At 43.7% G+C, this 144,179-nt stretch overlaps 2 protein-coding genes across 16 annotated transcripts in view; both read left to right on the top strand.

Moving 5' to 3' along the window:
- The window catches only part of Usp46 (ubiquitin specific peptidase 46), a 75,733-nt gene extending 70,952 nt beyond the window's left edge, over window positions 1-4,781 (top strand). The window contains exons 8-9 of the mRNA XM_052735816.1: window positions 737-871; window positions 1,411-4,781. Of these exons, the coding sequence (XP_052591776.1) occupies window positions 737-871; window positions 1,411-1,512 (237 nt within the window). The 3' untranslated portion in view covers window positions 1,513-4,781. The remainder of the gene's footprint in view (window positions 1-736; window positions 872-1,410) is intronic.
- A 36,288-nt stretch (window positions 4,782-41,069) lies between these two features.
- Window positions 41,070-120,340, top strand: LOC128108527 (retinitis pigmentosa 9 protein-like). 15 transcript variants are annotated; one of them, XR_008217495.1, is made up of 6 exons: window positions 41,070-41,671; window positions 60,361-60,455; window positions 107,048-107,138; window positions 117,385-117,544; window positions 118,271-118,329; window positions 120,086-120,340. XR_008217495.1 is itself a non-coding variant. In XM_052735145.1 (5 exons), the coding sequence occupies exons 3-5, from the start codon at window positions 107,117-107,119 to the stop codon at window positions 120,154-120,156; spliced, it is 234 nt and encodes a 77-aa protein (XP_052591105.1). In that variant the 5' UTR covers window positions 41,070-41,671; window positions 60,361-60,455; window positions 107,048-107,116; the 3' UTR covers window positions 120,157-120,340. The 15 variants fall into 15 exon arrangements, 12 of the variants coding, with proteins under 12 accessions (XP_052591105.1, XP_052591110.1, XP_052591103.1 ...); XM_052735145.1 differs by lacking the exon at window positions 118,271-118,329 and having other exon boundaries at window positions 117,404-117,544; XR_008217497.1 differs by lacking the exons at window positions 60,361-60,455; window positions 107,048-107,138 and having other exon boundaries at window positions 117,404-117,544.
- Window positions 120,341-144,179: the final 23,839 nt, after the last annotated feature.

Here is a 144,179-nt window from a genome sequence, read left to right as displayed (position 1 = left end):
CATCACTGTGTATCAACATGACTTTCCCAGCACCCTGCTTTGGCTCTCCCATGTGCTAATGTGGTTGGTTTGTTTATAGCCAGTGGGACCCCCACCCCAAACACCTCTCTCTTTTGTACTATTATAGCAAAGTACTCATCCGAGTAAGTTTTATATAACATGGGTTATTTGGCTCATCGTTTTTTTTTGTTGTTGTTGTTGTTGTTTTAAGTGGGTAAATTCAAGTCCTAAAACTACATCTAGATTGGGCCTTCTTATTACATCAGGGCATGGAGGAAGACAGTATGTGGGAAAAGTGTGCAAGAAAGGGGAAAGGGGCCTGATCCCTATAACAAGTGCACTCTCATGGGGGCGGAGGACCAAGAATTGAATGAATAACTCATAGACTTTGGGATTCACACTCAACCTGTAACACCAAGTCCCAAGAGAAGGGAGAGGTACTTTGTTTTGCTCACTGTTTTTCTGGCATGTAGTAGGTGTACAGTAATTCCCAGTGTTAACCGAATCTGAATGCATGCTTTCCCCACTGGGCCTCTGTGCCGCAACCCCTTCCCCATGCACCCAGGTACTCTGCCAAAACTGTGCACTTGGACAAAAACTAGTCTGCAGTTCTTTTAATTTGGAAACAGCATCTCTCTGTGGTGCCTAGGCTGGATTTGACTTCCTGCCTCAGCCTCCGATTGCCAGTGGGCTGGCTATACTTGGTGACATTAGATTTTTGCATTGACTATTGGAGGGTTATAAAGAAGGACTTGTTTACCTGGTGACTTTTGCTCCTTCATTCTTTTCCAGTGGTCCTAACCGTGGACATTACATCACCATTGTGAAAAGTCATGGCTTCTGGCTGTTGTTCGATGACGACATTGTAGAGGTAGGTATGTAGGTTGCTCTCCCATGGGCATAGGGTGGAGAAGGGATTTGGGGTGGGCAACTGTTGTTAATGGTACCTAAAAATAGACCTGCCTTCCAGTAGTAGTAAAGAAATATTTAGATTACATCCATGTACTTCATGTATTGGTTTTTTTTGGAAAGGAATATTATAAATTCTACCCTCAAAGGTGGAATCTGTTTTAGCCCTCCAGGGTAGCTGTGTTAGTGGAATGGGCACTAAAGGAAAGGAGCTCTGATGAACTGGAAGAGCTGAGGTTATTCACAGACCCCTCGGATTGCTATCTGGAAGACAGACTTCCTAAGTTTTTCCAAGGACATCTATGTACAGTTATGGTTAGATGAAAGGGTTGGGTTTTCTCCTGCAGGAGTTTGTATCTGCCACATCTATAGAATGAACCATTTGCCCTCAAAGGTTCCTAATTACATTTTCACACCAACTCATGTTTCTTACATTTTAGATTCTGTGTTCCCAGGAGTCATAGGAAATAATTACATTATTTTTTTTTCCCTTCATTGCAGAAAATAGATGCTCAAGCTATTGAAGAATTCTATGGCCTGACATCAGATATATCAAAAAATTCAGAATCTGGATATATTTTATTCTATCAATCAAGAGAATAACTTAGCGGAGCGTGGGACTAATTCAAGCGGGGGAAATACTCAAAGCACTACAGCCTTGTTTCTCTGCAGACCTTTCTCCCCCCCCCCCCCCCACCACTGACGTTATCACTGATGCCCACTGGTCCGGCAGTGTTCAACTTCCTTCCTTTGTGTTTTTATAAGCAGCACTACTCCTGGGTTTGCCCTAGTCTGAGGTGGAGTTAACGGCAGTCAGATTCTAGTCAGATTTAGACGAATAACTGTTGCTAATTTGAAGATTGAGGTGAATGTTATGCGGCTTGTCCTGTCTGGCTAAGTCAGGGTGACATTTCCTGTAAATGTCACAGCCCATTCTGAGTGTTTGTTAAGCTTCCTGAATGGTTTCCGGGGTCTCTTTTCCATGCATTCCTTTGATGTGTCCCTGGAAGCGTTGCTCCCCATTGTTAGCGTTCCTGCCTCTTCTGATGGCAGGAGATAGATCTTCTCCCGGTAAGGCTGCAGCCATAGCTTTAAGTTTGTGCAAGTGAAAATGTTTAAAAGTGAGTGGCGATGCTGAAGTCATCCTCCGCCTTGGAACAGGGTGAAGCCAGGCTGGTGATGGCCAGTGTTTGCGTCCAACTGTGCTTACCTAGCTGGTGGAATCCCAGGGGCTAAGACTGTGGAGCTCAGGGCAGGCGAAGCCAGGAGGAAGATGTTTTTGTGGATAGTGAAAAGTTCCTTATCTTTCTGCCAAAAGCCGAGTTTCAGGAAAACAATGCGATGCTGTTCCTTTTCAGTGACAGTTTTCTTCTGTTGGGTCCTGTAGCTGTCTTCTCCTCCTATCTGGCACTGCTAAGCTTTTCAAGCTGGCTTTCCAATCCTGCTGATGTTTTGCAGTCAATGGCATCAGGGCTGAGATACCAGTTGGCTGCCTCTGGCACATCTCTCTCTCTCTGGCCAGTGAATACCAACACCCTTCCTAGACTAGGAAGGTGAATCAACAACTCTGTTTGCCTTGATGACCATCAGCAGATTGTACAGCTTCATTTAAAAAAAAAATTCAGTCTGTTTACGGGGGCACTGGTGAGTTCCAGGGCTAAAACAAACCTCTCCCTGAAGGGAATGCTGGAGTTAGTGGAGTGTGAGATGGGTCACAGGAAGTGTTAAGGGGTGGGTGAAAGGATGAACAAGACGGCAGCTGTTTCTCTGGCTCCGATTTCTAGAATGCTTGACAAGACAGTGTCCTGGGAGAACTCATCTCACTATTTCCCCTTTCGTTATGTGTGTATTTATTAGAGAATTTGAATATTGGTACCTTTTCTTAAAAGGGTTGATTTGGTGTTTTACTGTTGAGTTAATCTTAGTTTTCCTACAAATACTATGAGTCATAGATCTTAGGTTCCTTGGGGACGTCAGTTGACTTCCATACACTAGAATATACTGTGAATGTGTTACGTTGTGACCTAATACATCAGCGAATGAACATGCAAACTCTTGGCATAATGTGAACCACAACTGTAATTGAAAAGCATCAGTGGCCATCTTGCAACATGAATGAAGAGGATAGCACTTTATCTAGGTGAAAACTGGACTTTTTACTTTTTGAAATATCTTGAACTGTTTATGGCTCAGAACTTAAGCATGCCAACACTTCATTTGTTCATGCTTGAAGGAGGATGTCTCACTCTTCACGGGAGAAGACGGAACAGGGTTATTTCATGTTATTTGTCTTATGCAAATGGCGAAAATGGACCTTGTTTTGGTTAGAGGCAAATGCATATTTATAAATATTGTGTCTTTTTTTCCCCCTCCATGAAGCATATTTATTAATCACTTACCTTGGAGGTGAACCTTTGTTCTTTAAAGAGAGGCACTTTCTAAATGAAAGTGATTGATGGACGGAAATGTGTGTACCACATATAGCCCATATATTTGACTGTGGGTTACAAAGGTTAAGAAAATGAATGGTTACTGGTTTCTAATCTACTTAGAACTGATCATAGAACAAAAATTATTAAAATTATCTTTGAAACAACTCTTGAAGCTAATTTATTAGACAAAAAAATATTTCAATTGGAAGCCCAAAGTGCTATTATAAAGTTCAGCACACTTTTCTTTTTTTCTTTGGTGAGCGTGTAAAGTTTCCCCCAGTAGTGTAGCCAAAGTCATTGCTTTTAACAGAGAAAGCGAGTTCAAATTCAGTATTCATGAAGAAGTTTTTGCAACGGAAAGAGATAAGCATGGAGACTACTGTACTGAACTTCAGCTGGTTGTGGTGCAGGGAAAAAGATCGCAGAAGACCAAATACGAATCTCTATCCACACGCCATCAGTTTTTAAACCATAGGACCATCTGGTAACTACTCACCTCTTTTCCAGTCAAGGAAACAACCTGAGGCAGCTCTGTTCCACCCCCATCGTTTTTCTTGTCCTAGAGAAATCATGTTCTCACTTGCCGTCCCTGGTTCTAGCATGAACAACAGTGATGGTAGGACACGTGAGACCACTCCATGGTCACCTCCAAGGTCACGGCAGCGATAGCACAAAGACCCAGCAACAGCCCCCCAGATGGGGCTTTGCGTGTTTTCTCCAGCAGGAGTGAGGAAGCCTGCTGCATTCTCGAATTGCTGGGTATTTAAAAAGAAATTACAGTGTCTTTGAAGAGACTTTAAAACTTTTTTAAAAAAATGAAATGTTTGTTTTATTGGTTACTTGCTAGTTTAACATCTAGATTATGGTACAGTATGCTAAAATCTTTTGTTTCAAGGCAAAATTTAGTGAAATGGTGACATGTATAGTGCCGTTCCATTGATGTGTTTTTCCATTCCAAGCCATCATCAGGTAGACTGGCTGGAAGAAAGCCAGAGATACTACAATCAGGGTGTCGGTCTGAATAGGAAGCCATTCCCATGTGGTTTAATTAATGTCCTGGTTATATTTTGGACTTAACATAAAATGGAACATGACAGAAATGGTCCCTGTGCGTTTGTTTTCATGGGTACCCTTAATCTCATGGGCATGTCTAACTCGAAAGTGTGTTCTAACTGGCGCTTAAGGCTTATTTTAGATACTGGAGTGTAGCTTTATTATGGATGGATTTTATCTTTTAAACATTTCATTTTGATCAATTTTGTATATTCATGTGTATTAAAATGTCGTGCACTAAATGCTCTCTCCTGGTTTGCTGTTACCTGGTCAAGGGACTGGCCAGCACCATTGTGATTAGCCCATGCAAATGGCATGGGCCAGAGAAAATTATTGCCTATTTTTCTGCCTAATTAAATTTCTGTTTTCTAGTATTACATTAACTTATTTTTGGCTCCTATTTCTGTAACCAAAATAGTTACTGTATGTGTGTGACATTCACTTGATTTTGTTGCTTTAAAAAAAAAAAAAGCTTGTAGTTTCTATTTAAAATAATCTGTATCTTAGTTTGTTTGTTTTTTTTTAATGTAACCAACTCAAGCACTTTAAGCAATGCTGTCAGTGTCCTGAGATTTTATTCGCTTTAGAAGTGTTTGCAAGAAAAATGAATAAAACAGGAATTATCTCCATAGAGAACCATAACGAAGTACTGTCACACATGTGACCTTCAAGTCCTTGACATCACACATGAGCCAGTGGTGAGGCCCCTGTGCAGGGAATCATTCGGGACTGAATTTTGAAAATGTGAAGGAGAGTCTGCTTATTAGCCTATGGAAAGGCAGCAGCTCCATGGAGTCTGGTAAGACCCCATGTCCTGGACGTAATCTACTTCATTTTGTGCAACAGGAGCCACAGACTGCTATTGAGGAAACAGCACACTGAGAAAATTAGTGGCAAGAGTGTGTGCACCAGCTGGCTGGACTTCACAGTAGACTTCCCCTTGTGTGGAATCTTATTAGTTGTAATATGCTGTTCCCAAAATAAGGATATGGCTCCCAACTCTGGGGTGCCATCAGCACTGGTTTCCAGGAGTAGGAATGTGTTCCTAGATCTGGCCTTTCAAGCCTGATTGGTGGGGACCCTGCCCTCAAATCTCTAAGCCGGATGCAGCCCACTTCCTACTCACATACATGAGTTCAGGTCCTACCCTGTAGTCAAGAGGAAAGCCCACAGTTGAAAATCTGGGCTTTTCTTCCTAGCTAGTGACTTCAAGGGGTCTGTGCGTGGACTGGAAATTGTGACCCTGAGTCCATGACTCGGCGTCAGTATGGGACCCTATGGGCCAGGACTATGGATAACTGACTGAAAGTCTCCCTGTTCCTGCATCTTCAGTTGGGTTCATGAGCTTGAACCTGACTGGGCCAAGCAGGCTTTTGACTTCCAGGATAACCAGAGGAATAGAGGACCTTTTTGGGAATAAGATTTTTTCCCCTAGGCTTTGTTTTCGTCCTCTGTCAAATGGGTTTAAGCGTAGACCTGTCGCTACAAGCCACTCAGATAACTATTTCTAGAGAATGAGAAGCCACCCTCTTCATCCAATATTCTTCTGTTTTCATTGATGCTTAAAACAACTTTAACAGGGCTGGAGAGATGGCTCTGTTAAGAGCATTGACTGCTCTTGCAGAGGACCCGGGTTTGGTTCCCAGCACCCACATGATGGCTTACAACCCTCCATAGCTTCTATTCCAGGGGAGTCCACTGCCTTCTCTGGGTACCAGACATGCACATGGCACGAATACACACATCCAGGCAAAACACTCATGCACATAAAACAAACTTTAAGCGAACAAACAGCCCACACCTTTAACCGAGAATCCTGTTCCCATGGCATCTTCCTTACATGAGTGTGAAGGACACTTGCGGAGTCACTTTTCTTGAGGGTAAATTTTTATTTCAGGGACAGTACTCCAAGCAGACTACTTACTTTTCCTAATGATACCCCAGGTGGAGGGATTCTTATTCACTATTTAACACTTGTGGAGACATAGAAAGATGAGCCAAATGCCCCCCCCACACACACACACACAGAAAAAGTCTGTGGGGAAAAAAAAATTAAGCTTTATAGAAATACCACACATGGGGTCGGCAGTGGCATTTGGCTCAGGTGTCCCTGTGCAGACGGCCCCGAGCAGCCCTGTTCTCTTCCTGGGGGCCGCTTCCTCCTCTCTGCTTTTAGCGTTGCCTTAGCTTTCTTTCATTATGTTTCACTAGTGGATTGGACTATTTTGTCTTTTAATCTTATGGTAAAAGAATCAACTTTCTGGTGGTTGGAGAGAAGGCTCAGTGGCTGAGAGCACGCACTGCTTTCTCAGAGGACCCGGGTTCAGTTCCCAGCCGTGTCTGGCAGCTCACATGTGCCCGCAACTCCAGCTTCAGGGCCATTTGGTGCTTTTGGCCTCCATGGGCATCCTCACCCACATGTGTGCACATACACATGATTAAAACTAAAAAAATCATTCTTTTGAAAGTCCAGACGGCAGCTTTTGTGAACACCAGTATCTGACTTGTCTTCACAGCTTGTTTACATTATGACCAAGCCATTAGACTCCACCCAGACTTATCAGAATGAATCACGGCATGAGAGTCTGGAAGCTATGTGAGCAGTAGTTTTATATTGGCTTTCTAACCAGTGTTGGTATTTTTAGGTGCCCATCTGAAGAAAATTGCTTTGAACTACACGTGAGGGATTTAAAGACAAATGAAGATTAACTTCATTTTGGTAATGAAAGTCCAGGGTCAGAAATGTAGAGAAAAAGGATGCCTGATCGTGTGTTCATTTCCCACCTGGTTGTAATGTGTTACCCTTGGGACATCATGTTATAACACAGGTCCATCCTTTGCTTTCCATCTCTCAAGAGTGAGCATGTGTGCTGTATGTAAAGCAGCAAGGCAGGCCAGTGACATGGGCTCTGTCCTATTTTGTTTCACCCCCTTGTGACAGTGGGGATTTGGAGATGAAAATGGAGATTTGGATCTGACTCAGTTGGAAGCAAAATGACTCCATGATTGAAACCACCATTCCTATATATTCAGCCGAGTCTTCCCCCTGTGAGTCAGCTAGACTGCATCCACATTCTAGAGACTATCTTAGTGGACCTTGCCAGAGAGAATTCATGTGCTGTGAAAATCACCACTGGAAGAAGGCGAGGATGGGCTTGGAACCTGCCGAAAGCTAGGTCTATGCATATCAGAGTTTATTCATTTCCAGGTGGAGAATTGCTGCTTCTGCACATTCTGTCTGTCTGTCTGTCTGTCTGTCTGTCTGTCTGTCTGTCTGTCTCTCTCTCTCTCTCTCTCTCTCTCTCTCTCTCTCTCTCTCTCTCTGTGTGTGTGTGTATGTGTGTGTGTACATATGCCAGAGGTCATCCTCAGGCATTGTGCCTCAGGAGCTGTCCCCCTTGCCTTTTGAGGCAGGGTCTCTCACTGGGAGTTATACTAGGCTGACGGGCCTGTGAGCACCCCAGATCTGCCTGTCTCTGCCTCCCCAGTACTGGGATCACAAGTGTGTGCTACTACACCTGGTGTCTCTGTGGGTTCTGGGATCTAACTCCACATCTCCTGATCTCTCAGCCCTGGGTACTTTTTGAAATGAGTTAGGAAACCTGTGTAAAGAGAAACTTGCCTTCCGTCCCCATTCCCTCAGGTAAGGAATTGTTTAAAGACTTTTTGTTTGAAAACTCCTTAAAAACAAATAGCTTCTACATATTTCCCCACCCACCACCCTTAATTCCCAGGGGACGACAGCAACAGTATCGATTGTCACCTGATGTCTCTGCTAGGTTGGACATAGAAGACTTCAGCAGAAGTTGTGGGGAGCCCGTGGAAAAGACAGATTGTCCCTCAGGATGTTTACTCAACAGCTGGGACTTTAGGTAGCACGTCATCTGAGGAGCCTATAATGGCGTATGAAGTAGGAACATTCTGAAGAACCTGTCTGGGTGAGGGCCTTTGTAGACTGCAGGTAAATAAAGGCACGGGATTTGGCAAAGAGTTGGGGAACAAGGTTAAGATTCATTATTGTTTAGCTTCTAGCCTTGGGGTACCCTGCCACAATTTGGGTTTGGTGGCCCTACCTTTAAGGGACTTGGGTTGAACTCGGGCCTTACGTATCCTAGGCAGTTACTGTATTCCTGAGCTACATCCCATCCCTGTCCTGGAGAGTCAGATGGGACTCAGGACACAGACGCTCAAGGGGGCACGAAACATAGCTGTAAAGTGATAAAACTACTAATAGCTAGTTGCTCGAAGAAGTCAAGCCCCAAAGCCCGCTGGCATGTACACACGCGCGCATGCACACACACACACACACACACACACACACACACACACACACACGCGCACACACACACACACACACACACACACACACACACACACTCACTTCAGAGTAGGTAAGCATCAGTCCTCCATCCGGAGATGAACTCTAATATGGAGACTGACAATGCTTTCTCTTTTCCCACGAGAGCTCCTAGGCATAATGACAACACTAAAATGAGGTGAGAGAGGGGACGTCCCTAACGGCAGCCGAGAGCTCGCCTGAGAAAGCTGCATGTCGGATGCTGTCAGGGGCCAGCCTGCAGCTCAGAGCTAGGCCATGGGGTCTTCTTGCTTGCCACAAGCAATCTCACAGAACAGCATCCTTAGACAAGGTCATGCTGTGACCATGATGAAGCCAGACAAGAAACGTGTCAACTTCGTAATTTTCTCTAAGCACAGGCAAGAACAAGGTCACGGTGTAAATGGTAAAATGTTAGCATTGCTTCCCGAGTCTGAGTGAAAGGGGGGGGGAGAAACGACTACTGTTTTACCAATTCCCACTACACTTCCTCTTGCATCTGACCCAGATAAGAGTAGCAAGATATACAAAGAATCATTCCTACTTCCTGACGGTGCCCAATCCTGAAAAGCCATTATTGTCCTCCTCCACGGTCCTAGCCAAAGCCCCGGGCTCTAAAGCTCTAAAGCCCCCTTCGTAGATGCCCAGGGTTCTGCCTGACACACGGCCTCTGCTGCAGTGAGTGCTGGACTTATCACAACGCCATAATTGTGTGTGTAGTCTGGCTGGAGGGTGATGACAGGAATCTGCTGGAAGGAGAGGTAAGCTGTTTCCTGTGCCTTGCTGGTCTAAGAGCAGGAAGGAAAAACGACTGCAGAACACACCATGAATACCACAATTCTTGTCTGAGGGCTTGGTTGTATTGGTCCGGACGCCGAATCTTCCAACTTTGAGTAAATAAAGATGTTAGTCTTCCCTGCCCTATAGCAGGGAGATCAATACAGCAGAGTTATGATGCATAGAAGCCTCTGGAAAGCACATTGGCATGAGCCTCCACGCCCTCCTGGAGTCCCTTTGGCTCAGATGTGTCTGTCTCCAGAACCTTTGAATTTGCCAAGGCACCAGAATCCCCACTGGAGGATCTGAACCCTGAAGAGGGAACTCGAGAGCCTTCCCCATGGAAGGCTGTTTCAGGAATCCCAGTCTCTCTGATCTTATTATGTTCACTCAAAAGATTTCCATAACCCTAAGCTTGGACTTGGACTGAGTACAAGCCCTAGCTATCGAGGTGACCCAGGACACAAGTGTAGGGTCTGGTGCCCTCTAGTGAGAATGGCCTAAAACACCCCTGAGCTTTCTCAGAAGAGTGGTCTCATAGGTACTGCCTATGGGATTTCTGCTAAACAAAACCCCGGACTGAACCATCAAACCAATGACTGCTTCTGTGACAGCAAGCCAAGGCTCAAGTCAGGCAGCTCTCATCTTGGTGCAGAATGAGGCCATGGAGCAGGAGACTCCTGGGAAGGAGACAGTGGGCTTGTGGAGTCCATGTCCTGCTTGTCTCTCAAAACGTGGGTCTCAGGAGGCTGTTGCGTGAAACACGGGCATGATATGGATGGGGTCTTCATTCAGTGAGCTGAGATGGAAGAGTGAGAGGCAATGATAACACTCTCATTTAACTTGTTAATGTTACAGAGAAACTATCTCTGGTTGGAGGAAGGAAGGAGGGAAAGAAGGAAGGAAAGGGGGAAATAAGAAATGGATGGAAGACCTAGGGGCCTCTCTCTTGTTTTAAGAAGTGTTGGGAAACCGCCCAAAGTAAGCCCGTAAAGGGGACACACACAGCACAACTGCCATCCTTGGTGTCGTGCCCAGGGCCAAGAACTGATTTCTACTGTTCAACCTTTTGATACAATGCTTTCCAACCTAGGGAACTCTGCTAACAAAAATTATATGAGGCGCCAGTGAGATTGCTTAGTGGTAGAAGTGCCTGCCTCTGAGACTGTCAACTGGAGTCAGATCTCTGGGACCCGTAGATAGAAGGAAAGACCTTACTGCTTCAAGTTGTCTTTTGACCTACAAACACACACACACACACACACACACACACACACACACACACACACACACACACACACACGTATGCATACACAGCATTAATGCACATACACAGATTCACACATGAGCATGCACACAGACAAAAACGCACACACACACACACACACACACACACACACACACGTATGCATACACAGCATACATGCACATATACAGATTCACACATGAGCATGCACACAGACAAAAACGCGCGCGCGCGCGCACACACACACACACACACACACACACACACACACACAAAGTATCTAAGACCTTCCATAGAGTAGCGCAGAAGAACCGGTCGCTGTTGTGGAATTTCTGGCAAATTGGTTTGCACTTTGGAACACCCCTACATTATTTTTGCCAGGGACGTTTATTTGTCACTGTGTCTGCCAGTTCTAGGCCATATACTAGAACTCTGACTCCATGGGCCTCATAACTTGTCTCTTCTCTGCGTGCAGACACGCTGGGGGAGTGAGACATCTGACCAAAAGTCTGCAGTGACATTCTGGGAACAGGAGCTGTGAAGAAACGAACAGCGAAAGTGTGAGAATACCCACTACAGCCTTGCAAAGCCGAGCTGAAAGGCACAGGGAGGAAGAACAAGCTATTCCTCCTAGGCATGGCTAGTTAGTGACTTCTGTCACATTAAGATTTAGAAAGAGCTGCCTCGTGGAATTTATTTTAAAAACAGACTTCAGACAGGGCAGATATATTTTATTTATAAGAAAACTTTCTTATTATGGGAAATTAAAAATGCATAAAGGTAGAATAGAATACAGAATGAGGCTGAGCCCACAGTTACTGAAGTACTCGCTAGGGTCAGAGCCCAGGCTCTGGAAGGCTCAATAAGCTGGACTCAAGTACCAGTCCCCATCATGCTAATTAAAGAGCTAGCAGTGAAAAGGAGAGAAAGAAAGGAGACCTAGGCAATGTGGCCATATTGGGAAGAAGAACATATGGTGGTATTGTGTTCCCCAAAATATTGTGCACCCTAATAAACTTATCTGGGGTCAGAGAACAGAAAAACCACTAGATACAGAGGCTAGAAAATGGTGGCACTCACGCCTTTAATCCTAGCCTTCTGGAGGCAGAAATCCCTCTGGATCTCTGTGAGTTCAAGGCCACATTGGAAACAGCCAGGCATGGTGACACATGTCTTTAATCCCAAGAAGTGAGCCTTTAATCCCAGGGAGTGATGGCAGAAGGCAGAAAGATATATAAGGCATGAAGACCAGAAACTAGAAGCATTTGGCTGGTTAAGCTTTTAGGCTTTTGAGCAGTACAGTTCAGCTGAGATCCATTTGGATGAGGACTCAGAAGCTTCCAGTCTGAGGAAACAGATTCAGCAGAGGAATTGGCAAGGTGAGGAAGCTGTGGCTTATTCTGCTTCTCTGATCTTCCAGCATTCACCCCAATACCTGGCTTCAGGTTTGATCTTATTAATAAGACAGTTTAAGATTCTGCTTACAACAACAGATAAAGGGATCCAGTGACCCCCAAGTCTCTCCTCCAGCATGGTGACTTGATGTGTAGGTTTGAATACAGGGCAGGAGGCATGCATGGACAAGCAGCCTTGGCCCAGGTGTGGTTCTGCCCACTGTTGTCTCTGCCAAGTGGTCAGAGCTGTGTGAAATCTCTTCTCGGGAGGCAAGTTCCTCCTGCGCTGGGGCTTCAGCCTTTCCCTTTCCCCAGCAGGGGGTTTCCGGGTGGAATTTCAGTGCCTTGGTCCATTTTTACCCCCAAGTGTCTCTCCTTTAAAATATCTTCCCTCCTGCGAGGAGGCTGCACCACCACAGGGGGGCAGCGGGCAGCCAACTCGGGCCAACCTCCCTGCAGACTGAGATGGTCAGAGAGGGCTGGAAAGTCACCTGGCTATCAAGTGTGAATGCAAGAGGTGTGAATGTGCTCCAGATGACAGCCAGCTCTGGAGGATTAGCCACTTATCTGTCACCCTTCTTACTCAGAGCTGCAGTAGGTGGAGCAGCTACCTCTATCTGGAGAATTAAAATGAAAATAGTGATGAGTATAGTTTTACATACCTTTGTGCAAAAGTGGAAACTTTTACATAAATCATGCCCCTGTCTAGGGTTTTCACCTTTCCAGTTGCCCCCTTACTTTTCTGATTTTCTTTGTTTTCAAAGGAATGGGGCCACACACCTGGACAATGTGCAGAGTGAGACCTTGGAACACTCTGGCCTAAATGAGATGTCTTTGTCAAACCCTGTTGTTCAAATCTTAGATGGTCTTTCAATAATAATAAAAAAAAAACCTGGTGCCAGATATTGGGGTAAGAGCTGAAAGATCAGAGAAGCAGAGCAAGCCACAGCCATCCCCTATTACCTCACCAACTCCACGAATCCTCCGACTGAAATCAGCCAAGTCTTCACCCAAAAGGGTCTCAGCTGAACTGCTTTAGTTCCTGTTTCCTCGCGCCTTATATACCTTTCTCCGCCCTGCCATCACTTCCTGGGATTAAAGGTGTGTATGCTTTCCAGTGCTGGGATTAAAGATGTGTATGCTTTCCAGTGCTGGGATTAAAGCCACTGCCTGGCTCTGTTTCCAGATCTCTGCCTGCCGAGTGATAGGATTAAGGGTGTGTGCCACCACTGTCTGGCCTCTATGTCTAATCTAGTGGCTGGCTCGGTCCTCCGATCCTCATGCAAGTTTATTACGGTCCACAATATATCACCACAAAACCTGTCCCCTCAGAGCTCAGGGAACCCTGTGGAAGAGGAGAAGGAAAGATTGTAAGAGCCGTCGGGGTTGGGGACACCGAGGACACAGTGCCTTCCAGACACAACAGGACTGATGCACATATGAACACACAGAGACCGTGGCAGCATGCACAGGACCTGCTTGCAAAGAAAGAAGTAGTTTTCTCTAATGGAGTCTGGGGAGAGAAACCATACTTAAGGGCGGGCCCCATGCCTCCCGGCAGTAGGTGATGAGCAAACAAAATCAACTCAGTGGTATTTTTGGATATTTTTTTCTGTCTTGCATTGCTTTGTTTGGGTGCTTTTCTTCTCTCTTTCTCCTCTCTCTCTCTCTCTCTCTCTCTCTCTCTCTCTCTCTCTCTCTCATTTTTAACCTCACCTTTTTTTATCCTGTTTCATGCATATTATGGTTTTCAATTTTGTGGTTTTATGGGTTTTGTTTGTGTGTGTGTGTGTGTGTGTGTGTGTGTGTGTGTGTGTGTGTGTGTGTGTATGCATATCTGTGTGTATCTGTGTTTCTTTTACCTTTTTTAAATTCTGGTTTGTTTGTGGGTTTTTCTTTCTTTTGCTTATTTGTTTACCAGAGGAGGGGGGATGTGTAGGTGGGTGGGAAGGTGGGGAAGGTCTGGGGAAACTATGATCAGAATATATTGTATAAAATTTTAATTTTAATTTTTTTTTTAAAGGAAGGCATCAGACTTGATGGTTCATTCCGACCTTTCCCTGTGGTGTTTCGCCTGGTGGCATGTCATCTACAGATTTCATAGATCCCTGGATGATGTTAAAGAATGCCAGAATGTTGTTGTTGGTGGTGGTGATTTTTGTTGTTGTTGCTGTTTTGTTCTTTTGGGGGGCCCACCACTCAGCTCCCAATGAAATCACACACAGAGGCTTACTCTTAATTATAAATGTCTGCCATTAGCTTGGCTTGTTGCTAGCCAGCTTTACTTAAATTATCCCATCTAGCTTCTGCCTTTGGGCTTTTACCTAAATTCTATTTTTATATATCTTTCATTATTTCTTACTCCATGGCTTGCTGTGTAGCTGGGTGGCTGGCTACTGATATCCTCCTCCTTCTCTGGCTCCTTCTTCTTTACTCCTCCCAGATTTCTTCTTCTATTAATTCTCTCTGCCTGTCAGCCCTGCCTATCCTTTCTCCTGCCTTGCCATTGGCTGTTCAGCTCTTTATTAGACCATCAGGTGTTTTAGACAAGCACAGTAACACAGCTTCACAGAATTAAACAAATGCAACATGAACAAAAGTAATACACCTTAAAATAATATTCCCCAACACCGGAACAGGAGGGAGTTCCTGAAAATGGGCCAGACCTTATCTTAGCCAGACTTGCTTTCAAGGTTTTCCAAGTTGGTATCACCTAGAGTAACAAGGAGGACCAGGTGGAGATGCCGCACCAAGGCAGCACCCCTATACTGGTGATCCACACAGGAGGAAATGGTATGAGCTCTCTTGTGCTTGTATATGTGCACTGGTGTGCAAGTGTGTGTGTGCACACAAAGCAGAGGCCAGAGGTTAATGCTTGGTGTCTTCCTCACTGTCTCTCCACCTTCCTTTTTTGAGTGGAGTCCCTGCAGATGTCCCACAGGGAAGTGCACCACACAAAGGGATAAGAATGAAAACCTGGTGCAGATTGACTTCGACAGCCTGGATCAGACTTCGGGGAATCGAAAAACAGGCAGTTTATTCCCAAGGTACTTAAGCCTAGTACAATTTGGGAGGAAAAAGTTTCCTGATATAATACAATTCTCACTGCACAAAGAAGCATAATTACATTGAAACTGAACCCAGGGTACAGGTCATTTCCTCCAAGAAATGTACTAGCTTAAGGGCCGAAGGGTCTGGCCTGGTCTTGGTCATACAGATAGTGTATAGGTTATTTGGACTGTTAGTCACCTCTGGTCCTGGTTGTGGGAGCTTGGGGGACCCTCTGGCTATCAGGATCCTTTAGATTACTAGCCACCTCCAGTCTTGGTTGTAAGAGTTTGCTTTGGCTTGGCCCAATGGATAACACATCACAAGGGTGTTAATTACTATCAATTCTCAGTTTTCTGGATAGAACAGGTTTTTCATCTTTCCCCTTGGAAAGACAATCCCATATGTGTAACATTCCTGGTTTCTCTGGAGATCTGTGGGCACAAGAACCTTTGTGCTAGTCTCGAAACACTTTGAGGCAGGGTCTCTTTGAGCTTGGAGCTCATGGGTTTGGCTAGACTGGCTGGACAGAAAGCCCCAGGGATCCCGGTCTCTGCCACCTGCCCTGTGCTTTGGTTATAGATACATTGTAACCAAATTTTGTTACAGTTGCACTCTGCTACACTAGGCTTTTTACACAGGCTCTGGGAATCTGAACTCAGGGCCTCATGCTTAGGCAGCAAGTGTTTTGCTAAGCGGCCCATTCCTCAGTCCTGGGAGGCTCCATTTTTAGTTCCACACCAGCTTCTCTTCTGGATTCTGCAAACAACACCTCAGGGAAGCACGTGGGTCTGAAGGGTCTGGGCATGAAGGAGGAGGATGTGGTCTTAGCAGTCAAGGGGGACACAGAATTAGAGTGGTATATGTAGGATTTCACCTCCCATATCTTCCAAATGATGTAGAACTGTGTATGTGTGTGCATGCATGTGTGCACATGTGTGCTACTTTACATGAGTTAATTATGATAAACTCCCCCAAAATGATTTTATGAAGTTAATTAATGAGAACAACATAGCTTTCCAATGAGTGTTTGAAGTCAGAGATAATTGGTGATATGAACACTGTTTGTAACCAGTTAATATCTGAATTTTGTTTTGTTTCACATAGGATTATGATAATTCAAATATACACAGATGTATTATTTTCAACATGATTTTGGTTATTGTTCTGTTTTTAACATTTGCTTTGCAACATCTGCTCAAAGAAACAAGAGCAGTGGGAAAGCCTTCGTTTTTGGGCTCTTCCTGGAAGGGAATTAACCTCGCAGGTAACCTCAAGACTCCATCAAGTTCAAACTTCATTTGTAGCACATTTGAGGGTGTTGGTAGGTTATCAAGCCCAGATATACTGTAAAAATGAAATTCTAATGAAGAGATTTGTGGAACTCCTAGAGCAGGGTTTGATGAAACACAGTTTGAAAGCCATCAATCTGACATTCCAAAAGGCAAGGCTTACCTTTTGTTCTTACCCCAGACATCTTTCAGCTTTTGCTCTTCCCTCACACGCCTCATTTCCCCCCCAGAGAGGTGGCGTTGAACTCACTTTAACTCAGTGTCACCGAGGACTGAAAGAGACTGAAGTAGCAGCGTGTTGTCCCTGGGTCCCTGCATTCACATCTCATCCTCATCTGTCTCCTCTTGCTGGCACATCACGAGTGAGGGCTAAGCCCGACCCAAGTAAAATCGTCACATAAGAGGACTACTGGCACCCCCGGATTAGGAGCCTTGGCTGGGAATTTTATTTGTTTTTATTTGCATATTTGTGCCACCTGCTTTCCTCCCCCAACACACACTGTGCTCCCAAGGTGCTGTGCAATATATTAATTTATTATATTATATTATATTATTATTATTATATTATATTATATTTATTATATATATTCTGTCTTGTCTTCCATCAAGACTTCCTCATTTAGTGCCACATGACCCAGACTGTGCCTCGGTTGAATGTTTGCAGAGGAACTGATAAACTAATCTGGCTGATATATTGATTGGTACTCTTCTACAAACATGTATGATTTCTATTACATGTTCATGGAGCAATTATTTTGTGCTGGGTGGTAAGCTAAGCAATTTCGTTACTCAGACTGTTTGTCATTGTGATAAATGCTTGATAGAAGGATTTATTCTGGCTGTGGTTTTATAAGTCTTAGCCCATGCTAGCTGCCTCTGTTGTTTTGGGGGCCTCTGTGGAGGCAGAACATCACGGCAAAGAGAGTGTGATGAAATAAAGTAGTCGTGAAAAAGAAAGGCATGACAGGAAGGGGCCTGGGACAAAATGTACCCTTCAAAGACACACCCCCAGTAACCCACTTCCTGGAAGGAAGCACTGCCTTCCACAGTTCCACCACCTACCAGTAATTCATTCAAAATCTACCTGTCAGTGGTTTAAACCATTGATTAAGGGGGTGGAGAAATGCCCCCCCCCATGGTTAAGAGCACTTGCTGTTCTTGCAGAGGACCTGAATTCAGTTCCCAGCATCCACTTGGTGACTCACAACCATCTGTAAGTCTAGTTCTAGAAATCTGATGCCTTCTTCTGGCCTCTGTGAGCACCAAGTACACAAATGGTATGTATACATATATATATATATATATATATATATATATATATATATATATATATATATACACACACACACATATATATATACACACACATACAGGTAAGCACTCACATACATACAATTTAAAAATAAATAAAAATAAAACTATTTTAAATCATTGATGAAGTTGGAACCCTCCAGATTTAATTGTCTCTGGGACCTTCACGGCCACGAAGATGTGGTTTACTGAGGCGCCTCTCAATGCAGTGACGTTGACAGTCATGATTAGCTGTCACAGCATTTAACATGACTTGGCTCACTAGTGCTCCTAACAGCCTGGAGAGACCAGGTAGGGAAGGAGCAGATGGGAGGGAAGCCACGAGACTGGAGTTGGATCTTGGCAGATGTGTCTCCCGATTAGATCGGTGTTTGAAGAGAGGGAACCGATGGCGTTACTGCTGTCTCACAACTTCCAAAGGTCAGGATGCCTCTGTGGTGAAACATCCTTGAAGCTGAGGTTAGGCTCTCTCACTGTATCATAAACCCAGGAACCAAGAGACGTTCCCAGAGCCACCCTGGGATGTCCTGGGCTCTACTGTGGAACTGCCTTTGGGTCCCTTAGTCTCAGTGAGGCAAATTATTAATCATTTTGTTTCCAAATGCTTTACTTTTTGTTTGTTTGCTTTTTTTGAGACACATGATCTTGGGCCAATGTGAAAAATACAGCTCTCCTTCAAACAGGATAAGAGTTAGTTTCTTCTGGACCCAAGTGTGAATGACCCTGGCCTGGGAACACAGATTTAAGTTACCTTAAATTCCATGTTCCAAGTGGCAACAGCTTCACCAAGTTTTTATTGTAACAAAACAAAGAAAATCATAAATCAAGACACTTTTGCGTGTGTGTGTGTGTGTGTGTGTGTGTGTGTGTGTGTGTGTGTGTGTGTGTATGTAACTGTGGGTAAGCAGGCTATAAGGTGGGGAACTCTCACCTGTGGGCCTCAGATACTTACCTCGTGCATTCTTAGTTTGGGCTGTTGGAAGCTTGGGTCTGTTTGGACATTCCAAAATGATTTACCTAACAGTCACAAGGTTGTTTGGTCAAGCACAGAGTCAGGCAGTAAGCGCCTATTTAGGACCTATGACAGCTCAAGATCACTAGCCTCTGGGCCTGTCATTTTAACCCTTCACAGTCAGTGAATTCCTAAGCAGCGATCTATCTACCTTGTGCAATGTTTAACTAAGAACTTTAGTCAACACTTGTTCTGTATGTAGCCCAGGCTGGCCTGGAATTCACTATGTCGTGCAGTCTGATCTCAAATTCACAATCCTCCCGTCTCAATCTCTTAAGTGCTAGAGTTGCTGGTCTATTATTTTCTTGAGACAGCATCTCACTATGCTGATCTCTTGAGTTCAAAGGATCCTCCTGCCTCAGCTTCCCAAACAGCACCACTACTCACAGACAAGACACTGTATTTTAAAAATACAGTGGAGTCTGGTGGTGGTGGCGCACACCGTCAATCCCAGTGCTCCAGAGGCAGGTGGATCTCTGAGTTTGGGGCCAGCCTGGTCTACAGAGCAAGTTCCAGGATAGCCAGGACCACACAGAGAAACCCTGTCTTGAAAACACCAAAATAAATAAATAAATAGTTAACAATTAAGAAATACAATATCTTAAATTTTTTGCCATTTTATTACCATTGACTTGAATACATTTATTTTTTTGGTAAAATTACAAAAATGAATACCAATCATGACTATAGTTAAAAAATTCAGACTACCCAGTTCAATAGAAAAAATTCCCTTTACTCAATCCCCTTACATTTCTCCCCCAAATGAAAGGTTGCGGAAGGCCCTTCCAAACTTCCTTCCTTGAGCACATGTATCCGTGTATACGCCACACAAGTCAGAACTTACTGACTTTTAAAACTAACACCATTAAATTATGTGGGGTACTTGCTTTTCTCCCCAGCTTGGTAGTTTTGAAGCTCTTTCTATCTCGTTAAAATAAAAACCACTGCATATATTCCCAAAATATGGATGTGCCATCATTTATTTAAAGGTTATTTGCAACTTTCTTTTTTTTTTTTTTTGGCTATTATAAGCAACATTGCAGTGAGTATCTTCGAATATATCCTTGAAAGAACAGGATTTTTTAAAACTTGTAACTTTCCCCCACCAAGCATGAAGGATTTCCACTAGCAGACATGGAAGGGAACATTGTATCCATGTGTGAGTGCTAAGTTAGCCCAGAAAAATATAACTGGGGAAACAGGAGGGCCTCACTAAGTCTTTTGGACCAAGAGCTAACGTGCGGAACCCCAGAACCATTTGGTTTTGTTTAAGTACGCCAAGAGAGTCTTGTGCAAGGCTCATGTTTGTTGATATACACAACCAATCATCCAAGTATGGTAAACTGAGACACAATTGCAAGTTTGCTAGAAGACAGTATCACTTGCTTAACTTAAGTCTGTCCCCATCTGGTGTGTGGAATTCTTTCTTCTCAGGTTTCCTAAGGCTGGGAGAGGCTTGAAAGCTGATAGTGTATTTTTCCACTGTTGCCCTTTCAACAGACTCTAGGATTGCCAACGGGTCCAGTTGTGAAACTTGTCTTCCTGATGAAATATTCTTTTTGATTTGTAGTTGTTTTGTGATTGTTGCCAAAGTCACATCACAGACACTGTACATGAAACAAAATTTACTCTTACTTTTTTGTGTGCCTATTTTTGAGATAAAAGATATACATTTTAAAAGTTGAAGGACAGCCGGGCGGTGGTGGCGCACGCCTTTAATCCCAGCACTCGGGAGGCAGAGCCAGGCGGATCTCTGTGAGTTCGAGGCCAGCCTGGACTACCAAGTGAGTTCCAGGAAAGGCGCAAAGCTACACAGAGAAACCCTGTCTCGAAAAACCAAAAAAAAAAAAAAAAAAAAAAAAAAAGTTGAAGGACAGGGCTTGGAAAGAAGACTCAGTAGACTACCATTTCAAGCCCCCAGTGAGAGATGGCCTCTCATCTCACTTTAGGCTTAAGGTCTATAGCATAATCTTTTGTTTGTTGGACAATCCTTGTGCTATAGCAACCTAAGGGTAGATTTACTCTGAAACACTGAGAGATTGTCAGAGTCTAGAGTTCAGACTATGCCCAAGGCAATGGGTAACTAACCTGACTGTACTTCAGAATAGCGGGAGCTTTCCACTAATACCACCATCACCATCAGCAAACATACCATGACCATCTCCACCATCACCACCAATGCCAACACAATCTACAACACCAACAGTATCAACATCACCAACACCGTTAATTCCACCAACACCAAAGGCAACACCACCAATGCTAATACTACCACCAAAAATCACCACCAATAGCTCCACTACCAACAATCACCATTACCAACAACAATATCAACATAACCAGTACTACTCATACCAACAACAATGCTAATTCCACTACCACCTTCACCAGCACCACCACTACCACCACCACAACCAACATCCTCCAGAGCCTTAGTACGTTCATTTGTTAAGACGGAGAAACCGATGTTGCCATATTTTTACTATTAACTAAACTGCATCCTTTATTTCCCACTCATGAGCCCTTTCTGCTGCTGGCGCAATCCAGGAAACATCACTACACGTAGCGGTTATGTCTTCCTCGGCTTGTCTAGTCTGAGACAGCTTTGCATTTCTTTGTCTGTCACGCTTTTGACAGTTTTGATTATTATTTGGGGATTTTATGGAATGTCCTTCAGTTTGGGCTTGTCTGTTTTCTGTTTTGTTTTGTTTCCTGATGAGACCAGGGTTGTGAATTTTGGAAATTCCACATAGGTAAGGTACTCTTCTCATGGCATCCAATCAAGAGGGCTTGCTATCAGCATGACATCATTGATGACTAGTTAATTGAGTCTGTAGCATTAGCTGGGCTGGTGCTTGCAGGCTGGACTTGAACTCACAGAGATCTGCCTGCCTCTGCCTCCCAAGTGCTGGGATAAAAGGCATGTGCCATCACACCCTACAAAAGTTTCTATATTTCTTATTCTATGTTCAGTTTTTGGAAATGAATCATTAAGTCTAGCCCATAAGTAAGAGTGGAGATAAACCAACAGCCTTAATGGTTTTTAATATATGTATTTATTTTATGATTATAAACTTTAGTTTCTTTCTTTATTTTTAATTATTTTGGGATGGAGTGGTTATAATTTTTTGAATCTCATTAGCCCCAGCCTGAATATCTCCTAATAGTGATAGCAAGTGCCTTAGTGTGATGCCACCCTTCCTAGCTGGTTCACAGTGATAAAGGATCTGCTGGGATGGAAACTCATTTATGTTGAAGATATTTTGGATTTGATGAAAAAAGACTATTCACTTGCTTGTTTAATAAATGTGCATTTGTTGAGTGTGTGGCATATGATGTGCAGTGCTGGGGAATCTGCAGATTGATAACCCATCTTACAGTTTTGTGTGGAAGAATAAATAGAACCACAACCATTTATTAAGAATCTACTGAAGGCTGAACATGAGGCTAGGTGGTCTGTGCTCATCAATAAATCATTTTGATAGTTCTGCAAGTAAATCTTTACTGTCTCTAGATTATTCTATGTTAAAATTGATTTGTAAATCTATATCTTATACCTGTGTAGTTTAAAAATCTCAAACAGCACCAAAAAATTTGTGATGAAACACAGGCATTCATTGTTCTTAGAAATGCAGTAGCCCAGAAGAACCACCTCTATCTATTCTGGTCATTTATTATGGTGATTGCTCCTGCATTTGTAAGTAATATAAATTATTTCAAAACCAAAATGTTATTCAAAAATTTTCAATGTATTTAAGGTAAAGTAAAGCAGATCCAAAACAGCGAGCAAAGCCAGTGGCTGACACTGTGATTGAAGACTCTTGCCATCGGTATGAGCCAAGAAACAGAATGCCGGCAGATCCTTCTGGAAGTCCCTCCACGTGTCCTTCCCTTGTCAAAAGCAACCACTCTCCTCACTTTCATAGCTATCACTTTCTTGGGTCTTTAAAAATAATTTTATTACCTAGTGCACATGGTTGAACACCATTGGTTCAATTAATTTTCTTTTCCTTATAATTGATCTTTTTGTTACCTTTAAAAATTTTTTTTATACAATCCATATTCTGGACTTTCTTGGATGTGATATTGGAAGGCATTTGTCTTAGCTAGTGTTCTATTGCTGTGATGAAATACCATAACCAAGGCAACTTACAAAAGAAAGCATTTAATTGGGGGCTTGCTTACAGTTTCAGAGGGTTAATCCACAATCATCACAGTGGGAAGCAGGCAAATAGACATGATGCTGGAGCAGTTGCTGAGAGCTTTACATCCTGATCTACAAGCAGAGAGAGAGAGAGAGAGAGAGAGAGAGAGAGAGAGAGAGAGAGAGAGAGAGAGAATGAGAGAGAGCCTGGTGAGGGCTTGTGAGATCATAAAACCCACTCCTAGTGACATTCCTCCTCCATCAAGGCCCCATCTATTCCAAGAAGGCCACACCTCCTAATCCTTCCCAAACAGTTCCACTAACTAAGCAAACATTTAAGTGTATTAGCCTCTGGGGTTCATTCTCACTCAAACCAGCACAGCCTCTTTCATGTAGGCTTTGTCCGCAATGCCTAGAGTCCAGTGCTGGATGGACAGGCAAGTCGAGACACCACTCTCAGAAGCATGTTCTCACCTCTTATTCTTCTGGAGAAAGATGCATCAACACATCAAGCAATTTGAAGGTCGGAAGAGGGAAGCTATACATAGGGTTGGTACTTGATAGGCAAGATTCTACCCAATACTTTGACCTTTAGCAGGCAGGAAACAAAATCTCTGCTGTCTGCGTAGTTTTAAATAATAATAAAAAACTTTTAAAATAGCAGACATTGGAAGTAGGCACTTTGGTATCTTGCCTTACTTGAAGACCTAGCCCTTCTGTAGAGTGGCTTTTTGACCAAACTCGGTGAGTTATTGCCCCAGTGCCCTCTTCTGTAATGAGGGATGGTCACTGTCACAGGTTGTTGTGAGGATGCAATGAGAAGATTCCTCCAAAGTGCTCCAAAGAGCAGTGACTGGTAAGCAGGAAGCGAATACTCAGTATTGCATGCTATTAGTATTCACTGCTGTGGAAAACAGACAGAAATAATCAGCTTAAGGGTAATGGACACGCTTAAGATTTTCAACTCCTCTACTTGCTTTGTTCCTGGTGAATTTCCAGCTTTCATTCATGTGACAGGGATAAAATTAATTCATCCACAGCTGCTCTTTAATCTCTGGCTATTTTCTGGCTCTTTGGCAAGTAAATTATCAGCCTTTAAACTAAATAATTAGTGCTAGCTTGAAAGAACTTGTACACATCTCCAAAGCCATGAACCAGGGAACAAATTCTTTGTTTCCTGTGTTTATTCATAAACTTCAGGGTAACTACTGAAAACTCTGCTTTCCTCTAGGGCATCTCAGGAAGACAAAAAATAAACAATGCTAGCAAATTAATGTTTGGCAGCAAAGAGGAAGCGGATGTTTTTCTATACATCCTTAAAACTTGTAAATTCTCTCTCTCTCTCTGTCTCTCTCTCTCTTTCCTCCCACCACAAGTACAATTATGCTTTCTAATAAATAGGTAATTATATACTAGTAGTGAGTTCAACTGTAGCCTCCAGAACAATACATTCAAGTTCTGACTCCTGATACCAATGAGTGTGAAGTTGTTGCAAAGAGGTAGACACAATTAAGTACAGGATCTCAAATGAGACCACTCAGAACTTATGGGAAATCCTGAATCAAAAGACTACTCTCCTTAGAAGGGAAAGGTAATCAACACAGAGCACAGGGCAAAGCCACAGGGCATGAGCTATCTAGAGGGTGGAGGGATGTGCCACAAGCCAAGAACTTGGGGAAAGATGGTGGCCACTGCCAAAGGTGAGGCCAGGTGAGGTGAGAAACAGAGATTCGATTCCTGAGTCTTTAGAAGGAACCAGTCCTGGCAACTACGCCTAGGTCTCTGTCTTCCAGCAGAACAAAGTAGGCAAGTATTTGTTGTTTCAAGCTGTGGAATTTATGGTGATTTAGTATGGCTGCCCTGGGAGACCGATTGATCTCTCAGAGTAACTATTCATTCCGAATAGTTTTTATCTGAAACTGAGGAAACTAGAGATTGGGCTAGACATTTTATATCTGTTAGTAGAACCAGCACTCCCCTTCTCTCTTATAAAGCACACCTTTTGTGTAGTTGGAATTTAATTTTTAAAAATAAGAAATAAAAATATTTTTTTAAAAAAATCTTCAAAAAAAAAGTCTTTAAAGTTTTGTGGAATGAGTGAATTCCTCTGTAGTGTTTCAGACATGTCGTGTGTGTGTGTGTGTGTGTGTGTGTGTGTGTGTGTGTGTGTGTGTGTGTGTGGTGTGCTAGGCATGTGCACCAGAGGAAGATTGAACCCAGGACCTTATAGTCTACCACTGAACCACCCCCCACTGATATGGATTCACAACACGCCCCCATGGTTGGGCATGGTTGCGCATGCCCGGCAGGACCTAGTCACTTCTGCCTAGTCATTTCCGGGTCAAAACGTCTCGGGTGACCAGGACCCCATGGCTTTGCGTGGTTGTGTAAAGCACGCAGTGCAACCATGTGATCTACGCGCATGTGTGGAATAGCCACATGGGCCTGTGTGCGCAGGTGCGGCCCAGCCTTTATAAGCCGGCGCCATGATTCCCGGTGCCATCTTTACTCACGTGTCCTTTCCCCAGGCCTGTGCACATCTGTCTCTGTCCCTTATCTTAATAAGACTCTCGTTAGTGGATTCTGTCATGTTTCGTGACATTTCCTCACAGGGTAAGAGCACCGCAAATAACCAACACCCACCCCCCAGGATACTATATGACCATGCATGTACCAAGTTTTTTTTTTTTTAATTTTTTTAAAGGGATGCACTTTCTGCCCATGAGGCTCATGATATTTAGGGTGTAGAAATTTACTGTGACATTCATGAGACCCATGATGGGACAGAGTGTGAGGTGAAGAGGTGGGAGACAGGTGGAGGGAGTATGTGGTAGGCAGTATGCTGGGAGGAGACACAGGAGTCAGCCAGCCAAGCAAAGCTGTGGCCTGCCCCACACTTGGCTGTTGGCTATTCTGGACAGGTAAACCATCAGTGTCATCCAAAGGAGGAACATCAGGATGAGGCCAGGAAAGGACAGCGTGAAGTCTGCACAGCATATTTTAAAAATGGTGCCTGGCAGTCACAGCGGGTGGGAGCCCCAAAGAGAGGTCCCCTTCCTCCCATCAAGGCCAGTTGGCACTGCTGTGTGGCCTTCCACTGCAGGTGTGGTCAGGTGACCCAGGCCACACTCGTAGAGAAAATCCACTTTCCCTCTCCCAGAAGAATTTTACCTGTTCTACTTAGAGAGTTCCAGGTGCCTCCTGGGGTTGCATAATGAGACCGTCTTAAAAACAAATGAAAATCTTTCTGCGATCCCTAAGGAGGCTCCACATGGACAGTGGCTCTTAGCTAATAAGCTAATGGCCCTGAAGGAAGTTGTCTATCAATAACCGGAGGATGACTAGAATATCTCCAGGAGTTCCCTGGCAGATGAGCCTCAGTCATCCACCGGGTAACCTGCTCTATAGCGCACACCTTCTCTCCCTTATCCCTCTCACTTTCGAGGATGGCCTCTAAAAGGATCGCATGCCTGTAGTCCTTTTCTCATGGACTCCTAAGACTCCATCCCAAGAAAAGCATAATGCTCTATCCTCCAACACGCTCGAGTAGAACCTGGCTGTTTCATAGCCCTACAGCCCGCTCTTCCAGATCGCATAACCGAGGCCTTCGTTTGCTGGACTTTATCTTACTGCCTCTGCCTCCCAAGTGCTGAGATTAAAGTCATAAATCACAGGCCCAGCCCTGTTTGCTGGACTTTAGAAATGGGAAGTACCATCTTCCACATCTCCCTTGAGAGGCGTACATAGGGCAAAGATGAAACAGGAAAGTGTCTTCATAAATTACCGAGTCCATGGAAGTGTGGTGTGGTGTTATTATAACTATAAATTCCCCACAGTGCTGAAGGGGTTGCTGTGTTTGTCTCCAGCACGAAGACTACCTTATGTTGGGTTCTTGAGAGTGAGTCTTTTTTACAGAGTGCCCTGGGCTTTTGTCATTTAACAGAGCTTGGATTCTAACATCTGTAGTCTGTGACACAGGCAGGTTCCTTGACCACTTCCCTAGACACATTAGTCACCAGGCTTGGGTCAAGACCCAGCTCCGCTGTCCGTTCTCTCTTGCTTCAGTATGTTCTTCTTTAAAGTGTGGATTAAGATGGCTGTCTCAGCCAGGTGGCGGTGGCGATGGCGGTGTACGCTTTTAATCCCAGCACTCTGGAGGCAAAGCCAGGCGGATCTCTGTGAGTTTGAGGTCAGCCTGGTCTACAGAAAGAGTTCCAGGACAGCCAGGATTACACAGAGACCCTGTCTTGAAAAACAAAACAAACAAAAGACTGTCTCTCACAATGCTTCCAAGTATAATGTGTATTTAAGGATTTTATAAATTATAAATTAAGAAACTGCTTTGGTTTTGATAAGGACTACATCAAATGATGGTTATCCCAGGGGTGACAGAGAATAGTTGGAGGAATTACCCAACACTGTCCTCTTTCTGGGAGCAGAGTAGAAAAGCATTTCCCAGCCTCCTTTGGAGTCAGTAGGGATACTGTCTCGAGTTCTGGCCCGAGGGTCAATTACATCAACATATTAGTTACCTTTGCATGATTTTAACCAAAATACTGGAAAGAATAATGTAAGTCGGGAAGATTGACTTAGGCTCAGGGTTTCATTCAGCCTGCATCTTGATGGGGAACACATGCTGGACACTTTCCATCATGGCTGACAGGAAGTAGAGACAAAGAACAGCCCAGAAATGCCATATAACATTCAAGGATCAGCCCCAGTGACCTACTTCCTCCAACCAGGTCCCATCTCCCAAAGTTTCTACAGCTTTCTAAAATACCAGCACCAGCTAGGGGCCAAACATTCAAAATATGAGCCTGTGGGCAACATTTTACATTAAACCACAACAGATGACCGTGGCTAGCAGCAGGTGTAGTTGGAGTTTTCTCCAGTCCTGCTAGGGCCCGCAGCTGCTCAGACCCAAGTAAACACACAGAGACTTCTATTACTTATAAACTGTATGGCCGTAACAGGCTTCTTACTATTTAGTTCTTTTATCTTAAATTAACCAATTTCTATTAGTCTATAAGTTGTCACATGGTTTGTGGCTTACCGGTACTTTACATCTTGCTTCTCATGGTGGCAGCAGCTAGCGGCATCTCCTGACTCAGCCTTCCACTTCCAAGCATTCTCCTCTCTGCTTATCCTACCTATACTATACTTCCTGCCTGGTTACTGGCCAATCAGCATTTTATTTATCAATCAATCAGAGCAACACATTCACAGCATACAGAAAGACATCCCCAGCAAGCAGGCTCATGAATGCTCTGTCTGCTCTCCTTCCTCCGCTGTCAAAGCTCCCTGGACACCCCAAGACAAGTTGTAAGATAGGAGATCCATTAGGCTGCCTCCCCAAAAGCCAACAGAGCTGTCTATGAACAAGAGAAAAAAAAATCAACAACAATATTGGGATAAGCCCCTGAGATCAGGTTATTTGCCTTAATAATGAATGTTTGAAAGAGTGGGTGACAATACTTATGTTTCTGTTCTGTTTCATTTCATTTCATTTTTAGCCCAGATAGAGAACCTGGATTAGTTGGGTAGAGAATGCTTGCTTTTCTTTCTTTCTTTTTTTTTCCTTCTTTCTCTTTTTGGTGGACTAAAGATAGCAATCTTGCTCTATTTTATTTTAATTAAACAACAAGCCAAGGAACAATTTGATGTTCTTTTAACTTCATTTTCTAACAAACTGAGAAGTGAGATTTAAAGAATATAAGTTCTTTGAAACTTCAGGAATACATGCTCTGGTATTAATCCTATTCCAAAATCTCATTATCCCATGGAGAAGCCTTCACAAGATTTATAGGACCTTGAGCACAACTGGAAAAACCTTAAGTGCAATCCTGTATTTGGGAAGGGGGCTTTCCTGGGGCTGTGTGATTTGTGGAATGTGGTCCCAGGTAAGCCTTCATGGCAGGAGTCTTTCATATGAATAGGGATTACTTCTCTTGACTGAGCCCTTTAGAAGATCTGTCTGATCAGCTGCAAGGGGTAACGTATCCATTTTAGAAACCAGGCTCACACTTGGAATGAAAGAAAAACACAAAATGAACCCTATGCACTCCGGGAAAATAGGGCATTTTGGTTTTGGAGGTAGGCCAACACTTTGGGGCAGGACTCTAAATTGCTAGAGCAGCCTTGAAAAACCAGAGCAGCTTTATGATAGCTGGGAATGTAAATGAAATGGCTGTAATGAATGTATCAGGATTGATCTGAAACTGTACAGCATCATGTGGTTTATTTTATACCCCAGCTTTAAAATGGATTCTGGGGTTTAGAAGTAAGTGTTCTTTTGGTGAATCCAAATGGTAGACCCTGGGAGAATCACGTTCTACAAGGCAATCTGTTAGCTTCTTAACTGTAAACACTTAAACCACACGTCCTCCCTCAATTTGTAAACAGAGAGGCACAGCCTTCCCTGATGGAGTGGCATCCTTTTTCTGAGCTCCCAGTGCTCAGGGTCTGTTGTTTGCACATCTCTCCTAGAAAGTCTTCTGGCTGGCAGCTACAGAGGAACCTGTTTTCCTTCAAATTGTTTCAATGGGGTGTCCTTTCTTGCTTACTATGTGATGGTAGCCACATTGGCTTGATAGCTGGGTTCCAGTTTTGTGAGAGGCTGTAAATATAAACAGACTGAAGTAAAAAATGGAAAAATCTATGGTGTGTCTGTTGTAGGCATGGTCCTCAGTCCATCACCATACTGGAGAATGAGACCTAGTATGACGTCATTGGGGAGCAGTGGGACCCTAACGCCATCCATACCCCCATTTTTTACTTCCCAGTCATGATGTAAGCAGGTTTCTTTCTTTTCTTTTCTTCTCTTTTTTTCTCAGTAAGCACATTTTCATGCATTGGGAAACATTTTCTAGCTGGAAAAGTGGTACAGAGTGTAACATGGTGCGTACCGGGCTTCGGTACAGAGTGTAACAGCAAGCACACTGGGCTGGGCTGCCTTCCGAGCAAAGAGCAGAGCTCAGCAGGACTCCTGTGAAGTTTCTATTGATCTTCTTCACCAACATCCAGAGATAACCATGCTTCAGAATTTAGTGCTTAGCATTCTCATGTGTTAAAAAAAATACAAAAATAAGTACCATACGCATTCGCAATCAGCTCTTTTCTGAACTTTGTGAAATTCACTCATGTTGTTGTATATAGAAATAACTTATTTGCAATAACATGTAGAACACTATTCTACTGGACAACTGTGTGTGATTTGTTAATTCTCCTGCAGATGACATTTTGATTGCTTCTCATCCGACATTCACCACTACTGAGAACTAAGGTACATTGCACATTCTTGTCTTTGCACCTCTGGACAGGTACTTTAGGGTACATACTCAGAGGGAATTGCTAGATTGCAGGAATCCTCTCTTTAAAGAATTATTTTTAAAAGACATTTATTTTTATGTATTTGAGTGTTTTCCTGCATGTAGGTATGTATACTACATACATGCAGTGCCCATGAGGGCCAGAAGAGGGCGTCAGATCTCCTGGGACTGGAGCTGCAGATGGAGCCTCTGCAAGAGAGTAGTAGGTGCTCTTGATCACTGGGCCCTAGCTCTAGCTCCCATCCTCCAAATATTCATTATTTTTAGTGTACAAAATAATAGTTTTTATTGTGTGATTTTCATACACGTATGTATATATATACATTTCACACATATTTTTCATACCTATGTATATATATATATGTATTTCATATATATGTCTCTATATGCCAATAATTGTGCTTGGCTTGCTTTTGTCATATATCTCTCAAACATACTTTGCATGCATTCACCCACTCGTTACCTCCCTTGTCTGCTCCTTTCCCTCCTGCTGGTCCCCTTTCCCCACCCTCAGATAGTCTCCCTTTGAGGTAAGCAGGTTTTCTCCTACATGCTCCCTGCCAAGATTGGCTCAAAAGCAACAGGGCCAGTCAGCAATGGACTGCCACTTCCAGAACTGTGAGGAAGAATAAATAACCCTTGCTATAGTGATGTTCAGCTTGCTCGTTCACTGGAAGCCTAGGGCCCTCTTTCTAGCTCCAGCACTGTTTGATTCAAGGCTGTCATAACATCCCCAGGATCTTTTGTCTTCAATAACATCAATCTTTTATTTCCTCTTTCCCTGACTCTAATTCCGTATTTTATCTCTATTCTTTGGGCCCCCCCTGATTCAAAGCTCTTCCACTGTCTGAGATTTTAAGTTCGTTAAGAACACAAGTTGTTTTTACCATAGATTTTCCACTGAGGGTCCCATTGCATTTCACTGGTCCTGACGAAAGCATGTCCTTGTAGCTCAAACCAGTTACTGCGAGTGGGAATTTTGAACACACAGCTTGGCTGAGGTCACATGTGCTCTGTGAAGTCACTTTTGGGGAGGCAGCATGCACCTGAGTCATATGGGGAGAACAGGGAGGGATGGATCTCCCAGAGAAAATGACAACAGCTATGTCTAGCAGGAGGAGGTGGAAGGACACTGGATGACCCAGACCAACAAACACGTGTTACCAATCTTAACCCTGTGCCCTCTGTTGCAATCAAAGGAAACTTGTAATACCTTGAATGATAAAAGAGGACTCCACTATTCCTAACTATGGAGTTCTATGATAAATTTTATCTTGAGTGTAAATCTAAAGTGTCTTGGGGAATGGATTTTCAGATAAAGGGAATGTTATTGAAAATGTATGTGTATATACTGGGCCTTAACCAACAAGAGAAGGGAAGGCTGCTGATGTCCACAACTGCAGCATCAGTGTTTAACCTCAGCACTGACACATGTCTCTGTGTCCAGTAGAGAATGCACAGACACTAAAAGTTGGAATGTTGGGTCCCTAGCCTATCAGCCAGTGGGACAGTGACATCTAGTACAGACTCTCCAGGGTGGGGGATCACTCACTGTCACTGTCCCGGTGTGGCCACTGTGTTCATTCTTCTGAGCTGGCTAAGATGTAGATGCCCAAGTGTATAACAAGTGCTTTCTCACTTAGAGTGGGTGGCTCGGTTGTCCCTAAAACTGGTCTTGCTGTGTTTAAATGTAGGTCCTATGACATTCCCAGCAGAATGGAAGCATCAAGAAAGCAAAGGTTCCCCCTCCCCCGTTCTTCCCTAGTGTGCCCTCAGAGTGGAAGGAGAGAGAATGTCCAATACAAAATAAGCAGCCTCACCTGATCCATCAGCTTCTCACCCCTCCTGGGTTTAAACCTGCTGGGTGTCATCCAGAGAACTGTCATTCCCGAGGACACAGAAAGAACTCTCTAGAGAGAGTAATCACAGGGAGAGAGTGGTCCCACCTGCAGAAGCCTGATGTCTCTGAATTCATCAGGGATAGCACACTGGAGGAAGTGACCCGAACTGTCTCATTTGTACCCATACCTCTGGGACAGTGGCTCCCAAGGCCAAGGTGGCCCTACTGCCGAGGCTTAGAGCCTAGTGACAGCCACGGAGTATGGAGTTTTCTAGAACCCTCAGAATCCCACGATGCATAAGACTTTGTGATAGCTGGCCTGTCACCCTGACCAAAGAACCCATCAGTCCACAGGCCCTGTGCAAAAGAGTATCTACCTTTTTCTTACTTTGTTCCTGAGCTCGTTCATGAGGCCTTTTACGATAGGTAGAGGTGTAAGATGATATCAAGAAATGCCCTGTAACACACACACACACACACACACACACACACACACACACACACACACACACACAAACTCAGTCAGTATGGAGTATGGGCTACTGTACTGGGCCACATCTCGTTCAACAGGCCCCTCCAAAGAGAGCTAAGGGCAGTGAGAGGATCTGCAGTGTCTGCAAGATAAAAGCCAGTCAGTTCTCCCAGCTCTCTTCTCTTATTACTCCATCCCCCTCAGTGATGGTTGTCATGGAATCCTTGTGAGGACTCCACTTCTGTAGAATGCCTCTCCTTGGGGGCATCTCCACAGCATACCAAGAAGATTTGTTAACTTTCCCTTCGATGTTACTGCTGTGGATACATTCCCATGTTCTTAGAAATTCTGCCGTGGCCCCTGGCTTCTAACTCACCAGTCTATTGATTCCCTTAAAAAAGACTAAAGAGACATCAGGCATTGGTCTGAAAAACAACAATATGAGAAAAATTTCATTGTGAGGGTTGACTTGAAAGCGTTCACACCCCAGGGGGAATGTTGGCTTGGATGTCTGTTTTGCCACGGTGGCTATGTGGAGGCTCAGGGGTTATTCACATTCCGTAGGCACCGTGGGTTAGAACTTCTGATTCCCCTCAAGGAAGCAATCACGCGATTAAACAATTCCGGGTCTACCACGTACTCTGTGAACTCACTGTGCGGAAGTGGAAAAAGGAGCTTTTCTTCTGCAAGTCTGAGAGGATTCCTTTCTGATGTCTCCCAAGTATATCACTGTGTCACCCCAATAGGTAGTGCAGTGTGGGCAAATTTGTCTTTTCTTGCTCCTAGCAAAGCTGAAGTCTGCCTCGTTATTGAAAATGGTATGGCAACAGGTATTCTTAGTTTCCATCTTCTGCTACACCCACGGTCTAGAGAGAAAAGCCACTGAGGACAGGCTAGCATCCAGAGGAGAGACTCCACCCTGTGTGGGGAGTGTGGCGGTGAGAGGCCCCAGCTCCCGAGGCTCTAGAACTGGCTCACACCTGCTGCTCCATTGCAGGCTGGCTGACTACCGCTGATCTATTTAACTACGCTAGGCCACCGGCTTTACACTGAAAACGTGGAGTTAAAATAATAACTAACTCACGGGTCCTTTTGCAGGAAAACCACACAGATGGCAATATCGGAGCCTCGGGTCTGGCCCACAGTAAATTATCAGAGGTGGGAATTATCAATGATGGTGACAGTGGAGATGGAAAAACCCAGAGCAGAGATCAATAGGGAGACACTGAAGTCTGCTGGGATTGATTTCTGCCCAGATTCTGTTGCCAGCTTGTAATTACCAACAGGAAAAGAAAATAAGAGCTTCACACCTCGAAGCGAACAAGGAGGAACACTCGCTCTCCGGGCAACCCTTCAGGAGTTCAGGCATGCACACCGCTGCGGGGAGTGGGCTCTAAAGTACACTCACAAGTGGCCCAGTAAGAGGGCGTGAGTTCACAACTGGATGTCCTAGGCAGATTTCTCTGGGGTCAATACTTCCTTGAAAGATGCCAAGGAAGAGACAAGGACATGGAGGCTGAAATACCAACATGGCGTATGTGTTATACCGTAGTATCTAAACTTGGTAATTTTAGATTTAAAAACACAAATGAGCTGAGTAGTCGTGGCACATGCCCTTAATTCCAGCACTCGGGAGGCAGAAGCAGGCAGATCTCTGAGTTCGAGGCCAGCCTGGTCTACAGAGCAAGTTCCAGGACAGCCAGGGCTGTACAGAGAAACCCTTTCTCAAAACCATCCATAAATAAATAAATAAATAAATAGGGAAATAAATAAATAAATAAATAACATGATGGCCTATGCCTTTAATCCCAGCCTGAAGAAGAAGTAAGTGGATCTCTATGAGTTCAAGGCCAGCTTTGTCTACATAGCAAATTCCAGACCAACCAGGGCTACATAGGGAGACCTTTGTCTAAGCAAAGCAAAACAAATATCGAGAACTCAGATGACACCAACTGAACGGAGTTTGGGAAGAGAAGGCTGCGTGAGTCTGGCACCCGCACTCAGCACTTCGTACTGAGCTGGCTTTGGTCATAGTGAGTGAATTCAGTGGTGTGCAGGAACCCTCTCAGAAGCTTCCAGGCATTCTTTGGCTCCCTGGCATTCTCATATTCCCACAATCCTCTCACTTGGGTATGGACTAAACTTGGCAACTTGGCTTCTCACGAACAGCGAGGCAAAGTGATGGCATGTCGCTTCTGGGAGGGAATTCCACAAAGACAGGGATTTCTGTGTTGCCCCTCTTCTCACTGGCCCGCTCTGAAGAAGACCGGATTTGTTTTAAAGCTGTTCTTCAAACAGGCCTGTGTGGTAAGGAGTTGAGGAAAGATTATCAGCTAGCTGTCTGAATTGTGATCTTAGAAGTCGGCTTAGATGACTAACTTGTATTCCCCAACCAAGCTTTCAGTTGAGTCATGAGCCATGACCAGCAGCTTGATCTAGTCTTGTCAGACCCCCAGTCAGAAGCATCTACATTTCTAACTCATGGAAGCTGAAATAATACAGGTTTTAAGTTGCTGTGTTATGGGGTAGATGATTATTCAGGAATATATGATACTGATGGAAAGACAGAGTTGCGTAGATTGAGATGAAGGGAGGGCGGGTCAGGTACCCATGTTTAAAGATAATCTCTAAACTTGTTCATCTACCACCTGCAGACAGACTAATGCATCCGTCGTCATTCCCTCACTCATTTCCTGCTCAGCATGCTCAGCTCCTCCCCTGCCAACTTCAGGACCAGGTCCAACTTTCCATTCTTGATTTAAAATGGTCTATACCCCAACTGCCCATCCTCACTACCTCCCACCTGTCTCTATTTCTTCACACGAAGCTCCATTTCTTTCCTATAATCTGCTGTCCATTTTTCTCAGTCCTTCTGAGAACCTTTCTCAAGGCATCTTCTAGTGAAAAGACTTTCCTGCCGTTCTTAGAGCCACTCGACTTCAAAACTTGGTTCTGTTCTAGGTTTGGAAAATTCTCCATGTACTGGCTGGTTTTTGTGTGTCAATTTGACACAAGCTAAAGTCACCAGAGAGGAAGGAGCCTCAGCTGAAAAAATGCCTCTTTGAGATCCAGCTGTAAGGCATTTTCTCAGTTAGTGATCAGTGGGGAAGGGCCCAGGCCATGGTGGGTGATGCCATCCCTGGTCTGGTGGTTCTGTGTTCTCTAAGAAGGTGGACTGATCAAGCCGTGAAAAGTAAGCCAGTAAGCAGCTCCCCTCCATGGCCTCTGCGTCAGCTCCTGCCTCCAGGATCCTGCCCTGTTTGAGTTCCTGTCCTTGATTTCCTTTATGATGAACAGCAATGCTGAAGTGTAAGCCTAGTAAGCCTTTTCCTCCCCAACTTGCCTTTTGGTCATGGTATTTCATCACAGCAATAGAAACCCCAACTCCTCCTCCACTGCTTTTGACCAACCACTTTTTGTCTCCGAGTGTCACTGAATTAGGGAGTGAAGTATGTGCTTTAGGAGCAAAAGAGCTGGGAGAGGGGTAGCTGGCTGCTGCCTAGGAGAGGGGGAGCTACAGGTGGCCAATATGTTAAATAGAGGACAGGCTCAAAGGGAATTGAGTGCCTAAATGGTCTGATAATTATTCGTTACAATATTAGAATTTCTGGTTTGAGGGCCTTTGTATCTGTCCTCCTACTGGCTAGGGCTGAATTGTTCTTCATCAGCAATGCATGAATCATCTATTGCTTATGACAAATTTCCCCAAATAGCTTGAAAATTCCTATCATTTCATAATTTCATTGAGTTAAGAATTTCATTGATACTTAGCTGAGGGGCTCTTGCTCTGATGTCCCCTAAAGTTTCCTTCAAGCTGTGAGTGGGGTTGCTGAGGGCTTGACTGGAAGACCTGCCCTAAACTCTTAGGTCACTGTTGGAAAGTAACAGAATTGTTTTTTTCCAAGCTATGTCAGATGGCTGAGATTTCTGGGTGCTGGGGAAAGATCTCAGTTCCTCACACCACTTGTTTCTTCTTAGGGTGATCTACAACATGGCGGCTTGCTCCCCCAGCCTGACAGAAAGAGTGTGTGTCACATGTGTGACACAGACAAGGTTTTGAGGGCAGGAGCACAAGAGAAGCCCCTAAAGTGAAAGCCATCGTCATTTTGTAACTCAATTTCAAAAGTGATACTCTTCGTGTCCGTCACATTCTGTGAATTAGGGGAGAATTTCTGAATCCAGCTCCTGAACCGAAAGCATTGTGATTGGTTACCCACGAGGATGGATACAGGAGGCAGCCATCACCGGGGTTATCCTGAATTGGCTACACTGCACAGTTCATGGACCCATGTAATGTATAGTGACTGTCAGTGAAGACTTGGAATGATGAGTAGGAGAGAGAAGGCTCTGTCTTCACTTACTGTACAATCAGGACATGAGAAGGCTCTTCTTAGAATCCAGGGACCACTTCTTTCTGGTTAGTTTCGGAAACCATCAGTTTGTCTTATTTATTGTCAAACTGACCATTTCCAGCTGACTTCATAGCCTCCATCTGCCAAGAGAGTGTATGCTATGGTTACCCATAATGCATTAGTAGTTTGCAATCTTTTTTTTTCCTTTCCTGAAGCAGTACGGGTTTTCTTGTCTCTTCAGTCCCCCTTTGCATTTATGCAAAGCTGATCACATCTCTTATGCATGACACTGAATTATCCATCAGGCCAACTATGATTACTGGCATTCTAAAATTCCCTTAAAGGCTATGCCTGTACTCCGTTGACAGTGACCACATGAGCAATCTGGAATGCTGGAAAATGTGGGTGCCAATGTGTTTACTTTACTTACAGATTTTTTAAAGCATAAATATAGAACAGTATATCTCTTAGTAATGCCTTCTTTTGAACCCTTCTTTTTTTTTTTTTTTTTGGTTTTTCGAGACAGGGTCTCTCTGTGTAGCTTTGCGCCTTTCCTGGAACTCACTTGGTAGTCCAGGCTGGCCTCGAACTCACAGAGATCCACCTGGCTCTGCCTCCCGAGTGCTGGGATTAAAGGCGTGCGCCACCACCGCCCGGCTGAACCCTTCTTTTAAAAAGACTTGTTTATTTTTAGTTAGCACTCTCTCTCTCTCTCTCTCTCTCTCTCTCTCTCTCTCTCTCTCTCTGTCTGTCTCTGTGTATGTGTGTGTGTGTGTATACATGTGAGTACAGGTGCCTGAATATGCCAGAGGTGTTGAATCCCCTGGAGGAGTTGCAGACAGTTATGAATTCTTAACCACTGAGACATCTTCCACCCCTGTCTTGAGCTTTTTACGGTATCACCAGTGCAACCCTAGAGCGTGACCTTTTGTAGTGCTGATGGCACCCCGTCATCCTCATGTGGCCATGAGAAGGGAAGAGAGAGGGGGTGCCTTTGAAGGTTAGTCTTGTATACACAAGGAAGGGCTGTCCCTTGCCCAGCATGGAGCACATACATGGGACAATGTCCACTGAAGGCAAGGGAGGAAATCAGTCAGAGGACCTATTCAAGTTTCAGAGAAAAGGTCACAAAATATCCGGGAAATAGAGGCGTAGCCACACAGGGGCTGGCTGGACCTGACAGGCCGTTTGGAGAGGAGGCAAGGTGACTGCTGGGGAGGGTGGTAAATGCAAAACGTCATTGGCACCCCTGCACCTTTCCATGTGCACGACTCAAGCCTGAAAGTGGGTGGTGAGTGAGTGATAGCCCAGAGCTTAGAATTCCTTCCTGTGTCTGAAAGTCGGTCCAAATCAGGGTGCTGGTACCATCTGTCAGCCCAGTCTTATGTGATCCTGAGAGAGAAATGTTCTGGCTAGGAGGAGCCATCTGCTTGCCAGATCCCCATTTAGAACTCACTGGTGCTAGCCACAGAGAAACAGCACCACGAAGGGGAGAGTTCTGTGATCTCTCAGGGTATCTTGGTGATCTTCCACACAGAGGCGCATCAGAGAACACCCAGAAGGGGAGGGATGTGGCCCAGGGCCAGGTGGGTTTTGAACTAGGCTTGGGTGTCCCACTTGGATGACTCCGCTGTCTCCCATTGGTCCCAGGCACCAGAGAGTGACTTAGAAAATGTTGAAGAAGCTCTCTGAAGGTTTAAAACACCAGTTTAAAGATGGCATTACCTACAACAACCTCTCTGGTGCTATCCCTGTAGGGATAATGTAATCAAGATGACTAATTGTGTCACTGGGTGGGATCTTTGAGGAACTCTGTATCCAAGAGCACAGTCAATGTAGAAGGGGGTGTGAGAGGTGGGTCCCTGCAAAATGAGCTCAGAAGTAAGATTTGCATGCAGGAGGTGAAATCGGGGTGGGGTGGGGTTGCTTTTACCATCCTCAAATACAGGGGTGGGTTGCGTGAAGCAGGCATGGGCAGAGAGAGAAGTTGGACCAAGAGACAGTGGTAAGAAAGGTTGCTGCTACGTCCAGGACAATGTCCCTTCAGGACAATGTCCCTTCATGTGCACCCCACACTGAAGCAGGCTGAATGGACTCTTAGCCCCTGCCACCATCAGATCAGTCCTGGATGGAAGCTACCTCCGGAGAGGGAGTGGAGTTTAGTTGCACCAGGCACTGTACGGCTTAGCCCAATGCTTGCTTATTTCCTCGGGCCTCTTCCTGTTACACTGTAGGTTTCTCATTCCACCCTGGGAGGGACTTGACTGAGAGATTGCAGCATCTCAGACACCATCTTCTACCTCCCTCTCCGTTCCTACTTGAACAAAGGAATGATACAAACCTTCCCAAGCCGCCTGCAGAGCAGTTAGACATTTTCCACTTTCATCCACGAATTTTTCAAATCTCCCAACTGAGCACTTGTTTGAGACAAAAGCGAGATCTAGTCGTTAATTCTTTTCTTCTCGTCGCTTGTTTATTTCCTTGTCTGGTTTAGCATGCCCTTCCAGGTTTATTTCACTCTCAATGTGTCTTTTGAGTAGGAACGCATTGAAGCCTTTCAGACATCACGGGTATTTCTTAATCCACGACGCTTACAGGGACATGCTTGCAGACCTTCCCAGTGATAGCAGTTACACATCAGTTTCAATATCATTTTAGAGTGTTTTCATTTGTTTGAAACACCCACTACCTGTCAAGCCGAGGACTGGACTGGATAAGAGAAAATGTAGCTTGATTGTTCAATAAAAAAGCGCTTGCATTTTATTGTGCAGGGAACAGACACACTGCTTGGAGGGAGGGCATCTTTCCTGTATACCCCTCAGCTTATCTTTAAGGCCAGTTGTTGCTTTTAAATGCCCTGGAAAGTTCTTTGAACCTAAAGACTGTAGCTAGAGTTTTCCTGCCTGGCCCACAGTCAGGACAAATCTCTGACACCCGCCAGTCCCACAGGCACTCAGACCTGACCAAGTAAACACAGAGACTTATATTGGTTACAAACTGTATGACCGTGGCAGGCTTCTTGCTAACTGTTCTTACAGCTTAAATTAATCCATTTCCATTAATCTATACCTTGCCACGTGGCTTGTGGCTTACCGGTACTTTACATCTTCCTTGTCCTGATGGCGGCTGGCAGTGTCTCCCCCACCCAGCTTCCTGTTCTCTCCATTCTCCTCTCTGTTAGTCCCGCCTATACTTCCTGCCTGGCCACTGACCAATCAGTGATTTATTCATTGACCAATCAGCAACACATTTGACATACAGACCATTCCACAGCAAAAGACATATACTATAGTTCCAAAGTGATAGGACCCAATAACCATGGTCTAGAACTTTTAAGTTTTTTTTTTTTTTTTTTTTTTTTTTTTTTTTTTTTTTTTTTTTTTGGTTTTTTCGAGACAGGGTTTCTCTGTGTAGTTTTGCGCCTTTCCTGGAACTCACTTGGTAGCCCAGGCTGGCCTCGAACTCACAGAGATCCGCCTGGCTCTGCCTCCCGAGTGCTGGGATTAAAGGCGTGCGCCACCACCGCCCCACAGAACTTTTAAAATTTTGAGCCAAAAATAAAGCTTCGCTTTTCCCAATAAATAAAATAAAGCTTTATTTTTTCCCCCAGTATCTTAGGTATTTTAATAGAGTGATGGAAAACTGATTAACAGCTTTGGCTAGTTTTGGAAAACTCAATCTGCTGTAATCTGCTAAATAGATCTCTGGTGTATTTACTTTTAAAAATAATTTCATACTGTACATGCATGTGTGTCTGTGTGTGGGTATGTGCATGTGAGTGCAGGTTTCCATGGAGACCAGAGGTGTCAGATCCCTTGGAGCTGGAATTACAGGCAGTTGTGAGCTACTTGACATGGGTGCTGGGAACCAAACCCCTGGCCTCCGTGAGAACACTACATGACATCATCTTCAGCACGGATTCATTCCTCCAGCCCCCATCTCCATTATTATATTGATAGCATTATTGTAACGGGCTGATTTTCTGTTAATCCTTGACAAAGTATGTGAATGATGACAGACAGCTTTTAGACTGCATTTTCTTCACGTTAGTATAAACGTGCTCTGACAACACACTCACTTGTGTGTGGATGCTTCTGCTGTGGGATGTTCTGTATGGCAAATGTGTTGCTAATTAGTCAATAAATAAAACACTGATTGGCCATTGGCTAGGCAGGAAGTGTAGGCGGGACAAGGAGGAGAATAAAGCTGGGAAGTGGAAGGCTGAGTCAGAGACACACTGCCAGCCGCCATGATGACAAACAGCACATGAAGATGCTGGTAAGCCACAAGCCATGTGGCAAGGTATAGATTTATAGAAATGGATTAATTTAAGCTGTAAGAACAGTTAGCAAGAAGCCTGCCACGGCCATACAGTTTGTAACCAATACAAGTCTCTGTGTTTACTTGGTTGGGTCTGAGTGGCTGTGGGACTGGCAGGTGAGAGAGATTTGTCCTGACTGTGGGCCAGGCAGGAAAACTCTACCTACTTGGAGAAGTGTTGATCACCTGCACAAGGCTCAGGGCAGCCGTGGAAGAACAGCCGGAAAGAAGGAAAGAGTTGGCAGAAGGCGGGGTAGGCTGCTGGCGGGATAGGACTCAACTTTTGGGAAGGACGCAGCTTATACACTGGCGCTCACAAGATCTCCACAGGGTTGTGCTCAGCAGAGTCCTGTCATGCAGTGATGTGGAGCTTGTGAGTTTTCTCCCTCCCTGAGGATTTTTACAGTAAGTGGATATTGGGGGAGGAAGGAAGGGACATTTTTTTTTCCCCCAATGAGGTATTCACTAGTGACATGGCTATGTTCCTGTAAGCAACTGTAACATAACTCACTGGGTCAAAAAAGAAACAAACAAACAAAAACACAAGCAGGAAAAGAAGGAAGGCATGAGAGCAGCATGGAGGAGCAGTTAGGAGGAGGAAGGGGGTCAGCAGGAGTGAGGGGGGAAGAGAGCAAAGGGGAGAATATGATCACAATGCATTATACACAGATGTAAAAAGCCGTAGTGAAATCCATCACGTATAACTGATATTTAGCTAAAAAAGAACAGCAGTGAGAATCGGGACCTCAGTTGCCATGGTTACGGTGGACTCCGGCACCAGGAGTCTATCCTGCTTCTTTTTGGGATGAGAGAACATGAGGTCCACTGGTACAGACCCTGGCCAGGGTTTGCTTTTCTGTCTAGCTCAGAGCAGCGCTGTCTTTTAGGACTTTCTGCCATGATGAGAATGCCCTATGCCTGTGCTGACCTGGGTCACATGTGGCTCCTGAGGACTTAGCTAATGTGACTGGAGGAATGAACGTCTTCACTCCTGGTGTAATTGTATTTGGGTTTAAAAGCATCTGGGTGGCTAGCAGCTGCCTTATTGACCAGCTCTGCTCCAGAGTTTCAGGTTTGGCAATCTTGTCTCAGGTTGCAAGGCCAATCACTGCTTTCTTCCTTCAGCACAAGAAACAAAACCACAAAGGTTTGTGTGTGTGTGTGTGTGTGTGTGTGTGTGTGTGTGTATGTGTCCCTCCCACCAGAACATTCCTTTACTTCCCAAGACAGCTCTTAATTGCTGTTTTCAGTGACTCTCCCTCGCTTCTCTTGTCTTCATTTCGTTTCTGGCTGTTGCAGGGCTGGTCTTGATATAGAATGCATTTTGTTTCCACTTTGTTTTCTGTCTAGAAAAATAGTTCCTTATGTCTAACCTTCATTGCGCAGACAAGCATAATGACCTCTGCGGAGAGCGCGTAGACGCTTTGGAAGTCAGCTCCCGCCTTCACACGCTTTAATTAACCGTCTTGTAAACATGCCCGTTGATTGTGTGCGTTGAGGCCCTTTAATCCGTTCTCTGCAGCTCCCTTGTTTAACCCCAGTTGTCATGCTCTCTGGGCTTCCTGTGACGCCGGTCCAGCTTTTTATTGAACTGTCAGTGGAATGCACTTGTTTTTCTGTGGCTTTTGGAGAGCATAATGAGGCTTGTCTTTTTCATAGTTTGCCAAGGGGCGGGGCACTGGTCATCTTAACTTTATTGACAAGAGTAGGTAGTAGCTTACCGCCTGGTGTGACCTGACTTGAGACAAAAACAAACATGTTTTCTTCTCTAAGCCTCAGAGGTGTTGACCGGCAGAGTAAAGGGGGCATGGCTGTGGTTCAGGAGCATTTACATTTGAAAGAAACACTGTATTTTCACACACACACACACACACACACACACACACACACACACACACACACACAGGCGAGTGTGAAACTGGAACCCTGGGTGTCTTGAGAATCTAGGCTTTGTTTCTGTTTTTGTTTTTGTTTTCCCTGGGGGGTGTGGGTTGAGACAAGGTTTCTTTGTGTAGCCCTAGCTGTCTTAGAACTTGCTCTGTAGACCAAACTGGCCTGAAACTCCCTGAGATCCTCCTGCCTCTGCCTCCAGAGTGCTGGGATTAAAGGCCTGTGCCACCACTGCCTGACAAGAATCTAAGTTTTAGAGAATCTAACAAGGTCACTTAGAGTGTTCTAAGAGAAGCTGTAGTCTGATTGGAGCGTTTATTTTATATCCCTATTTCTCTTGAACAATTTACTTAGTTAATTGTGTGTGTGTGTGTGTGTGTGTGTGTGTGTGTGTGTGTGTGTGTGTCTGAGTGTGTTCAGGAACCTTTGGAGGTGAGAGGCAGCATCGGGTTCCCTGGAACTGGAATTACAGATTATGGTGAGATGTCACGTGGGTGCCCAGGTCCTCTGCAAGAGCAATAAGTGCTTTTAACCATTGCGCTGTTTCTCCAGCCCTTTTATTTATTTATTTATTTATTCATTCATTCATTCATTTATTTATTCATTCATTTATTTATTTATTTATTTATTTATTTATTTTTTCCAGAGAGGGTTTTTCTGTATAACAATCCTGGCTGTCCTGGAACTTGTTAGTAGAAAGGCTGGCCTCAAACTAATAGAGAGCTATCTGCCTCTGCTTCCCGAGTGCTGGGATTAAAAGTGTGTGCCACCACCACCTGGCCCCTTTATTTATTTTTAAGACAGTTCATTCTATAGCTCAGGATGGCCTAGAACTAATATGTTAGCCCAGACTAGACTCAAACTCATGGCACTCCTCCTGCCTCAGTCCCCCAAGTATTGTGGGCTGACAGGAGTGATCGACCACTGTGTGCTCTAAGGGGATTTGTAGGGAACACCCTAAAGATAAGGACATCGCAACGGCACCGTGGCTGGAGTTAACCAGTGAGCAGAGTAGCACTGTGTGAGTGTGCGTATGGGGGCAGTTTGCGCACGACAGATAATTTATCTTCCTTACTCACTCTTGATCCACCAGTACTTACTCTGTTTATTTACCAAGTGTTTCAATGCCGTTTATGAGCCAGGCATGTATCAATGAAGAAAAAAGACTCCTGTAATCGTGGAGCTGAAATTTTAGCATAGAGTTGGGGCTGGAGAGAAAGACAACACATAAAAGGCAATAGAGAAATAAACTGTAATGTATTGGTAAATAATATATGTGTATAAATCAGGGTCCTCTAGAGAAACAGACTGATAAAATGAATACATTAATATATATAATACCTTAATGGCAAAGCATCCCGTAATTAGGCCTTGAAGTATAAGACACCTGGTAACCACACCTTTGGCCAGAACATCCTATTATGCAGCCTTGCGGGACAAAACAAGCCCGGACTCTCTGACCTTGAGTCAAGACGGAATAAGTCCACACTATGGAGTGTCTGTGGGCCCCCACAGTCTGGCACAAAGGAAACTCAGAAAACATGAGCTGAATGAGTAAGCATGTGAACTCTGACTGTCCTACTCAGCACACACGCTCTTCGGGGGAGCTGATGTAGAGATGTGGGAGCCTGCTTCCTCTCGGGGAGATCTAGAAACCTGATAATCTTTCTGCCGCAAATATTCCAGCCTAAAGGATTTTCATACATCTCAACTGCTAATTAAAAGGCAACGATATCACCAGATGTTCAACCAAAGTTTTAGTGATGTATTTTTAAAGTTTGAATGGAACATTCATTCATGCATGATCATTATCTCTAACTGGCACTTTCAAGGTCTGCAGTAGGACATCCTGCACAATATGTGTCTCTCCCTAAAGCCTGAATAGTCCACACACAGGGCACTGGAGCAGGGGAGGGCTGCAGAGGTAAGTGAGAAATGACAAACTTCTTAGCTTCATGATTTTGCCTGGGGCTGACCCTGTGGGAGAGTTTCAGTACTGAATGTTCTCCAAGGCTCTAAAATTACTTAATTTCATAGTCATTTTACAATACCCATATTAAGACTTGAGGTACAATAAAAGTAGAACATTTTCGTGTAAGGTCCCCCAGAGTAAAACACAAATGCATACAAAAAGTTTCGTATTGCTGGAAATTGAAGTTCTCGTGTTAGAGTCAAGTGGATTGAGTTCAGAGTGCCTACAGCTGATCAGAACAACTTACTATTATCCAAAAACATTTCAGAAAATGAATCTGAGTAGTATGAGTCAGTAACTCCCAAGATGGCCCCCAAAGAGACTTGCTTCTCGTAGTGACATTTCTGCATAATTCTCTTCTGTGGAAGAGTTGGTCAGGACACCAGAAGGACAATCACAGACTGTCACTTACAAAAGAGCACAAAAAGCACATGACACAGATCTTTGCTTTCTTAGGGCAATTGCTTTGAGGGAAGTCCTATCATATCTGAGCAGTCCACGGTCCACTGGAGATGTCCAAGAAAGCCATTCTGTGGACTTGCTGGTGACCAGCCCCCATCCCAAATCTATCAGGGGCACCCATCCAACAATCTTCTCATTATCATGAAGATTTTTTTTTTTTGAGACAAGGTCACACTTTGTAGCCCTGGCTATCCTAGAACTCATTATGTAGACCAGGCTGGCCTCAAACTCATAGAGCTCTCCTTTCCTGTGCCTCCGAGTGCTGGGATTAAAGGCACTTGCTACTACACCCAGTGAGAAATAACCTTTTTTGATATCATAAGACTCCACAGGTTGAGGAGGTGTGTGCCAGGAATCAGGAGCCAAGAGCAAACATGTATTTTCCAATTTACCACAATTGCTTATGCTATTGTTATAAAGAAGGGAGCAACACTGTCAACACAGACCTAGGCATTTGGGCCTTTCCGCAGTGTCAGAATTCATCAAGGACCAGTAGACTCATAGGCTACATCAGCTTCTCTGGCTTTACTTCATGGAACACCACTGGCTTCACTTGGTGTCAGGGCATGGCCCTCAAAAGTTCTCTATTCCAGTCCAATCTTCATCGCTGACATCTTAACATGCGACAGTCTTGGCACTCAAATCATGTGTCACTCTTTAGGCATTTCTATCAGGCCACAGAAAATGGGCAAAAAGTAAAGGGACTGCAGGACTTGAAGATGCAACCTACACCCTTAATAATTGCAGCATGAGCAAAGCACAAGTGCAACATGTATCCATAATCCCAGCACAAGTGAGACAGAGATAAGAGAGTCAGGAGTTCAAAGCCAGCCGGGGCTACACAGGGGAACACTGTTGGGAAAAAAAAAAACAAGGATTTGGCAGAGTACTTACTTGGCATGGGCAAGGCCCTGGGTTTGAATCCCATCATTGGGGAAAGAGAAAAGAAAATGCAGCAGTGTAGGGAGCCAATGTGATTGGGCTTTAGATCAACACACATGCAAACCCACTGGGGGTTTGGGGAAGGGGTGTCCACACAGTGCTGGAAAATATTAGTGGCAGGGCAATTAAGCTGAGCTGAGCTGCAGTGGTCTGTGTCAAGATGCACAGTCTGGGGTATTCCTCTTGGCATATGTCTTAGGTGAAAAGGTTGCCTCTTAGGTTGTCTGGTGTACTTGGCAAGCTCTTGTGCTCAGTATGGTCCAGTGAGCCCGTGTGTCTGTGTTTCCTCATTTAATTTGATAAGCTCGCAAGTGGTAATTGTTGATTAGCAAGAAGAAACCATGGACCAGAATGTGCCTTATGGTGGTGATGTGCAGATTGGGGTCGTTTGTGTTCATAAGCAGGATGCAGCATCATTGGATCTTGGCACCTGTCCTGTAATGGAGTGGAGTGGTCAGGATGAGAAGCTGCTCTGTGCATCACAGAGTCACTCGGGGAAGGTACAGGCTGCTCTCCATAGATGCTAAGCTCTGGGGTTACCGTCCATGCAGTAATTGTTAACTAATCCGGATGTTGGAATCTGGGAGGGCTAAGAAAACCCTGAAAATGTCGTTTTGGAATAGGGTCATGGGCGGAATCACCTGGATGCTGGAGAGAAGAGAAAGTCAAAGAATCTCCAACAAGTGCCAGTGACCTTTAAACAGAGACTTTCCCCTGGGTCTCCCTAGTGCCCCTTTGTCAACAACTTTTAGGACAGCTGTTCAAGTGGCCTTAGAAAGACCGAGCGCTCCCCACTGATTTGCTTGTAGTTCTCAAACATTAACTATAGAAAACACCGAGACTGTGAGTCCTCGAGAGGGTGGTGGTGGCAGGGTGCTGTCCCAAAGAGTCTGGCTATGTTCCATTCACCCCCAGAAACAAGATGTCCTTCAGGGTTTGGGCCTAACATTTCACACTGCCCAGGATACAAGGTCCAGGGTGGGCTGCTTTGTAGCAGGACATTTTTAATAAAGACTATGCACCCTCGGGGCTGGAGAGATGGCTCAGTGGTTAAGAGCACCGACTGCTCTTCCAGAGGTCCTGAGTTCAATTCCCAGCAACCACATGGTGGCTCACAACCACTTGCAATGAGATCTGGTGCCCTCTTCTGGCCTGCAGGGACACATGCAGGCAGAATACTGTATACATAATAAATAAATAAATCTTAAAAAAAAAAGACTATGCACCCCAACATTTCCTGGGCCTTGGGGGCACACTTGTAAGAGATCTGAGGTTCCTTCTTTCCTTTGGTATGTCCTGTAGCTTCTGTGGTGTTCTGTCTCACTAGACTCAAATAAACTAGTAACAAGGGCACAGAGAACCAAAAGCATTCTTTTTTTGTGTGTGTACAGGTGTTTTTGCTTACATATATTTTGCAAATAAACCACATGTGTGCCTGATGCCTGTGGATCCCCTGGAATTGGAGTTATACATAGTTGTGAGGCAACATGTGGGTGCTGGGAATTGAACCAAAGTCTTCTGGAAGAGCAGCTGGTGCTCTTAACTACTGAGGCGATATCTGGCCCTCCAAGAAGCATTCTTAAAGCTGGAAATAGCGCGAAAGCAGGGGTTGCCTCAATTTTTTCTTTTGCTCTTTTTACTAATTTATGCATATTAATTTATACATATTTATACATATTAAAGGTATGCCACGTGCAAGGGACTGAATCTACAGTAGTGAGCAACACAAAGACCCAGTTCTCACAGAGTGTGCTTTTCTGTGGGAGGAGATGGAAAGCAAACGGACAAGATCACTTGGGGAGTGAGGAGACTAAACACTCTGAGGTGACTGAAATAGAAGTCAATTCCATTTCGAATCCCCTTTGTTCCCTGATGCCTTGTTCATCTTATAACATTACAATTTCTAGACACCTAGACTGTGGCCTATAGCCCTCTTTTTATGCCACAATATTTATGCCAACAAACCACAAATGAGAACTTCAATACTTCAAATTTGCCTCCAAAGTCTTGAATTAGTGGTCCGTTACTTTAGAGGTGGCACACACTCAAATTCAGATAGACAATGTTGTTCCCAAGTAAGGAAGTGGATCCAGGTCAGGCGCCAGGCCTTGTCACTGAAACACTCTTACAAATAGCCTGTTATGTTGATCCCCATGGTTATCGCAAAGGCTGCCATGTTTAAAGAAATTGTTTTAGTTCAAGTTTCTACTGATGTGACAAAACACCATGGCCAAAAGCAACTTGGGGAGGAAAGGGTTTATTTGGTTTACATGTCCCAAGTCACAGTCCATTTGGGGAAGCCAGGACAGGAACTCAAACAAGGCAGGAACCTGAAGACAGGAGCTGATGCAGAGAACATGGAGGGGTGCTGCTTACTGGCTTGCTCCTCAGGGCTTGCTCAGCCTGCTTTCTTATGGAACTACCATATCAGAGATGTCCCTATCCACAGTAGCTGGTCCCTCTCCCATCAATTCCTAGTTAAGAAAATTCCCTGCAGCAGTCTTGCCTGCCTACCTGCCCAATTGTATGAGTCAGCTTGGAGAGAGAGAGAGAGAGAGAGAGAGAGAGAGAGAGAGAGAGAGAGAGAGAGTACTCCAGAGCATTTTCTCAGTTAGGGCTCTCTTCTCTTAGATCTGTTGCTAGAGTTTTCCTGCCTGGCCCACAGTCAGGACAAATCTCTCTCACCCGCCAGTCCCAAGCCGCTCAAACCCGATCAAGTAAACACAGAGACTTATATTGGTTACAAACTGTATGGCTGTGGCAGGCTTCTTGCTAACTGTTCTTACAGCTTAAATTAATCCATTTCCATTAATCTATACCTTGCCACATGGCTCGTGGCTTACCGGCATCTTTACATGCTGTTTGTCATCATGGCGGCTGGCAGTGTCTCTCTGACTCAGCCTTCCACTTCCCCGCTCTATTCTCCTCCTTGTCCCGCCTATACTTCCTGCCTGGCCACGGGCCAATCAGTGATTTATTTATTGACCAATCAGCAACACATTTGACATACAGACCATCCCACAGTACTTCCCCTTTTCTTTTCTTAAAAAAGAAGGTTTTAACCTTTACACATCTCCAAAGTCAGCTTGGTATATTTGGGAATTTGGGCGTAGCTTCTCTTACTACTTCCTGCTGGAGGGGGGCGCTGTATCTTATGGGGGACACAAAGAATATTTTAGGATCATGGAGTAGTCCGTGAGGCTGTATCATCTGAGCCAGTTGCCTTGAAACGGTTCTGGATGTTGGATCATCTGGGCCATGGTGTCATCGGAGACCTTTCAGGTGGTCTTGGCTGGTCAAACCTGATGTGTCTTAATCTGGAACAAATCCATAGCCTCTGGCTTTCTGTGGAAACAAAAGCAGAGCCTCCTTTCCAAAGTAACATATCCTTATATCCAAATTTTGAAGTCAAGTTACCTTTAAAATATACATTTTGGCATAACTCAACAGCTTTTACAATCAAATGTTTTTCTGCAGTTAAAAATCCCAAAGACAACATAATCCAGATTCTCTGTGTAATATTCATCTTTATGTGGCTTATTTTTTATATTAATTTTACTGTCTCTTTAAAGACTTTATTTTTTAAAACTATGTATTTGTTTCTATACTGTATATATCACCTTTTTAATCTCTTTCAAGCCTACGTATATTTTACACACATTTTAAACTATTACATCTGAATCTATCTTATTGTGAATCTATTGCCTTAAACTGCAGCAGCTGTGGCTGCTGGCTCCGCCCACCTCAGCTTCCCAACATGGCGGCGGTATGCTTACCGCCAGCTCTGGGAGCCATCGTGGGTCTATGCTTTTATCCAAGCACAGCATGTAGCCCAGAAACCTCTTTTTTTTGTTTTGTACTAGCAAAGTCTAAATCCACCACACAGCTTAATGTGCCACTTGCAGAGGCCTCATTCCCGCCATACCGCAGGTTGAGCGCGCACACCAGGAACCTGCACACCAGGAACCCGCCAGTAGCTCAAACCGGCAGCTGCCGCTCATTTGAGAGAGACAATTAGGAACCTGTTTTTAGCTCTGTTTTAGAATCTTTTTTCTCAGTTTTTAGGTGGAAACTCTTGCCACCACGTTGGACGCCATTTGTTGCTAGAGTTTTCCTGCCTGGCCTACAGTCAGGACAAATCTCTCTCACCCGCCAGTCCCAAGCCGCTCAAACCCGATCAAGTAAACACAGAGACTTATATTGGTTACAAACTGTATGGCTGTGGCAGGCTTCTTGCTAACTGTTCTTACAGCTTAAATTAATCCATTTCCATTAATCTATACCTTGCCACATGGCTCGTGGCTTACCGGCATCTTTACATGCTGTTTGTCATCATGGCGGCTGGCAGTGTCTCTCTGACTCAGCCTTCCACTTCCCCGCTCTATTCTCCTCCTTGTCCCGCCTATACTTCCTGCCTGGCCATGGGCCAATCAGTGATTTATTTATTGACCAATCAGCAACACATTTGACATACAGACCATCCCACAGTATAGATCACTCTAACTTGTGTCAAGCTGATATAAAACTAGCCAGCACAGAAATGAAAATGTATTATTTCCCCCTTTTTATACCTTAATTAGAAAAATCGTGTAACTTTTGGCATCTTTTGATGACATATAATAAATGTCCATATGTGTGCAGCACAGCGATAAGTTGATTCTGCTTATACAATGTGTAATGAACAGAGTAGAGTAATTAACTTTAACATATTCTTAAGCATCTGTTAGTTCTTTGTGTTGGGGACCTTCAAATTTCCCTCTTCTTGATAGCCACAAAATAATATAAAGTATTAAATAGTCATGAACTACTGCAAACATCCTAATGTGCTGCAGAATATCAGAGATTCCTTCTTTCTCTTTACAGAATGTCTTATTTTTAATGTACATGGATGTTTTGCCAGTATGTATGTACATGCACTACAAGCATGCCTGGTGCCTGAAGAAGTCAGAAGAGAGGGCATCACATCCCCTGGAACTGGAGTTACAGTTGGTTGTTAGCTGCTATGTGGGTGCTGGGAATTGAACCTGGTTCTTCTGCAGCAAGTGCTCTCAACTACTGAGCCATCTCTCCAGCCCCTAGCTTACTTCTCTTATCTAACTGTTTTAGGGCACCACTATAACTTTTATCCACACACCCTTCCCACACAGAATGCCCTCCATGTGTAAAACACCATGTTTAGAATCTATGGAGCAAAACAGGTGTTTAAAGATTAACTGGGTGGCGAGTGCTGTATCCTAAGAAACAGTGGCCATGCTGTGAGTCATAGATTAAAAAGAGAGAGAGGGGTGAAGGCTGTATTGGAGGCTAGGCATGCCCTGCACAGCAGGCAGATTTAATTCATGCTGGGTAATGGCTGCTTCTTGGTAATAGTCCATACACACAGGGACAGAGAACTGCTTTTATTCTGCTTGGAATCCCATGCCAATGTAAGAGTCTGTCTCCTGCCTCAGGATACACTAAGCGCTGACAGGGTTCATGCTAGAGGGATGAGAACATTTGCCTAGCAAGTTAAGATGGGAAACCATTACACAATATGATCAATGTGTCTGGGGACTCAGGATACAGACACGAACAAGATTTGAAATCACTACCTCTGGTGAGTTTTTACATGATGATTGTAAATAAAATTGTTTTAGAAAAGAGTTATGGGCAATATTGGACAAACAGCAGACAGTATCTTAGAATTTTAGAATCTATCAGATAAAAAGGTGGTGTGACATTATATTTATTAGCACACAGGACTGCGTGGAGAAAGCAACTGAAGTTCTTTCAAACAACAACCAGCCACAGCACTGGCAAGGTTGGGGAGCTGGGGGTTCAGGACTCGGTGGCTTTCCCCTAGAATTCAAGGAAAAATGGAGAGAAGGGAGAAGGCTGCGTCCATGCTGGGCTTCTTGGCAATGCGTCCACTCTCAGACTTCTCATTTAATTCCAGCAGCCTCCAGTAGCCCTCCCTTTTGTCAGTCCCCTGTCATTCCCTCCCTCCCCCACTCCCGGTTCCATTCCAGTGCCTGGTGGCCAAGTACATGCTCAGGGTGGCACTCAAACACTTGCTGCCCCCCCAAAGAATCATTTTTAACTGTATTTATTTATGATTTGTGTGGTGGTTTGAATGAAAATGGCCTCCATAGGCTCATAGGAAGTGGCACTACTAGAGGTCTGGCCTTGTTGGAAGAAATGTGTCACAGGTTTCAGAAGCTCAAGCCAGGCCCAGTGTCAGTCTCTCTTCCTGCTGCCTGAGGATCCAGATGTAGAACTCTCAGACACTTCTCCAGCACCATGCCTGCCTTCATGCCACCATGCTTCCTGTCATAATGACAGTGGACTAAACCTCTGAACTGTAAGCCAGCCCCAATTAAATGTTTTTCTTTTATAAGAGTTGCTGTGGTCATGGTGTCTCTTCACAGCAATAGAAACCCTAACTAAGACAATTTGTTATCAATAAATGGTTATCTATATGCCTATTTTTATACAGCTATGTGTAATTGAAAGCACAGTAAAACACACACACACACACACACACACACACACACACACACACACACACACACCAAAATGGCCACTCCATGAATGAGGAGAAGGTTTTTACTGTAGCTAAGAGAGAGAGATAGAGAGGGAGGGAGAGAGAGAGAACATCCTGAGGCATCTGGAAAGAGTCCAAAGCAGAGAGAAAAAGCAGACTGGATGTGGCCAGGGCTCTCTGTGAGAGAACTAAGAATAGCAAGAGAGAGTAGTGGAATATTATTTCAAGGTGTGTTACTTTTGTTTGTGTTGCATTTGTTTAACTCTGTGAAGCTGTGTTACTGTGCCTGTCTAAAACACCTGATGGTCTAATAAAGAACTGAACGGACAATAGCAAAGCATGAGAAAGGATAGGCGGGGCTGGCAGGCAGAGAGAATAAATAGAAGGAGATATCTGGGAAGAGAAAGGAGAAGTAGCCAGAGAAAGAAAAGGACTTTTGGGGCCAGCCACCCAGCTATGCAGCAAGCCACAATTTACAGAAGTGCGGTAAGAAGTAAGAAGTAAAGAAAAGCCCAGAGACAAAAGGTAGATGGGATAATTTAAGTTAAGGAAAGCTGGCAAGAAACAAGCCAAGCTAAGGCTAGGCATTTATAATTAAGAATAAGCCTCCATGTGTGATTTATTTGGAAGCTGGGTGGTGGGTCCCCCAAAAGAGCAAAAACAAACAGCAATAAGAGAGAGAATAGTGAGAATAGCAAGAAAAGCGGGGGGGGGGGCTGGGGGGAGCCTTGCCATTGTAAAGAGAGGAAGAAGAGAGCTGTAACCTGGAACAGCTTGAGAGCTGGTACAGAGGAGGAGTGGGGAAGGTGAGAAGGGCCAGGAGGCTAGGGTGGACTCTGAAACTCACAAGTATGTGTGAACAGGAACTGAAGGAGCCTGGAGGCCAGCATGAGCTTTGATGTGCAACCAGCAGGTATATACCAAGGGAAGTGACCCTTTCTGGCAGACAGAAACCCTGAGAAATTCTGGCTGTAGGCTTTAGCCATACATCTATAGTTCAGCTTGAGCTGAGCCAAGATAGTTGATTCTGGACCTACGCATTGGCACTGTCTTTTGGAATTGGGGGAATTGGGGTTTCCTTTGGACCTAACACTATACACCTGGAGTCCTAAAGAGGTCATAAGTGAGAAAAGTTTGAGAAGCCATGGTGACATCAGTCAGTTGGTACTGCTTCATTATGGCGGCCCTAGCTAACTCATACTATATATGAAGCTCTTCAGATGGAGTTTGTAATCACTGTTTCCCTGCAGAGTGCTAAATGAATTATGTACAGGATAGGCGGGGCCTGTCCTAAGTTGTCAGTGAATGCCAGCCCTTATTTTTAGAGCAAAAGTTCAGAACAGCAAACACGATTACCATAGATTCCTTTACAGAAAGGGAACCCACAACCAGAGGGAGTCTTGGCTGTTAAAATGTGTAAGGGCAAGCTAAGATGTGTCTGTGGAGTTGTTTGTGAGAAACCCTCACTCTCAGGAGTTGCCACCAAGACAGAAACAGCCCTTGCGGTATGTTAGGGGCATCAACAGACCCTCATTGGGCAACTGTGCCCATAACTGATCCCAAAGGCTGCCCAGAATGGTGTGAAACACCACCCCAGAGGAACACGGATATGAGTGGCAGGGGATAGGCTTGGGGACACAAGTGGGTGTCCCTGTTAATCTGCTTCTCGAGGGCACCCTGCTTGACCTTAGCTTTTGTGATGGAAACTGCTGTGGGTTTTTGTTTGTTTGTTTGTTTTCTGGAACATCTAACAGCTACTTGGAATCTCAAAGCTGTGTTTGTTTTGGCCAGTTGTTGTCAAGAAAGAGCAACTTGTCTGATGTACTCTACTTTGTCCTTAGCTAACACATTGTGATTACAGCCTGCTTCTCCCATCAAACCCTGTTGTTTTTTTTTTTTTAGTACTGGGGCAAAAGTGCTCACTGTTCTCAGGAAGCCGGCTGATACTGTGCATAGCACTCCTGGCTCATCAAGCTTCAGGGCTCCCTGTGATGGGACAGGGTAGCCTCTTCCACCACACTCCACAGACGTGGCTTTTGCCAGTGTCCTGTAGGTCATTGTTTAAGAACTTTGATGGTGCCATTAGCATTATTGGGAGTGGATCTGAGAAGGAGATATGGAGTTGAAAGTTCATAATTTTGGAATGGCAATCTTTAAACAAAAACACACCAGCTTACTATGTTCTAATTGTGTGAAACGTTTCTCCCGAGTGCCCTCTGGAGTAGAGATGTCTGTTGCAGTGTGTTCTGAAGATTCTGCAAGGTTCTGTGCTGAGCCTTTGTTTGACTCTGCATGGTCTTATTTTGGAGGCCCAGTTGCTTGTAGCCACCGAGCACATGAAATGTGGCCAGTGAGAGTTCAAATGTGTAGCAAATGCAAAGAACAAATGCCCAACACCTACAATGGAAAAATATTATTGCTTGGTGAAATAATAGTATATATTTGGTATATGTGTTAAATAGGAAAGCATCATTTAATCTGTTCTTCCCTTACTTCTATCACTTCTTTTCTTTTGTTCTTTCTTTAAATTTTATTTGCTGTATGTGTGGGGGGATACTCATGGACCACCATGGTATGCTTGTGGAGGTCGGAGAACAGCTTCCAGGTCTTAGTTCTCTCCTCCCACCATGTGGGACCCAGAGACTGAACTCAGTCTCAATGGTAAGCACCTTTGCCTTTGATGGCCCCACTTGTCCTGTTTTCTTTTGACATAAAACATTTTCCTAGTTAGCCTCTGTAAAATTCCATCTCTGACTTGCAGCCCGGGCTCCTGCTATGTTTCTACTGTACAGTGTCGGACCACTTAAGTTTTACAAATATTTCTCCTTAAAAGGTAGTTGGTTCTTGTTTCTTTTCTAACGGTGGAGAAAGATTTATTACGTGCAGCAGGTAAGGAGGGCACAGGAAATAATTAAAAGCAACACACTCCCACTCTTGGAACAAAGGGCTGGTGAGGGTTTTGTTTGGGAAATTTACAAAGATCACGTAGGAAAGCACTTTAGGGGCATTTATGTTTCTGAACATGCTTAGTTAAGAGGTGAGTTCCTGAGCATGGTCAGTGTAAGGTCATACTTCAGGAAAAAAAGATGGATGACATGATTTAGGAATGCTTAGCTTGGGGTTCTGAACGCCATGTTTAAAGGTTAAAACGGCAGGAAGGCTCTGGGGTGTACTCAGCTTGCATCACAAGGGTGGTGAACAGGAATACCCTGGGTCCCCCCAACTTCCTTGTAACGATGGCAGAAGGAACACTTCTTGGACGTGCACAGCTTTCTCAGAGAAGTTTTTGGGCCATCCAACATGCAGACATGCTGTGAGTAAGCCTTTCTTCCTTTGCCCCCGCCCCCAAGTTCGATGACTTCATCTAGGAGTAGCCAGCAGAACTCTTGTAGTTCCAGCAGCAAGGCTTGTGATGTGTATTTCATCAATTGATTGATGATTGATTGATTGAGATAGGGTCTCACTGTGTAGTCCATAATTCGATATGTAGAACAGGCTGGCCTCGATCTCACAGCTATCTGCCTGTCTCTGTCTCTTGAGTGCTGGAATTAAAATATGCACCATGTTGCCGGGCGGTGGTGGCGCACGCCTTTAATCCCAGCACTCGGGAGGCAGAGGCAGGCGGATCTCTGTGAGTTCGAGGCCAGCCTGGTCTACAGAGCGAGATCCAGGAAAGGCGCAAAGCTACACAGAGAAACCCTGTCTCGAAAAACCAAAAAAAAAAAAAAAAAAAAAAAAAAAAAAAATGCACCATGCCCTTTGAAAATGTATTGTTTTCCAACTAAAAGTTTAATTCTGCCTTCCGAAATGACAACCAATAGCTCATATTCAGATGTCTTATCTCTCCTCAGTTGCTTTTAGTGCTTGACAACTTTACAATTTTCTACCAATATTACACTTGTATTATTGAGACTCTGCCCCTGTGAGCCTGTTCCTGTTTAAACCAGGGCTGGCTATGGTATGTGTACAGAAGGTCCTTCTGACTTTAGGGTTTAGAATTTTTTTTCTTAATTTGAGGCCTAGAAAGAGTTGAAAAAGCTGGATCAATCTGGGAGATTTTTGGCAGATGAAAAGTGATAGAATTTTCTGAAGACAAAAATCTTTTTAACCAATCCTGTTCCTGTTGATCTAGTAGCCTGGAGTCCGGACATCAGACATTGGGCAGGCAAGGAGGCTCAGTGCTGCCCCCGACTGGCCAAATGGGGAACAGCAGTGTATGGAGGAGGTGGCCCACGTGGTCCTTTTGTTCTGACCAGAGCTAGTTAGGATAATAGCAGTTTGGACAGCAGTTACAAAGTGTGGTTATGTGTGGACCAAACAGTTACTTGAGAGACTTCCCTCCATAACCATGGCTAAGGGTCTAATTCTTGATTCAAATGGGAGTTATCCTCACCATACTGGAGAGCAGCTGCTCCAAGGATATTGGTGGACTAGGCTGGGGAGGCCATGTGGGTCCTCAGTAAGAGCAGCTGGAGTTCTTAAGCACTGGTTCATCTCTCTAGCCTATTACAAAGTATTTATTACAGAAGATGAACCAACTTTCTGAGTAAAACCAAAATGATCCATAGTAGAAACAGAAGGGGCATGTGACTTTTCCTGCCCATATGATATGCAGTGTGTTTATGAGAGAGACAGTCTGAGGGAAGTCACACAAGTGGTGCTCTAGACAAACACTAGGAAGCCCAATGGATCTGTACAGGCACTCCCAGACTCACACACAATCCGGTGCCCACCCATCCTCCCAAACGTATCACTCAACCTTTTTTCCCATCTTCTGTAACACACACATAATCTACATTATGAAAATGTACACATGCACACACATAACACACATACGCATCCACTCATGCCGTTTGTTGTAAGCAAGGGTGTTGCTAGAGTTTTCCTGCCTGGCCCACAGTCAGGACAAATCTCTGACACCCGCCAGTCCCAAGCCGCTCAAACCCGATCAAGTAAACACAGAGACTTATATTGGTTACAAACTGTATGGCCGTGGCAGGCTTCTTGCTAACTGTTCTTACAGCTTAAATTAATCCATTTTTATTAATCTATACCTTGCCACGTGGCTTGTGGCTTACCGGTACTTTACATCTTCCTTATCCTGATGGCGGCTGGCAGTGTCTCCTTCTCCAGCTTCCTGTTCTCTCAATTTTCCTCTGTTAGTCCCGCCTATACTTCCTGCCTGGCCACTGCCAATCAGTGATTTATTCATTGACCAATCAGCAACACATTTGACATACAGACCATCCCACAGCACAAGGGGCTCACTTGTGTTACTTCAAGTAGAGAGGGACTATACGTGGAATTCGGGTGTATTTGGAAATGATGAAAACAGGCTCTCAGACCTGCTCTCTGAGCTTGCAGGAGTGGGAAGGAAGCCACCAGACGTCCACAGAAGAGGAAGGTCTCCCAACACATCAAAACATCAGAGTCCAGAATGAATGATGGGACCTGGACAGCCACTGAGTAACCTCACTGGCCTGGACCACAGTCATCTTGCTCCCTGGGCCTCCTCTGGTCTTCATTCCAGAAACTTCAATGTGTTGACCATCTCATGGTCAACTATTATGGACTGCATCTCTCCTTACCTCAAACTCTAAGCCTGCCATTCCCGGCATGTTTTACATATTTTGACATCTGCCCTCTCACGCCTCCTGCCGACTTAGTTCCATAGTTTCAGCTTTCCTCGACCATTTATCATCTCTCTAATGGCCTGCATTTTCTCTGTGACCCCTTTCTATTGCTGCTACCAGGCACAGAATCTTTCCCTGCACCTTTACTTCTCATTCTTGAAGCTGTCCCCTTCACTTCCTGAGCAGTAGATTCTGGGAGCTTAACCCCCACCACGACCACAGGGCAGACTTCTCACCCAGCCACCTGATGTTCTTTCTAAGTTGAAGAAGTCTGTCCAAGCACCATCATAGGATCACAAGACACAGCATGTGAGGTAATGGGGCAGAAGTGGAGAGAAACGCTCTGAGTACATCCCTCTATGTGGGGCCGATGGCTGTGCGAGATTCTAAACCACTTCCTGTCCCACACACATCTTCATGCTACCCCAATCCCCACCTCCAGTGCCATTCTCCTGTTGATGGCCTTCTTGGCCCAAGACCACATTGTGTAGGTTGCCACTCACCTTACTAGACTGCTTTTCTCTTTGATGGAGAGTAAAATGTGAGGTGGGAGAGCTGGTTTTTGCTTCTTCAATTAGAAACCATAGTGGGAAATAAGTAGATGTTTATAGTGACGTACAACCTCACGTGCCCTCGGTGGCAAATGCAACTTGCTGTGACTCAGCCTGCAGAAGAACTTTTCAGGGAAACAAAGGCGTTTGGACGGGCTGGGAGGCAGTTCACTCAGGGTCTTAGTTAGGGTTTCTATTACTGTGATAAAACATCGTGGACAAAAGTAACTTTAGGAGGAAAAGGTTTATTCCAGTTTACATCTTGTAGTTCATCACCCAGGGTAGTCATAGGAGAAAGCTGGAGGCAGGAATTGATGCAGGGACCGTGGAAGAGTGCTGCTTATTGGCATGCTCCTTGCGGCTTGCTCACCCTGACTTCTTATAGAACTCAGGACCACCAGCCCAAGATGAGCTGGGCCCTCTCACATCAATCATCAGTTAAGAAAATGTACCATAAGATTCCCCACAGGCCAATCTAGTGGGGGCATTGTCCTCAATTGAGGTTCCTTCCTCTCAAATGACTCTGGCTTGTGTCAAGTGAACGTAAAACCAGCCAGCACAGTCAATAAAGTGCTTCCCATTAAAGTTCCAGGATCTGAGTCCAGGACTCCCCCACATCCATGTAAAAAGCTGGGCACTGATATGCAACGACAACCCAATTGCTAGGGGGAGAGGGAGACGGTTACCCTGGGGTTTGCTGGCCAGCAGGGTTAATTAAATCATTGAGCTCCAGGTTCATTGATAAACTTTGTCTTAGAAAATAAGATGGAGAGTGAAAGAGGAAGACACGTGTCAGTCTCTGGCCCCAACATGCACACAAAAGCGTTTATTCAGTTTATACTTCCACATTGCTACTCATTACCCAAGGAAGTCAGGACAGGAACTCAAGATGGGCAGGAACCTGGAGGCAGGAGCTGGTCCAGAGGCCATGGAAGAGTGCTTATTACTGTCTTGCTTGAAGATGGCCCCCACAGGCCCATAGAGAGTGACACTATTAGGAGGTGTGGCCTTGTTGGAGTAGGTGTGGCCTTTTGGAGGAATTGTGTCACTGGGGGGTTGGTTTTCAGGGCTCATATGCTCAAGCCATGCCCAGTGTGGCATTCTCTTCCTTCTGCCTGCAGATCCTGATGTAGAACTTTTAGCTCCTTCTCCAGAACCATGTCTGCCTGCATGCCTCCATGCTTCCTGCCATGACAATGGACTAAACATCTGAACTGTAAGCCATCACCAATTAAATGTTTTCCTTTATAAGAGTTACCATGGTCGTAGTGTCTCTTCACAGCAACTAGAAACCCCAAGAAGGCATCCAATTGTGATTTCAAAGAGTGGAAGATTCTCCCCACTCTGATAGGCTGAGGACTGGCTGGGCAGGAGCAACCAGAGAACTCATTGTTCTGCTTTTGATTCTGTTTCTATGATAAAATTTTCTGACAAAAAGAAACTTGGGGAGAAAGCATCTGTTTGGCTCAGAATTCCAGATTATAGCCGATCGTTGCAGGGAAGTCAAGGCAGGAACCAGAAGCAGCCAGTCACATCCACAGTCAAGAGCAAAGAGAGAGAGTGTACCACACCTATTGCTCAGCTTGCTTTCAATAGTAGACTTTCCTACAACTCGGGACCCAAACCCAGGGAATCATGTCAGGAACTTTTAGGCTGGGTCTTCCCACATCAATTAACAGAATTGAGATAGTCTTCCCCCGACATACTCACAGACTGACCTGATATAGACAGTCCCTCACTGAGACTCTTCCCGGATGAGTCTAGATTGTGCCAAGTTGACACAACCATCCATCGCATCAACCATCTTCCCTGGCTTTCAATTCTGTTCACTATGCTGTTTACCAAGCAAGTGAGTGGGTCACTTGGCTGCCGTAGATTGCTTTTAGAGAAATAGCTCTCTGACTTAGACCACTAGAACTCCAGTCCAGGATTTGGAAGCACATCAGGGCAGGTGCCAGATATCCCCAACTTTAGCTAATCATCTGGGCCTGATGATAACTATAGCTCATATTTCTAGCCTGGTGCTAAACTAAAGATATGACACATTTAAAGAGAATTTAAGATGGAAGCTCTACCCGTGACAGAAAATTGCAGGCGTGTGCTAATGGACTAAATACAAGTCCCAGTTTCCTGGCCCCAGTGATGTCAGTCAGCGATGGTCCCTTTCAGGAGGTTTGGCTGGGGAGCTGCAGTTTCAATCTCCTGCTCCATCGCGCTGTGCTTCCTGCACCAGACTTTGTGAATTGAGTTAGTCTGCAGCCTGGTTCGCGGACTCCATGGCTCTTTATGAAATAGCAACCCCGCATTTGGGGATGCGTAAAGTAGAGAATCTGATTCTGTCTCAGGATCAAGAGAGTCTCACCTGCTAGAGTGGCAAGGCTTCCCTCAGACATCCCCCGAATGGTCTGCTGCATGATCTGATCCAACTGTTGGTTCTTTCAAGACTTTCTTTCAGGGACAGGGTAGATGGGTCATTTGGCAAAGAGCCTGCTGCCCAAGCATGAGGATCTGAGCTTGGCTGTCTAGCATCCACTTAAAAAAAAAAGCCACATGTGATTGTACACACCTGTAAATCTAGCAATGAAAGGTAGAGACAGGAGAATCCTTGGCTGGCTAGCTAGTCTTCATCAGTGAGCTCCAGGTTGAGTGAGAGTCTCTGTCTCAAAGATTGAAATGTCAATTAAAATTAAAACAGAGTGGTAGGAGAAGATGCTCCATGATATCTGGCCTCCACATGTGCACACTCATAGGAACACACACACACACACACACACACACACACACACACACACACACACACACACACATAGACACGGGCACATACATAGGCACATATATGAACATACACATGAACATACACACTTAGAAACACACACAGGCATGCACATGAACAGACACATAGACACACACATGAACATACACACATGTAAAAGAAAAAGACTTTCTTTCCACTTACTTAAATAAAAAGCCAGCTCTGGAACACGAAGCTACACAGCGCCTACTTTTTAGTAGGTGGAATCAAGTTCACTCCTCGAGTCTCTAAGCTTTAAGGTAGAAGGAAACAAAAGGAGTTTGAAATATCAGCTCTGAACCATGAAGAGGAAGATGACTTTGCTGTTTCAACACACAAACAAACAAATAAACAAACCATTATTCTGTGACTTCAAACAAAATCTCAATTGTCTTTATTTCTAGAGGGAAACACAGAAAGCCAACAACAAGATTGTTGTCTGTTTGCCAGCAAGCTGTGACTGTTAGAAGCGGCATAAAAATCTTGGAATGTAAAGATGCAGATGATGTCTGCTAAACAGAGAGAGGGAGCAGAATTTTCGTACATACTAAATGAATGTATGAATAAAAAAAGTGTGAGCGAAATGAGGTAGATGCCCAGGGGGCAAGCAATCATTCTAGCTGGGATTGGGGTTTAACTATGCTGAGGTATAAAAGCCAGATAATATTAAATACTATCATTAGGCACCCTTGGTTCGTTTCTTGACATTATTGTTTATACTCTCAATATTTCATATTAAATATTTATTCTGATATTCCCTATATTATGCATTCAGATAATACCTTTGTAGTCCCTGGTTCATTTTATTTTGTGTTTTGATGCTGGAGATTGAACCTGGGGCCTCATACAAGCTGTAATCACTCTGTATGAAGCTACATCTCCAGCCTCCTTTGGCTCATTTTTTGAAGAACTAGAATTAAGTGGAGCACTCGAGGGTGAGTGGTTATGAGAGGGAGTCAGGGTGTGAGGGGAGAGGTAGCAAACAGGAGGCTGATTCTTTTATACAGTGTGCTGTGCAGAAGATGAGGACCAAGGCAGTGGGGAGCCTGGGCCAGGGCTGGAGCTAGGCTTGGTGAAGGAGGGATGGTCTTCACGAGACCGAGCCAGTTAACTGTTCTGCGGACGATCTTGGGCAAAATGGGCTGAAAAGGACAGTAGAGGGTTCTGCTGGGAGAGTGTGTAACACCAAAGGTGACAAGGAGAATAGTTAGAAACACATGTATAAGTTGGATTTAGAGCCTAGAGTTGGCAAGAAGGCTTTGGGTGCTATCCGTGTGTGTGCTGTGCATGGTAGGTGCCAGAGTAGGTCACTGGGCTAGGGATGGAGATCACTCTGGGTGGGTGGATGAGGCAGGGGAGTGGGACAAAGGAATACAAGCATTAAGGGTGCAGGCACGGAAGAGAAAGCCAGACAAGGATGCTAACAGGTAGTTGCAGAACATGAACAAACAGCAGAAGAGTGTAAGAACAATCAGCATGCCACTGAATGCTCTTGACTTTCCTGCGCTATAGGATTTGATGTCGTAATAGTAATGTTGTTACGAAGCTGCTGCGATGCTCATTCAACAGATGAGGGAAACGGAGTTAGGAAGAACACCTTACCTTGATGGAGAAGGGGTGTCATTCTCTTCAGCGGGCTCGCCACTGATGTGTCTATGTTCCATTGAATAACCTCCCGCCTTCGCTCATGCAAGCAATTGTAATTAAATCCAGTGGGTCACACTTGTTGGGGAGAAAAAGGGTGTTAGCCGAAGAGGAAGGAGATGAGAGCAAGTAATGGGAATGAAAATGACTAAAATTCATCAAATATACTCACGGAGCTGTCATAAATAAAACATCTCATTTTTTCCTAATTTATTTTATGTGTATGGGCGTTGTACCTGCAGAGGTCAGAAGAGGGTGTCCTATCTTCTGGGACTGGAGTTACAGATGGTTGTAAGCTGCCACGTGGGTGCTAGGAATCAAACCTGTGTCCTCTGGAAGAGCAACCAGTGCTCTTAACTGCTAAGCTGTCTCTCAAGCCCCAGAATGCGTGTGTGTGTGTGTGTGTGTGTGTGTGTGTGTGTGTGTGTGTGTGTTGTGTGTGTGTGTGTGTGTGTGTGTGTGTGTGTGTGTGTGTAGTAACTTACCAATAGTCACTCTGTTAGCTTGCCTGTCTACTGAGCCCTTGTTCTTACCTGACACTGACTTACTATCCTGGCATCTTGGAAACCAAATGAGGATGGAATTTAAGGAGTAAGGGAACGTAAGGTGATATCAATGGTGAGGGAACTGATCTGTGGCTAAGGCAACCCCAGTGTAGGACCTGGCTAAAGGGGTGGAAACATTAGGACCCCAACATGAAAAGACTCCAAGAAAAGCCGTAGTTTGGAAAGAAACTTGAAGAAAGCTGAATTCTAGAATAGTTCAGTACAAAAGAGAGCGCAGGCCAGTGGGAGGTCCAATGCATCCAAGCCTTTGACCGGTGAGAACTTGAGACACAGTGATTTCTAAATTCTATTATTTGGATATATCATAGCTGAGTTTCCAATGTCTTTGAACTTAGAGCTTTGTTTTTCTTATTAGTCTCCTAATTCCCAAAATCACATCCCACACCCTACTCTCAACATCAAAATGGTGGGATGTGTGCCTAGCAGCTGCTCTGCTAAATACCTTGTCGTGGCTGGTTTTCTGTGGTTGTGATAATATACCACAAGCAAAGCGATTTACAGAAGGAAGAGGGTTTGTTCTGACTTTCAGTTCCAGAGGGAGGCCTAGCAGCAGGAGGCAGGAGCAGGAAGCTGAGTGATCACATCTTCAACCCTGAATGTGAAGCAGAGAGAGTGAACTGGAAGGAGAACAAGGCTACAGACTCTCAAAGGTCACCCCGGTGACGTGCTTCCTCCTCCAGCAAGGATGCGTCACCTCTCCAAACAGCACCATCATCCGGGGATCAAGTCTTTAAATACGTGAGCTGATGGGGGACATTCATCAGTCAAACCATGACATACAGTGAAAGTCAGAATTTCTGAATGGATCTTTCCCCTCTCGGCCAATAGTAATTATTACTAGTTATATATATAACCAACCATTATATATAAATGGAATATTATATAACCATTTTCATTAATCTTTTAATGCGATATTTAGTGTTCCTGTGTGTGCTCTTGTGCCAAGGTTTGGAGGTCAGAGGACACTTGCTGGATTTGGTCCTCTCCTCCCACCAAGAAGTCCTGAGGATGACCTCAGGTTGTCAGGTTTGGTGGCAAACACTTCTACACACTGAGACATCTCATCAGCCCTGTAAACATTTTGAAGACACATCAACCCTAAATATACGGCTGACGTTTTAGCCTCTTTCACAAGTGAAGTCCATGTGGCTGCAGAGTTTGGCTCTCAGCCCTGCACCTTCAGTGTGGAGGACGTGTGTACCAGGGTCTCCTGCAAACCCAGGGATGCGCTCAGGTCTCCAATGAGTTTCTCTAGAGTTTGGTACTTAGGGTGTTTAGGGGAGACTTTGCCACCAATCATTATAATCTACACGGGTCTGAAGAGTGCAGTTTGTTCTCACTTCTTTCATGAATCTCAGACTTGACCCAATCCACAGATGACTTCATCTTAAAGTTCTCCATGATTCCTACTTTAAAAATGTTATTGTAAAACATACTTTGCATGCAAGAGAGCTCAAAGCATATCTGTAAAATGTTCAAGAATAATATATGTCATATAGTTATCCACAACCTAGGCCAGGAAATAGATTTACTTTGTTGTTTGCTTATTTTCGAGATAGGCTTTCTCTGTGTAACAGCCTTGGCCCTCCTGGAATTTGCCCTGGAGATCAGGTTGGCCTTGAACTCACAGAGATCCACCTGTCCCTGCCTCCTGAGTGCTGGGATTAATGGAGTTGCTACCACTGCCCAGGAAATAATCCCTACTCAAAGCCCAGAAGTTCTCAGTGTGGTCCCTAATGGCCTCACATTCTATTCACTCTGGAGTGGACCATACCCCAACTTCTGTGTTAATGAGACCTTTGATTTTTTTTTTAATAGCCTTGTCACCTTTGAATGAATCTCTAAACAACCCATGTTCTTTGACACGTTCTTTGCCTGGGGCTCTTCTTCCTGCTCTTTTTCCTTGCTTTTCCGAACCCACAATTATGCTCAGAGCTTCAGTACATGCCCTCCTGATCCACTAGTCAGCTGAAGATGCCTTTCCAATCCTGCTGTCATGGAAGGCAGTTTTTGCTAAAGGTCACAGAGAGGCCAGGCTCATCAATGTGTGTGTGTGTGTGTGTGTGTGTGTGTGTGTGTGTGTGTGTGTGTGTGTGTGTGGTGGGGGAAAAGTTAATGATGGGTGCTGGATATTTTAAGTATTTGTTGCTATTGGAAAAACATTATTCTTCTGAATTTTTCATAACTCCTATTTGAGAGGAGAGGGGAAACAGAGCAAGATGGACAGAAGCCATGGGAAAGCAGGGTAGTGAGTGTGCAAGCTGCTGGTCTGTACCTGGCATCTTCCTTCTTGTTCTCAACATGACTCAGTCTAATGAGTTATTTTCAGAGACCAACGCCTCCACCCGTCTCCTTTAAAAATCACAAACACTGATGTAGACCAGAGTTCTTAAATGCTGTCTAAGCTAAGATTATTTCCGCTCCCTCCATCTTCCCCCTAATCCATCTAGCACTCCTTCCAGGATTCTGTGGGAGGACCACTTCTACGCCAACTGGAGCACAGCTGCAGGCTGCCCAGGCTGAGTGGGCAGATGTGGTTGGTTCTGGCCTCTTCCTGCTCCCAGCTCAAGGCCCATTGGTCTTGTTTGTGGTTTGCAATCACTGCCGTTTCCAAGAGCAACAAGGTGTAGACGTGCAGGACCACACCCGGTCAAGAGCTGTTTACATTTCTACTGCCAGCTGGCTGATAATCGGGTTCTTTCAGTGATCAGTGCCCTCTGGCTCCTCCCTGTCAGGGTTCCCTCCTGTTAAATGGAATTGTTTGGCTTACAGCTGCTTTTGTACATATTTAAGTTTGGGTTAAAGGTGTCTCCATCAGTTGTGAGCTGCAACCTTGATGTGGAAACAGACTGAGACCAATTCGCCTGGAATCTGTGGCTGACTCTCAGGCACTCACAAATGGGACACTGCTTTGTTAACTGGGATCCTAAGGGAGGTCGTTTTAACTCAGAACCCACATTCTTTCCGTTAAAATCTCTACCGGCACTGCACCCAGAGACCCCTTTGGTCTCCTCAAAGACAGTCTGCTCTAGACACCAGAACAGCGCCGTGTTCGTTCACCCGGTACTAGAACAAGCCGCCACCAATTTAACTGCTTTTTACCAACACGCTTGTCCTTCTTCTGTTCTGGAGTTCAGAAGCTCAGATCTAGGTGTTTATTGGCCCACATTCTTTCTGGAGGCTTCCAGGGAGGCTCTGTTTCCTTGCCATTCTCAGCTTCTAGAAGCAGTAGACGTTGTCGGCTTGTGGTCCTTTCTTTACCTCATTCCTGCCTCTTTTTGTTACTATGTACTCCTCTCTCTCTGACCTTCATGCCTCCCTCTAACATGGACTTTGTGACTGCAGTGGGTTAGATTGGATTACCCGGGCCAATGCCCCCATCCAGGGGCCTTCATGGAATCACAGTTGTCTGGGTCCTTTTGCTGTATTTGCACGTTCTAGGAGTTAGAACATGGATGTCTTTGGTGTTGGCTATGGGTATATTATTCTGCCTATCACACCAAAACTTCCCAGTTCTCCAGGCCTGCCAGATAGCAGTATGATGACCAGATGGCTGCTCTGAGCTTCACATACTGCTGCATCTGCCAGCTAGATTAAAATTTATACAGCTGGCTGACAGGGAGCACCCCCTCCCCAATTCCATTAAGTTGTTGATATGAAAGTATGAAAACAACAGGACCATGCATTGAACAGTTTTTAAAATGTGTGTAGATGTTTGCATGCATGTATATAAGTACATTGCAGGTGTGCATGGTCTGCAGAGGTCAGGAAGGGTGTTGGCTCTCCTGGAACTGGAGATATAGACTGTTGTGATCATCCATTTTTAAATTGTGTTTTGTGGTTCAGAAGGTTTTACCTTCCATTATGTCTCCCAGGTCTTCAAACATGCCAAGGGGGCATAACGACAAACAAGTCATTAATAATGTAACTACTTTATGACTGCAGAATATGAGACACAAATGATTACATGTTCTGCCTACACATGGGAAAAATGGGGTCAGGGAGAGGAGGTGGGAAAGACATGAAGCCAAACTCTATCAGCTGCTTTTAGAGTACTACTGGGTTTTGGAATACTACTAGCACCAGCAAGGTCAGTTCTTAAGTCCATTATCAAAATATTTCAGATGTGGTGACTGACGGACAGAATGCCAGGGACCAGACCCGTCGGTTATGGGGCAAATGTGGAACCCAGAATGGGTCCAGAGACTCTACGCCTGGGAAGAGTGGTCCATGGGTCTGTTGCACCAGCAATTCCAGAAGCTTGTCAGGACTTCAGAATCTACTCTAGATACACTAAATCCCAACCTGCGTTTTCACAAGATTCCCAGACCAGTCTTGTGCTAGAAAACACACTTCAAAATGGTTACATCTTCAATTATGAGACCAAAACAGCAGTTGTCTAGACTTGTGTTTCATGGGGCTCTTCTTGGTTTTAGTAGATGTTGAAACTGAACAGTGAGCTACCTGAAGGCCTCTATCTTCAAGCCAGGGAAACTTCCTACTAACATTTGCTAAATGCATACATCACCACACCCATTTCCAGAGAACCTGATTTGGTGCCTTGGAGTTGGATAGTCCCAAGACTCAGTATTTGAGTCTGGATCTCACGCTCTCCTCCCCACACCACCATAGATGTTTATGCTGGTTGTCCTCAGATCATGTTTGGGGAATTGCTTTCTAAATAACATTTTGTGGCTGTAGTTGGGGAATTTAAAAAATAAGCTACAGAAGCAAAAGAAGGTTGAAAAGGCAAGAAGAGGGTGCCTAACACAGAGAAATCATAAAGGAAGGATGTGGCATCAGGCATGTTGATTCTTCCTACTCGCTGAACTCTGCTAGACGTACTATTTATTGGTCCCATCTGAGGTCAACTAAGCTGCCATCTTTGAAGTCAACTGTTCAAATCCCACTGGCCCCCAGTGGAAAGAAACAGCTTTTTCTGAACAAGAGGATTTTTATTTCCTCAGCCTTGAAGCTGAGTATCCAGTGTCTTCCTGTTCAACTTGAATGATGAACTTCTGCCGGGATGTTTAGGAGACAAGGTAATGTCACTCCCAAAACAAAGCACTGTGAGTCACAGTCTTGTTAGATTAATCTACAGTTAAGGGCATTTGGCAATAAATTTATCAACTATGAGTTTTTTCAAGTTATTTTACAGATCTGGTCTAAACTTAGGGGCAGCAAAGAGTCAACATCTGACACATGGCAAAGGAGAAGGACAGATGCAGGGGAGTGATGTGTTAACCTTCTCTCGATCCTGCAGCGTCTGCTCTTGGAGCTCAGTGAAGTTCTGCAAGGGGAGCTGGTGTGATTATGGCCTCCTCCTGCGCTTGGAGGAGGGAGCTGGGCTGTGATTATGGCCTTTCCGGCATTCTGTATGTGTGAATAGACAAAATGATTGTTCTTAAGTGGCATTCTGTGTGGAGCTCTCGAGAGAGTACCGGAGGAGGAAATAGCGTGGGGGCGGCTGGTATTCTGAATCCAAGGTATGGCTACTCCAGGAACTGGCATTTGGAAGATAGGAAAAGCCTCGAAGACACCAGTGCCTGGAGAGGCATAGCGGCATGAAATGTGAAATGTCACGCTTCTGGAAGGTCACCCTCAAGCAACAATCTCTCTCTTTTTAAAAGCACAGCCAATGAAAATCTTTCTAAAACTTTATTACACACCTACCAAGCTTCTTTTTAAGACCTTTAAAAATTTTAAATTACATTTTTAAATTCTCCACCCCAGCCCTGTGTGTGTATGTATAGGTATGTATATATATATATGTGTGTGGGCACATGTATGCCATTGTGAATGTGTGGAGGTCAGTGGACAACCTGCAGGAGTCATTTTTCTCAGTTCACCATGTGGGTTCTGGGGACTGAACTCAGGTCCTCGAGGCTTGATGGCAGGTTAGTACCCATTAAGCCATCTTGCCAGTCCTCATGTTTTTACAATAGAGAATATGGACCACAAGGTAATATTTGGTGGGGAGTGCTGGCAGGAGTCACCTCATTTAACTGATTTTACCACTGCAGAAAGTTGGGAGCTCCCCAGAGGTAGCATAACCCATTTGGGGTAGAAGCGTACCATTGGGGAAATAGTTAGACACATCTTTTTGTTTCATCATGTCTTTTTAATCTTATTTTCTTATCTAATATTATTTCATTAGTAAATATGACTGTGGAAAGGCATCGTTTTCCCCTTGGAGGCAAATCTATTTTGCAGGTCAGTGAGAGGACAGCGAGGTCTCAGGAGCTTCCTTCTATACAAACGCATTACTGCTTTCCTGAATGTTGCTTCCTGAGGAACCTAGGTTTTACCTGAGTGTGCACATCTTTCCTCTCCTCTTCAGGTTGTGTGGGTGGTTGCTCTCTAGCCTCCCTGCCCTGGAGTGACCTCTGCACAGGCTTTCCCTTCCCAGTAAGCAAGAGGCCCAGAGTGGGAGGTGATGTACTGAGGTGGCTTTGCCACCAGTGGAGGACTCCGGCTCAACAGCACTGACGATTCCATTTGTTTTTTTGCAGAAGTACATTTAGCCTTTTTCTTCCCAATTGGAGTCCATAAAACTGCTTCTCCCATTTACTGACCCTCACCTAACAATGATTTCAAGGATAGCATTAGGTTGACGTTGCAATGGCTGTTTAGTTGTTAATATCAAACAGCAGACTGTGAGAAAACTCAAGACTCCAAACATAAAATGGAATGATATTTTCTACTTCTGTGTGAAAGAATACTTGGATGTTATTTGGAAGATAACTTTAGAAGTCTAAATAATGTGATGTTAAAGTTATTTTGAAGACTCCTCATGACTCAATATCGGGCCAGTGCTATTAAGTTTTTTTTAATCATGTCAACTTTTTACTTATTCTTTGAAAATTTCACACATGTGTACAATGTATCTTGATCATATCCACCCTCAATCCTCCTTCCCAGTTCCTCAATGACATCCCATCTCATTTCCCTCCCAACTCCATGGCCTTCTTTTATAATTTATTTATTTTTATTATCTTTAATCCACTGAGTCCAATTATTGCTGCCCATGTGCTCACAGACATGGGGCAGACACTGTTTCATGGAGGACCTATCACTGGCTACATTCTTAAAGTGACTCTTCTTCTCCATCGGCCATCAACTACTAAGAGCTCCTCAGTTAGGTGTGGGGCCTTGGGAGCTCCTCCTCCACTCCATGCTGGAATTTTTAACTGGCTTGATCTTGTTCAGGTCTTCTGTAGGCCAACATCACTGTTGTGAGTTCATATGTCAACAGCCATGTCATGTTCACAGGACAGCATTTCACAGCTCCCCTTCCCATCTTCTGGTTCTTCTGTTTTTTCTGTCCATCTTTGAAGAAGTTCCAGAGCCATGCATGGAGAGATAGATGTCCCATCTATGGCTGAACACTCAGTCACTTATTCTTAGTACTTTGAACAGTGCATCTCTGCACTGACCGCTGCCTGTTGCAAAGGGAAGCTTCTCTACCAAGGTTGGGTCTATGCCTTATATCTATGGGTATAAGCAGAAAGATTTAGAGGGACCTTTGACAGCATGACCATTTAGAAAAACAGCAGTCAATGGGTTCTTTCTCAGGGACTAAGACTTCCTAACCATGGTTTTTGATCATATTAACAGTACCAATAATGAAATCACCCCTTGAAACAGGCCTCTTGCTATTATTGTACCAGTGGGCATCTTGCTTGGTGGGTTGATATCCAGCATATAGGGTCCAGGACTGGATAAGACAACGTGATACTACAATGTTTCTAGTGAAAAATGTCTTACTTCCTTCAGCAACCTTCATGGCACCTGCCGGCACTATGAATGCCAGACAGCAGGGAGGTCAGTTCAAGGCTGATTTCACTGTGTTCTGTAACTACAGTGTGTGGTGTCTTTAGCAACAGGGTCTCACCAAGTTATGTTGGGCAACCTATTGCTCTGGCTGTCTCTGGGAACTCTGGGGCCAATATCTTGTCAATGCTATTCTCTAGTTGGTTGGTTGTTTTTGGTTTTGATCTTTGGACTTTTGAGACAGGGTCTCTCTGTGCAGCTTTGGCTGTCCTCGAACCTGCTCTGTAGATCAGGCTGGCCTCGAACTCCCAGAGATCCGCCTGCCTCTGCCTAAAAGGGGTGCACCAGCACTGCCTGGCTCATTTCTAGTTTTTAATCTCATTGAAACTTCAAACATAGTCTAGAAAAAACAGAGAGAGAAAGAGAGAGATCATTATTATAACTCATTTAGTCTCTTAGAATTTATTTACCCATTCAATTTTTTATTGAGATACAAAATTAAAATGCACATTGGTATAAAATGACACTGGTATAGTAGGACTCAGTACATTTCACACACACACACACACACACACACACACACACACACACACACACACACACACCCAGGGAGGGGTATGTAACTACCATCTGCTTTAAGATATAAACATCTACAGCATTTTGGAGAATTCCCTCATGCCCTGTCCTGTCCATAGCCAGTCCTTGTCTGAATTAACCGCTGTTAGGATGTTTCTCTCACTAGTTTTGTCCTCTTCAGACTGCCTATTAATGGAATCATACAATGTTTTTCTTTTGTGTCTGCCTTCTTTTGCTCCAACACGCCTTTACAATTCATACATCTTGATGTTTGTATCTGTAGACCTGCCTTTTAAAATAATTGTTCATATCAATCCACCGTAAGGCTATGTCAGAAAGTCTTCATCCTACAGCTGATGGGCATGTGGTGATTTTTGGTACTGAGTTATAAATAACTAAGAAAGCATTAGTTTATATCTTACAGTTGCTACAAGTACTTACCTCATTGTAGTCTACACTTGGGGAGTTCAGTTGTTGGGTCATTGAACAGGTGTATATTTATCTGTAGTGTTTATTGACAAACAGTGTTTTACTGTAATGGCTGGGCTCCTGGAAGCAATGAAGGAGAGGTGTTCATGTCCTTACCAGGGTTCGGTGTCTCTGTCTTTTTAATTTTATCCCTTCTGGTGAATATATTGTGGTAACTTGTGGTTTTCATTTGCATTTCCCTGGGAAGTAGGGGTATTAACTAATGTTTTCTATGAGCATAGGCAGTCCCATACTTTTTCTGGGACGTGCACTTCTCTTGCCCTTTCTAGTTTGAGGTTGGTTGTCTATTTCTTTTGGGGTTGTCAAGCAAGAAAGATGAACATAAAGGTTCTGTGGAATTAAAACTGTTCTCTCACGAAGAGGCAGAGGAGTTCCCATAACTAAAAAGTCATGTGATGATATATTTAAGCAATTTTCTTTCTTCCTTAAGCCTCCCAGTAACTCTGAATCCTTTCTGCATTCTTCATATGTCCTCTTGTGTATTAAGTATTATAAATATTTTCCCTCATTCTGTGGCTTCTGTTTACCATGATACTGAAGAACAGAAGACGCTCATTTTCTTGAATCCCAATTTATAAAAAATTTGTACAGTCTTATAATTGGTGACTTTGTATATACTGTTGAGGAAACCACTGGCCTACCCACAGGTTGGGAAAATACTCTCATGAGATTTATTTGTTTGTTTATTTGGGATCAACTTCAGAGCCTGCACGTGCTGGATCAGCACAGTACCCTGGAGCTCTTCTCACCACCAGATCTCTATGTAATAGATGTCTGTGAGTAAGAGGAAGTTTATCACCCTTTCTTTTTCTATCTACCTAAAGGACATCTTCAGTGAACTTGTGAGTGTGATATGAAGTAACATGGATACACAATCACTACAGCACTATTTATTAAAGAGGTCGTCCTTGCTCACTAGAGTGCTACCTTAGTCATAAATCAAGTGACTGCAATTGTATGGGTGCATTCCTCAACACAGAAACTTCACCGTGAAAATAAATATTAAAAACATCCCAGTGACTGTGGCATTGGGTTGAACATCAGGAGCCTGGCTTCCAAAGTAGGTCTTAGCAGGGGAGAGCTGGGAGAGGAAGAGGGTGGGGATTAAAGATCTATTGATCTGTTTACTAGAGACCAACACTGCTTCTTGACATGTGTGTCCTGACTTGTGAAGCTAGTATGTAACCTGTCTTCTTCCTTTAGTCAGTGTGATCAAATCTACTCATGCCTGTCAATCTGCAGGCAATCAGCACTCAGATTTTGGGAATTTGATGAGAGAGGAGTGATGGGAAGAAATGAAAGACTAGAAGAGGAGATGATAAAGACATAAAGAGTGAATAGCTCTGTGAGGGGCTAGAGTAATGGCTCTGTGTTTAAGAACACTTGCAGAGGACCCAGGTTCATTTCCTTGCACCCACCAAGATGCTCACAACTGCTGGAGTTTGGGAGATCCTTCCTCCTCCTCTGGTCTCTATGGGACCAGGAGCATCAATGGTCCTCAGACCTTGATGACCCTCTACAGTTCTCTTCCTTGTTTGAATGCCTCAGTCCCTGGTCACTTCTGCTTGCTTGTAACCAATATAGCTTTCTCAATAGTTTGCTATGAGAAAGACACTGGTTTGGAAAGAAATGAAAATATTTCATAGACTAAGAAGAGGTATCTTTTCCTGTAAAGAAATATACTTGGCATCTAGTTTCTATACTTCAGCAAGTTAACTGGCAAAAGCCAGGATTTAAAAAAAAATGTTTGGTTTTCATTATGTATATGTGCCTATGGGAATATGCATGTAAGTGCAGAGGCCAGCGGAAACCAGAAAACAGTGTCCAGTCTTCTAGAGCTGGAGTTAAGGACAATCATCAACTACCTGTTGTGGGAGCTAGGGACTGAACTTTGGTCCTCCACAGGAGCAGCAAGTGCTCTAGCTGCCGAACCATTCCTCAAGGCCCCATCTGTCACCCCATTCTGGTAAAGTGAAGCATGAGATTCTCATTGGCATCCTCCTATAAACAGCTTTATGGCTGCCCCTCAGTTGTCTCCTGTTATCAAGAGGGAATAAGAACCATCTCAGCACTGTCAGAGCATTGCTCTGTGGGTTGTCATCTGCTGAGACTTTTACAAGATTGACAGGCTCATAAAACAGAAATATATACTCTTGTAGTTTTGAATGCAGGGAGATCAAGATGACTACCTTCTTACTACTGTTTTATACAGTCAACCATTTCTGTATTCTCCTCCTCTACCTCTTCTTCTTCTCCTCCTCCTCCTCCTTTCTAGACATGAGAGCTGAGCTCAGGGCCTTGTTCTTGCTCAGCAAGCGTTCTACCACTGAGCTAAATCCTCACCCCCTTCTTATCCCCACCGTCTCCTTCCACATCTTATGAAGACTTGGGTCATACTAGACAGGAGTTTTATACTAGCATTTTCGTTTTTGCCCAATTGCCTCTTGAAAACCATATTTTTAAACAAGTTCACATTCTGATATACTGAGGGCTAAGACGTCAAGATGTAAATGTAAAGAGGACACAACTCTTCCATCATATGTATTTAAGTATGTCCTGTCAAGTCAGCAAGGTGTCTAATCTCTCCATCATTCAGGTGAGTTATAACAAAGAAGACATTAGATACGAGATTGGCTTGTCTAAGATTAGCGTTCTGACTGGGCAGGAAAGGGTAGCCTTTCTTTTCTTTTCCTTCTTTCTTTTCTTTTCTTTTCCTTTCCTTTCCTTCCTTCCTTCCTTTCAAGATTTATTTATTTATTTATTACGTATACAGTGTTCTCCCCACAGAACCAGAAGAGGGCTCCAGATCTTATTATAGATGGTTGTGAGCCACCATATGGTTGCTAGGAATTTAATTCAGAACCTCTGGAAGAGGAGCCATTGCTCTTAACCTCTGAGCCATCTCTCCAGCCCCGTTAGCTTTTTCAATGTAAAATGTCTCCAACCCTCACAGAAAGCATTTGAAAGTCTGCTCTTAGCCTGTTGAATGGACAGACACAGCACCATCCAAGACCATTGTTTTCATCTCAAAACCATTAGAAAGATGATATACATAAATATTCCTGACCGCACAGGGCCATTGGCCTGGTGTTGGCATAGTGGTCACTGTTGTTGCTGGAGAGGGATTTCCCTGGAGAGTGGCCAGTTGGCAGACCTAGCAGAGAAGAACTAGTGTTTCCCATGCAGAAGCATCCATGAATTCTGGGGATTTTGCCAGAGTCCAGCTGGATCTGGACAGGGTCATGGGAGGTCTATCAAAACCCCTCTAGTTCTAACTGCTGCACTGCCCAAGTCAACCTTTGCTTTATCAGTGCCTGCTCCAAATTTATGAATGATGACAGGAAACGGTACAAAGATGCTTACCAGTAGCCCCTGTTGCCCTGGCATGTACCTGGGGCTTCTGATGATGGACTGTGCTTTCCTGGGCTCAGTTTACTTCACATGCCAGCTGCTGAGAGGAGTCCAGTGTGGACTGGATTATGGAGAGCATGGTTGTAGTAATAAACAGAGATGATTATGGGACAGTGACCTCAAGTCGGAGTTAGAGTGGCCAACGTATTTATTCCTTTATTTTTTGAGTACTTACTGGAAGGCTAACTATTGTTAATGGATTTAGAGCTACATTTTTTTCCCCCAAAATAGACAAAGTCTTTAGTCTCCATGGAGCCTTCACTCTATTTGCTGGAGACAGACGACAAATGAAGCTACCACTGGAGCGGACTGTAACTTACGTCAGACAATTGTGTAGATGACGAAGAAAAATAGGGCAGAAAAAGAAAAAGGGCCTTAGGTGGTAGGTAACTTGGGGGTTGTATTGGATGGCATGGAGACACTTCATTGAGAAAGTCACTTGGACCAGCGTCTTGAAGAAGGTGAGGCAGAAAGCTATGGAGCAACCGGGGAAGAGATTTTCAGGTAGCGGGTTACCTGGTACAAATGTCATGAGGCACATGCAGGAGAGGGAGGGAGCCAGTATGGCTGAGGCAGGAGAGGGCAGTGAGCAGCAGTGGGGGAGGGGGAGGGGGTGAACAGGGCGGGGTAGGGTTTGCAGGCTGTTGAGTTAAGTGGCAGCTGCTTGCTGGTCCTAGTAAGAGATCGTGAGCCATGAACTTTGAAAATGGCCAAGAACAATTCCAAGGGAGGGATATGTGGGAAGCAGGGGAGATCAGTGATGGTACTACCACCAGCCAGGTCAGAGATGACAGTGGTTCAGACCAGGCATCAGGGGACTGCTGAGAAGTGCCGGATTCCTGAGATGTTTGGAGTCAGATCATTAGGATTTCGGAGAGTTGAAACATGAGTGAGAGAAAGAGAGGAGGCAGAGCAGACCTCAAGTATTAGGGCCATACTAACTTGTAGCGAGAGTTTTCCTGCCTGGCCCATAGTCAGGACAAATCTCTCTCACCCACCAGTCCCACAGCTGCTCAGACCCAACCAAGTAAACACAGAGACTTATAATGCTTACAAACTGTATGGCCGTGGCAGGCTTCTTGCTAACTGTTCTTATATCTTAAATTAATCCATTTTTATAAATCTATATCTTGCCATGTGGCTCATGGCTTACCGGCATCTTCACATGCTGCTAGTCATGGCGGTGGCTGGCAGTGTCTCTGACTCAGCCTTCTACTTCCCAGAATTATTCTCCTCCTTGTCCCGCCTATACTTCCTCCTGCCTGACTACTGGCCAATCAATGTTTTATTTACTAACCAATCAGAGCAACACAGTTGCCATACAGAACATCCCACAGCACTAACTAGACATGTAACGCTAAAATGACTCAAGGTATTATCATAAATCATATTCTAGTGCAGAGCATTTGATGCCCATAAACGACTCCAAAAATATGAAAGGGTAGATGGTACTTAAATTCCCCAGTCTACCATCACAGGACCCAATACCTCCAGCCCCGATATCCGACCACCCATCTCTCCCCTCATTCATTCATTCCATTCATCAACCTTATCTCACAGAGCAAGAACTGCCCGTATCTTGAAGTCTACATAGAATTTATTCTAACGCCTCTGTTCCACGATGAGTGAAAGTTCACAGCTCCCACAGGAATGTTTACCAAGTCCCTAAGCACTTGTACTCCGTGGCCTCCTCTGTATTCTAGACTCCAGCTGCCTCCCATGCTACTCCATTTGGCCCTCACACTGAACAGTATGGCCTGCTGGGGACTCTGGGTCATCTGGAAATGCCACACCCATTTCTTCCCTTTTCCCCTTCACCTTTTCCAGTGGAAATTTCCATCATTGTTTTCTGTGTTTCAGGGTATTTGTGGCTTATGTTGGACCTCAGTTCATAGGACTGGATCATGAAGATGCCATCTGCTCCGTAGAAAACCCTGAGAGGGTCTAGGCCAGGCTTTTAGGGCTGCATGGCTAGGCATCAGCTGAAGGTGGAGAAAACCTGTGGAGACTCACCCCTCTGCTGTGGTCACCTGTAATTCTGCCAGGCCTCTGTTAGAGACACTCTAGTTTACGGACATTCTTCTCTTCAAATTGAGTTTTCAGCTAGGTGGTGGTGGTGCATGCTTTTAATCCCAGCACTCAGGAGGCAGAGCCAGGCAGATCTCTATGAGTTCGAGGCCAGCCTGGTCTACAGAGTGAATCCAGGACAGGCACCAGAGAAACCTTGTCTCAAAAAAAAAAAAAACCCTAAAGTTGAGTTTTTATCAACACATAATAACTATATGTAATAATGGGTTGAATTATGACACTTTTACATGGGTACAGAGATGCATTTTGATCCTGCTCACCCACCCTTTTCTGTATCCCTCCAACTCCTGGTGGTCTACTTCCTCCTTCCAACCCCCCCTTCATTTCATGTCTGTCTTTGTATGTTTCTCTCTGTGTGTCTCTGTCTCTCTCTGTCTCTGTCTCTCTCTGAGACCCAGTGAGTCCAGCCAGGGCTGACCACAGGAGCATGGGGCGGTTGTGAGAGGGCCACCTGTCACTTACTGCCATCCATTTCTAACACCTCCATCAGAAGAACTCTCAGAAAACATTACTTAGGGCATTATTCATTCGGTGACAGCCGTTTGGTGGCTTCCAATCCTACACAGAGTAAAACATATCACTCTACAAAACTCTACACGATGCTCCCTCCTCATTCCATATGACATACATCCCACGGATCTCCTCCTCCCTCCCCTCCAGCCCTGACTTTTCCTTGTCACCCTGGGACATGCCAAGCATGCTACGATCATATGTACCCTGGCTTCTCTCTTCCCATGTGAAATACCCTTCCGCAGGCATCTGTACAGTGAGCTCTATGTCTTCCTTTCAGTTTTCATTCAGTACGTTTCACTTAAGAACACTCTTGGTGTAAAAACTAGCCACATTAAGTTTCAACACTTGGGTCAATGATGTTTTGATGTTTGACATGATGTAAAGAGAAGGGTGTGTCTAAAGACCTTGACCACCAACCAGAGTACATGGTTGTCTTAAAGGAACAGTATTGGTGTGATTATTTGAGCTGCAAGTTACTATTTCTGTAAGGAAGGCCACAGAAGAAATGACACTTTACCCATTTGGACTAGAAGCAAAATGCCATAAACTGGACAGTTTATAAACAACAACAACAAAACAATATTTACCATTTCTCAGATTTGGAGGATGGAGCACAAGTTCAAAGCTGTTCTGTGTCTGGTGATGGCCGTTTGCTTTATCCTCCATGGTGGGAAGAGAGCAGATGGTGCACTTGGGACTCTCTAATAAGGACACTGCCATTCCTGGGGGCTCTGCCTTCACGTTCTCACCACCTCCCAAAGGTCCCATTTCTAATGTCACACGTGCTTAGTTCCAACATGTGGACTTTTTGAGGGACAAGGCATTCAGACCACTGACTAAGAAGTGATGATTATTCGGATTTGAATATTTGGTGTGCATTCTTTTAGAAAATGAATGAAATGAGGTTGTCAGTTCAGGACAAACAGCAAACAGCACTTGCCAAATAGTAAAATCTGAGTTTTCAAGTGAAAATTAGAATTTCTGAGAACTTATAACTTGAAGAGTTTGACAACTTTTTAATACTTGAAGACATTTTGATAAGATCAGTGGTATCCTGCTATGTGTGTATATTCACATAATTTATTGATATGTATGCCTGGCATCTAAGGAAACCATTGCATAGATCTTTACAGTAGTTACCTCATCATACATTCCCACAGGCATAGATTATTACATATTCATGCACTTCTATGAAGCTACCACATAGGTCTTTATAGTAGTTATGTCCTCTTACATTCCCACAGGCATACATTATATATTCATGCGCTTCTATGTTCTATACATATATAATGAAATGCTTTTACATTTAGAAGATCTACACAACTCAGTGAATCAATATTTTCCAAATCACCACACCATTAAAAAGTCGTACATGCAAAATGATCCGTTACACAATGAAGCGCTGGAGTTGAACACATCAGTATCAAAAGCAGACTATTTGGTCTCAGATTCAAACTGTAACTTTAATAAACTACCACTTGTCAAGTTTTGATGTGGTATCAGACACATCTACAAAGATCTGAAGACTATTGAGTTATTCCTCTCTTTTCTAACTATGTACTTGTTTTCTTTATTTTCTTAAGCTAAAATAACACAATGCAGTTCTTTGAATGTAGGAGATAGAAATGAGAATCCAGCTGTCTTTCATTAAGTGGGACACAAAACAGATGTTCAATAATGTCAAGTAATGACACTTGTCTCACTAATTTGTTTCAGAAAATATAGTTATTTCTTTAAATGTCCTTATTACAGTATAATTGAAATACAATAAAACGCATGCTTAAGGTGTACAGCTTGATAAATTTTGACATGTGAATACATCTCTGAAAGCTTGGCTTTAGTGAAGTTCATGAACATGTCCACCTTCCCTGCACACAAAGCTTCCTTGTTCCTTTTTTTTTTATCCCACCTCTCCCTTCTGCACACTTTGATTTCTAGGTGTCATCTTTAGATGTTAAATATCCCCAGGGGCTCATGGGTTTTCACACTGGGTCCCTAGCTGATTGTGCTATTTGGAGAGGCAGTGAAACCTTTAGGAAGTGGAGCATAGCTAGAGGAAGTGAACCATGAATGGAGTAGGCCTTGGGGATCTAAGTCAACCTGCTACTCCCTAAGTTCTATACTTCCTGGTCAGCCATGTTTTCTGGGACTGAGCCCGCCCCTTGCCTTCTCTATTTGATGGGCTGAGATCCTCTGAACCCTGAACCAAAATAAATGTCTCCTTCTCTAAGTTAGTTTTGTCAGATGTCATGAGATGAGGGCAGGTACATGTCACAATCAATGGTCTTTCTGTCACTCCATATTCGTTAGGATTTCTAGAACTTTATGAAAATTTGATCACACACTATATGTATTTGTTTAGTTTCTTTTTCACAGCATAGTTATTTCGAGATTCATTCATTCTTTTCCATGTACACAAAGTCTGTTTTTATTGCTGAATGCTCTTCTCCTGTATGGCCATAGTTCATCTCTCCAGTGACTTGATACTGGACATTTGGGTTACTTTCACTAAAATCTACTACTTTGCTATTTGCTTTCAATTTATTCTCTTTGTCTTTGTTTCTATTTTATTATTTATCCCCTTAGGGTGAGTTTTTAAAGCTATCATCTGCAGGTTTATGAATTATAATTTTAAAATATTTATTTTTATGCATGGGTGCATGATGTGTGTGTGTGTGTGTGTGCGTGTGCGTGTGCGTGTGCGTGTGCGTGTGTGTGTGTGTGTGTGTGTGTGTGTGTGTGTGTGTGTGTGCAGGCATCTTCCAAGGCCAGAAAAAGGCATCAGACCCTTGGAGCTAGAGCTACAGGTACTTGTGAGCCTCCAAGTGGGTGCTGAGAACTGAACTCAGGTCCTGTGGAAGAGCAGTAAGTGATCTTAACCACTGAGCTGTATCTTTTCCCCCTAACTAGAATTTGTGTGCATGTTAGTTTAGTGGTTGCTTTAGGGTTTGGTCTTTGCCTTAATGTTCTACCTTCAATACTACTCCAAGCTTCCTTCCACTCCTAACAGGCTCATGCAGGGTTACCATGCAATTTGATTCTACAATGTATATTATTTGTATCATATATTGACTGCAATTTTATTTATTTATTTTTTTTGGTTTTTCGAGACAGGGTTTCTCTGTGTAGCTTTGCGCCTTTCCTGGAACTCACTCTGTAGACCAGGCTGACCTCGAACTCACAGAGATCCGCCTGGCTCTGCCTCCCGAGTGCTGGGATTAAAGGCGTGCGCCACCACCGCCCGGCCTGCAATTTTATTTTAAACCAATTATTTTCTTAATTTTAAAGACTCATATAATGAAAAATTTGTCTATTGTATTAGTTCCTTTTCTTGTTTCTGTGAAAAATGCCCAATAAAACAATGGAAGGAAGGAAGAGTTTCTTTCAAGAAGGGAGTCCATTATGATAGGGAAGGCATGGTGGTAGAGCATGAGGTGGCTCTTCACACCATGCCAGCCATCAGAGAGATGAGTGCTGCTTCTCTGAGGACTTCCTGGTGTTTCCTTCTTATTCAGTCCAGAAACCCTAGCCCATGGATGTCACTGCTGTATTCAGGGTGGGTTTTTTTATCTTTAGCTTGACCTCTTTGCAGCATTCCTCACAGGCATACCTAGAGGTGTGTCTCCTAGGTGGCTCTAAATCTTATCAGGTGATAATGAAGATGAATCATTACACTTACATAGTTAAGTTTAAGTTTCTGGCAGCCCCTTATATTTTGTAGAGATCTAGAATCACACTCATTTTCCCCCCTGAAGCAGTTATTGAAGATTTCTTGTGGTTGACATATGCTAGAAATGATTATTTTCAACTTTTGTGCTTCTGAAAATAGTTTTATTTTATTTTTCCCAGAAAGATGTTGGATAAAGAACTGTAGGTTGACCCCTCTCTCTTTTGGTGCTTGGAAGCTGTTGTTCACTGTCTTTTAGATTGTGTTACTTCCGATAAGATGACATTGTGGGTATTTTGTTTGTTTGCTTGTTTTAAGTCCTTTTTTTGGTGAATTTTTAAAGAACTTCAATTTCTTATAAGCTTTAACCAATTTGATTATGATTTCTTCTTTGGCTTTATGTTTCCTGTGCTTGATACTTATGAACTTACTGTACATGTGTTATAGTCTTCAGTTTTAGATAATATTTTAGTGACCTTATCTGTTAATTCTATCACCTGTGTACTTTTTTTTCCCATTCTTTTTTTCTGTGTGCTTTCTGAGTCAACTGAAATTCACTGATCTTGCTCATTGTAGGTTACATTTTCCTACTTCTTTGTATGCATGGTCAATTTTTAGTTAAATGCCAAATATTGTGACTCTTACCTTGTAGGGTCCTGGATAGATTTTTTATTTTTCAAAGTACGAAATACTCATGAATTTGATTCTAGGACATGGTGACATCATTTGGAAATAGTTTGGTATCTTGGGGGTGGGGTGGGGAATGTCTTGCTTTTAAGGTCTGTGGAGCTGGACCAAGTAGCATCCTATGTGTGATTGATTTTTCCTCACTCTTGAGGCAGGGTCCTATGAATGGTGTACTCAGTGCCCAGAAATGAGGGAGTCTCCTTATAGGGCTGTTGGTATCTGCTCTGCTCTTGGTCCACGTAAGCACCAACACTGTTCCCTGTATTGCTTCCAGATGGTTCCTTCCATACCCTTGGGTAGTTCCTCATACACGTGGGACACTCAGACTCTATCTGAACATCTCACAGTGTCCTTGATGATGGCAGCCCTGTTCTCTGCAGTTTATTGCCCTGTGAATCTTGGTTTATGAAAACTTCCAGCTCTGCCTCCTCAGTTGAATGACTTGCTGTTGTTTTTGCTTGTTGGTTTGCCTTTATCCTTGTATCATCACTTGGTGACTTTATGTAGCCCACAAAGTCTAACACATATACTACTAAGAACTTTACAAAAAAAAAAAAAGAGGTGCCTGCCCAGGTAGCTGAATAAGAACCTCAGGACTTATTTAATTTTCATGGAGTCTTTGAGGGGTCAGTGCCATGTTGTCCTATGTCTCTTAAAAGTTATTTTATATATTTTAATTATCTTAAAAATGCTAAGGTGGGCCAGGTGGTGGTGGCACATGCCTTTCATCCCAATACTCAGGAGGCAGAGGTAGGCAGATCTCTTTGAGTGAGTTCAAGGCCAGTCTGGTCTTCAAAGTGAGTTCTAGGAGCCAGGGCTGTTATAAAGAGAAACTTTATCTTAAAAACAAAAAAAAACCAACCAACCAAACAAACAAACAAACAAAACTGCTAAGGTAGAAAAAAAGAAATTGATATTTGTTATTATACCTGGCTAGAATTGATTATCTCCATCATAGTTCTTAAAATATGTTCTTATGCTCACATGGATAGATTTTTAATGGTATTCAGCTTATTTTCTTTCTGTGTTGCTGTGATAAAATACTTTGAAGACAGCAACTTAAGGGAGAGATGGTTTATTCCGGTTCACAGTTCTCAGGTAAAGTCACCCATAGAGGGGAAGTCGAGGCAGCAAGAACTCAAAGCAGGTGGTCACACTGCATCTACCATCAGGAAGTAGAGAGCAATGGAGACATGCTGCCCCTCAGTTCCCTGGTTTGGTTTATACGGCTCCTAGTCACACTGCATCTACCATCAAGAAGTAGAGAGTAAGGGACACTTGTCCACAGCTGACTTTCTCATGTGGTCCAGGACCCACAGAGGGAAGCTTTTATCATTTAAATTAACCTAATCCAGATAATCTCTCATAGGCATTTCCAGAGACTCCTCTTCTAGATGATTCTAGATTCTGTCAAGTTAACAACTAACACGGACCATCACAAAATTTTCCAGTAAAAATAAATGTTTTAAAAATTCTCATTTTGGTTTGTGTTGGTAAACATAAAAAAAAAAAATTCTAATCCAACTAAACAATAGCTCTTTGTGGGTCCTCCAGGGTTTTTATTTTTGTTGTTGTGTTTTGTTTTTTCAAATTGAGAGTCATTATGTTTTGTAGTCATTTTGGTTTACGGTAGAACTGAGGTGAGCCAAGACTCCACATATATTCCTTCCTGTCTCCAGTCCCCTTTCCCGCAGGCAGTGGCCTGTACAAAGCATTTATTACAGCTGATGAGATGGTCTGGTGTTCATAGCCTTCTTTAGACTGCACTCTTTGCTGTCCTTCTATGTGTCCTGACACACATCTGGTGGTGAATTCCACCATTAGAACATGATATAATTGACACATGGACTTAAAAATCTGTCCTCTGCCTAGTCAACCTTCCTTCCCACCAAATCCCTGGCGACCACTGATCTTTTCACTGTTTCCGGTTTCATTTTTTTCCAGAATGTTATATACGCGATGTAACCTTTTGAGAAGGGTTTCATTTACTTACATATTTCATTTCATTTAGAAATAAGCATTTAGGAGCCTGAACCAGTTACCTTCCGCAACCAGGTAAGGCTTCCAGTGGAGGGACTGGGACACCAACCCAGCCACCAAACCTCTGACCTACAACCTGTCCTGCCTGCAAGATATCCTGGGGCAATGGTGGCTGGGAGCTTGTGGGAGTGGTCAACCAACGACTGGTCTAACTTGCAGCCCACAGCACAAGAGGGAGCCCATGCCTGCCTGATACAGCCTGGATGGCCAGGAAGCAGAGGTTGAATAGCCCACAGACCTAGAATAGAATCAAACACTACCAGCCAAAAAAAAAAAAAAAAAAAAAAAAAAAAAAAAAAAAAAAGCCAATGAAATGATTCCTAATGATATTCTGCTATGCACAAGGTTGCTGCCAATTGTCACTGGAGAGGCTTCCCCCAGCAGCTAATGGGAGCAGATGCAGAGACCTACAGCCAAACATTAGGCAGAGCTTGGGAAACCCCACAGAAGAGCGGGGAGAAGGATTGTAAGAGACAGAGGGGTTGAGGATACCAGGAGAACATGGCCACAGAATCAGTTAAGCAGGGCTCATAGGGTCTCACAGGGACTGAAGCTGCAAACCATGGAGCCTGCATGGGTCTGTGCTAGGTCCTCTGCATATATGCTGTGGTAGTTTGGCTTGGGGGTTTTTCTGGAACTCCTTCACAGTGGGAGTGGGGGTATCTCTGACTCTTTTGCCTGCTCTTGGGAACCTTTCCCTCCTGCTGGATTGTCTCATCCAGCCTTGATATGATGGTATGTACCTAGTCTTACTGCATCTTGTTATGCCTTGCTTGGTGGGTATCCCTGAGAGGCCTGCTCTTTTCTGAAGAGAAATGGAAAAACAATGGCTCGGGAAGAGGGGAGGTAGTAGAATGGGGTGGTTTGGATAGGAGTAGCCCCCACGTGTAGCTGGAGTTTTCCTGTGTCCTAGCCTGCCAGTGGTCAGGACAAATCTCTCTCACCCACCAGTCCCGCAGCCTCTCGGACCCAAGTAAACACACAGAGGCTTATATTATTTAAGAACTGTATGGCCATTTGCTCAAGCTTATTACTGACTAGCTCTTACACTTAAATTAACCCATAATTCTTCTTTATGTTTAGCCACCTGGCTTGGTACCTTTTCCCAGTTCTGCCTTCACATCTTGCTTCTCATGGCGGTGGCTGGCACCGTCTCCTGACTCAGCTCTCCTGTTCCCAGAATTCTCCTTTCTCTTTGTCCCATCTATACTTCCTGCCTGGCTACTGGCCAGTCAGCACTTTATTTATTAACCAATCAGCGCAACATATTCATAGCATACAGATATCCATAGGACCCATAGACTCATGTGTTTGAATGCTCGGCCCATAGGGAGTGGCATTATTAGCAGGTGTGGCCTTGTTAGAGTAGATGTGGCCTTGTTGGAGGAAGTATGTCACTATGGGGATGGACTTTGAAGTCTCATATATGCTCAAGATATACCCAGTACAGAGTTGCTTCTGCTGCCTGTGGATCAAGATACAAAACTCTCAGTTCCTTCTCTAGCACCATGACTGCCTGCATGGTGCAATGTCCTGCCATGAGGATAATGAACTAAAGCTCTGAAGTGTAAGTCACCCCAATTAAATATTTTCCTTTATAAGATTTGCCGTGGTCATGGTGTCTCTTGACAGCAATAGAAACCACAACTAAGGCACAAGTTGGTACAGGGACTGGGATGTTCTTGTGATAGGCCAGACCATGTTTTTGTTTGGAAGAATATAGACTTTGATGCTATGGATTAGAAAAGCAGTTGAATGTTTTGTTTGGGGCTTAATGGGCCATATAAGTAGAAGCCTGGGAGACTGTTTCTGAGGGTGATTTGAACTGTGGGGGCCAAGAGGTTTCAGAGGAGAAGAACATTAGTATGTGGCCTAGAGACTGTTTTGTGATATCTTGGTGAAGAATGTGGCTGCTTTCTGCCCTTGTCCAAAATGTCTGCCTGAGGCTAACTTGAAGAGTTCTGGATTAATTGCTTTAGTGGAGGAAATCTCAAAACAGCCTAGTATTGATTCTATCCTGTGGTTACTAGTGTTCACTCTAATAAAGATTTATAATGAAGAGGAGCAAGCTGAGCAAGGAAAAATACAAAATGTACAGATTGAGGAGAAAAGGGGCACCAGGAAGTGGGATGGAGCTAAATCCGCTCTTCAAGGAGATAAACAGATCAAAGGAAAGCCTGATGTTAGATGGAACAAAGGGACTGGAGACCTCAGGGCAAGATCCCACCCAGCTATGCTTCCAACTTGTGAAAAGGAATTAAAGAGCAGCTTAGATCCAGGTGTGGAGGTACACGCTTTTAATCCCAGCACTCAGGAGACAGACAGATCTCTGAGTTCAAGGGCAGCCTGGTCTACAGAACAAGTTCCAGGACATATAAACTTACTCAGTGAAAGAAACCATGGAAAACAAAAGCTGGTTAAGACTTAATTGAATGAGGGGGGCATGTTCCAGTCCCAGAAAGCAGCAAAACTTGGCAGCTTTGGTCATGTGGTTCTGGTTTTAGTGTCAAGGATAGAAGAAAGGAGTTATGGAATCTCCCTCCACAACTAAAGAAAGTGGCTGAGGCCAGGCATGTGTCAGGGGTGTCCCTGCATGAAGGTCTAGAGACACCATTGTGTGAAGCTGTGAAGATGAAATCTGGATTGACTTGGAGACCCCAAGATGTTGAAGATGCCAGAGTCATGGGATATCTGTTGAAGAAAGCTGCTAACAGGGAGCAGAACCAGCCCAAGAGAAATAAGTGTTGTGGTGGTTTGAAAGAAAATGCCCCCCAAAGGGAGTAGCACTATTAGGAAGTTTGGCTTTGTTAGAGTGGGTGTGGCCTTATGGAGGCAGGCTTTGAGGTCTCATATATGCTTAAGCCACACCCAGCATTATAGTCCACTTCCTGTGGCCTGCAAGAAAAAGAACTCTCAGCTCCTTCTCTAGCACCATGTCTGCCTGCATGGCACCATGTCCCCTCATGACGATAATGGACTAAACCTCTGGAACTATAAGCCACCCCATTAAATGATTTCCTTTGTAATATTTGCTATGGTCCTGGTGTCTTTTCACAGCAATAGAAACCCTAACTAAAACAGAAGTTGGTACCAGGGACTGGAGTGTTGATGTGATAGGCATGACCATGTTTTTGTTTGGAGGAATTTGGACTTTGGTACTTTGGGTTAGGAAAGCAATGGAATACATTAGCACTGCTTAATGAGCCATAATAGTAGGAGCATGGAAGACAATGGTCCTGAAATGTGGAGGACTGGGCTCAAGAGGTTTCAGAAGAGAAGAATTTAGCATGTTTTTATGATATTTTGGTGAAGAATGTGGCTGCCTTTTGCCCTTGTCCAGTTAGTCTACCTAATGCTAAAGTGAAGAGATTTGGATTAATTCTATTGGCAGAAGAAATCTCAAAATAGCCTAGTACAGACTCTGTCATGTGGTTATTTGTGATAACACTAATGAAGATTTATAATAAAAAGGAGCAAACTGAGAAGGGTAAATTACAAAGTGTAAAATTTGAGGAGAAAGGGAGTACCAGGAAGTGAAATAGAGCTAAGTCCTGTGTTCAAGGAGATAAACAATTAAGAAATGGAATAAATAGAATGGTGACCTCAGGGCAAGATCCCACCCAGCTAACTTTCCAACTTGTGAAAAGAAATTAAAGGAAAGCTAAGAGCGAAGTGTGGTGGTGTATGCCTTTAATCCCAGCACTGTAGAGGCAGAAGCAGGCAGATCTCTGAGTTTGAGGACAGCCTGGTCTACAGATCCAGTTTCAGGACAGCCAAGATTACACAGTAAAGGAAACCACCAAAACCAGAAAACTGGTAAAGATGTAATTGGCCATGTTCTAGCCCTGGTAAGCAGCAGAACTTGGCAGCTTTGGCCATGTGGTTCTGGCTTTAAGGACAGAAAAAAGGGGTTATGGACTATTCCTCCAAGACTAAGGAAAGCCACTGAGGCCAAACATGTGTCAGGGTGTCCCTGAATAGAAGTCCAGAGATTCCATTGTGTGAAGCTGTGAAGATGAATCCTGGATTTCCTTGGAGACCCCAAGACGTTGGAGAGGCCAGAGCCGTGGGACACCTGCTGAGGAAAGCTGCTAACAGGGAGTGGAACCAGCCCAAGAGAGAGAAGTGTGTTGCCGTCATCAAATCTGAAAGGAGCTGAAGATCTGAAGAGTATTTTGACCTCAGACATGGAGATGCAGAGTTTGTCCAGCTGGTTTTGGTCTTGGTTTGGTCCAGTATTTCCTCACTATGCTCCCTTTCCTCCATTTTGGAATGGTAATATATATCCTGTGCCATCATATGCTGGAAGTATGTGATATGCTTTTTGATTTTGATTATACAGGGGATTATAGTTAAGAGATTGCATTAATCTCAGAAAAGACTGTTGTTTATTTTATTACTCTTTACTCTTTTGGTTCTTTTGGGGGGGGTGTATTCTTACTTAATGAATTTCCAGCCTTAGCTTGGCTTGTTTCTTGCCAACTTTTCTTAACATAAATTAACCCAGCTGTCTTTTACTTCTGGACTTTTACCTTTCTCTGCTTCTGTATACCTTTCTTTCTTACTCCATTGCTGGCTGGTCCCTGATGTCCTCTTCTTCCTCTCACTCCTAGATCTCTCCTTTTTATTCTCTTTGCCTTCCAACCCCACCTATCCTTTCTCCTGCCTCACTATTGGTGTTCAGTTCTTTATTAGACCATCAGGTGTTTTAGACAGGCAAAGTAACACAGCTTCACAGAGTTAAACAAATGCAACATAAAAGAATGCAACATATCTTTACATCATTAAAACAAATGTTCCACAGCATAAACAAAAGTAACACATCTTAAAATAATATTCTACAAGAGGAGACTTTGAACTTTTAAGCAAGTTTGAGACAGTTATAGACTGTGGGGACTTTTGAAGTTGGACTGAATGCATTTCTACATTATAGTATGGCTACAAGCTTATGGGGGTCAGGGAGTGGAATGTGGAGGTTTGAATAGGAATGGTCCCCATAGACTCATTTGTTTGAATACTTGGCCCATAGGGTGTGACAGTGTTAGGAGGTGTGGCCTTGCTGGAATAGGCGTGGCCTTGTGGGAGGAAGTGTGTCGGGGAAAGGTGTGGGCTTTGAGGTCTCATATGCTCAAGCTATGCCCAATACAAACAAACTTTCTTCTGCTGCCTGTGGATCAAGATGTAGAACTTTCAGCTCCTTCTCTAGTACCATGTCTGCCTGCATGCCACCATGAAGATAATGGGCTAAACCTCTGAAACTGTAGCTCCAATTAGATGCTTTCATTTTTAAGAGTTGTTGTGGTCATGGTTGGGTTCACAGCTGCAGAAACCCAAACTAAGACATGGGGGGGGTCAGGGAAGAGTGAAGGGAGGGGAGGCTGCAGTTGGGATGTATTAAATGAGAATAAAATATTTTTAAAAAGAAAGAAAAAGAAGCATTTTTATTGCTTTGTCCTTTAATGGCCTGATAACTCATATCTTTTTATCACTGAATAATATTCTAGTGCTCGAATGTATTATAGCATGTTTAACAACACAGCTACTGAAGACCTGGTTTCCTTCTTAGTTTTTGTATTTATTAGTGAAACTGAAACAAAACTTAATGGGATCTTCAATATTTCAAGAGTGTAATGGGTTACTGCAGTCAAAATATGTTAGAATTACTAAGCTAGGGACAGTGATTATAATGAAAGGAACAAAGAAATTACTCTGTGCTCCAGTTCCTTAATCGGCTTTCACTGATTAGCCAATGTATTGATTTAATAAATGTTAATTGAGTTCTTTCTCTATGACATATGCTATGCTGGCCCCACAGATACTGTTGTAAAAGATAAACAGAGGGTGACAGATTTGGAAAAAGAGTTGACATTAAATTGCTCTTCAAAAATGAGCTTTATTAGGAGAGAGAGAGACTCACCAATGTGAGGGCCATAATCAGGGCTTGAGTTAAAAAGGCAATTAGGGAGGATAGAACCCTGGATCAGAGACAATATGACAAGGCCTTAGAGGAACAGAGAGGCTTCCATTTAAAGTCTGCACAGGCACTTCACTAAGAAAGGGAGCTTAAGGCAAAAGAGCAAGAGAGGAAGGTTCTTCAGGAGATATTCTGGTGCAATGGCGGCAGATATAGGAGTTATCAACCGCCTTTTAAGAAATGTATTTAAGGCCCACTTCATGTGATGGAACCCACGGCTGACACTGCTAAAATGGGCAAGAACCTGAGACTAGATAGAACACAGGCCTATGGGAAAACCTACTACTATTCTAGCAAAGGATCAAAGCAATAACATGACTTCTAATGACACAGTGTTATGTCCATAGATCAGTGCATCACTCACCCCTTATCAGGGAAGCTTCTTTTTGCAGTAGATAGTAGTCAGCACAGAGTCTCACAACTGGACAGTGTGCAGTGAGCGAGAGACTTTGGAACACTCATAAAGCACTCATCTAGGAGTCCTAAATGAACTGTCTTTATTAAATCCCTTCCCTTAAGGCTGAGGCATCTATGTGGAAGAGGAGGTGCAAAAAATTGTAAGAGCCAGAGGTGGTGGATGACTCCAAAGAAACAGTGTCTTCCAGACACAAAAGGACTATACATGTATGCACTCACAGAGATAGAGGCAGGATGCACAGGGCCTACATAGTCCAAGCACAGGGCTCCCAGCACTGAGAACTGGAAGTGGACACAGGGTCCCATCCCTACTAAGAAGCTATTTGCAAATTTCTCCAATGGAGTGTCATTAGGTATTATCAGCCATACTCCAGGGCAGTCCCCATGTTTTGTTTTTTTTTTTAATGCACTTTTTGTTTTGGAATTTTTTTAAAAAAGTCTTACTCATTTTTTATTTATTTATTTTGACCTTTGTATGTTTTTGGTTGAGAGAGAAAACATGAAGTTGGGTGGGTAGGGAGGTAAGGAAGGTCTGGAGGAGTTAGGGGAGGGAAAGGAATATGATCAAAATACATTGTATATAAAAATGTAAGTAAAATTTTTATATAAAAACAAAAAATAAAATAAAATCACCGAGAGAGAGAGAGAGAGAGAGAGAGAGAGAGAGAGAGAGAGAGAGAGCACGTGAGCAAGCTAGGGAAGGACATGTGGCCTGAGTTCTCCAAATTGTCAGATCTTACCTTTTAGACTGATTGGCAATCTTTAGCCAACAGGTCCATGATCTGACAGGTGTGAGGGTGGGAAGCTCAGAAATAGTCTGTGTCTTGAAAGAACTAATACCGAATGAAAAACAGCAGTAACAAAAAAGTTACTAAAAACCCTAAATTGCCATCTGGTGAAGAGAGTCAAATACAGCTCAAGAAAACCTTTAATGGATACTTGACATGGGCAGTGAAGAGTCACATTATTCTCCTCCATAGAAATTCCGATGAATGTGTTTTCTATTAGGTTACAGCTCCTTGTAACAGACACAAAGTCAATAACATAGATGAGAGATTAAATTTTTCTCTCACATAAAAGTTTGTGATAATACAAAAACTATACTCTGCAAGATTATTGAGAGCCCAGGTTCTTGCTCTCTGTGTGGACCTGCCAACTGTGCAGTGATGCCATCATCCACCTGGCCTGAGATGGTGCGTCCTCATGTCTGTATTCTAGCTAAGGTGCTTGGGAAAGAAGATGTGGGTGTGTGTCCATTTCCTGTAAGGACAGGGCCTGGAATTGCATATGTCTCTTTATTTCTAAACCCTTTGTTCAGAATTTGGCCCCACACAGTTACAAGGTGCATACTCAGAATGACCTTATGCTAAAAAATAATGATAGGAATTTGAGTACCAAGGCAGAGTCAGCAGTGAGCCTCCATCACACCCTTTCTTGACATGGTTTAGGCTTCCATGCTCCCTTCAGGCCTGGGGCTGGCCTGCCTGTCATTTTGCATCTGTCCCTTGGGTCACCATGGGGCTGGGGAGGAGCTATGGTATTGGCTAGCCAGCACAGCATCTCTCTTATTTGCCTTGCATATGTAGCTTGTCTCTACGATACTTTTGGAACTAAGCTTCCCTGGTTATGATGATTAATCTTGTGTGTCACCTTTTCTGGGCCCCTGGGTGTGCAATTACTCAGTCAAGCATTATTTTGGGTTTGTCTATAGGACAGTTTGGATGAAATGACCAGTTGGATTCATAGAGTGAGTAAAGTAGATTGTCATCCACCAAGTGGGTGGTCTTCCTCTAATTCATTAAAGGCCCACATAGAGGGCACTCCTGCCTGGCCACCTGGAGCTAGGATGCTAGCCTTTTCCTGCCTTCAGACCTGAATGGAAACCTCACTCTCCTCTTGGGACTTTTTTCTTTGAATTGGAAATGCACAGTTCTCTCAGGTCTACAGCTTGCAGACCACAGATGTTGGGATGTTGGGATTCAGTTTCTAGAATTGTATCAGCCAGTTTATTAAAATAAACACACAGATGTGTGTGTGTGTGTGTGTGTGTGTGTGTGTGTGTGTGTGTGTGTGTGAGAAAGAGAGAGAGAGAGAGAGAGAGAGAGAGAGAGAGAGAGAGAGAGAGAGAGAGAGAGAGCAAGCACAGGAGAGAGAGTTTCTGTTACTATATAACCTACCTGTGTTGTGGAATATTATTTTAAGATGTGATACATTCGTTTATGCTGTGGAATATTTTTTTTTAATGATGCAAAGATGTGTTGCATTCTTTTATGTTGCATTTGTTTAACTCTGTGAAGCTGTGTTACTTGCCTGTTTAAAACACTTAATTGGTCTAATAAAGAGCTGAATGATCAGTAGTGAGGCAGGAGAAAGGATAGATGGGGCTGTCAGGCAGAGAGAATAAACAGGAGAAATCTGGGAAGAGGAATTGAGGAGCAAGAAAAGAAGGGGCCAGCCACCCAGTCACACAGCCAGACACAGAACAAGATGGAAAGAAAAGATATACAGAAATAGAGAAAGGTAAAAGCCCAGAGGCAAAAAGTAGATGGGATAATTTAAGTTAAGAAAAGCTGGCTAGAAACAAGCCAAGCTAAGGCTTGGCATTCATAAGAAAGAATAAGACTCTGTGTGTGATTTATTTGGGAGCTGGGTAGTGGGCAAAGAGTCAAAAACAAACAAACAAACAAACAACAGCATACCTGAGTTTCATTTTAGTTAAAAAATAAAAGTAAATTAGGAGCCGCTGATTTAGGCCCTGTATGTAACAGATGGGGACAGTTGGTGCTGGCAGCCATGATGGAGAGTGACTAATCTGGGAATGCATCTAGATCCTCAGGGCCATGTTCTCCACATGGAGTGTTTCCTTGTCCTCCAGGTCATGTTGCACATGATGAAAACACTGCGTTTGACTCAAAGATGCCATCAGCTGCCTGTCAGGAACACTCGATCTCATATTTCCTGTGGTTTCTCCAATCTCCATAGAAACTATAACATAGAAGTTCACTCTTCACATGAAGGGTTTTCTCTAGTCTGAAATGGTGGGAGAGGTGGAAAATAAGCACAGCTTGCCTCTTTTCTTCTTCTTTTTTATTATTGAGAGATTTTCTATTCATTTTACATACCAACCACAGATTCCCCTGTCCTCCCTCCTCCCGCCTCCCAGCCTTCCCTCCAACCTATCTCCAATGTAACACACCCACTCCCATGGGGAGTCAGCAGAACCTGGTACACTCAGCTGAGGCAATTCCAAGCTCCTCCCCCTGCACCAAAGCTGTGCAAGGTGTCCCATCATAGGTAGTGGGCTCCAAAAAGCTCACTCATGCACCAGGGATGTATCCAGATCCCACTGCCAAGGGGCTCCCTAAACAGTTCAAGCTAAACAACTGTCTCAACTATGCAGAGGGCCTAGTCCAGTCCCATGGGGACTCCACAGCTGTTGGTCCACAATTCATGAGTTCCCACTAGTTTGGTTTGGTTGTCTCTGTACGTTTCCCCATCATGATCTTGATGTCCCTTGCTCATAGTATCTCTCCTCTCTCTCATTGATTGGATTCCTGGAGCTTGGCCTGGTGCTTGGCTATGGATCTCTGCATTTGCTTCCATCAGTTAATGAATGGAGGCTCCCCAGTTTGCTCATGGAGATCTCATCTATTTCTCCTTTGCAGGGCAATCCATGCATCCCTCTTAGGGTCCTCCTTGTTAGCTAGCTTCTCTGGAGCTGTGGGCTGCAGTCTGGTTATCCTTTGCTTTACATCCAGTATCCACTTATGAGTGAGTACATACCACGCTTGTCCTTCTGAGTCTGGGCTACCTCATTCAGGATAATATTTTCTAGTTCCAACCATTTGCCTCTTTTTTAATGGTGATGGAGAGCACAGAGCATCCGTTAAAGCCTCGACTCTGGAATGACTGTTGAATCCTGTGAACAAAAGTCAGTATCAACAGAGTCGAAGCACAGCCCTAGAAGCAAGAAGGGCTGTGGGCACCCTGCTTCTCAGGCTCGGTTCCTGGCTTGAGTTGTCAGGTTCAGACAGAAGGCAAGCTCTTCCCGCGGCAGAGTTAACCTAAGTAGGCCATGGCCTTGCTTGTGTATGGTTAGGTGAGACCTGCTCATTTCACCGAGACGATGAGAAGAATTAGGTTCAGTTAGCCATGAGTTTTAGGAAGAAATTAATATAAATTCTGGTTTAATAATCACTGAAAAGCAATCACTATTTGTGTGTGTGTGTGTGTGTGTGTGTGTGTGTGTGTGTGTGTGTGTGTGTGTAGACCAGAAGACAATGACAGGTGTCTTTCTTATATATTTTTAAAAAGATTTGTTTACTTTTTCTGCAATGGTGTTTTGCCCACATGTATGTCTGTGCACCACGTGTGTGTGCAGCATTTGCAGAAGTCAGAAGAAGGAATTGGATCCTCTGGAACTAGAGTTGCAGACATTTGTAAGTCTCCATGTAGGTGCTGGGAACTGAACCTGGATCCTCTGAAAAAAGTAGCAAGTGCTCTTAACCAGTGAGCCATCTCTCCAGCCCCCTCCGCCCTATTTTTTGAGACAGAGTCTCTCACTGAACCTGAAGCTTTCTGTTTCAGCTAGACAGGCTGGGCAGTAAGATCCCTGGATATACTCCAACACTGGAGTTACAGATATTCACTACTGTGCCTAGATTTTTCATAGGTACTGAGGTTCTTCACGCTTCCATAGCAAGCCCTTTACCTGCTGGTCCATTTCCCTGGCCCTTTACTATTCTATACTACCAAAGGGTCAATGTTTAAAAAGTGTATAGCTTGCATTCAGATATTTCATTTGAAGTAGACAATTTAGCGGTTTTCAGTACATTCTAACTTTAACCATCATCCCTCATTCCAGGACCTCTTCATCACCCCCGCCCCCAAATAAACCTCAACTACTAACAGCCCCCATTTTTCCTCTTTTCAAACCCTCGAACCCGCTAATCTATTTTCTGTGTGCATAAATTTGCCTATTATTGACATTTAATAAAAATGAAGTCCTGGGGACTAGCTCAAGATGGCTCAGCAGTTAAGAGCTCTGGCTGCTCTTCCAGAGGAGCCTGGTTCAATTCTTATCGCTCTGGCTTAAGGAATCACAACTGATTTCAGTCCTGAGGGAATCTGCCCTCTTCTGGCCTCTGTGAGCACTGCGTGCATGTGATACACAGATGTACATGCCTGCAAAATACCCCCACACATAAAAATATAAAATAAATGATTTTTTAAAATAAAAAAGTCTAAGCTGGGCATAGCAGTACACACTTTTTAGTCCCAGCATTTGGGAAGCAGAGGCAGGAGGATCTTTGTGAGTTCAAGGCCAGCCTGGTCTGCTTTGTGAGTTCCAGGACAGCCAGAGCTACATAGGAAGACTCTGTCTCAAAACAAAACAAAAGACAGAAAACTTAGATGTTATGATCTTCTGTCCCTGGGTTCTTCTGCTTTGTCAGGTATCAGCACCCATTCTTTCTCATGACCAAACAATACTCTATTATATGGAAAGCATATTTTATCTTCTCACTGCTCAGTGCCTACAGCATTTTACATTTCTATCATCAGGAAATGAGAGTCCCGATTTGTCTACATCCGTGGGACATGCCAACACATGTCTCACCAGCTATCCTGATACATGTTGAGTACTTCCTAAGACTGATATGTGGCATCTCTCCACCTGTTGTTTGTTTGTTTGTTTTGTTTTGTTTTTTCTCCCTCCTTCTCCTTGTGAAGTGTTGGCTCATTTTGCACTTTGAAAATCTATCGGTTAAAACTGGGCTTTGGGGGCTCTTTAAGTAAGTTCTCTGTCAGATGTATTTCACATGCTTCCTCCCAACATATGGTCTACTTTTCTGTTTTCTTCTTGTGTCTTGCAAAGAGGAAAAAAATGTTTTCATTTTGGTGCTAGTCCAGTTTATTTTGTTATTTTTTCTTGATTTGCAATTTTGATGTTCTGGCTATCCTATCTTTTTTTCTTGCTCCAAGACTGTGAAAATTCTGTAACGTGTTTTCTTCTGTGAGTTTTAGACTTTTAGCTTGTGTAGTTCTGTGATGCAGTCTGAGTTCATTTATTGGTGTGGAGGGATTTGAAAGTTGGCTTTTTGTTGTTTTTTTTTTTTTCTGTATATTACATCCAGTTGTTTCAGCATTATCTGTTCCCATTCCCTCCTGAATTTCCTGGACATTGGAGGATAGCATGTGCATTGATTTATTTTCAGATGGTAAGTCTATCTTGAATCCCTGAGATAAGCCTCATTTACTATACATACATTCATTTTGCATTAATTGCTGGGTTTATTTTACTATTTACTTTGTTAGGCTATTTTGTTCCACACCAGTGGTTCTCCACCTTCCTTCTGTTGTGACCCTTTAATACAGTTCCATGTTGTTTTGACCCCCAAACATATCATTATTTTAGTTGCTACTTCATAACTGTAATTTGGCTAATGTTATGAATCATAATGTAAATATCTGTGTTTTCTGATGGTCTTAGGTGAGCACAGTGAGAAGGGTCATTCGACCCCAGCAGGGTTGAGACCCATAGGTTGAGAACCCCTGTTCTATACTGCTAAGGGATCTCTAGTTTTCTTGTAATGTTCATATTAGAATTGGTATCAAGTTATGTTGGTCACATGACTGAGTGTTCTCTCTGCCTCTATTTTCTGAGTCTCTTCAAGAAGGACATTATGGCCGGGCGGTGGTGGCGCATGACTTTAATCCCAGCACTCGGGAGGCAGAGGCAGGCAGATCTCTGTGAGCTTGAGGCCAGCCTGGTCTACAAAGTAAGTTCCAGGAAAGGTGCAAAGCTGCACAGAGAAACCCTGTTTCGAAAAAACCAAAAAAAAAAAAAAAAGGATATTATTTCCACCTTAGATAGGATGCACCCCTGTGGTAGGCTGACTTCCCTATAGGAAATGCTGTAGCATGAATCTTAAATGGCTTATTAATAAAAAACAAACCTGGAGCCAGGTATTGGGGTGAATGCTGGAAGATCAGAGAAGCAGAACAAGCCACAGTTTCCTCACCTTGCCAGTTCCTCAGCTGATCCTGTTTCCTTAGACTGGAAGCCTCTGAGTCTTCATCCAGAATGAATCTCAACTGAAGTGTTTGTTGCTCAAAAGCCTAAAAGCTTAACCAGCTAAAGGCTTCTAGTTTCTGGTCTATACGCCTTACATACCTTTCTGCTTTCTGCCATCACTCCCTGGGATTAAAGGCTCACTTTCTGGGATTAAAGGTGTGAGTCACCATGCTTGGCTGTATCCTTGAACACACAGAGATCCAGGTAGATCTCTGCCTCTGGAATGCTAGGATTAAAGGCGTGAGTGCCACCATTTTCTAGCCTCTGTATCTAGTGGCTGTTCTGTTCTCTGACCCCAGATAAGTTTATTAGGATGCACAATATTTTGGGGAACACAATACCACCACAAAATGCTGATCTGGAATTTTGGTGATGAAGGGTGTTGTAGGTCAGTACCTGTAAAGGGAGAAGGAGAAAGAAGGACTTAATAGAAGCTAGCATGCTGTGGCCAACACCCGGGAACTCTGTGCCGCCTGTGGTTTTAGGTATGGCCTTGCCTAGCTCTGTGGTTATGTGCAGGCCACCCAGGAAAGGCTAAGAAAAGGATGAGGCTGCCACATGCAGCTGAGGTAGCCCTGCTCACACCAGCCAACTCAGAGCGGAAATTCAACTCTTTTCCCTGAGCTCTCAGAGGGGGCCGGTCGCGAGCAGATCTTCTCCTCCATCCACCTCGGTTCAGCAAATTCTGGCTGCTTGTTGTTGCTGCTTTGCGATGAAGTCTCATTCATCTCAGGCCGACCTTAAACTTGCTCTAGTTTGAGAATGACCTCGGAGTTCTAATCCTCCCGCCTCCACCTCCCGCGTTCTGGGGTTATGGTGCAGCACCACCCATAGCTTGGTTTTTCTTGGTGTCTGGCTCCTCTGTGCTTCCTTTTGTCAAGAAAATAGTGGGGGGGTGTGTCTTTTCAGATTTATAGTTGTTTTCATCACAACCTCTGGTCCAAGACCGGCTCCTCCCTTTGTGGATCGAGAGGGAAAGGCACCCTTTCAGTCTGGTTTCCTTTTACTCCGTCAGCTACACAGACTCTTATTGTCTTTCTCAGGAATTCACTTTTGACATAGCATTATAATTTTAAGATTTATTTGTCTTTAGCAAACCAGAACTTGAAAATCTTGGAAGTACAAAAGGCAGCAGTAAACCCCTCGCTTGGAATGTTTGCTGACGTAAACCTCATCAGATGTCTGCTCTCTCCCCCAGCTCAGCAATATCCCTTTTCAAAAAACAAACTGCATCGCACCAACGGGTTTTCTGGCAGGTCTTCAGAGCCCTCAGCCTAAGCCGGAAGAGCCCTGTTGGCTGTGGCTTTTGCCCCAGCTCTGTTCCCAGGCCACGTCAGTAGTGACTTCATGTACCCTATCTGCAACTGTGTGTGTCCTGTGCTCTGCTCTTGGACGGTGTCTTACTCTGGGCTGCTGTAATGGAAATACTTTCCATCTCTTACAGTTCTGGTGGCTGTAACTCCCAGAAGCAGGTGCTGGCAGATTTAGGGTGAGGGCCCCCTCCTTAGTTCACAAGTGTCTGACTTCTTGCTATGTTCTCACATGGCAGAAGGAGAGACAGGGGTCTCTGGGGTTCCTTTCATGTCAGCCATAATCCCATTCATGGGAGTTCTCTGCTTACGACCCAATCACCTCTCTCCAAATTCCACCTCTCAATAATGTCACCAGAAGGGTTAAGAATTCAACATATGACTATGCTGGTAACATGTTCTGGGGTGCTGGCAAGTCAAATCAGTGGTTTACATCTTCCAAGGAAGAATATTTGGAGGAAAAAGGGGATGATTTGAATGAGGGGATCGAAGGCTGTGGGGCTAGCTCAGTTGGTAACATGCTTGGCGTGTAAATAAGGGGACCTGGGTTTGATCTCTGGTACCTGCGGGTGAGGGGGAAGAATGAGAGGATCAGAAGGCAGCTGTTCTCCACATCTGTCATCTTCACCTATCATCAGGTAGCGTACGACAGGCACTGAACAGACACTTGGTTATTGGGTAATGTGGAATTTCATACTCAGTGTAACCGGCTCTTCCCCTTCATTAACAGTCAGCTCATTTTCAGCCTGCAGAAGAAATCATCGCTGTATTCTGACACTTGAGAAAGAATGACAGACCCGAAGCAGGCCTGCATAAGAATGCTGGCGCATGTGCGTGCGCTCTGCGGGGCGCTGAAGCTAATGGAGACGCTCTTATTATCCCGTGTTCTGCTCTACAGAACCTCCCATAATCGTCTTCTGTAGTTAAATCTGACTCTATTGCCTCTTATTGTGGCAGGAACGTGAAGAATGAGGGGTTCACCAGCCATTTGTGCTCAAACAGGCTGCAATTAGAAAAATCCTAGGCAAGCATGGTAAGCGCAGACGTAAGAAAATTAGAGAGGGAAACAAACATCGAGAAGGGAAGGCTGACACAGTTATGAGCTGCCCGGCAGTGGAAAGACAACAGCACAGTGTCAAGGGATGAGGAGACCGCAGCGAGGACCGTAAACTAGCCCGTGGGAAAGGAAAGAGGCGGTCAGACTTCAGAGACGCTGAACTAAGAGCACTGCTTCGGTTTTAGCAGAAAAGTTCAGGCGATGGCATGTTCTTAATGTAAAAGAAGATCGGTGATCAGAAAATAGTCAGCATCAGGCTATATCACAGAACAAAGGAATAAATAGGCTCCAGCTACATTTTTTTTAAAGCTGCTGAACTAAAGCTCAAAACAAAAACCACCACCATCACCAACTTAAAAACAAACATAAAAACCTTCTGCTAAGGACACTCATCTACCTTTCTTTATACTTTCTCGACCATTTGGATGCTTCCCTTCTGGGTGGTCAGACCCCTGGTCACTGTGTCTCCACAATATGCTATTTTTATTGCTGGTCACTGAGGTTTCTACCCTGTTCCATAACCACATTCTGAAAAAAAAAAACAACACAGGACCACACGGACTGCCGATGGGCCTTCATTTTCATACCCCTGTGACTCCTCTGGCAGTTTATAGCTGCCTTGATGGAGGTCTGATGGTTACTGCCGCCGGCTCCCAGTGGTCTACAAGAATATCAGCAATGCAGAGGATTCCAACAACAAAAGCGGTTCTCCTTTCTAGAGAGCCTACTATAGGCAGAGTCTGCCTATGTGATATTTAATTTAACATGTGCCACACCCTATGAGATTTAAGCACTTTTGTATTTAAAAAACAAACAAACAAACCAAAAACCTAACTTTCAAGATGCTAAGACACCTCAAAAACAGCTGTTGGAAACATGGGTTCGGGGGTGTTCTAAAGTCAGTATATAAAACAAAAGCAGTTTATACACCAAACCAACCTTGAGGTCTGTGATGGATTAAGTGTGCCCCACTGTATCTCCCTCATGAAAATTAAAATCTGAACAGAAGACAGAAAGCTACCGTCTGAGAACGGAGTGTTGATAGTCGGCAGGTTAGAAAGGGAAATAAAATGGTGGAGAATGGCTGATTCAGGGCCAGGTTGCTTTGCCCTTTGGATGGCTCCCCTATCTTCTGGCTTACACTGGAAAGCAGCCCAGTGCTGGGCCTCTGGAGTTATGAGCAGACAGGTGCAAGACAAACACTCACTTTTTAGGTGGAGAAAGAAGCGGGAAGTGGGCTCCTGGAAGGTCAAGTGTTAGTAGAAAGGCTTCCTTCCTGTGATGTTCTGTTTCCACTCGCCCATTCTTGCTCTGTAGCAGCAAGATGCTGTGGGGTGGTGGGTACCGATGAGAAGACATCTGTCTCTCTGACTCATGGACTCTGTGGCTTCCTGCCGCTTTGTCCTGAGGATGGATGCAGCCTCTGAGGGGTGGGACAGTATGAGGAGGATGAAAATCTACTTCCTAACTATGGAACCAGGAAAACGGACCTTTGAGAATCAGAAAGGATGAGGTGGGGTGGAGTGGAAATCACAGAGAGAAGGAATTAGACAGAGATGTCCTAAATCTGTGCACACACAACACTGAGCTGAAGCAGGAGAGTAAAAGGGCTTGGAGAACTGAGCTAAAGTGTGGGCCATGACACATCCCAGGCCTGGGCTGCCTAGTGTGGGTCAAACCCCAAGAGGACAGAAAAAGTTCTGAAAATGAACCAGACTGTAGAAGAATGGTCTTGTTAAATAAGAAACACAGAGCCAATGCAGAGATGAAAGCCCAAGAGGTCAGAGCTAAGAGCCTTACCCGTCACTGCTGCAACTATTCTCTTCAGCCAAGAGACCTACTTCCTGTGTGTTTGTCTTTATATAGACTTTCTGTTTTGCCTTCTCATTGGTTGTAAACCCAACCACATGACCTCCTCGTCACTGCCCATCTGTACAGACCTCCAGGTCTTCTATGGTTGGTATTGAGATTAAAGGCGTGTGTCTCCAATGCTGGCTGTAACCTTGAACTCACAGAGATCCGCCTAGCTCTGTCTCCCAAGAGCTGGAATTAAAGGCGTGCACCACCACCGCCCAGCTTCTGCAATGGCTTGCTATTAGCTCTGACCCCCAGGCAACTTTATTTATTAATATACAAATAAAATCACATTTCAGTACAATTAAAATATCACTGTATTAGACACAGAAAGTGTAGTGTGCAAATTGTGGGTCAGGATTCACACTCTGAACCTTATCAATCTAATGCATGCTGAAAGAAAAAACAGTTTCTAGAGGATTTAAACAGGACCAGAGACTCAAAATATTCTCTGTGCTCATGGCAATTGCTCACCATGTGGAGAACCAGGAAACATCTTACTAATTCCATTGGGGAAATAACAACCAATAGAGTCTGTATCAGGTTCTCTAAGGAACAGAGCTGATAGAATGAGCACATATTAAAAGAGAATTTGCTAGATTGGCCTACACAGTATAGTCAGATTAGTTCAACAGTAGCCTCATATCAGAGAGGCTAAGAACCTGGTAGTGCCTCAGTCCACCAGGCTGGATACCTCAACACTCCTAATCTGGTGTGGAAGGCCTGGAAGATTCCTGAAGAGCTGCTAGTCATCAGATCACAGCCGGAAGAAGCTGGGTTCATATATCACCAAAGGTTTCAGCAGTGGCAGCAACAAGGTAGACGAACTTGCCAGTGAGAGTGGAGGCCATGTGTGTAAAATGCAAAACTCCAGGGTTAGGAACGCAGGGTAGTATCCCACTGACCACATTAAAAAGGTAACAAGGGAATGCCATAGCAATTTAGTGTCAACACCTTAGAGGAAGTGGAACAACTCTTCCTAAGACACCAACTGCCAAAACTTACACAAGAAGACATAGGCTACCTGATTGGTTTTGTATCTATTAAAGAAGAGATCATAGTTCAAAACCATCCTGCAAAGGAATCTTCATGCCTGGATAGCTTCAGCGGGGATTATACCAAATCTTTACGGAAGATGTATCGTCAACTGTACATGTTCTCTACCCATTCTCTGGGGTCAGTATAAGTTGAGTGCAAACCTGGAGAAATAGAGAAGAAAGGAGGGGGAGGAAGGGAAGGCAGGAGGGAGAGAAAAAATTTCCAATCTAGAAAATCCATTATCAGTTTTTATAAGCTTCCACAAACCCCTACCATATGGCCCAGCAATGGGAAATGAATTTTTACGTTCCCATAAAAATCTGTAAAATGCTCAGAGTAGCATTATTTATAATCACTTAGAAGAACCCAGCAGCCTGTGCTTGGCAAATGGGTGAATACAGTGTGTCAATGTAGAGTACACTACCTAGGAATCCAGAGGAACGAACTTGTGGTACTTTTAGATGTGTGGATAAATCTCAAACAGGCTCTTCTACATGAGAGAAATGAATCCCCAAACATTATCCAAAACATTGCTATAGTCTTCTTAGTTCCCCTTCTGACGCTGGGATAAAACACTCTGGCTGAAAGCAACTTGGAAAGGATTTATTTGGCTTTCATTTCCAGGTCAAAGTCCATCACTGAGAGAAATCAGGAAGAGAACTAAAGCACAAACCATGGAGGAACAGTGCTTTTTGGCTCTTACTCAGCTAGCTCTCTTATTCAGCATAGGCCTCTACCTGCGTAGGGATAGTGTCCACCCATAGTGGGCTGGGCCCTCCCACATCAATCATCAGTGTCTCACAGACATGGCCACAGGACAATCTGATTTGGAAAACTCCTCAACTGAGACTCCCTCTGATGACTCTAGGCTTTTGCAAGTCCACAGCTGAAAGCTGAGATATCTACTTACATGGTGTTCAAGAAGGGCCCAAACCAGAGGCCGTATGCAGGTTGTTAGAGATTAGAGGTAAGAGGTAGAACACAGGACTGCTAGGAGCGGCCTGTGCGAGTCTCTCAGGATAAAAGGACTGAGTGGCAACTTGTCTGGAAGGTAATATTAGTAATTCATGCATTAAAACAAACGAACAAACAAACAACTCAGAGCTGTAAAGAAAAAGTTAATTTTACTGTATTCAAATTTAAAAAACATGTTAGAAATGTATTCTTTTTTTTTTCATAGTTAAGATGATTTATTTTTTTTTTAATTTATTTTGCAATACAATTCAGTTCTACATATCAGCCACGGATTCCCTTGTTCTCTCCCCTCCCGTCCCCCTCACCTTCCCCCCAACCCCCCCCCCCCCATTCCCATCTCCTCCAGGGCAAAGCCTTCCCCACAGACTGAGGTCAACCTGGTAGACTCAGTCCAGGTAGGTCTAGTCCCCTCCTCCCAGGCCGAGCCAAACAATCCTGCATAGGCCCCAGGTTTCAAACAGCCAACTCATGCAATGAGCACAAGATCTGGTCCCACTGCCTGGATGCCTCCCAAACAGATCAAGCCAATCAACTGTCTCACCCATTCAGAGGGCCTGATCCAGTTGGTGACCCCTCAGCCATTGGTACTCACTCATAGCAGGATACTAGACATGAAACAAGGATGACTTGTCTGCTACTCACATCACCAGGGAGGCTACCTGGAAAACAGGACCCCAAGAAAGACACAGGGATCACCCAATGACAGAGAAATGGAATGAGATCTACATGAACAGCCTGGACATGAGTGGGGGTAATGAAAGGCGAGGGTTGAGGGAAAGAGAGCTTGGGGGAGCAGGAGATCCCAGCTGGATCAACAACAGAGAGGGAGAACAAGGAATAGGAGACCATGGTAAATGAAGACCACATGAGAATAGAAAGAAGCAAAGTGCTAGAGAGGCCCACAGAAATCCACAAAGATATCCACACAACAGACTGCTGGCAATGGTCGAGAGACAGCCCGAACTGACCTACTCTGGTGATGGGATGGCCAAACACCCTAATTGTTGTGCTAGAAACCTCATCCAACTACTGAGGGATCTGGATGCAGAGATCCATGACTAGGCCCCGGGTGGATCTCTGGGAGTCCAATTATCGAGAATGAGGAGGGTTTATATGAGCGAGAATTGTTGAGACCAAGGTTGGATAAAGCACAGGGACAAATAGCCAAATGAATGGAAACACATGAACTAAGAAATGTATTCTTGACAGTTCCTTACGACTTGGACCCCTGGGCTATGATTTCTAGAAGCAGACAGCAGAAGCTCTGAAACTGTGGGGACTCCCTCCTGCCAGAGTGTCTGAGTATGTTTTGTGGAAGTGACTACTCTAAGCATTCCCTCAGCTAAGCCCAACCTGTCCCATCAGGGGACATCCCAGCCTCACTCCTGCTCTCTCAGGCCTTTACTCCCTAGTTCCATACCTGGAGGAAGGGTTCTCCACACCAAGTGATAGTACTGAGGAAAACCCAGAAAAGCATTAAGAAAGGTGAAACATTCAAAGACTGGAGGGAAAAGAAACAAATACAACATATGCCGATGAGTCCCGTGTGTCAACCTCTGGCCTCCCAGTAGGCATCAACTGGGACCTGGACAGTGTTCTCCTGTCGCCTCCCATGTCCAGAGCTTTCTTACAGCAAATGCTTCCTGGACTGAAGAGGTCACCACCGAAAACCATTTATTTAAGAAGAGTCCGATCAGAAGCCAGGATTTTGTTTTTTTTCCTTCTGTTAAAGAAGATCCATTTGGTGTTTGTGGCTCTTCTCTGTTCATCTGTTTTTGTTGTTGTTGTTGTTTTTTGCATTTTTAGTCTATTAGTGAACAGTCTCCATGTCATTGGCTGAGGACAATGTTGCTTTTTATACAGAAAGCAAGGATGCCCAGAATGATCCTGTTTTGATTTATGGCCCCTTGTTTGAGAAAATGAAGTTGATGGATGACTGATTATGAAGAAAATGGTAAGTAGAGAGAATCTTTCAGACTGTAGTTAGTGCAAGATGACATTATATGTATTCTAAGGGACACCTTGGAAAGAGGTGTCCTGCCATGCTTATAGATGACAGTCTAACGGTCCACTTTGCTACTTTGGATAGTTCCTGCAAGCCTTAACGTTGGCTTCCAGTATCAGGTGAAGGCATGCAAAGCCAGAGGAATTGAGAATGTTTCCCTCTTCAAAGCTGCTTTCCGGTGATGGAACACAGTTTGCTCTGGTGACTAGACCCACTCTCAACACAGCAAGCTGTACTCCTTGACATTTCTTGTGAATTGAATTGCTCCCACCAGTAGGAACATGGCTTTGGCAAGCATCGGGGAAAGCCATGCTACCTGCTGCAGGCCAGCCCTTCTGTGCAGAAGCCAGTCTAGCAGAGAATTCATGCTAACTGCTGGTGTGAGATTCCACATGTGTAAGCACAGCTGTGCTATACTTTCTCAAGGCTTTATAACAGTTACTTGGGTAGCATTTGCCTTACTTGGTCCTAAGTGGCCACATATGCAGTACCTGTAATCACTTCACAGAGGGCAGGACCGTGAGGCACTGGTATTGTGCTTGGAGGAACAGAGAGAACCCCCGTCTTCTCTTGGCCAGCAGGTTATGGCTTTGCTTATGTAATGAAAAGTAACTGTGTTCCCATCAGTCCTCATAACCACAAAGCTCACTTTGGGCAAAGCTTCCTTGAAAAGCAAAAGGCAGTGTGAACAGTAGCAGGGACCATCAGCCTTTGGTAGAGAATGTATGTCAAAGCTAAGAACCGGAGTGCCAAGCAGACACCTGTTAGGACTCATTAACGGTGAGCACAAATGCAGACCATCTCTATGTTCCGTGTAGGCACTCTAAGGCATTGATTAGAAATCAATACAAAAGAAGCCAGGCGGCGGTGGCGCACGCTTTTAATCCCAGCACTCAGGAGGCAGAGCCAGGCGGATCTCTGTGAGTTCAAGGCCAGTCTGGTCTATAGAGCGAGATCCAGGACAGGCACGAAAATCACACGGAGAAACCCTGTCTCGGGAAAAAAAAAAGAAAAAAGAAAAAAGAAAGAAATCAGTACAAAAGAAACTGCTGAACCGTGTTCACACTATAAAGAGAACAAATAGAACACAGCACATTTCTCATTATGGCACTTTAGCTGAACATTTGTGTAGCCAGAGAATCCTCACAGTACTAAATGGCACTTATTCTGTGCTTACATGAACTATGCATCCCCTCCCCCTCAGAATGCCTTGGTAGCCCTGGGAATATGCATGACTACGTATGTGGACATGTGTTGGGTTTGCTTCTACTGTCATATGAGACCATCCCAAACTCCTTGGTGTTATAAGGCTGCTCACTTGATGAGTTAGTTACCTTTCTGTTGGAAGTAGAACACCATGACCAAAAGCAACTTAGCAGAAGAAAGAGGTCATCTTGGCTTAAAGTTCCTGAGGAATAAGAGAGGCTGGAGCAGGAAGCTGGGAGCTCACATCTCCTACTGCAAGCACGAAGTAGAGAGAGCAAACAGGAAGTAGGGGGAGGCTGTAGAATCTCAAAACCCACCTCCTGTGACATACTTCCTCCAGCAAGGCTACATACAACAGCTAACCTCCCCGAAGGGTGCCACTAAACGGGAACCAAGTACTCACATGCCCAAGCCTGTGGGCAGCATCTCTCATCCAAACCATTGTCCTCAATGAAAGACACCAGCTCTCAAAGTAGGAGTTCCCATTTCGGTTGGCTAGCTCTTCTTAACTACTTGAATAGACCAGATATTTAAGAAAGGTAATTTTCTCTCCAGTCAATTGTTGAATCTGAACCTGCCTTTTGAAAAGGAGAAGAAAAGGTCTGTGCTATTACAAAAATACATTAATTGGATGTTGATAATTTTGAGCCAAAGGAAATGTGTTCTTTTTAAAATTACATTTTTACCTTGAATTAAACTTTTAAACAGTCAGGCTGAATTAGTTTAAGGCTATCTTAAAAAGGGAAATTATTAAGCAATCATACACTTAACAAATGAGAAGTTCATTGGGGAGGAAGGGGACCATTGTAGCCTATTGTGTCTAAGTTTTACTTGCAAAGTTTGTAAAGAATTTAACATGGTTGTCTTTTTTATACATCTCTATTCAACTGGGATTTTTAATAGCATAATGCTAATGAGGTAAAATATGGTGGGTTCTTTATAAAATATTAATCTTTTCATGAACATATAATCTTTAAATCTGTAAGAAGTTATAAAGGGTTTTAAAACTTAATTTGCAAAAAGTTTTTTTTAATTTGTTTTTTATTGAGATAGAATCTTGCTATATAGACATAGCTAGTGTGGTAGTCACTGTATCATCCAGGTTGGCCTTGAACTCATGCCAATCCTCCTGCCTCAGTCTTGTTCCTGCTGCAATTACAGGTGTGTGTGTGTGTGTGTGTGTGTGTGTGTGTGTGTGCGCGCGCGCGCGCGCGCGCGCGCGCGCGCGCGCGTGCGCATGCTATGATATACATATGAAAGTCAGAAGACAACTTGCAGGTATCAGTTATTTTCTTCCATCAGGTTCTGGGGAAGAAACATGTTCATGGTTCCTGAGGTCTTCAAGCTCAACAGCATATGCCGTTACTCACTGAGCCATCTGTGATAATTTCAAAAGAAATCGAAAAGATCATTACCTACCTTGTCTGATACACTTCAGCATGTGTTATATAAATTGCTTTATAAAGTGCCTTTGATAGTGAAGAAGTCCAAAATCATGGAGCTAGACATTATGTGCACATCTGCAATATCAGAACCCAGACATTAAAGACAGGAAGACCTCAAATTTGAGGCCAGCCTAGGCTACACATCTAATCTAGAGATCCTATCTCAAAAACAAACAAGCAAACAAACAGCAACAAATAAAAAAACTAAAGAATCAAATCTTACAATGTTTCGATAGGAAAATAAAACCCTTGAATCTGGATAAAAATAGTCATGGTTGCAATTTATACACTTAGATGAACTTCAGTGTTTTTAAAGTTAAGGCTCAGAAAATAAAGACCCCCCTTAGACAAAGACCACTCTGGTGACTGCTTCAGTTTTGTTTCTGTTGCTGCCCTGATAAAAAGAACTTGGGGAAGAAAGTTTCTATTAACACACAGTTCCAGGTAACAGCCCACCATTGTGGAGAATTCAAGGGGACGAGAGCTTAAGCGGCTAGTCACATCACATCCACCGTCAAGAGCAGAGAGAGAACGTGTGCATGCATGCCAATATGCAGCTCACTTTCTCCCTTCTGATACAGTCCAGGGTCAACCATTACAAATGCCCCCTTTGTCAAGTTGAGTCCATCTCTTGTCCTTAAAGACTCATGTTTGTTTCATAATCTAAAATGCCGTTTGTATGAGTGAGGGTTCCCTTGAGGAACAGAACTGATAAGATGAATATATACTTATATGTAATATCAACATGTGATTATTCATGCATTTATAAATGTATGGCTATATAAATAAGTATGAGTATGTATAAATTATATAGATAATTTATTAAATGTGCTTACATCAAATGAGTAGCGACAGCTGAGTCATATCTGAGAGACTGAGAACCCAGTCGTTGGCTCAGTTCACGAGACTTGGCGCCTCAGTAGTTCCAAGAGAGTGTCAAAAACCTGGAGGTTTCCTGGAGAGCCTCTGGTCTTTAGAGAATGATGGAAGCCTGGAAATACTGGTGTCTGATGTCAGAGAAAGATCTAGCTGAATCAGCAGCAAGGTAAACCAACTCCATGACAACAGGAAAGATAAAGCAAGTAAAAGGTGAATAATCTTCCTTCTACTGAGTCCTTTTGATCTGGTCTGCTACAAGAAGATGTCATCCACATTTGGGGTGGGTCTTCTGATAAACCAGCCTGCCTCCATCTTGGGCTTGAAGGCCATCTTATAGTAAAGGCAAACTAGATTCATTCCTGTTTATGATTAAACCTGTTTCCCAAGGATTAGGCTATACCCTACCTATAACCCTAACTACAAATGGTTCTGTACTGCTTGTTCCAGGAAATGGCAACCATGCCTCTGTTTCAAGAAGTTGTTGTGACCACTTTGTTACCACCTTGTTATGATTACTTTGTTATGATCACCTTGTCATGACCACCTCATTATGACTATCTTGTTACCACCTCATTATGACTACTTTTTTATGACCACTTTGCTATGATCACCTTGCAACCATGTCTGTTACAGGAGGTTGCTGTGACCAATTTGTTATGCTTATGCTCTGCTTCTGTGTGCCTGTTTGCCCCCCAAATCCCCCACTTGGAACCACCCTACTCCTAAGCTATAAACACCGTTATTGTCTCCATGACCAAGGCCGATCTCTTGAATCCCACTTTAGGGAAAGGCACCTGTGTATACAAATTTAAAAAGCTTGCTCCAGTTTGGCCATTTGGGTCAGTGGTCTTTCTCTTTGTGTCTGTGGGATTAACACTTCCCTCAAAAATTAAGGCAACCAGCACAATTTTTCAGTTGATGCTTTCTATGCAGGAAAGTTGAAATTAAAATAAACTCCACCTTCCAACTTTAAAAGTCTCATAGTCCTTAGAACTTCTAACACTTTAAGAGCTCAAAGACTCTTATAAAAAATTATAAACTTCCAACATATAATGGTATAGAATAAACATGGAAGAATTGGGGCTTAGCAAGGAGTGATCAAGACCAAGTCCAGCAAGGCAAAGAGCAAATTCTGCATCTCCATGTCTGGCATCCAGGACTCAAGATATAACTGGCTAAGTTCTAGAGGGCTTTAGTAGATCCACCCCTCCAGCTCTCCCACCTCAGCACATACAGAGTATCTGTTATGCCACTACACTTCCCACCTGTATTTCTCCTCGGGGCATGTCCCATAGTTATGGAACCCCCAGTTTCCTGGTCTCCACTATAGCTTAGGCTCCACTTTTACAACTATTATGCAATGGCCTTTTTACTTGGACTCCAATCCTGCCACACATTGCCAGGCCTTAGCTGCTCTCTATGACCTCTTCACCCATTCATCATTGCCACCAGCGCCAGCACCACATGGACAACACTTAATAACACTGTCAAATTCTGTGGCCAGCTGGAGCTGGAGCCTGGCCTCCCAGACCACAGCTTTGTGTGTTGACCCTGGGGACACACTCTCCTAAGCAGCATTTTTAAGGGACAGGGAGCCCTTTCAGTTAGACCTTCTCTCTTCAAGTGCATTCAGACCTTCACAAGCTGAAGCCTCTTAAGGGTTTTGCTTCAAGACACCCTATTGTCCTAGTGAAGGACAGGAAGGTTCACTTCAGTGGTGCTGATCTCTCTAACAGTCACAACCACTTTCTTAACATCAGTCTAAATGCTCATGAAATTCCCTCAGCCAAACGAATTAGTTCTGGGAGAGGGCCAATCAGGAAAGGCTTTCTTGAAGAAGTGGTATTCAAACCAATCCATGGAGGCTAAGAGACATTTAAGGAGACCTAGTGTGAGTGGTGGGAAGGTTCCACACAGGAGGAGCAGCATGAGCAAAGGCTTATGGGAGAACTTGGAACTGGTCTTCTTCCCAGACACTCACGCAGAAGTCTTCAGCAGTGGTGAGTAAGACCACCCTGCCTCTGAATCTCATTCCTTGCTTTCCCTGTTAGTCAACTTTCTACTGTTCTGATAAGATACTTGAGATAATCAACTGACAAGGAAAAACACATGGGTTTTGATTCATGGTTATAGCTTCAGAAATTTTGATCTGTGGTCACTTGGACCCATCTATTCCTTTGGGCCTGTGATGAGATAGCATATCGGTAAGCAATCAGGCACTCCCCTGGCCTGCCCTCAGGGACTGAGTGACAGCAGGACGTGTCATCATCAGCTGCTGAAATGAAACATTTTCCTACTGTTGCCATGAGTCGAACATTCTCCCCATGAGCTTGAAGTACATCCCTATATAAAAAGCCAGTGCCTTCTCTCCCCATTCCTTTTTTCCCTTCTACCCTTGCTCAGAGGCAGCCCATGCATCCCCCTTCCCCCAACAAACCCCCGGAGTGAGATCTGCTGCATGGTGTGGCTTTGTTGCGCCCTTTGGTACCTTCCACTGCTTAAATCTTTACAATATCTTGGCAGTAGAGGAAGTTGTTTCCCTTCTAGAGGTTGGGAAGCCGGTAGGCAGAAAAGGGCTGGAAACTACTATCCTCTTCAAAGGCCTACACTCCTAATAATGTAACTTCCTCTTACTACACCCTACCTAAAAGCTCTACTACCTTCCAATCGGGCCATAGACTGAAGACAATTCTTTCCACATACAAGCCTTAGACTCTAAAGCTTAGAGGGACATTTAAGACTGAAGCTGTAGTACCTGGTGATATGAATTCACAACACGCCCCGACGGTTGGGCATGGTCGCGCATGCCCTGCGGGACCTAGTCACTTCTGCCTAGTCATTTCCGGGTCAAACGGCTTGTGTGACCCAGGACCGTGGCTTCACACAGTTGTGTAAAGCGCCCAACACAACCATATGATCTATGTACATGCGTAGAATAGCCACATGGGCCTGTGTGCGCAGGCGCAGCCCAGCCTTTACAAGCCGGCGCCATGATTCCCAGGCCTCTTCACACACATGTCTTTCTGCAGGCCTGTGTACATCTGTCCCTCTTCCTTTTCTTAATAAAACTCTTGTTAGTGGATTCTGTCGTGTTTTGTGACTTTTCCTTGTAGGGTAAGAGCACGTAAAAACCAACACCTGCTTTACCTATAGTTCCTTCAAAAAATAGTCCTGGTCTCTACCCACACCTATGCCTTCTCTACCAATGGGGGACTAGAAGTTAGACAGAGTCCCTGATAAGCAGACAGGTAGGGAGAGGGGCCGTAACTAAGAAATCAAGATGGTGAACTTCCAAGATGACTGCCTTCTTCTTTACTCTCCTGACCTGAGACAAAAGCCTGGCAGCTTGAAACATGTTACCATTTAGGGATCATGATTGTGTTTGTTTCCTCTGCCAGTTAAAAGAATTAAAAGGCAGGAAAATCCTGAAACTTGACAAGCAGCAGTGGAGAAATCTCTAACACGACAGGAACAGACAGAATCAGCAGTTGAAGAAAGGTGTTTACTAGGGTGAGGAAACACACACATGCAGCAGACATGCTGTGGGATGTTCTGTATGTTAAATGTGCTGCTCTGATTGGTTAATAAATAAAACACTGATTGGCTAGTAGTCAGGCCGGAAGTATAGGCGGGACAAGGAGAGGAGAATTCTGGGAAGTGGAAGGCTGAGGCAGAGAGCCACTGTCAGCCATTGCCATGACAAATGAGATGTAAGGTACTGGTAAGCCATGAGCCACATGGCAACTTATAGACTAATAGATGTGGTGGTATTTTACTTCTACTGAAATGTGATTTTAATTGTATGTTAATAAATAAAGTTGCCTGGGGGTCAGAGCTATTAGAGCCATAGCAAGTGTGTGGCAGCGGTGGTGCACACCTTTAAGGACCTGGAGGGCGGTACATACAGGCAGTGACGAGGCAGTCACGTGTTTGGGTTTACAACCAATGAGAAGGCAGAACAGCTAGACTATATAAAGGCATACACACAGGAAGTAGGCCCCTTTCGGAGAGCTCTCTTGACTGAAGAGGATCCCTGAATCAGGAAGGGTGAGGCTCTTAGCTCTGACCTCTTGGCTTTCTTCTCTGAATCGGCTCTGTGTTTCTTATTTAATAAGACGGTTGGTTACATCTACAAATAGATATGGGTTAATTTAAGATATAAGAACTAGATAACAAGAAGCCTGCTGTGGCCATACAGTTTGTAAGCAATATAGGTCTCTGTGTGTTTAGTTGGTTGGGTCTAAGCGTCTGCAGGACTGGCAAGTGAGAGAGATTTGTCCTGACCATAGGCCAGGCAGGACTGGAGAAAACTCCAGCAACACAGACACATAGAGAAAAAGACCCAGCAGAGCAAAGCAGAGGGGGGACTTGAGATGCCCCAAAATCCGGTCTCATTCCAAGGGCTGGGGTATTTGAAGTCTCTGAAGGGTCTTCCTCCCCTAACTTCAGATTGGTCCGTTTGATGAAAGACTGGATGGCTGACTGGCCCAGAACTGCTGTGTAAACTTGTCCTGATCTGGTCTTGAACTTGTTGAACCAGTCCATCATTAGGGACCTTACTGACAGGAGAAAAAGTCCGCAAGGCCTTTGGTATAAATTGCCATGCTTTCTTCTCAGGTCAGGAGAATGAGGAAGAAGGCAGCCATCTTGGAAGTTCACCATTTTGATTACCTTGTCATGGCCCCTCTAGCCGTCTGCCTCTCTGAGACTCTCTTAGTTCTTCATCAGCTTTGCCTACTCCATTTATATCTCTGAAAAAACAACAGGCAACATGGCATTTTTTCAACCACATTTTGAACTTCTCTGTCTTTAGAATTAAGAGTCAGTAGTGCACACATCAAGAACAACAGTGTATAAATAAAAGCAGGGCAAACACTAAAAAGGCCTCCCATTCCCAGGCTCTCCTAGCTTTGGAGTATCTCCATCCACCCAGTGTCCCCCACCAAACGCTGCCCTCTATCTGCTGAATTACTCCTTTGTACTCCATATTGTTTACACACAGGAGGGGGGTCTCCCTTTTTCAAATTTTGCTTATCTACTGTGCTTCCTCAGGATGCTTTGGGTTTTTCCAAGAGGACCATATGAATAATCAAAGCTTACCTTGGGAATAAGAAAGACTCTTTCATCTCCCAGGCCTTTGCCTGGCTCCTGTAGGATTCTGTGCTTCTCTTCTTCCATATTAGCATAATTCTAAGACTGTATCAAATCTTCAATCAAATTCCCTTTGTAATGTTAGTAGATTGTAACCTTAGGAAAGCAGACCACATCGCAGGTTGATGCCACCCCGCCGTTAAGGTTCAGTTTATACTGTTTTGTGGAAACCTCCCTTCTTATCACAGGGGGTGGCCTTCATCCATCATTTCAGCTGAAGGTTATTTTTGTAGAATTTCTTTCCGAGATGGTAGATTACTGTACAATCTAGGGCAGAAGGTAAGACAGAAAACTTCACTCTTGATAAAAACAAAAGGATATGGCAGGCCTGGTCCCTCTAGAGCACAACAAGAGGCCAAAATCTAATCACAGAATTCTTTGATTTACCCAGTGAACGCATAATTCTTTATTAAGTGATTTCCCGGGCTTGAGACTTCTGAGCTATGAGAAATGATAGGTCACCATTCCAAAACAAGAGATTCCAGCCTGTGCCAGAAAGGATTATATAGCCATGGGGCCAGAAGGTCAGAACCAGAAGCTTAACTTTTATGTTCCATAAAATGAGAAGTTCCTGCTAGGACTCTGAGCTCAGCTCTCACAGAGATTTAGAGATTTCTCCCACACCATGATTGCCTTGGTTTCTTCTCACAGCGACTCTGTGTGGTAGGCAGGTCAACTATTACTCTCCTCACCAGGCCAAGGAAGAACGAGGAGCCATTGAGGTTAAGAGACTTGTGTAAAATAAACAAAGCTGAGGCGGGTCTTGATTCATGGAGAGAGCCAAGATTTCTGAATACAACCAAATGTTTCTGACTTCCTAAGGACAATTAGGCTTTCAGTAATTAGTTCTCTAATTCCCAATACATTTCTTTACCAGTCAAGTACTAAGCTGCTCTTCAGAATGTGTAGTTGTTGGACCATTGAGTTATGGTGGTCAAGTAGGAATTTCTTCGCTTACTCATTTAGCAACTATTGATTAATTTGTGTGTGGTGTGTGAAGCTTTTCTAATGAGAAGTTGAAGGGGAGGGGCAACCATGTCACATACAATATAAAATGTGGTCATGGGTCAAGTTAGACATTTGAGAACAGAGTTATGATTTGCTTTGCTGGCCTGGCCTTGTGAATAGGTAGTTTATGAGTTGTATAGAGAACCAAGTATCTCAGGCTTGATTTATCCATTTGGTTTAAAGAGTTCCGATGAAAATGTTTTATTTTTTAGAAAATAAAATTGAAAATGAAGTGAGAGATATAGGAAGAGAATAGCAGGAATTCAACGTCAAGGCAGTTCTCAATTCTAGCCATGTATAATCATTTAACAGCTTGCCAAGGACTCAGCAGCTGGTCACTGGTACCAGAATAAATCTTTTTATAGGCAAGCAACCTGTCTCTTTTTCATTTAAATTCAGCCTAAAGCTAATGTAAGACTTTGACCTGTTTAATTTTGCTTAAATGTCCTTAACTTGATTCAATTAAAAAATTATGCTCACTCTTTTTTCTCCTTTTTGTGATAAAGTCTGCCCGTTATTCCCTAGTGGAGAACTCCAGCCTGTTGGGGAATACAGGATTGAAGAAGAAGAAGAAGAAGAAGAAGAAGAAGAAGAAGAAGAAGAAGAAGAAGAAGAAGAAGAAGAAGAAGAAGAAGAAGAAAGACACTTCGCAGCCTTCTTTTAGCTGTATGGGGCCATTTGGTGAAATTCTGGTCAATGTGTTAGAATTTGATTTGTACAACAATTACATCATAGTAATCACACTAGTTCCCACCTTATCCATAGCACCACTTTCTGTGGTTTCAGTTACTCTCTGAATATTACAAATGGAAAATTCCAGAAGTAAAGAATACGTAAGGCATAAGTGTGTACAGTTCTGAGTGGTGTGATGAACTCCACACTCCGCTGCTGTATTCTGTCCTGGGCGTGTTGTATACCCACACTGCACACCATGCTCACCTGTCAGTCACTGGGCACCTGCCCCAGTTACCAGACTCACTGTTGTCAGTTTGTGCTGTGTTCAACTCTTTTATTTAATTATGTTTTATGGCTTTATTAGCCATTGTTCTGTTTTATTATGTTGTTAATTTCCTAATTAATTCACTACATTTTTGTTGTAGGTAAATGTAGATAGGAACACACACACACACACACACACCCGCTACAGTGTATAGGGAACTCAGTACTACCCCCCTGGGGGCCTTGAAACACATCCCTTGCAAAGGAGGATGCAGAGTGGTGGCCAACAGAGAGAAGGCCATGTGTCTCCTTTCTTCTCTCCTGCCTGTTAAAGCAGGCCGACGGAAGAGCCACCCTGGCCAATAACATTCAGGGATATTTGAAGACAGCTATCCAAAAGGTAGCAGGACCCTGAGCTCCTGATTGTTGTTGTTTCCTTCCTTCCTGATCCAGACTGTTTCTGTCTCCCCTGGCCACTTACACATGCAGAAGTTTGCTAGAAGGACGCAAAGGTAGGTGGGCATGTGGCTGAGACTTCTTACAGTCCTGTAGTACGCAGCTCTATTATCAGGAAAGACATCATGCAGAATCTGTGGGAATTCATTTTGCAGGACTCTTTGGCCTCTCTGCTTCTGTGCAGGGTTCACTCTACCCCATCAATGGAAATGCACCGTGGAGTGTGATGCTTGCAAGCAGGGGATCCCCTTTGGGAGCTGGTCATGCTAGACACCCTCTGTCTATCATCTCCCAAAATTCCATTCTCCTACAAGAAAAGCAGGTAGATAGATGATCCAGCCACAGTCTAGTCTTAAGTGTCTAAGACTCTTGAGTCAATTAAAACATAACTCTGCATTTTCTTCTTGCCTTTGGGGGCAGAAAATGCTAGTTGTTCCCCAAAATTATTATTTAATTTTTTTACTATTTATTTTTATGTGTGTAAGTATTTTGCCTGCTTGGTACCTTTGGAGGCCAGGAGAGGGTTTTGCATCTCCTGAAACTGGAGTTATAGATAGCTGTGAGCTGCCATGAAGGGGCTGGGAATTGAACTTCGGTCCTCCAGAAGAGCAGCCAGTGCTCTTCTTAACTGCAGGGACATCTCTCTAGAGAGTCCCCAACAGTATTTAATTATTGACTGGGTACATTTCAAGAGCCAAGGTCCCAGACGCCAGCTAAGAGCCAACCTGATAGTGAGTTTTACATAGCAGATCCACTATGTTAATTCTTCTGCATAGGACTGCTCTAGATTTTATCTGAAAGAAAACCGTGTCCAGCTTGTGTAAGGTGATATGTCTCTGGGTTTCCTTCATTTCTCTTAACCAAAGCTAATTTCAAGAAGTATCCGTCCTTCTTATGTTTGACACATCAGCAGAATTCAATCTTAGTGTCCATCTTTACAATGGGGTTAGAGGCTTTCAGTAGATTGACACAGGCTCATCTGGCAACACGTTTCCTTATTTTCAAATCCTACATGGACTGCCAGTAGTGTCCACTTACAAAAGGGCCTGCGTTCCCAAGGCTCACTGCTCCACTGACCTATTCATCATATTGGGAGCACAGAGGTCCTTGGTCCCACAGGTCACCAGGGAAACCAGGAATGTTAAGCAGGCAGGGTTGTCTTTTCAAAGGAAAAGATATATAACCTTCCTTTAGGAAGGAAGCAAACAACAATGATCAGAAGGCTAGGAATTGGAGGTGATTAATAGCTCTGTGACCTGAATTATCTGAAGGGCCAGGCCACATCAAGCTCCCACAACCAGGGCCAGAGGTGGCTAATATTCTAGGTGATTTTTTTTTAACTATCTAAAGGGCCAGGCAGTATCAAGCTCCCACAACCAGGACTGGAGAGACTTAATAGTCTAGATGACCCTTACATTATCTGTATAGCCAGGGGCTCCCCCAACCTCCCACAACTAGGACCTGAGGTGGCTAATAACCCAAAGGACCTCTATGCTATCTGTAGGACTGAGACAACACCAGACCCTTCCCAAGGCCCTTAAGACAGTACAAGTGGCCTCTCTCTAGAACCCACCCTCTTAGAAGAAATTACATGTACTTTGAATTGAGTTTCTGAATCATGCCTTCCTGGGCACTGACAATTGTATTATACCAGGAAACTTTTTTGGTTTGCTGTTTTGTTTTTTTCCCCCCAAATTGTACTTTGTTTAAATATACTTAGAATAAACTGCCTGGCATCAAACTCCAAAAGTTTGATCTCGTCTAGCTGACTAAGTCAGACTGAACTGAGTTTTTCTTTTTGCCTCTTCATAGATGGTTCCCTGCTGGCTGTTACTCTTGGAGAGACACACCCCCCCCCCGCCACACACACACACCATCAGTGAATACAGGAGAGATGAGCTGATGGAAGATGGCTGGGCTGATGTGGAGCTGGAGGAACTGGGCCTCAGCTTGTTTCTTCCTGCTTTGAGAACCTGTCTCTAGAACAGGCAGAGACCAGGTGCTGTGAGTGGTGTGGGAATGATACTTTCACAGCTTCTTGCAGATCCAATAAACCACAAGATCCTATCCTTTTGCCTTTGACTCTACTTTGTCGTCTTCCCTACATCAACATTTAAGCCCAAGAGGACCAAATCACAGATTGTATTTATTTATTTTCATCAAAAATGAATTAACTTATTTAGTTATTATTAAGATAGGGTTTCATCGTATAACCCAGGCTGTCATGGAACTATGGGGCCCAGGCCAGACTTACACCAGCAGTGATATTCCTGCCTCTGCATCCCAAGGTCTAAGGTTACAGGCATGAGCCACCACACTTGACCTGATTATTCATTCTTGAAATGGATGGACCCTAAGCAATTTTCTCATTCTGTAGGGGAAAGATGCAGGACATGATCCAAGTTCTGGCAAGTTACCAAGAATGGGACTTTTCTCCTGGTCCCAGGTTCCCATATTCCCTGAGCAATCACCTCTGCTCAGCTACATGTCAACCCACACTGTGTGCTCTGAGGACATGACCAGTCCTAAAACACAGGCTCCCCAACTGACTCTAAATTAGTCAGTGATTGAATCCTCAAGATGTGTGGTCTCTTTAGAAACAAGAAGAGTGTCTTATAGCCATAACATAAGGCATACCATTCTGTGACATTCTGTTGGCTTCATGAGCATTTTAAATAGTGCCCCTGAAGAGCAAAAATTACCCTAGCACACAGGAAGGAGCTCAGCCTATTAAGACCTCAAGACCTTCCCTCACATCAACAGCAGGTGCTTCCCCTGCGTCTTCTTTTGGAGAGGCCCCTAAATTACTTATTAGTATTCAAGAAACTCACTAATTTGCAGGATAGCAAACAACCTTGCATTTTCCAGGCTTGTGTGGGCACCAGAGAAATGCTATTTAAGGGTGCTAATATCTACTCATCAACCCAGAAGACATAGCCCTTACAAAGAGAAGTAGACATGGAATGTGAAAACTCCTGTCTTAAGAATTAAGTAGTATTTCTGGAGATGACTTGGATCTAATTTAGAAGCCCATGTGCTGACTGGAGTCCAGGGAAGCATAATAATTATGTGCGTCATAATCACCAACTTGCTGAAGGCTACTTTTGTGCCTCCTAATAGTAGGAGGATCACAAACAGAAAAAAATTCAAAGATTATTTTTTTTGTGTGTTTTAAAATCACCAAAGATCATGTCCCTTGATCTAAGAGCCAGAGGATCAGTGACAAGGTGTGGCTGTCATGTTCTGGCTGAGGGGCCTATCACTAGCATTAATGTTCAGTGCCTCTGCAAAAATGGGATAGCATCAACAAATTTGGGGCTTCTGCAAACAAATGCAAAGCAAATTTTGTAAGGATCTGTAAGATGGTGTAGAAGACATGAAGAGGTCCGTCCACTCTTCCACCAACTGCTAAGGGGAATCACATCCCCAAATTCTAAGAAATCAACCACAGAAACTGAGAGGTTCATGTCAAGGTTCTGGTTTAGATTTTGGTTTGCCTTTTCCCAGATAGAAAAGAAATGTGGTACACTTACATGTCACATCTGACTTCACCTCCTCAGCTTTGCTTCCCAGGTGGCCCTGCATGCGCATTTGTTTGTCCCCGTGGGCATCAGATTTCTTTCCCCCTTCCAGGGCATTGACGTACGTATGTGATTATTTATGGTCTTGCTTTCACCAATGGTTTGTTTTCTATTCTGTGCTTACTGAGTACCCAGCCTCAACCACAGTGGCTCTGCTCCTGGGCAGACCCGATCATGTGTCTCTGCTTCTTCTCCTGTCTCCAAGTCTTCTCCAGCCACAGGCTCTCCTGCCCACAATCCCCCAAGGGAGAGACAGAAGTTCCAGTGTCTGGACAGAGAGAAGAGTCTTAAACCAAACAGCGTTTACAAACTTTAGAACCCGACTTCGGCAATTTTAGGGGACACACAGATGTGTCCTTAAGTGACATACTATGACATCAGGAAGGTACCCTTCCCTTTTCAATTCTCTTCTAGTCCTTTTGGTTCTAGAACTTGCCAGAATGTTTCTAGTTAGCACTCTTTAGCTGTTGTCTAAATTACACTCTTAGAACAGATTTCAGGTCCAGACATTTGACAACATGAATCTAGTAATGAAGTTTTGTTGTTACAGGTTTCAATTTTTCAGTTTGGGCCAAATGACACACTGCTTTTTGTTTATAATAACAAACGAGCCTCCACTAAAAAATGTTTCCCTTGAATAATAAAACAAGAATCACTGAAAGCAGAATTCTTGAACTGAAAAAGTGAAGGCTGAAGAAACAATGGTACAGATAATACACAAACACGCTAAAACTTGGGGGCGGGCCTAACATGGCCAACGTTTCTCCATTTGTTCAGGATCACTGAGAGAAGCCGAATATGGCTGGGGAGGTGGACAGGTGCTGCTCTCTAAGTTCAAATGTTGATAGTATGCAGCTATGGCTATCCCTTGATTTATTTAACCAACCTCTTATCATTGAGATAGTTTATCCATTTCTGTCTTCTCCTGATAATGAGCAACACTACGTTGAAAATGCTAATGCACAACCCCACAGTCAAGCACATACATGAACTATTCAGTGGATGATGCTGTGACTGGAAACTCGGTCAAAAAGGATGATGCCATGGATCTCTTTCTTACTTCCCTACCTGGCAAGGAGGAACTAAACCAAGTCAGGAATCAAGTGAAGAACGAGGAAAAAAGAACATTCCAAAATGTGGCTTTCAACAGGGACCGTTAATTGTTGTAAATTAGAAAACACCTCATTTTGGGTATGGTGGTAAACACTTTCCCAGTACTCAGAGACTGAAATGAAATAACGTCCTGGGCTACACGGTAAGATCCTGTCAACAAAACAGATATTCCTTCAGGTCACCTAACCCTGCTTCCTTCTCTGGGCCAAGAGCAAGAAGAATTTGAACAGCAGCAAGATGACATGCATTTGTCCTTTCATAATCCAAGAGAGACAGTCATTGCAAAAATCTCACAAGTGCTAAAATTATTATTGGGAGGTATTCAGCTTCTTGCTTTAACCCCAGTAGCTCACAGACTGCAAGTCAGTGGTTTGACGAAGTGACAGTCTCTGGCCCCAACTATCTGCGCGCCAACAGAGGTTAGGTACATGACCCGGAGCTTCTTTGGAGAAGTAACTTGTTTTTGTTTGGTGGGAAGCAAGGACACAGGGGTGAGAAGATATTGCCCTAAATATGATATGATCCATCTGTCCAAACACGGGTTATTCAATTCAGCCTCTTACCATCTCCACATCCAGATGTTTGCCGTCACACAATCCCAGATGACCTTGCTTTCTATCGAGTGCAACTTGTACTAATCATGTTTGTCAAAGACTTGCATTTGTTTTTAATTAGAGGACATCAATTTTGATTCAGCCAGACCCCCTGAGCTTCGGTACTGGACACAGCCTCCATTATTAAGAAAACTTAAATCACAACTGCCCTTTGTGCTGTTATTATGATCACTGAAGTTTTCATTCTATCTCAGTTCAAATAAAGAATATTTGAGACCACACTAATTGTCTGAATCACCAAATTTGGTTACCAGTGTCTGTTGGAATTCAAATAACTCTATTGCATCTATACGTTCTCCAACCACTGAATTCCCATGATGGTAATGGTCTCTTCATATTTATTTATCTTTGTGCTCAGAAGTCTCCAACAATTACATTTCATGGCTAGATCTGCTTTCAAATTCTGACCAGATGTGTGCTCTTGCCTGGGTCACCAATAGTGTCTCTGAATTTAATTTCCTCATTTGAAAATTAGAGGATTATAAGATGTTGTTGTGATGATTAAATATCAGACTATTTAAAATACTTGCCAGGATATTTGCTCTAGCATATATGCAAATATACAGGTTCTTCCTGCTCTCTTAAATAATCTGTGGTAGAGTCTGACTTTGAGAACCTGTGTCTGGTCTACCTCCCGGGAGACTGAGGCAGATTTTCAACAACATTGGTTTCCTGTAGTTTTTTAGGTTATCTTTTTTTTTCCCCCGTGAGACTAAGCAAGCAAAGCATGGGAAACCTAGATAAGCTGAGACTGTTCTACACGAGCCCCCTTCTTATGAAGTACGTGGCTGGCCCATCCTTTGATCCAGTGCTCTGCCAACCCAGAGCATTCTGTATTTCTCAAGTGCATCAGCGGGAGGTATCTGGAGAACAAAGTGGGATTCAGGACTTGAGGAAAGCATATTCACCAGTAAAAGCAAATACCTGACTACCTGATTAATTATTTCTATTTTCACAGACCTTATTCGGAGTTACCTTTCCAAACTGTGGCCCATTCTTGGAGAGAAGACAAAAACTAAGTGTCTTCTACACAGTTGAGGCCAAGTCAAAGAGTGATGGAGAACCCCAAGAAAGATGTCCTGGCAGCCTAGGTGGGTCAGCAGGCAGCCCGTTCTCCTCTATCTGTTCCCTGGTCCCCTTCAGTCCCCATGCCCAGCCGCCTTCTGTTTCTTTTCCTCCTTACCCATCTCTTCTTCCAAACGCTCTGCTGCATCCAGGCTTGCAGCCTCACAGGCGCCATAAACATCTTACACCCATCCTTTGCTTCAGCTTCTGATGTTGAAGTACAGACAGACAGATTTAAGACATCGAGAGGAGGCAATACACATCTGGGCACAGAGCTGAGGGTGCAAAGGTAGGGCCGGTTTTCTAATGCAAGTGCACCTCAGAATTCCTTGTGACCACCCAGAGCTGACTCCACAGCGGAGCCACCTTCCCCGCTTGATTTCCTGGACCTTCTCAAACCTGGCAGAAGCCACACCTGGTCTCTATATAGTTTCCGATAGTTTCTACTCACTCTGGTGTCATAGTCCATGCTTGAGAGCCCCCTCACACAAGTATTCTCATGAACAAAGCGACTTAAAAATGACCCACTTCAGCCTGACTGATCATGTACATGGGCCAGCTAACTGCCTGATATGCTCTGTTATGAACTCAATGTATTTCTGCAGGATTCATAGGTTGAAGCCTTGATTTTAGTATGTGGAGATTATGCCTCTAAGGAAGTAATTAAGATTAAATGAGACTGTAAGGGCACAACCCTGATCCAATTATTAGAAAATCCCCAGAGAGCTCAAGTTTTATGGCTATTTGCAATATGTTGGGAGACCCTCTACCAGATACCCACCAGCTCACACCTAGATCTTGAACCTCTAGGATTCAGAACTGTGAGAAAATTAAGTCCTGTTGCTTAAACCATTTGGTCTGCTAGGCATTTTATTATGGTAGCCTGGGCATACTGATACTAGTGATTTTTGATTCCACCCACAAAGAAATCATGATAGCTTTTATTAACTCTACTACCACTTAAGAGATGAAGAGTGAGGAAGAATAAATCTTTAATCCTAAATATCAAAAAAAAAAAAAAAGATGAAGATGGACTGGAGAGATGGCCCAGCAGTTAAGAACACTTGTTGCTTCTGCACAGAACCTGAATTCAGTTCCCAGGACCTGCACAGTGGTCAGATCCCTCAGTAACTCCAGTTCCAGGGATCTGAGACCCCCTTCTGACCTCTGACCTCAGGCATGCACATGGTATGCACATGTACATGCAGGCAAGCACTCATCTACACAAAACAAAAATAAATAAGTCTCTAAAAACTCTTTTGAAAGAGATGAGGAATCTCAGATGTGGAGAGATCAAGTGATCTGCTCCCCACTATTACACGATGGAGCTAAGACTCTGAACCTGGGTTCTCGGGGACTATGTGGTTTTACTTGTATCTGTACTACGGAACAAAAAGTACACCCCGATTAAGTTATGAGGGGCAGATATCAATTTCGAAGTCTAAAAGTTGTGAAAATAATTTGGAAAATCATTTGTTTTGAGTTTTAAAAGTACTACATTTGATTTAAGACAATGATCAAAATGTTTGAAGCAGTAATGGTTTAAAATTTTGACATACGGACTTTTTGTTGAACTAAAAACACTTTTTTTTAAACTTGACATAATTGTGTCACTGCTGCTTTTTCAATGTAGTTACATGTTTTTTGCTTTGTTTTGCTTTCTTTTTCTTCAAATTTCCCCGATATCGTTACTAAGCTTTAAATCACTCGGCTATGGAGTCGTGGCTCAAAAGATATAAGCCCTTCTTTGGTGAGATTCCTCATGGCAGAAAATGAACATGTATAGACAGGACATGCCCAAGTATATTCATGGAGTCAGTACAGAGTTTAGATCCTACCGTGGGCCAAGCCACGTCAGAATGGTTGTCAAGGGACCACAGGAAGTATGAAAAACTGTAAAATACGTACTAGAGAGTCTGTGTGTGGAGGAGAAGCAGCAGCCAACGGTAGAAGGCACATGGAGAGGGAAGTCTACTATGTGTGAAGTGTGAGAGAGGTGAAGAGACTGAGCAAGTGTGTGTGTGTGTGTGTGTGTGTGTGTGTGTGTGTGTGTGTGCGTGTGCGTGTGCGTGTGCGTGTGCGTGTGTGTGTGTGTGTGTGTGTTAATAGAAGTAGCAAGACTGTGTGAGCATAAGGCAACATTCAAGTATGGGATAAAGAAGTGACGCAGAATGAGCAGAATGAGCAATCTCTAGCTTACTTGATTTGATGTTTAGCATTTCTCTGGGTAGAAATCAGTGTAGTAGGGTGTCATGCTAAACTTGAAACTGTACACACTGGAAAAGGGACTTTCGTACCGTGCCTTTAGACCTGGCCAAGGCTCGCTAAAGATGAGCCATAGTGCCTGTCTTCTGAGCCCCGGTTTTCATGAGTGGGGGAAATGCTCTGGGCTCAAAGCCCGGCACAGCCTGGAGAAAGGGAGGAGAAGCTATTTATCAAAGCAATGTGAGCATCTGGCTCTATCAACATGACAGCCGAGGCCTGGGAACCCAGACGACAGCCCTTGGGTGACCCTTGCTGGGGTCCAGCTCTATAGGTTTTTTCATCATTCATCCCTCCATAGTTTCAATGCTCTTGTTATTTCCCTAGATTGGTTGCCTTTAAAACTTTAAATAGAATGTTTACATCTTTATTTCTTGAATTATCGAACACAAAGATTGCCTCTCAACACCCCCTTTTACTTTTTAAATTTTTGTACTTATTTATTTTTTTTTTATTTTTCAAGACAGGGTTTCTGTTTGTTTGTTTGTTTGTTTGTTTGTTTGTTTGTTTTTCGAGACAGGGTTTCTTTGTGTAGTTTTGGTGCCTGTCCTGGATCTCGCTCTGTAGACCAGGCTGGCCTCGAACTCAGAGATCCGCCTGGCTCTGCCTCCCGAGTGCTGGGATTAAAGGCGTGTGCTATCACAGCCTGGCTCAAATCCCTTTTTATAAGGTGAAAATATCCATCTTCTTACCCCTTACTGTATCTTTCATTTCCCATTTTACCCCCAACTTCTGTTATTTGTAATTTTCTATGACCCTTCTCCACGACCAAAACATAAAGCACTATTTTTGAGCATAATTAAGGCTTGTCTGTGGGATAATTTTAACTATGCTAACTTAGAAACACTTTTTGCCTTGTTCTGTCCACAGAAAGGGTGCTTGTTGCAGGATCAAATACTGCACTTGGACTACATGTTTCTGTGAGGCTTAATTTATTTCTTCTTGTCCAATTAACCCCCAAAGGCTTTTTGCTGCTTCTGCATTTTCAGACATTACGCATGGTGTTACATCTCTGGAAGCATCCATACCTCTTACGCCTTCCAATTTCCAATATTCCTCATCTTTCTGAGTTTTCATTTGCTCTTCATTTTGCCGGTTCAAGCTAAGTATCTTCTGGAAGAGTGTGGAAAAGGTTAATCTGAAGAATCCTTGCACATCTCACAATAATTTTGCTGCACATCCACACGTCTCTGATGTTTTGGTGTGGTCGAGAATTCTAGGTTGCTTTTTTTTTTTTCAGTCTTTGGCAGAATTTCTCATTGATCTTTCAGACTCAGTTGTAATGTATGGGAAGCATTTTGTCTAATTCTGTTTCTTTGTAAGTGAACTATTTTGCCTTTCTGAGAGTATTAAATTTCCTCTTTATCCTAAGTGCTCTGGAATTTCATAATGATATGTGTGGTTATCATCCTGTCCAGAATTGTCTAGATTCAAAGGTTCTTAATATACTTCCTATGAGAGATAGTGTGAATGTGTTCTTTCCTCCAGGATGATAGAATAAAGAGCTTAGACCAAATGGAAATGTTCAAATCGTGTGGCTTAGTAAATCATTTGAGAACATGATAAAATGTAATAATGGCAAAATCTAGGGGCAAGCACCAGGCTGAGTAGCAGACCCTAGGTATTGGTCCTGAGTATATTCTATGGTAACGTTATCTTCTTCTTCTTTTCTTCCTCCCTTTCCTGACCCCACCCCATCTCCTCCTTTCTTGCCTCCCATACCCCATCAACCCTCTCCAAAGGGACTGCATCGATGAAATCTTTCCTGGCTCACAGTTTGAGGGTATAGTGTATCATGGTGTAGAGGGTGTGGTGGCAGGGTCACTAGCAGCGGGTCACACTGCCTTTGCATTCAGGAAGCAGAGAGTGATGGATGCTGGCCCTCAGCTTGATGTATCCTTTGTTTGCAATTTGGGAACTAGAAACCCCCTAACAGAAATGCCCAGAGGCTTGTCATTCTCACGATTCTATATCCTGTCAGGTTGACAATCTGTATTTACCATCATGTCCCCCAAGTCAAGGAAGGGGTATCTGCAAAACTTACAATCTGCATGTGTGCAGGGCTTATTCTTCCTGTAACCACATCTGTAGTTCCCCGCATTTCACTCATGCTCTGTCTTTTATCCTTTCCTGTGCTTTGTGATTCATGCATGCTTTGTCTTTATACCTCTTCTAGGGTTTTAGCAGGAAGCATCTTGCCCATTCTCTAAACTCCATGACTTCCTCAGGAGTTCGCTTATCTGAATCATCTTCTCTGATTTCTGTTTCTTTTTAAAGTTATGGAGATGCTTGACTACTTCTTCTTGTTCCCCCCCATGTCAGCCAACAGGAGGACGAGGAGCTGTTGATGGGAGCTGAGCTGCTAGTCTACAGCTCTTACTTTTGATGAGGGGAAAGGTACTGTTCCGGATGCTGGCAGCCATCCCAATGTCATACTGCAGGGAGGTTTATTAGAGACACTGAAATCATCTCCTGCTTCATCCTGGGCAGCTTGTCTGGTCACTGGGAGAAACAGGCTCGTTCTATTCACAAGGGCAAGGAAACTGGGTGTCTGCCTGTTTGTTTTAAGCACTGAACTGGGGGTCACCAGAAAGCATTTTTCTCTTGGACCTGCAGGTAAAGACTAATGATCGTCACTGAGCAAAGCACAATTCTGTCCAGCTCTTCCCATTCCAGTCCTCCACTGGGGTTTCCATAGCTGTAATGTCTGCAGGACTTGGAAGACACCCTAACCTTTTCCATGTGAGGTCAGTCTGGTGTCGATTCCACATTGTCCACGCTACCCCAGGCAATGGTCTTCCATTTGCTTCCTGCCTCCCAGAAACTTGCTAATATTTCCATACCCTCATAACCTCCTGTCCAGGTTATTACTCCTTAGCATCATATTGATGACATTCTAGAAGGAAGAGAGGATAAATATCATATTCCACTTGTTACCTTGAACACAGCACAATTTATTTTCATTATAAATCATAGTGCATTGATTAAGGTAGGCTAAATTGTAACGAAGTGACCTGAAGACACATCAGCTATAATAGTGTATTTCACACTGGTGCAATGATTCGAGATTTCTGGAGGTGGTTCTCCTCAGTGATTCCAGGACCCAGAGCCTCCTGGGATCTGTTTGTAGGCAGGGGAAGAGGAGAGAGCATGAAGGAGACATGTTTGCCTCTTAAGAGCTTTGCTTAGTAGTACACATATCTGCTTTGCTAGCATGGTGAGGCTGAGAGCAAGTCCTATTCCCTTGGGAGAACCAAGGAGGCTGGAACCCAGTCCCAGCCCGAGCAGCCACTTTCCAGCTGTGCCTCCACGTGATGGTGTGAAGTATAAGTCTGGTTTGACATCGGGTCTCCTTCATGTCACATGTCCAGCCCTGGACCACAGGTCCTAGGCAATGGTAAGAACAGGGCAGAATTGTGCTTTGCTCAACGTCAATCATCCGTCTTCATGACAGCAGTGCGGATGATGCCTTCCTACCTGCATATTCCCAGAAGCTGTGCCATGCGTGTTGCTGAGCTGCTTTGAAGGGAAATTCAAAGAAAATGATGCTCATTTACTGAAAATCTCTGTGTCAGGCCTTGTGCTGAGTGATTTCCATATAACCCAGACAACACATGTTCTCTCTGAGTCACAACAAATGCTCTTTCTTGTTTATGAAATCTGGGTTCTCAGTGTGAGAGGCATCAGAATCCAGGATCTTTTTAAAAAGGAATTGGGGCGAGGCCAGCCTGGGCTACCAAGTGAGTTCCAGGAAAAGGCACAAAACTACACTGAGAAACCCTGTCTCGAAAAACAAAAAAACAAAAAAAAAAAACAAAAGGAATTGGGCATACAATTGTTGTTCATCTACTAAGCGTTAGACATGCTCTCAGGTCTTAGGGATGTGGGCATGGGAAAGACTCCATGCCCTGTTTCCAGAAGCTTGGCTTTCCTAAGATGTAAATGAACCATCACAGCACAGTGTGATGAGTGTTGTGCTGGAGGCAGAGGGAGGGAGTATTTTCTCTGCTTCTCTGCTGATGGGGCAAAGGTAAGAAGACACGCTGAGCATCTGAGTGGGACCTTAAGAGGTAGTTGAGAATTTGCCAGAGAAGAGGGGGCACAAGGACTCATGATGGTTAATCTTCTTGGTCAAACTGATTTGGAACAACCTAGGATCACACCTCTAGATGTTTCTGTGAAGGGTTTCCAGAGAGGTTTAATGGAAGTAGGAAGCCACAACCTGAATGTGGGCTGGACCAATCCATGGACTGGGCTCCCAGACTGAAGACAAAAGGAAAAAGCAGAGTCCACCTGAGTGCCAGCATTCATCTCCCTCTGTTTCTGGACTGCAGAATGCAGTGTGACCAGCCACCTCATGCTTCTGCTGCCATGTCTTCCCCCTATGACAGTCTATAGCCCTTGAAACATAATAAAAAACCATTCTTCCCTTAGATTGATTTCATCAGGTATTTTGTCAGAGCAACAAGAAAGATAAGTAGTACAGGGATTAACATTCAACGGGCAAGAGCTATGGGCTGCCCATGGAGTGACGGGCAGAGTTTGCTGCTGGATACGGAGGTACCTAGAAAGGTGAGTGAGTCTTTAATGGCAAGGTAACAGTAAGGAGGAGAATAGATGAATTGATAGCTTATAATCTATTTCTCTCTAGAACTCCCAGTCTCAATCTGTCTCCCTACTCCAGCTTCCTGTGAGAATGGAATGGATGGCTTATTTGAGACCAAGGTTTCTTAACCTCATTGGCACAATTGACATTTCAAGCCATGTGGTTCTTTTGTGGTGGTGTTGATAGGTATTCCTCCCCTCAAACCCCCCCATAGACTCATGTGCTTGAATGCTTGGCCCTTAGGGAGTGGTACTAGTAGGGGGTGTGGCCTTGTTGGAGTAGGTGTGGCATTGTTGGAGGAAGTGTGTCACTGTGGGGGCAGACTTTGAGGTGTCAGATGCTCAAGCTATGCTCAGTATGGGACAAACAATTCAGTTCCTGCTGCCTGCAGATCAAGATGTACAACTCTCAGACCCTCTCCAGCACCATGTCTATCTGCACACCACTATGTTTCCCACCATGAGGATAATAGACTAAACCTCTGAAGTATAAACCAGCCCCAATTAAATGTTTCCCTTTATAAGAGTTGCCATGGTCATGGCGTCTCTTCACAGCAATAGAAATCCTAGCTAAGACATCTTTGATGATGAGGCTAGCCTGTGCTTCATACAGTGGTCAGCACTACCCCAGGCTTCTCCTTAGGTGCCAGTAACATCCCTCTAAGTTCTGACAATGAGAATGGTCTCCAGACTTTGTCTCCTATTCCTTGAGTGGCAGAATGGCCCTGATTGAAAGACAGCATCAAGCAGTTTTTCACATCTTCCTTGCTCACATCTCCCACAGAATGAATCACAGAGTTTTACATATCATAGTTCTTTTACTGACGTGATAACACATCTCCTTCGAACCCTGATTTTCTTTTTCATTAGCCAACAGTCCTGCCAGGAGTGATGTTAGGAAAAGCAGGCAGGGAAATTAGCTGCATTTATTGTTTTTCTTTATTCTTACCTTTAACATGTTCATTCTCCAATAAGCATTGCATGATCTAACAGACATTCGGTATACACTGAATTTCTTAAAGGAGAACTCAGGTCATCTTTAACAAACAAATTCACGGACATCCAAGCAGATTAAAAGTGACTTCTGAAAGCCTTTTCTTTTCAGGCCAAAATGACCTCTTTCAACCTTTATGACCTGACCCACTAAAATTAGTTTATTTACTTCAGATACCCCTGTGGTCCATCTGGAGAAAACATCAGTGGGGCCTCTTCACTTTCTTGGCTAAATGCGTGCTCTCCACACATCTGGTGTCTAAAGCATATGGATCCCTCTTTAATCAACAGCTCAGAATGGCATTCATGTGAGCACCTGTCAGAGGATTCATCCAAGAATTGATTGCAGCCCAGGATTTGCCAAAAGTGTGATCAAGACATCTACTTTCTCAGATGGGCCGTCTCAGTGGCATATACACTTCCCCTTCCTCTGGGCTCTACATAAAGCCAGCTCATCAGAAGGCAATGGATCTTGTCTGGCCTCTGTTATTATTCAAACATTTCCTAGAAATGCTTTGGGCTGCAATTTTCCTCTTTCTCTCTGAAGAGAGCAATACATGGCCTACCCATCTGTGGGAAAAGAGCTGTCTTTTGTAAAATCGTAGTCAAAGACGCTGTTGGATCGCATCCCAGTGTCAGGTTCTAAGAAAGAATTGGATTCTGGCTCCAGTGGTAAGGCAGGAGAATCCAGAATGTTTCTGCACAGTCTGCAGAGCAAGTATGGGCCAGTCCCCAACCTAGCATCATGAACGCCAGAGGGAAGGTTTCATGTCTCCCTAGACTTCCAGGCAGGGATAATGGGGTGCCAAGGAAAGAAGTGTGCTTTAGAATAAGAAGGAGTGCTGAGGGGCAGGGTAGGAGCAGCTTCCACGCTCTGGAGAGATATACCTATGCTGTGGATTTCTCCACACTTTCAACATCTGTTTTCAGACACGCAAAATCGAGGGAGAAAAGAAGGACGTTTCGCTGTAAGTGAAGTGGGCAGCCCAAGGCATTTACCTTGAACGGAGAGACAGAAAACAAATAGACAATGGCCAGACGATACACGAAAAATGAGAAACCTGATTCAGTCAGCAGTGTCCAGCCCTGGGGAACCAGCTCATCTCTATCGGCCATCTTAAGAAGCTAGTCAGTCATGCCACACTTGCAGGAAGTCAGGACAGCAGTCCAGGAAGCTAAACTAGACTCCTCCAATGAGAATTGTTTCAGAAGGCTTAGACTTGATGAGTCACAGACACCTTACATTCTTATTGCCACTGATTGCAATTTTGGGCAACCAGAGAAAGCTTAAAGTACACCCCAACCAATCACAGGAGTGGACGGATGCTCCACTTCCAGCTGCCCACCTGCAGCTTCCTTTGAACTAATACACCCAATCAAGACAGACCTGCAGCCTTCTCTCCCTGCTATGAGGCTATCCTACTCTGCCTCTCTCCTCTGAAAGCCAGTGACACTGGAAACCTCCCCATTATAGCTTACTTCAGAATAAGTGGTTTTTGTTGATTCTCATTTGATTGATCTTCTTTCATTTCTATGAGAATGTTGGGAGTAATGTAATGTAATTCTGAGCCCCAAACTACTTAAGCATGGTAGAATACACATGGAAAGCCATGTGTGTGGCCTGCTCCCACCCTTCCATGCCAGTGTACTGAGTTCCTTCATCTGGAATGATCCTAATCTCTTCTCCCTTCTTTGGAGAAATCCTACCCATCCTCCCAGGAACAATAGGTATCTCTGCTTCTGAAGAGCCTTCCCTGTCCAAACCCAGCTAAATCCCAGGGAATCCACCCTTGTCCCCTGTTGGAATGCCCATAGTTGTCAGCATGCAATGTCCATAAGAAATAATTGAGCATTTCCTGAGCCATTGAATTTCCCGGGTATTTCTTACATATGACATCTCACTAATTCTCCTCTTGACTTCGAGGTAGGACTTCCTCTGTGGCACAGATGAGGAAATAAAGAGCTTCATGCAGAGACAAAGTTCAAGGTGTGTCTGTCCTTCCGGGTTAGACTTTAGAGCTCTTCAAATAGATTGTCTTTTATATCTTTTGGTTCCTCGTGCAGAGCAATTGCTGGATTAATAGAAGATTTTCATAAAGGCATTGTGAGTGGATAAGCTAGCAAATGGGTTACTGCAAGGCAGGAGAAATGAATTGTTTATAAGTTTATCATGGTCTAGGGACTAATTCTGAAGTGTAGACCAGATGCTTCCTGGAGATATTAGGGATAGAAGTCAACCGCTTTCTTCCATGCAGAGTCAATTTCTCTGGACAGGAAATCAATCACCCTAAAGCTCCAAGTGGAAGCTTTGGCTGTTTAGAGCTCTGGCTTTGTAGGGCTGAGGTTTTGATGCCCGTGAGTCACATAGGAAGACTTACCAGTCAGCAGAAGTGGTCTCCTGGCTCGAGAGAGAAGATGCATGTCAGTGGGTGATCTACAACTCGGGCCTAAGCACCGGGAGAAGAAAACATTTTGTAAGTGGTGTGTATGAGAGTGTGCCATCTCATCCAGCCTAAGGGGGAGCTGCATCTCTGGTGCTTTAGGCTTACTTAATTATTTTAAACATTTTTTTAAAAGAGGGAAGTTGTCATAACAACAGCAACAGCAAATATTTTGAAGGGGGAATTTCTATTTCCAGCACTTTCAAGTGATTTTTTTTTAACTTTTGCCCATTATCCACTCGTGCTTTTTCCACCCATAAACATTTTATATGTAACCATGTGCAGCATCTACTTTGTAGTCTGCTTTTTCATTTCACATCAGAAGCATTTTCTATGTAAAAGCTTCCTATTTAAAATGCTCAAAAAGTTCACACAACATTCCATATCATGCTGACTTAGTCTCACATCCTTGTCTAGTTATTACAATTCTCATGCCTTTATTATATTTAGGCCACATTGCAGGAAGTCGTGTCTCCCACACAGAATTATAATCTGGATTATTCTGGTTACTCACTGCCTCAGAGCAGTCACAGGTATAGAATCTGGCATCTCTCTGTAGCTTCCTCTGCATTAATGATGTGCTGTTTGGCACAAACTTGTCTACTGATTCACAGAGTCATATAGTGGCCTAGGGACCTCACCTTGTTATGGAGCCTGCGACGACTGCTCATGGGAGTGGGGGCTGGACAGTCCATGATGCAGGACTTTCTTTTTTTGTTTTTTGTTTTGTTTTTCGAGACAGGGTTTCTCTGTGTAGCTTTGTGCCTTTCCTGGAACTCACTTTGGAAACCAGGCTGGCCTTGAACTCACAGAGATCCATTTGCCTCTGCCTCCCGAGTGCTGGGATTAAAGGCGTGTGCCACCTCCGCCCGTCTTGATGCAGGACTTTCTTAAACAGAGTGGAAATGTGTTCAGTGAGGCTGTTTGCTAGGATGCACGTGTGGGGAAAATGCACTGCAAGCTTCCTTGATTAGAGGATTAGATTTTGAGGCAAAATGACTCTGCTTTGGCTAGAAGAATTCTCCTAACGGCACCAGGGGCTTTCCTCTTCTCCTGTCTGCATTTTACATTGCATAAACACGAAGTGACTCCAAAGTCAGAGACTGGCTTCTGACTCACATGCTGGAATTTCTATTTGCCACCCAAAGCCGTCTTTCAAAGGTCCCTCCCTGAGAACTTACATAGTACTAAAACATGATAACATTCTTAGGGAATTCCACTCATTGGCCAGCTTTTAAGTACTGTGTGTGTGTGTGTGTGTGTGTGTGTGTGTGTGTGTGTGTCCAGCCACATCGAGCCCCTGGTTTTTCCTCAAACATACTAAATAGGCTCCATCCTCAGAGTCAGTGGTACATGAACTATACATGTGCTTAAACCTAACATTTCTACACTGTCTGCAATGACGCCTTTGGTTGCTTCTGTTCCATGTGTAGGTTTTTTTTGTTTTTTTTTTTTTTTTTTTTTTAGTTAAAAGGAGATTTATTTAATGGCGTAATTTACAAATTAAGGGATAGGTAGGTCGCGGGGTCTGGGGAAGGTGTATCGCAGTCCAGCGGTGTTCTCTGGAGCTCTGCTTGGTCCACCTCTCCAGTCCAGGGTCCCGCAACAGAGAGAGCACCCCGATCCAGATCTCGGGTCTCCAGGCACCTCCCTTCGCCCCACCTTGTAGGCGTGACAGTTGCCGAAGTCTCAATGGGGGTTGGAACTTCTAGATCAAAGCTGGAATGGCTACCCACTACATCTCCCCCTTTTTGTCTAAATAAGAAAGTTCTAACCTAATACAAGACTATATACAAAGGAATGGTTATCAAATATTGTCCAGGAATAATGAGGGATAATGACATAGATAAGATGGAACTACAACCAATGCAAACAATATCAAGCTATAAACACATACTAAAATCCAGAGAAGTATAGAGCATAGGTAAATGGCATGTTCCATGTGTAGGTTTTAATGCACCAAAAAGCCAACCAAACAAAAGAAAAAAAAACAAAACATGTTGCAATGAAAATGGGAACTTTGATTGGCACTAATATATGATTTGAAGCTTCAGTGGATGAGTATTTAGATTTTATCTGTTAACTAACATCCATCCCCTCAATAATCTTGACTGCAAGTGTTGGCTGAAGGAAAAAGCCATAATCCACTTGCTTGATACTGTACCTATTTCCAGGTGAGCATCAGAAGTTGGATAGACACCCCCTATTGTGATTTACCACTTTACTACATATGGCCAGATATTAAGTGCTGATAGTATTTCAGGTCATTTTAGCATGGACACAGTTGTAGACAATGTGTAAAATAAGTGGGTGTGATTGTGCCCCAATAAGACTTCACTTGCAGAAGAAGGAGCATGGCTAGGCTGGACTCATTACTTATAATTTTCTAGCCTCACATCTAGGGGTATATGTAGAAGCCACAACCAGCATGTTTAAGATCACAGGTCTGACATGATACTTCCATGGAACCTCGTGGATAGAAAAGAAGTCAGATTTTCTATTTCTACAGACACTTAGTAAAGCCTTTTGGGATTAGTAGCTAAGTGAATATAATATTTTGGAGCAAGAAGGTCTTTTCCCATACCTCCAGAGAGATTGTATTCACTCAGTTAGTCTTCAGACAGACATCTACTGAGTGTCCCTTAAGTCTCAGGTCCTGGATCAAAGTAAAGATGATGGGATTTGCATCAGCTCCCCACTGGGCACAGTGTACAGTTAGGGAAGTAGAGAGTCAGAGTCAGGAGCAGCCAAGTCCAGAAGCACAGACAGCACAGGAGGGCTCCAGGGTCTATGGGAGAGGCACTCTCCCCTAGGTTCCAGGGGTAGTCATCAGGACAGCAGCAGTGTGAAACTCAGCCCTACATTGCCCCCTCTAGCAGCCTACGGAGTCTTCTTCTGATATTTCTACTCAGAGAAGCCAGGGTTCTTAATTTACACAGCAAAAAGGAATTCCATGATAAGTCACTATGGAACAAGGTCAGTCTATTAAGAAAAAAATTTAACAACAATTGAGGCAGCAAGATTTAGAGAGAGAGAGTTTGAGAGACTAGGAGTTAGGCAGACTCCCAAGTAGGTGTTAGGGTCCATGAGAAGTCCCATAAAAGACCACCAGACACGTATGCAATCAACAAGAGTGTTTAATAAAAAATTTCAGCATGCTGGGGTCAAAGCATCTGACACAGTGGCAAAATGTCGACCCCGAGAGAAGCTCACAAGCTCCTTTTAAGCAGGATTAGAGGAACTCCAGGTGCGGTTAAGTGTACTTTGAAGTGATTGGGTATAGACCCTTACTGGTACAGGAATCATTTTATGATTGGCTCATGACATCTGGTCAGCAACTGTGGTTACAGTGTCAGGGGTCTGTCTGCTGTGTCAGGGGTCTGTCTGACTGAAATAGCAAAAAACAGTTCCAAATAGGACCCTGACTGGCTACCAGACTGGACGTACTTCCTTAGGGTCTGGTTGAAGTCAGACATGAGTCAATATAGGATGGTGGGATAATATGGGGCAGAGGTCTTAGCAAACTGGCCCTGGGGGTCAGGGGAACAACTGGCCCTGTTAGGGTCATTCCTGTTATAAGAGGGGATGGCAGCTTCAGTAGACAGACAGACAGGACAGGGGCATTGGCTAGGTAATAAACAGCTTCAGTAGACAGACAGACAGGACAGGGGCCTTGGCTAGGTAATCAAGGTGGTGAACTTCCAAGATGGCTCCTCCCTTACCTTCTTGACCCGCTACAAAAGCCTGGCAACTTAAAACAAAAGCCTGGCAGGCTTTTGTCTCCCACCAGCAGACCCCCACTGACGGACTGGCTTGACAAGTTTAAGTCTGAACAGGACATGTGATAAGACAGTTGTGGGCCAACCATCCTACCTTTCTTCAAACCAACCAACTCTAAATTAGGGGAGGAAAACTCCCTGGAGACTCTCCTGAGTGGTCCCTTTGTTTTGTAGACCTTTTCCTCCATGTGTCTGCCGCCTCATCCCCGCCCCCCCCAAAATGCCTTTCTTCAGCTGCTAATTCTGTCTGCTCCTGCTTGCTATGACTTAGATTTCTCCATTGCTACCTGTCAGGCTTGAAATTTCTCCCGCCTTCTTTAACTGGCAGAGAAAATGAACCTGATCAAGACCTTGGTTCTCTCAGTAGAAAGTGGCTTTTAAGGGATTTAAATGTGTGTGGGCAAGTGAATGGTTTTGGTGGCTTTTGAAATTATATTGTCTGAAGGATATAAGAATTCAGTAAAAAGGTTTGATGTTTTTTGTTGTTGTTTTTTGTTGTTGTTGTTTTGTTTTTTTAACCTAAGACACTTCACTTTAGTAAATGGACTCCTAAGTGGCTTCTGAGCGGAACAGTACAGGCTAAGATGAGAGAGCATAGGTCAAAAGACCAACGGAATCCTTACCACAAGGAAGTCAAGCTGTATGTGTTGGCTATAAACATGGGTTGCAGTGCTGTTTGCTGAATTTTGATTCCCAGCCAGCAGGGGTGAAGAGTTCCTTTCCCTTCCCATATCCTGTAATGTCACCATCTCTGCCCTCCTTCAGTCTGACCTCACATGTCAGTTAAGGGTTAGATTTGACCTGTCAGCTAAGGCAGGAGCCCTCTGAATGCAGGGACAGGAGCTGATGCGAGGGATGGAGGCAGTCATCTTTCTAAGCACCAATCACCTGCTTAGCTGTGAGCGCCTGCATTCAATAGTGGCAGCTCGAACACTCTCAGAGAGGGGCTTTCCTGCTGCTGATCAGGTGCTGAGGGCTGTTTGCGGAATGTCGAGCACAGTCTTATTTCTTTTCAAGCCTCTTTGATGGAGTATTATGTTCCGAAGCAGCCTTTAACAATGCATTATACTTCATCTCTTACCACTTTGATCTTTTTCTCTAAAAAATGACTTCTGTTATTGCAAGTTTCATTTTGCCTTTTCTATACCTTCTTTGTAAATTTCCCTTTAAGACATAAAGAACCCATTAACGCTGTGAAGCTCCCACCTGCCTTCACCACAGGAGGAATGGTTACTAGAAGCCTTAGTTGAAGGTCACTGCACTGTGAGAGAAATGGATTCACAGCTGGTTTGGCTTGCTTTCTGTGTAGATGGCAGAAATGAGTGTGCGGCTGTGATGATAAGGAAAATGGCATATGCCATCTACACACATAGTCAGAATGATGTTTCTTACATGATTCTAGTCTGAAAAAATAGATAATAACAAAGGCGCCAATGGTTGACGTCATTAGAGTTCCAAAGAGAGATCAGGAAGAGAGTGGGGGCCGAGAAAGCTCTTGAAGAAATGACTGAAAATGGGCAAATATGACAAATGATCACAGTCCAAAGACGCAAGGGGCTTGTTCAAATTCATACCGGGACACAGCAGCTGACACTCATGAAAATTAAAGACAAGGCAAAATCACAAAAGGTAGTGAGAGCAGCAAACCCTTACCCACAGACGGCAGCAAATCCAGAAAGAGGGCTTCTGTCAGGAAGCTGTGGAAGCAAAGAAAAAGGCATGTCTTCCAGACTCACAAAGAAAGGAACAGCTGGGTGGTGGTGGCACACACCTTTAATCCCAGCACTAGGAGGCAGAGCCTCCTCTCTCTCATCTTAGCCTGTACTGTTCCGCTCAGAAGCCACTTAGGAGTCCATTTACTAAAGTGAAGTGTCTTAGGTTAAAAAAAACAAAACAACAACAACAAAAAACATCAGGAGGCAGTCTCCGTGAGTTCCAGGCCAGCTTGGTCTACAGTGCAAGATCCAGGATAGGCACCAAAACTACACAGAGAAACCCTGTCTCGGAAAACCAAACCAAACCAAACCAAACAAACAAACAAAAAAAAATCAGACAAACAAACAAAAAAAACATCCAGCCCAGACTTCTGCTTTCAGCGACAAGACCCTTTAGGAATAAGGAAAAAAATCAAGACACTCTCAGATGAAGGAAACTAAGAGGATTTGCCTTCAGAAGTTCCCCTGCCCTCCAGGAATGGTAAATTAAAGTCCCCCCCCCCCAACAATAAAGGAAGAAACACTGGGTCTTTCTCTTGCTCTTTCTAACACAGTAGACATTAAGATTGTGGTAGAACAGGACATATCTCTTCCAATTTTTGTCCAAAAGTTCTGGCTTACAGTTCCTAACACCCTTGCAATTCCCTAAGGTGATTGAGAATAATATTATTAACACTGGGTAAGGTATTTAGCCTTTCTTGTCTTTGCTTCCTGATATGGCTGGCAAGAAATAATCAAACTTTGTGGCTTAGCAGTAACTCCTTGCAAATATATCTGAGATTGCGTTACCTAGCTGGGCTTTTGGAAAGCCCCTAGGCAAACAAGTGAATTACTGGTGGAATCCACCATGAGATCATAGACCTGGAACTTTTCAGCCCTTCTCCAGCCAAGCACATCACCAATGACAATCATGCCTACATGATCAAAACCTCATAAAGCCCTAAGAAGATGGTCTCAGAGCTTCTGTTTGGTGAGTAAGGATACATCCATGTGCTGAGAAGACAGTACATCCCAACCCCCTGGAGAGATACAACATACATGTTTATTCACGCTAGATAGGGAATCCACAGTAGACCATAGTACAAATACCACCAAAGTCCATTTGGTGAACCGAACCGATGGGTCTTATTGGGGTAACTTAAGGAATGTGTGTGTATGTATATATATATATATATATATCAGTGTTATCTAGAATAACTATTATAAAAAGCTCTATTAAGTTGCAACCTAAAATACTTCAGATAAATTAAAATTGAATTTTTAAAAATGTAGTAGCTCACAGGAAAGCAGAAACAAATAAAATAAAATGACATATTCATATAATGACAAAATTACATTGATTATAAATGTTCCAGTTAAATAGAGATATTACCAGGAACTGAAAAGATGACGCATGTAAATGTTGAGAAACTACCCATAAATCACTTTAGACGTAATGATACAGGTCAGTGGGAAGCAGAGGGAGGGAGAAAGTTTACAGACTTACATGTCACAAAGAAAACATCAGAGAAAGGACAATTAGCAAGAACTGAAAGGAAAGCAATATGAAAATGAAAGGGACTGTCCTCAAGAGCAGATAACCAAAGCGCAATTCAATAAAGCGATAAAATCTGTGAAGCAAAAAGACTCAGGTGAAAGAAGAAATAGATAAATCCTCAAATACAGTTGGTAACTTCAACATCCTCTGAAGATAATGCTTTTAATAGATTTAAAAATCACCAAGGATGTAGAATAACTCAATAGCAATATGGATCAGCAAGATCTAAATGACATGTACAATATTCTACCTGTCAGTAACAGAAAACCACACCTGACCTGGGCTGTGAAACCAACCTCAAAAACTTCAAAGAACTGAAGTCATAGAGAATGTATTGCTTGGACCACAAGATAATCAACTAAAAGTCAATAACAGGAATATAAGAGGAATGCCTCCAAATACATGGGAACAGTATACTTTTAAATAATCTATAGATGAAAAAGAAATCCTGAAGAGAAACAAAGATACTGAACTAAATGAAAAAGAAATGCCTAAACTTGTATGGATGGCATCTTGAGGCAGTACTAAGTGGAAATTTGTATACTAAATGTGAACATTAAGAAAGGAGAAAAGTCACGAAGAAATAATTGGGCTCTTACTTTGAAGACTTAGAAAATCAGATAACTAAACTGAAGGCAAGTAGAAGGATGTGGTAGAAATAAGAGCATAAATCAATGAGACTGAAATCAGGAAAAGCAATAGATGAAATCAGTGAAAGAAAGTTCTAGATCTCAGTTCAAAAAGATCAATAAAATTAAGAACCTTTAACAAGAATGACAGACAAATGAAATATCAGGAGTGAGATAGAAGACGGCACCACAGACCCCACAGACACTTTGAAGCTTATGAAGGAACACTTTGAATATCACTACGTACATGAATTTGATGCTTATTGATAAATCACTTGATATTCTGTGGACAGAGGCTAAAATAAATTTAGACAGAACCAACCAGTTCTTAAGCAAAAGGGAAAAACAAAAACAAGAAAAAAAATCTCCACAAACTACCATAACTCTACAAGAAACAGATAACCTAAACAGCTCTTTTAAGAAATTGAACTTTTCATTGAAACATCTCCTCAGAAGAAAATCTATATTTTTCATGCCCGATACGACATATTGATACATATGTACACTGTGAAATGATCAAATCAAGTTAAACAACGTATCTATCACATCACATATTTATTATTGTTTTCTGGTGAGACAGTTAAGCTTTAGCTCCTAGCAATCTTCAAGTACTTTTCTGTTAGCTATTGTCACCGTACTATACACTAGCCTCTAGCACTTCTTCATCTATCCTAGCTACAACCTTGTAGCCTTGGACCACCACTTTCCCACCCTTCCCACCCCGGCACCCGCTCCCTACTCACTTCTTAGATGACTTTGACCCTTAGATTTAAGATATAAGTGATGTGATATTTGTCTGTATCTGGCTTATTTTACTTAATGTCCTTCAGGTTCACCCACATGATATATTTTTCTTCTTACAAAAGGCTCAATAGCATTGTGTTGTATGTGTGCGGCCATCTCCTGTGCCTGTGAGTTCTGTCCTCATCCTTAAATTCAACCCACTAGGGAATGGAGAACATTTAGAAAAAAAACATAAGCACCACACTTGCCCACAGCTTCCCTTGCCATTACTGCCTAAACTGCCGAGCAGAGCCCCTATTTACAGAGCACTGACGTAGCATTTGGTTCGAATACTCTAAAGGATATGCATGGGTTGTATGCAAACACTGTGCCAGTTTATATAAAGGACTGGAGCATCTCCAGGTTTTTGTAGCTATGCTGATCCTGGAACTAATTCCCCGTGGATAGTGAGTGGTCGTTTTCAATGCACTTTCCTTATCCATTCTTCCATACATGAATGCTGGGTTGGTTCCACTTCTAAGATATTGGGAATTATGTTGCTGTGTACATTGGGGGGAGATATTCAACATTCTGATTTTTCTGAATTTTCTGTGATGGAATGAAGGCATCAACTTAGACCGACATTTACTTAATGCTAGTTTGGGGCAGGATTCACTTGCATACCCACTGACATTGTTGGCAGGGGGAACATTTTACTCTGTGGGTATTTCTTAAAGGCAGCTCACGGCACAAGCAAAATGAACCAGGGAGACAGAATGGGGACAAGACAGAAGCCATACTCATCTATAAACAATCTTTTAATCCTTTCAATATTATTTTATGCATGTG

This window comes from Peromyscus californicus, unplaced genomic scaffold (assembly GCF_007827085.1).
Source record: "Peromyscus californicus insignis strain IS unplaced genomic scaffold, ASM782708v3 Scaffold_13__1_contigs__length_99412109, whole genome shotgun sequence".
Lineage (NCBI taxonomy): Eukaryota > Metazoa > Chordata > Mammalia > Rodentia > Cricetidae > Peromyscus > Peromyscus californicus.
The sequence above is the reverse complement of the archived record's forward strand: the minus strand, read 5'-3'. Positions and strand labels throughout refer to the sequence as shown.

Excerpts from the sequence above, each read along its gene's own strand:
- LOC128108527 (XM_052735144.1), top strand. Across the intron at positions 117,545-120,085 it reads TTCGCAGCCTTCTTTTAGCT|ATGGTTCCCTGCTGGCTGTT; the intron begins GTATGGGGCCAT and ends GCCTCTTCATAG.